We start from the raw sequence: 144179 nt of genomic DNA, 5'->3' as shown, positions 1-144179 counted from the left end.
TAGACATCTTCATGGCTCTTGTATTGCAGGCTAAATGTAACCTGTTAAGCATTTGTTCTGTTTTCCCAAATTGACAGGCACTAGCTTTCCGTTTTTAATAAATATACTTGCAGTTTTGGTAGCCATCATGTAAGGAGAAAGCAAAGATATTTGTTGATTTCTGATTGTTACCTTAGATTATGAAAGAAAGAGGTGGGTTGCAATAATCCTTTCTTCATTGAAACCATACCCAAAAGAGGTATTTCAGACAGGTCAGGTTTTCATGACCTCAGCTGCTATAACTCATAAAATGGAAAAAGGAGGGATAATCTTGTGTTCCTTGTTGTGATGTGCGTTTAATGGTCTGGTTGATATTTAAGGTTCAAGTCTACCGTAAGTAGATTTGCTATTGATTTCATTGGAAACAGAAATAGTATTTAAACCTCAAAATTATGTAAAGCCAAAATCTGACCCTCCTGAAGTCAATGACGATTATACCACAGACTTTGAAAGGGACAAAATTGGCCTCAGGCTCCTCTAGATATGCATGTAAGCTTTGGAAAATAAATTGGAGCACTACTTCAGTTCAATAACATGAGAAAGAAAACATTAAGGGTCATTTTCCTCTCTCAGTGGCTTTTTAGCATTTAATGTACTCAGCAATTTGATAGTATCAAATCTTCCGAGATCGTGTGCTAGTGTATATTACAATTTGGTGTTATTGAAAAGGATCAATTAAGCAAAATACTGATTCTTTCATTGCAAAACCATCATATTTCATTAGAATTAAAAGCGTTCCTCTTTGTGTAATTTTTAGTTATTGAAGAGCCTGAATTTCATCTCATGAAGCTGTAACTCAGTTGATGCAAATTAAAGTCCCTACAAATCCTATGTTAGTGAGAACAGAAACTGATCCAATGCATTCTTTATATTTCCTTGATGTATAATGTGTGTTTATTTCCATAATTAGCGCAAGTATAAAAAATAGCACAGATTAAGGCAGTAAACACTCCTGTTTACAGAGCTTTGACTTTGACTCATTGGGAGGGGAATGCTGAGCACTGGCTTTGTTAAATACACAAGCCAAGGAGTAAATCGTCAGAACAGAAAAGTAGGTTTTAGGAGATGTTAATGCTACTTATGTTAATAACCCTCCATGTGATACAAGAAAGTATAGAAATGGTTATTTTACCATTGCTATTTTTGCCTTTTGGTACTAACTGGCAAAGCCTCAATTAAGGAAAAGGTCACCAAAAGGTTAAATTCTTAGTGGTTTGGAGTTTTTTTTCTTTTTAAATAAAAGACAGGTTTTTAGCTTCCTTCTCTTTTTTCCCCCCATTTTTATCTCCTTCCATCATTGCTACTACCACTTACGAACACTTTGGGGTCTGCTTGATTTGTCTTTAATGGGTATAAGCAATATTGGGGCGGATTTCCAGCATGTATAAAAATCAATGTGGCTCCATTAACGTCAGTAGACATACATTGATTTTGACTGAACAAAGACCTGGTATTTTATTTTTACAGTGTCTTTTCTTCCAAAGAGATGCCTGAACCTTTTTTTTTCCAAGTCTTACAAAAATGCATTTAACATTGCTAGATATCAAATGGCAGTTTCAAAACAGTGGGAGTAAATAACAATTAACAGAAAGTATAATATGCCATAACAGAAATGTAACTCTATCTTCTACAGCTAATTAGCAGTTGAAAGTCAGATTTTTACATTTAATTTGGGTCTGAATAGAGCAAGTCTTTGTAATTGAAGGTTGTCAAAAGAGGAGCTTTTTAACAGCTAGCTTTTAATTTATAAGGTGAGTCATTTGTTAACTGGTTCATGGCTGTCACAATTTAGGGTGCACTTGAGTCTATGGGCATCCAGCGCGCTGCCCCGTGTTTTAGCTGCGTACCTCTCCCCTGGAGGCACCATCACGCTGGAGGCTGTTTTCTCAGCAACGAGACGCTGCGAGGTATGTAGAATATATGGCAGCGTATAGCAATTTGGATGCTCAACATCCATCACATGCCTTGAGGCATGTTGTGAAGCACCTTGGGGGGAAGGCTGAATGATTTTTACCTACCCAGAATGTGCACTGGTGGTGCATTAATCCGTGCACTGCATTGGTTCATTGGTACTGAAGTACAGAACTCTTTTATGAAGAGGCAAATACGTAAAATTAAAAATGAAGGGGTTTATACATGGGAGGCTAGATTGCACCTTGAAGGCATCGGGTGCTTCAGAGCAGAAACGGAGCCTTCTGGCCGGTGGTAGCAGGTGTGTTGAACTTTTCACAGGTGTGATCTGTGCTCCTCTCTGCTTTCCCCTCACTTCTGTCGGGCTGAAGTTGAGAGGGAACAATTGATCCCATACCTTTAAAAATCAAGTAGAAAGAGATCTAAATCTGCTAATTTTTCTGCCCTGTTTCGACCGTGAATTCAGTGTACTGTGAGAAAAACCTCAGATGGTGCCATTAGCTAGAACTGATGAAGTGGTACTCAGTGGTGCCCTGGCTCTGTTCTCTTGAATTTTATATATGTTTACTCAGTTCTTGTTCATACTGCTTTGATAGTATAGTGTTACAGTTTGCATCCATTTAGTTGCTGGCAAAGCAGTTGCCACTGATGTTGTCATTTTGTCCCTGCATGTGAAGTTTTGCGCAGTCAGTACTTCTGTTGGCACAGAGCTTTGGGATTTGACCTCTTAGATACGAATTAGAGCAAGCCTGGACATTCAAAATGCAACAAGCTTTGTCAGAAAATACTTTTACATTGAAAGGAAAGCATTGCTTTACTCAAATGTAGCCATTTAGTCTAACCTCTGTTTCTCAAGTCCAAGGTAGAGGTTCTGGTCATAAGAAGAATAATGTCCCTCTCCAGGATATGTAATACCCTACCCTCTTGATTTAGACACTCGTGTGAGAAGCTGGAGCTATAGACTCAAGTCCCTGGTTGAATCAGACAAAGCAACAATTTGAGCTACTTTTTTTTTCCTAGATGCTAGGTGAGGTTTTGTTTAGGGGCTTTGGTTTTTTTTTTTTCAATAAAATTTTACATGTAAATTCCTTACCCCAATATGGAACAGAAAAATATTCAAAATGTTGACAATCTGCTTAGCAGAAAAAAAATCCTGCCCTTAATACTGCATTGCAAGGAGTTCTTTCTTTGTTTACCTGTGTCCTTTGTAAGGAAGACAGGATGGGTTAGTTCAGACCTGTAGAACACTGTCTGCAATATGTGCTGGTCTGGAACCCCATCTCTCTGGTAAGCCCTGGAAAGTGAGGAGGAAAGTCTCCAAAGACTCCCTGCTGCGACAAGGGAGCTTCTGCATTAGCGTACCAATTTTTTGGAGCTGGTACGTCCACGCTGTTGCAAAGATGGAGAAATGTGGGAACACGATGTAAGCTCCTCTCTGCAATGTCTCCACTTGTGGGGAGAGGAGTTTGCAGTTTGGGGGAGATGGTGGTTCTCATGCTGTCTGGAGGACAAGGACATGGGTTGTTGCTGGCCATTGTGGAGCACTTGGGTGGGAGGGGAAGGCACTTTAGGCTTCAGTAGGACTCTAGCCATCTTCTGTTAGAGACAGAAGAAAGCCTTTTTTTTTTTTCTCCTCTGCCATCTTTCTCTCCATCCCCCACATAACAGTTGTGAAAAATCTTCCCCATAAATACTCTTTAAATATATGTATGTATATTTAGGTACACACACACGTGTGCGCACACGTGAGCGTACGTGGGTATTTCTTGGATTGTCCCAGGGACACGCAGGTGGTCAGCAGGTGGAGAGCACTAGCACGTAGCAAATGACCCGATTAGTTTTCCCCTGTTAGTCCAAACAATGCCAGCCCTGCTAGTTATTTCTGGAATGTGTTACAGCAGACCCATGTTCAGCAGACTAGCTTTGTTGCTAAGGAATAGTGGCAACGACAAAAAAAAGCTGATTTCTAAGCTTTTCAGAAACAATGTCTGGAGGGATTTCCCTCTGGACTTACAGTACATTAATCTTTCCATCTCTTATCAGAATTGCAGTGTATTCATGTTCAGGTATCACAGCTTGGCTGGGGGAACATTTGTAAACACAGACAAATGTGTCTTCTCTAAGCGTTAGGGGTCTTTTCATTTCAGGAAAGCAATTTGGCCACTTCAGATAATTCTTTACATCTTGTGAATTCAGCACTCAGGAATGGCTCTGGCTTGGCAACCACAGGTACGTGGAGCTTCTGTTTTGCCAAACAGCTTTTACTTAGGAAAGGGGAGAGATGTCTTTGCTAATGTGTTGTGAGCAGATCAGCATCTGGTCAACAAAGGAGGAAACCTAAGTAATACAGCAGAAGCATAGAGTTGTTCACATCGGTATCTCCGTCCATATGAGCAGAGAGACTATGCAGCAACCTTTTAAAACTTGGCAGAGTTAATTTCAGTGGTGGGTGTACAGGGAGGACATGAGTTTGCTGTTGTTGTTGGTGAATTGCAATATCCATTTAGTTCCAGAAACAGGCGGGCTTTGGTGCCTGAAGCCCTCTCGCTGTAGCTGCTGTAGATGGTCTGTGATGGTCATTCTACGTGAGCCTGTTCACTGTAGTTTTCTTAGCTGCTGTTCAGTAAATCGGCTGAGTTGGAGCTTGCAACAGCTTTCTTGAAAGAATAACAAATAGATAAACATACAAGTAAAGAATAAAATTGTGAGGGAGGAAAATAAATCTGTGTGTGTATCCAGTCAGTTGCAAACATCTTCTCTAAACCAATAATTGGCTTAAAGTGTCTCCAAGAGCCAGGTACAACTTACCCCCACAATAGAAGGGTGACAGGTACTGTGAACTGCAATTATCAGTATCCTTCTCTCTGTGTGCTCATGGGGAATGGTCAGAAAGCTGGATAACGGTGATATTAATACCTAGGGACATTAATATGAACTACTACTCAACATCAGCTCGCCATTTTGCCTTCAGAGTTGTGCTACAAAATTCATCTCCTTTCAATAAAGTATGAAATCATAGAAACTTTGGTCAAGAAACTGTTTCCTACTTCAAGTGACAAATTTCCTGTAGCTAAAACAACGCTTTTTTTGTACCACCCAAAATTATAAAATATACCAGAATATAGATCGTGTGATTTTTATTTTTCTTGAGTATTACTGTCAGAGTAAAGCCATAAAGAGGATTAAAAACTGGCTTCTTCTCTCGACTCTTTAATTTGTAAGGGAACAAATGTGCTGGTCTCGGCAAACAGATGTCCACATCATAACAATCATCATCACAGTTGGCTTGAAACATCGTCTGTCTCATAAATGCATCTAAGGACTGAAGAGATGTGGAGTTTTACCTCTCTTGGTCTCTTTAGGTCAGACCTGAGAGAACAGCAAAGGAGAATAAAGGTTTTTGTGTGGGTTTTGAAATCGCATGCTTTCCGTGGATGTCCTTTAGGAATATCACATTATTAAAATAGGCGTATAAACAAAAAGTTGTAGACAGCATTGCTGTGCCATGGTTACTTTTACTCACACCATGCTCAGCCTGGGAGGGGGCTGCATTAAGGATTTAGTGCAAAGGAAGCGTGAGAAGGAATTCAGTTTTATCCCCAGCCCTGGCACAAGCATTGGATCACTTTGAAGGAGTGAACTTATCAGAACAGGGGTTTGATCTGAGTGCTTTTGGGGTTTGCTTTTGCATTTTTTTTGAGATTTGTGCAAATACTTTCACTGACTCCTGTAAGCATGTAAGTCGGACTCGTTGGATATGCCTGGGATCTACCTGTATCTTTTTAAGATTCAAAGACTGCCTGAAAGTGCAATTTCCTGAATCCTGGCTTTGCATCCTTTCTCTGGATAACAACAACTCTGAGATCCAAGAGTAAATTTACAGACAAAATAAGGTGTTTAGACCAATACTTCAGTGAGGAACAACTTAAAATTTATTGTGGGTGGTATAACTTATCAGCCACCAGCATATGCAAGACATAAGAGCAGGATGCTTTGGGGGTGTTTTTATTCCTGAATGGGTTGCAGATTTACTAAAGATGGAGACGTCTGCCAGTCACCATTGGTAAGTAGTATCTCACTGTAGGATGAGTGTGGAGATTGCATTGCTCAAACACTGAAGTCCCACTTCACAGATTATGGTGCACATGCAAAGAAAAAAGAGACTGTATCTCAAAGTGCTTTTCAGGATCTCAAGTTGAATTTTTTGGGAGAGGAGTGGGTGATTTTAGACTGCTACCGTGTAGGGTAGGGTCCTGTAATCCCAAGCTGCCACAAACCACTGTCTCTAGTTTTTGTCAGAGTTGATGGTGCCGCACGTGAAGTCTACTGGGCCATTGGAATGGGGATGGATCTTTCCTCACAGTCCTAAAAATAGTCCCATAACATTAAACCAGAAAGGCAAGTCTGACCTGTATGGGGAATCTTGCGATGTGCAAGGCTGTGGTATGCTGTACACGGTACGCGGGTCTTTTGGTTCTTGTGCCATGAATGCCATGTGTGTAGGATGGTGGGGGTAGGGAGAAGTGTCAGGAAAATGTTTGTCTTTCAAGAGGACTGCATCTTGCCTACTTATACGGAAATGATAATGCTGAATTTTTTACATCATTAATTTCTATGGCAACGAAAATAATCTCATAAATATAGGATTATTGCCTCAGGATCAAAGAGGGGGAGAACCTGGGCTGTGAAAGAGCAAGTTCTTTATTTAAATATCTTAGCAGCAAAAGGAGTAGCAAAACAGCTCTTGAGATCCCAGCATATTTTCCTTTTACTTCTTGATCACCTGCAAAACCAAGCCTTAAATATTAAGCAAATAAAAGCAAAAATGTCCAGCTTTCTTACTGTATTACCTTGTCAGCATTGTTCATTACTTCTGAGTGCTCAGCAGATGACGACATAATTGCAGCTGAGGCAATAAAGTATATTTAAAAGAAAACCCCTCTGTCTTTTAGCAGTGCCCTGGCATCAAATGGCTGGAGGATTAGAGCCCAAAAGAGAAAGCCATACTGTCTGTGTTGTGAGAGAGGCTGACTCATCCCAGACTGCTCTTAATGGGGACTCCAGTGGAAATAATTATTCTCAGCAGGCTGGTTTTGGAGGGCAGCAAAACCATGTGGGCTTGCTGAAGAATTCTAGATGGAGTCCACTGCAGTTTTGCCTAAGAGAAGATTGCTTCAAGCATCTCTATGTCCTCTGCTTCTTTTCATCACATGTCATTTTGAAGCTGTTTGTCTCCTGCATACCTATTTACATATCATAAAGTTACGGAGGAAATGTAGGTTTGTAGAAGGGGCTTGCCAGCTGCCATTTTTCCTAAAAGAAAAGCTGCAATTTAACATTAACCTAGCAATTAAGCAAAAATTTACGCTAACATGCTGCTTTCTTACATAAAAATCCCTCTCAGCAACTCTGAAAATTCTCTGTGAGAAAGGTAATAGAATAATTCCCAGCATCTTTGATTTGGAAAAGCCATTTTCTGGCATGATTGATATTTCCTTTGTGTTAGCATGGGAGGCCATAGAAAGAGGAGTAATCTCTCTAATGGGTGTACTCCACGCTGGTGCCTGGGGTCCATGATACATTTGTCAGGCTTTAATTAAAGCGCTGGAGTTGAATTTCCACAGTAATTAACTTTTGTTTGCAGTTACACCATGTCTCTCATTTTTGACACTCACACTTTCCTGTTAGAGATAGGAGCAGCAATTGGCACAAAAAATAAAGAATGTGGAAATGAGGAATAATTTAAGAAATTGCATTGCATTTGCCATGAATTCTGAAAGGAGGCAAAACCACGTTTTCTTTCAAAGTGGTTTTGTTGTTAGCTACCTAATGTTTTCTCTCCTGCATGAACACAGATCCCATTACCTTGGTTACGCTTCCTTATGTAATGTCCAGTAGTAAGCAAGCAACTTTTGCTCAGTAGTCAGCACGTACCCTGCATCCAAGTTACAACAGGTCTTTCTCATTATGTCTCGTAGAAATGTTTTGTTATCTTTTGGCGAATGTTGACTTTTTAAGCATGAACAATATATGTGCTGGGGAGGCTATTCAAATGTTATCCCTGGACTGAGATTTTAAGTTCAGTTATGGGTGGGATTTTTAAAAGTAAACATCACAGGAGTCTACATCCAGTTGTCAATGGTGGGTTTGGATTGCAGAAATCTCTTCTCGTTCAACATACAAATTGCTTTTATTAACAGGAGTTACACACTTGAGTCTGCTCTTTAGAGACAGCTTTTTCAGGTACCTTTCCCTTCCACTTTTAATTCATGTAGTTTTCTACTTACATTTCACGTATACTGTGAAGTAGTATTATGTAGGAGCACAGGTAACAAAATCACAGGTCATTGTTGTTATTCTTATTTGGCTTGGCCTTAACAGAACAGCCTTTCCATGAACAGGGGAACACAGACCTGGAATCCAGTCCCCTTCTGTCTCAGCTGCTCTCTCAGTCACCCTTTCACAGCCCCACTGAGCTCCGTTTTAAAAACTAAGGGGTTTTTATGCCACTACTGCAGTCTGAAATCTGTGCTGCTTAGTGACTATCTTCTTATTTCCAATCTGAATGCGTTCACAGCCAGCTCACACCATGTCCTCACCTGTGCCAGCCAGCAAGTTCCTGTGCTCCTGGGTGAAACAGGTGAAAGCACCCTTGCAGGGTGTTATAGTTGAGTTAAAGACTGAGCAAAAATTAATTTCTTAGGTATCTGAATGTTGTCTTGTCTCACTCTCAGAATAATCTTAGTTCCTTCCAGAGAGGAGCTGGCTGCTTGCTAGCTTTTTTTTCTCAGACCTGTTGGTGTAAACTAATCTTGGAGTTTGCTTTCTGTAATTTACAGCAGTATCTTGTTCCCCAAATACTTGAAATGTATCCCTTGTTTCTAAACTACAGATCCAGACTTGCTGCTATAGCTTTGAAATGGATGATGGGATGGTCCCTCTGAATGCAATGCTACCAAGAAAGCAACAGCTAAGAATAGTATCACTTCTGAAATAAAGCACTAGAGATAATTGAGTAGAACAGTGCAGTAAATCAGTGTGTCACTTAAGGGCATGACAAAGACCATGAAAAAGAAAGGTAATAAATTGTATGGTGAGAAATGCTAATTGATCATTGTTTGCAATTTAAAGCAGTGTTGCCAGATTTCATTTTAATATTTCTTGTGGACTGAAAAGCAAGGGCAGAACTGAACTGGTTGTGATAAAATAGAAGCATGGAAGCTAGAGAGAGACATGGTCTAGTAAAGCACCAAATTCCTGTGAAATTATTCTGTCTGGCAATATATTTCTAAGTGGTTTGCCTATATATTTTATAACGTGCCGGCTCTACTCACCCCACTTGTCTTGGAAGACTGTTCCATAACAGAATGTGTCCGGGTACTTGAAATCCTTTATGATATTTTCCCTGTATTTTGTCTTTCTTAATTTGTCTTTATTCTTCCTACTTCTACCATCTCTGTACTTTATGTGTCTATACAGTATTTATCCACTGTCTATTAAAATTGTTCATTGTAGATAATTTCACCAGCTCTTTGATCAACTTTATCTCTGAACTTCAGTGCTAGCACCTGTTTAGCAATGCTGTGTCATGGACTGAATAGCATATTTTACATGCAGTTGCTCTAGACATATTGTGGGGAGGAATCTCATCTATATATTCCACTTGGAAAAGAAAAGAATTTTAAGTGAAGGCACTAGTCAGAGGCTCTGGAAGTCTTGGTTTGATTTATGACCCCGCTCAAGTCCCCAGATCTGATTTTTGGACTAACCAGTTAGGCCGAAATCTATTTCACTAAGTCTTTGTTCTCTAAAAAAGGCCTGTTCACTTGGAGCAAGGCACCTAGGCTTGCCATGTCACCAGTGAGGGGAGATGGGCACCTGCGGGTAGTGAGCCATCCTATTCTAAGATAGTTGGGCTTCATCCCAACTTTGTTAAGACAAGATCAGTCATCACCCAGGATGCCCTGTCTTTTTTGCACTGATTAAAAAGGAGCTTATGCAAATAGCTTACATGAGATTCCTAATTTTTATATGGCTAAAGAAAGAGGAGATGAGCCTTGCCTCACGACTGCTGTTAAGCTGAATAATAATTCCTCCAGACACCATGGAGTCTTGCAAAGCAAGAATTAATGTGCTTGGGTCCTGCATTGGTAGAGAGGAATAACCACTGATGAGGTCGAAACTCTGTAAACCATATTTGCAGCATTGCTTGAAAACTTCTGTGTGATGTGCTGCATTGTATACTGTTACTGTTGATCATTTGTGTTAGTTCATTTCCAGTGTTTCCTTTTTCATCTGTAGAGCATTTCATGCCATAAATGTATAATGCATTTCTTCCAGGATCTGTCTGTTTTCCACACAGATCTATTACTTCATATTTTACAGAGAAATCTCTTACTTGGAGTAGGGTTTCCTGGCTATTAATTGTCCTTTGATGGTGTTTTGCCGACCAGTCTGAGTTCACTTTGCTCCTGACTGCCCCAAAACCACAACCTTGAATGGGAAGCCCTGTGGCTGTCTTAGCTATACTTGATCCAATAAGCTCTCTCAAGAGGCTGGATTTATTCTCTGAAGCACAGCACCACACTGTGTGGCTTTTGCCTTCAGCCAACTCATATCTTCAGCAAAATATGTTTGCCCTTATCTACAAAAGACCACGTAGATGTAACACAGATGTTTACAGTCTGTCTGTCTTGCCTGGGATTGCAAGCTCTTGGCTCCTTCTGGAGATAATTCTTTATATGTAGATGGTATCTAGGAGCAACTGTTTCTCTCATTCCCAAACATTTAAGCTGTTTGAAACCCTGCCCTGCACATGGTGAAACTGGGACTCCACATGCATTCAGGATGCTTTTATGGCGAATCTGCAAGGTGAGAGCATACTGTGGCATTGACTGGAGTCATCCCATCATGCGCAGAGGCTTTGGAGGCACCTGCCAGTCATCTACAGCAGCTGTAGTCTTCCTTCACTTTTGCTGTAGCCAAACTATTGTCCACACAAAGACCTGCAGTTAGCTCAGCTACTTTGCATCCAGGGGCCTGTGCTTAGTATCTCTGACAAAATGTGCATAAATTTTTAACAGAAAATCCCTTGGTTTAATATTGTCCAGAGATCTCAAGCTGTTGATGATTATACACAGGTCTCTGAGTCAAGAAACAGAGAGAGGAAATAAGTTTTAAAGCTGTGTGACAGTTTATTCTTTTCACCTAAATTATAAGTCAACAGGCCACAAAATTAGTCTGCACCTCTCAGTTTGTCCTGCTAGAGCTGTTCCGCCGCAAATGAATACCAGTTTAATTTTCATTAGCCAGAGAGAGCCAGAAAAACTGACCCCATCACCTAGTGGACAGGGCACTCACATTACACACGGGAGACTCAGATTCAAGCCCTTGTTACACTGATGTGTTAATTATTTATACAAAATGGAAAAATAGCTCTTGCAGGGCAGTGAAGGAAGTCTTATGTTAGAGTACTCAGCAGAGTGATGGTTAGAGCACTTAGCTAGGTTGTGGATAACTATCTATCCCAGGTGTGTAACTTAACCACCAGACTACAGAGTGAAGCCTTATTTTTCTGAGAAAAAAGTTGAAAGGCTGTTTGCTCATCCAAGAAGAGTTGGAAAATATCTGAAACTTAAAAAAAAAAATTTAGGTGGGAAACATGTCAAACTGGTCTTACTGAACAACACTCTCAGTTGTACACACTATCTGAAAGTGTCAACATCATATGTCACTTTTTGGTTTTGCATTTCTACAAATGATTAATCAGAGAATAGGGCAACACTGCATCAACTCTGCTATCTCTGCAGTATTCTAGACCTGTGAGATGAGGTGGTAAAACACAAGCTAAAAAATTTTAACTCGTGTTTAGGCAACGATTCTCCAAAATACAGAAGTAGTTGAAACTGGTAAAAAAAAATTACATTAACTTCTTGAATTTGCAGTTTGTGGCTAGTGCCATTCCAAAGTCTAAATACAAAGAACTTGTACATATTGTAAGTTCACATATGCACATTGTCCTCCTGCTGACATATTAATGCTATTTGTATGGTCAGCCTTCCTTAGGAGCAGTCAGTTGTCAGTGAAAGTGTCACAAACCCTAGGTAAGATAAATCTGAATATCTGGTCTCATCTGCATTCATAGCACAATGGGAAAGACTGACGCAGTGATGAAGATGTAAGGAATGGAAGCTTGCAGAATGCAGCTACTGTGTGCTAGGTTACTTAGGCAGCCTGAAGATAAAGATATGTCCTATTTCTTCTTGGGAAGAAATCATCGTGATGAGAAGGATTGTTCAGAGCTGCAATTGATTCATGGATAATGCAGAGGTAGTATATTTTCAGTGGAATGCAGAGAGAACTGGTTCATTAGGGAGCAGGAGCACAAGATTTTCTTTCCAAGTGAATAATAAAGCATTTGCATTGCCCTCAAAATGTCTAATATTAACCTGTACCAACAGCAGAACATCAGATTCAGTGGACCACTGCTTTTTGTGACTGTGCCTGGTTTATAGATCCAGTGGCTTTTGATCACTATGACACATTCCACTGTTCTTTGGTGTGAGATGTTCTGTTTTCTCCAGAAAACTTAAATGATTTATATGAAGTCAGTCTCCCTCCCAGCCCTAACAAACTACACCAAAATTGCTCTTTGTTTGCATCGTTCCATGTTCATTTAGCATTTTGGTGAAAAGCAAATGAAAGAGTTTTGTTCTGCTGTGTTACAGCATGCTCAGTTGTAGTCCTACCTGGTGGGAACAGATGTATCTACTTCTCCTTCTTCAGAAATGCCTTGCAGGGCTTTGAGACTTGAAATGGCCTATTATCTACCAAATAACAGATGTCTTCACAGATTAGCCTCTCTGAGTAAAAACACAATCACACGACACAAAAGATGATGATTAGCTAGTTGAATAACAATAGGCCAACTCCAATGCAGATGTACAGGAAACAAGGAAAGGATCAGACACTTATATTTCTATTTTTCTGAGTTCATTATATACATTCATTTTTACAATGACATCTTAATGTTAAAGCTGCGATTATGCAGCTTTCTGTTTCAAAGCTTCTAACATGATTTTTTTCAAATTAAAATAATGTATTAATATTTCTCCCAATTACATGCTAATAAAAGACTTAATTCAGTTTGCATACAATTAATGCATTTGTTGCAAAAGTATTCTTTATGTTAAGTCCATTTTAGTTAATTTCTTTAAATATTTTTCAGTTAAAGATTTGCATTCATATCTTTCAATATGAATGAAATTGAAGAACTCTGCAGTGATAAATTCTGTAAATCATAATACATCTCTGAGTATGTGGTCCACCAAAAAACAGACAGAAGTTTTGCTTGCATAATTTGGAGGGAAGCATATGAAGAATCAGACACATTTATCTACAGGACTTCCCCTTCTTGATGATTTGATTGCTTTCTTGAAAAGATTCAAGTTCCTGATGTGATTTCATGGGTCAGAGTCTTCCTGAATGCAGAACAGTATAGACAAGGACTCTGTTGACCCTGTGTCTGCTACAGGTTGCCTGATGCCTCACTCAGTAAAACTGTTTTGTTACCATTCAAAGTGAAATTTTCCAACCCAGAAAATTTCTGTTCCAATTTCAGGCTGTAATTTTTTTTCATTTCAGTAAAAATAGTTCAGTGTCTGGGGAAAAAAAAAATAGGGGGGTGTAAGAGGGGAACTCATGTTTCATTGAAGTTACAGTACCTTCTATTATTTTGTCAGACTTCCGTATCACAGATCAAGAAATTGAAATTTTTCAGGGAAAGAGGAGGATTCAGGACAAAAACTAAGAGAAATTTCTATAGTGGTAGTCAAGTTTAGAGATTTTTGCATTTTAGTGGAAATCTCCAGATTAGACTGCGTTTTGGTCTGAAAAAGCCTTATTCATGTGCGTTTCTTTAAGTTTTGCAGCTCAGCTCTCCTAGGATTTTGTCAGTAGGGAGTGTGCTGCAGACCAGGCATATGAAGGTTGTGACCATGGTCCAGGTGGTTGACTCAGGTACTGAAATGATTAAGAAAGAAAAGGACAGGGCTGGGATATAGTCCCTGTGTAAGGGAAACTAGGAGAGGGACAAAGAGATTGAATATGTGAAAATAAAGTGGTGAGACACAGAGAGTAGGAGCAGAGGGGAACTGAGGAGGAATAGGTGGGACTTTTAAGAAGGGATGGAGACAATACGCAGGAGAGAGAGATGGACGGGAAGGACTCTAGCAAAAGAGACCAGACTAGTAATAAGGCAAGGTCAAGTGTTGGTTCAAATGTTAAAAGTCTGGGTTGAGGGCCTAAAGGCCCCAGTTCTCTGCAGGATTGTGTGGGTGTCAGGAGGGCTGTGTGATACAATTTCTGAGTTGGAGTCTTTTTTCTCATTTTCCTTTTTTTTTTTTTTTTAACTGTGTAAGTTACACTTAAAAGCCTGTTACGAGTGCAAAGCAGAGCTCTCTTAAATAATGAGAGATTTCAGTCAACACTGCTCAGATGAATCAATATTTTATTTTATCTTAGTAGTTCATTATGTCACCCCTTCCTCCCGTAACTGTACATCATTCAGATCCAGCTTTGAAGCCAGAGTTATTAATTTCCTGGGGAGCACTTCTGCGGCTCTCATTATTGCAGCATCTGAGTACTTTACAAACATTAATGAATTTATCTTCACAGTGTACCGATAAGGTGAAATGACATTATACACCAGGGAAAATGAGGCACAGAAACATAATGTCAAGAAGGGACATTTAATTTAGATGCCCAACATGAGATGGTTGTGCCCTGATTTTCCAGAAACAGCATTTGATCGCCCTTTCTTTGTTCTGGACCTGGCTTTTGCTGAGTCCATCACAGTTGGAATTGCTCCACGCTTCCACAGATCAGAGCACAGGTGTTTCACGCTCTGCTCTAAGCAAACAAGGAAGATGCAATTAATGACCGCCTGTGCAGAGTTTGGGTTTTGTGACTTCCTTGGCATTAGGCACCTAGGCAGAGAGAGAATCCAGGTTCCCAGGGCAGCTTTCGGCTGCCCTAGGCATGACCATGGTGGTTCTCCAAGCCCTTACCTCATTCTCTTTGGACTATCCAGTGCCATCAGTGGCAAGGCAGAGATGCAGCAAACAGCAGGTTCCTTCTTGATGTGACCTTGACTCACTGAATGTGTGTGGTCAGTCCCTGCTCTTACGCTCAGTGAGGCTGGATAGTAGACAAAAAAACCAAAGTATTTGAGTTTATTATTTGGACTGTCACAGTGTGTACGGACCGCAGCCAGTGCGGACTTTTGCACTGCAGGGGCAGATGCACCAAAAGGGCTCTCAGTGCTTCTTATTGATTGCCATCGTGTGTAACTCTGCCGTGGCAATCTTAGCACACAGGAGCAGGGGCTCCCGAAGCAAGAGAGAAGCTGCAGTTTTATTTGAAAAGGATCCTTCATTGCACCCCTGGGCTGCCTCTTGACTCAGTTGCATGAGCTGATATGGGGATGAGGGGAGAACCATGTCATACGATAGACCCATGGCTGGGCATCTCCCATCTTCTGTCCTTGCAGGGCTGAACTCGTGGCTCAGAAGTGAATTGCAGCCAGAAGAGACAACGTGTTTTCCCCAACTTTTTACAGCCTACACAAGCAAAGCCATGGTGCAATCAAGCAGGGTGTGGAGAAGGCAGTCTCTGCTTCCCTGAAAGACATTTCTTTAGTAGGAAAAGAGAGGGACAGAAAGATAAAGAGATGATTTTCAGATGCAAAAATAGGAGTTAGGCTCCATTAGCTTTCAGTACAAGAGGGGAATCTCACTGAAGTTTGTACCTGAGAAAGTCCTGCTGTAATAATTACCCAGTGTCCCCCAGATCCTCTCCTGTGCTGTTCTGTAATTTGCACAAGGCCATTCTTCCTCCTTTTTCCTTCATCAGTTCATTTTCATATTCAAAATCCAGTTTAATCACATCGTGCTATGACAGTGTCACTGAAATTACTCTGCGTTTGCACTGGGCAGCTCAGAACATGGTTTAGCCCATCTTAGTTGCAATGTAGGAAAAGAATATCTGACACACCTGAAGCTATCCTCATTACATTTTAGCTGAGGTGAATCATTCAGGCAGATGTTTATTAAATCCACCTATCAAACGTGCAGTCCCAGGGGTTCTTATTCTTTTCCTGCCTATGCTGTTTCTTACCTCTGTTAGAAAAACAACCAAAACAGCCTTCTTGAAGCAGAGACCTTCACTTGCACTGCTTTACAAATCCCAGGCCAGGTGCTGGGGTCTTTACTGAAGCAAAGCTCCCATCGGGGTCAGTGGATTTTGCCTGAGGACGAACTTCACATTTCTAGACAGTAAATGAGAGTTCTCACTAACCTATTGGTATAAATTGTGCATCTGAGCATAGTCTTACTTGACAGCATGACATGTTTTCAGATGCTGCTGTTTGAGATTTCCCATATTCTTTCTTATGCATTTCCTTCTGGCTTACCTACACGTGTTTGAACCTTTTGGAGGAGGGAAAATGAGCTGTTCCGCCAACAGCAGTCTTGCTGGCAGCGTAAAGTGAAAGGGAAGAAAATAAGAGACACAGTGATCTGCGTGCTAAATCTTCTCTAAAGCTACAGACCTGTCATGCAGAGCTACATCGCAGACAGTGCCAGGTTAACACTGGATGTGCCCCTATCTCTCCTTCTCTTGCCTTCAGTCCCCCTCTCCAAAGCCTGAATTGTTGACATCACGTTGACAGAGAGCAGGGCATTATCATTCAGAGTTGCATAAAAAGTGAATTTATATTGAGTAAAACCAATAAGCCGCACTGCTCTGACATTTAATTTTCTTGGAAACTCTTCCTATTGAATCAGGCAGGACCACATACATTTTCAAATGAAATGCAGTGTTTGCACTACAATAACCTTGCATGGACAAGAATGAATAATTTAGAAATTACCAAGAGCCTATTTCCTGCCACCTCCCTCCAACCCTAAATTTTTATGGGGCTACATTTCTGTTTGATGCCATGTAAAATTTTCATTTTATTCCCACCCGTTGTGTCAAAATGGTGTGCAAAATATTCTTCTATAAAAAGGGTTGCTATTTATGGCTGGGTCACTGGTTAGTGGTCCCCTATTCTTTCTGAGGCCACTTCTTCCTTTGACATCAAACCTTGGGGCTGAAAGTTGAGGATAAATAAATGGTGTCCCTTGAACTAGACAGAGTCATAATAAACTCTCAGATGAAATGTCAAGTCTAAACAAGTGTATTCTTCTACTTTCCGGTGTATGTTGATCAGCTCTCCAAAACAGAGCAGTCATATTTCAGAGCTCACTTTATCTCCCTTCTCTTCTTACCATATTGAATGTCTGATTATAGGAGAGGTAGTAAATGGCTCCGTTAAAAGCAGGTTTAACCAGGGAGACGTAGGTCAAGACATCATCTTACTTTCCATGGCATATGATTGTGTACATGCATTTATGCATCCATCCATCCAAATCTGCCAAAGATGTCTCTATTCTTAGAGCATGAGTTGTTATCATTTCATACAAGAAGCTACTTCAGAAAGACTTATTCTTTGAAGTAATAGACACTATTCCAAGACGAATGAGTATTCCAAAATAGCTGCACAAAGGACACTAGCAAACAGTTCAGTTGGAATTGCCCCAGAACTAACACCCTGTCATGGGGGCAAAAGGATCTGGCAAGGCACACGAAGAGGCCTTAAAAAAACCAACCTTTCATGTTTGTTTACTGTACTGATATTTTTACTAAAATATCATTACAGATCACCTTGGGTTTTTAGGAATTTATGCTCTGTTAAAAAAAAACCAACAGTATGGGTTGCTATTAAATATATTAATGCACCATTGAGACTGAATGGTTGAGAATTCAAAAGGCGGTTATGCTTTCCTACCATGCTTTTTTCAACTATAATAAAATATTTCTTTCAATTTTAGGTACTTGTATATGTCTATTATAATCTGTCATTGTTAAATTAGATCCTTATGCCATACTTACACATTATGATTAGAGCTGGTTCAAAACATTCCATCCAAAACTGACATGGAAATATTCTTAAACGTATATTTTGATGGGAAATGTAATATGATTTTCTTTTCACTGTAAAGAAAAAGGGGAAATGCCATATGTGTTTATTAATTTTTTTTTCCTTTTTTTTTTTTTTTTTTACTTTTGTTACTGGGGGAGGCATGCTAGTATACATAGGGAAATAAGGAAAGACAAGCAGAAAACATAGCCATCATCTGCTATGTACATACATAAATAAACATACGTGTGCAATTCAAAATTGCAATAATGAATGCATTGCTTGTTATTTAATTTTTTGGCAGCTGAGGTGTTTATGTTCTCCTTAATTATGTGATCTTTTTTGATACAATAGGATGGGCCACAACCAAAGTACACTGGTAGGGCACTGTGACCTGATTCTCAAAGCTCTTGTTCCTCACCCATCTTGAGTTTTCAAAAAGGCTGGTTTTGTGGACTGGATTCAGCATCTGCTGGAGTCAGAAGAGCACTATGTTGGTGTCCTTCGTTGGCAATTATTTTCTCTCTGCTTTATAGATGTAGATTAGCCAGGGAGCTGGGAGACAAAGCAGAATGTATGGGTTATGGACTGGGCTCATCTCTACTTATCTGACATCAAGTCAGTTGAAATTCCCCTAGAGATGGGCCAAAACTTAATTAGTCTATTTTGACCTTTTTCTTCTTGTATATCCCACGACCTTCTTAATCTTTACAGTCTCTTGAGGAAAGTTAGTAAAGGAGACCCTCTTTACAGTTAAGGTTTTCAAAGCCAAAACCCAATGTGTGAAATTTTTGTCAAAACAATTACAGGCACTTTCCTTCCTTAGCTTGCGTCTTTAGTTCACTGTAAATCAGATAATGGTGATGCACAATATTAAGCCTCCATTGTGGTAGTTTATTAAGGGTTATTTGTTTAGCTGGTTAAACGTGGTGTTTACTAAAGGGAAGATGATCTTGCAGTTAAAATGTTAGATTGAGATGTTTCCATCTCTACCGGATTTTCTTTAAAGTCATCTAGGGCCAGTGTAACCGTGTTTTCAGTGCTACAATACAGGTGTGTTTGACAGCAAGGCACTTGCTTGCATTTTTGAATACTCAAGCATCTTTATGAAACTGGTATTTTGGCCTAGATTTCAGACATGCAGAGCATGCATACTCCTATTTGTTTACAGTTGATGCTTTCCATTCTTGAAAATTTGACCCAATCAATCAACCTTGGGAATACAGTACCATATTATAAGAGATGGAAAATAGTACCTTCTCTTTTGCACCCTTTTTTCTTCTCTACTTGAAATATTTACATTTAATCAAGCTGAATAATGTCAAAAGCCTGATTTCAGCTGCTTCACAAAAGTACCTGCTTTTCCAGCTCTCCAGTGTTTATTACAGTGCAGGCAGAGCTATTTGCTTGCCTGTTCTTTACATTAAGTCTTTTTTATTGTGTATCCTACACAATAGGAACAAGGGAACAGTTTAACACAGCTTCAGAGAAGTTAACCCCGTAAACCTTGAGATCCCTGTAGCTGGGGAAAGCACTGGGTGGGATTCCTGTGTACGGACGTTGGCATCCTCATTTTCAGTGTTACGAGCTGAAATCAATGGCGGACCTTCAGCCCTCTGGAACTCAATGGAGAGAAGCAGCCCCATATAAGGGGTGGGTCTCCTCCTTCCAACAGAGGCATTTTAAACAGGTCACGGGCATCAGGCTTCAGAGGAGCCAGTCTACATGCTGTCTACAGAGGGAGTTTAGGTGAGTAAATCAAATGTCACCATCCACATTGTGGACACCTTGAGGCAGGTGAGATCCCATGGGAGATCCTCCAGGGAAAACAGGCCATCGTAAAAGTGATGTGGAAATGGAGCTTGTTTCTACGTCCATTCCCTGCTGTGATTGACAAGGAAGAACAAGCTATATTTTTTTTGTTTTCCCAGAAGTTACAGAGATATCTTAACTAGTGTAGTTTTGTGTGCCAAGAAGGTCTTTTAGCAGGAGAGCTTCCAATGGTTATAAAGTTTTCCTGTCAAAGAGCACACAATTTACACTGCTGAACGCTTCCTGGGCATAGTGCAGCATGTGAAATTTTCATCGTGAACTCAATACAATATTAAAAGATCTTCTTTGGTTTCACTCCCATAAGACCCATAAAGAAAATTTTGAAAAATTACACAACTTAGTCTTAAATCTATCATATTTCTTTTTCAAAAAAAAAAGTCCTTCAAGAGGACAGTGAAAGGTTCTTTTCACTAAGGACTATTTCTTTACAATTTTCTTGACCCAGTTGTTTCACTTTTTTTTTTATGTTGCAATGTGAAAGATGACGCTCCCCCAAACTCAGAGAAGTTGGACTCTTTTTCTTCAGACATTTAGCAAAAATAGCATGTTTCAAGCTGTGCAATAAAATTTCATCATCAAAGATGTTTCAAATGGCCATTAGTAACTCAAAAGAAAGAACTATAATGGAAATATTTGTGTAGCTAGACCATAATGTATTATTATTAGTTTTCCAGTTGAAGTAAATTTACAGAGCACGTATTTGCATATGTGAGATTTCCCGAAAGAGGTTTGAATGGCTCAGTTATGTGTCGTATGTCTCGTATTACTGTTAGATAGTAGAGATTTTCAGGTTATTCAAGTGGCGGAAGTCACTTCCTCCACCTGGAAAACGGCACCCTGGTACTGTGGCTAGAAAAAAATTGCCTTTTTAAGCAACAGAAGACAAATGGGCACCCAGAAGACCTTCTGTGGCAATAGATTTGTTGTAAGGTTAAGAGTATCTAATGGCATTCTGTCGTGCCTTAAAATGCCTAGTGTCACAATCCAGTGTTAGGTTGTTGCAGAAAATAGACACTGACCTGACGCTGCCAAGTCTTTAATCTTTGATGTATAATAACTTGATAACAGTAACCAGATGGTTAATTCATTTGGAACTAATTGACAAAAGTGGAAAAGTATTTTTATGTGTGGTATAACTGCAACAAAATAATACCTAACTAATAAGCAGTGTAGCTTAAGTAATGGTGTAGGAGAAAAGTGGAGCAAAGGAACTTATATAAATGCTACTGGATCCAGATTCAACCATATAAAAGTTTTAAAATGCGCACAAAATTTTTCCCCTCTCCACCCCTAATGTGTATTAATGACCAAATTCTAATATTCCCTATAGCTGCTAAGTCAGTTTGATCCTTATGAAGATGTTAGCTTCTCAGAGCTCCACAAAGATCAATGATAACAAGGACAGGCTGCTGCTTCTTATACTACAAGTGGATAGACAGACACAGACACAGAGTCGTGTCTGTGCACCCATGGGAATAGGAAGCAACCAGAACAACTGATGTTCAGACTTCTCTCCCACTGGACCTGCCTTCAAAAGTATTTGCTAATAGTAGATAATTAAGAACAAAATCAAGAAATAGTGCCTTGCACTATCAATGGTGTGTGAAGTACCTTCAATAGCCTAGTGCTTTATAGTTATTCCAGTCTCCATCTCTGGGACTTCTCAGTTATAATCAGCGAAGACAGTAATGCTGTCTGTCACAGCTTTTCCCAAAAGGTCATGGTGCTCAAGCTTGCTGGAGGGCAGGCACACATCAAAGCAGGGAAGTCTCACGTTAAATGACCTTTCATTTACACGCTGGTATTTTTCCTCTCAGTTTTCCCTTTCAATGCTTGCCCTTGGCTGTTTCAGTGATTGTTCATAAGATTACCACAGACATCAAGGCATTTGACAGCCAAAGGCAACAGCAGTGTTACCTGGCCTTTTCAGACTGAGTTCTTCCCCTGGCCATGGTCACCTGGACATGAGGTTCTTCATGCCCATCTGTTTTTATGACAGTGAACGCTAAGAGTGTAAGTCTTTCCTCCCTCCCCCTTTCATCAACATGCCCCAGGTTTGACATGTGAATGAAGGAAGACGATGAAGAATGAGTTAGCTGACAATGTCCTCCACTCACCATGCTAATGACAGTAGCCTTTAAGTGATCATCTAGCATAGATGATGATGTTCGTGGAGACACTGTCGCAGTTGGGAGGAGGCCTGTGGGGACACAGTCATTTGAACTATTATGTTAGCAGAGATGGGAGGATTGGGATTTCAAAAGTTCATGATGAAGCAGGGAAACTGGGGAAGAGGGAGCAATTACTGTCAGGTTTTCCTTGTGTATTGACACTGCTTTCTCATGTGTTTTTCTTGATTTGTGTTTATCTCTGTGGTAATGGGAAGGTATGGATTCAAACACCAATACAAGAATAACCACAACCAGGCTCAGGCCCAGTGAGGACTGTAGATGCTTTTCACCTGAACGCAGAGAGAAGAGAGGCTTTGTGGTTGTTGGTTTTTTTTTTTTTTCTGGACAGTATGAGATTCTCGGCTTCTAAGTCCATGTTACATAGGATGCAAGTCTTGTGTATGCAGAAAAGCATGGTAGTATCTCTAGTTCAGCTCTTACGTGAGTATTCCTTATGCAGGTGTGACAGGTCTACACAATGCCAGCAAGATGGGTTCTGATCAGCTGTGATATCCTGAGGGTAGACCCTACTCTTTGGAGACCTTAGGGTGTACACTTTTGAGGATAATTGTGGAAGTAGGTGTGAATTGCTCTTGCTTAGATCTGCAAAGAGGAATCCATTCCAAAGAGTGCTAAAAGATCTAAGTATAAAGGGGACATAAATATAAAAAATGCTGCACTCAGGATGTTATGAAGAAAGATGGTAATGATGGTTTTCATGTTGCAAGCAGTGGGAAATAAATCACAGCAGACAACGTGGCACATGTTGAACAAGAACACAGAATTCTTGCTCAGAGGAGTCTTATTGCTGCAAGTTAATCATGTTTTTATTAGCATACCCTGAAGCTTTTTGGGATATAAATTTTGCAAAATAACAGCTGGATTGTGGAAGTAGGCCATTGAATTAAGAAACAAATCACACAAGCTTGAAAACACAAAGTTGCACTTGAGCCCTGTGTAGTCCAGAAGAGTACACCTGCTTCCTTTTATGAGGCACACTTCAATACCCTCAAAGTGACTAACCTGTGGGAAGCAGCAGGTGAAGACCTTGGTGGTGGAATTTATGCTAGGTGAGCGACTCCTGGGGGAGTCACAACTCTCTGAGTTGTAAGTGAGGAGCCTCTGCTGTTGCTGTCTTGTAAGGTGTTCGTTGAACGTCACAGGACGGTACAATACTAAACAGATCAAGGCTAAGTTTCCTTGACTGGGGATTCAACAATGACTGGAGATGGAAGAACTTCTAGGTGTGTCTTCTTTTCTTCTTTCGTTTTCTGCAGAACCAGGAATAATATAGTTGAAAACTGTCAGTGATGTAGCTTTTTCTTCTTTCCAGAATCATCCATAGAGGAGAGAAGGCAGTCAGAAATAACATAAAGTTTGGATGCTTCATGGGATGGAAGCGGCATGTCTTTTCTCTATTTCCTCTTTTTTTTCCATTACTGTTTTTCCAGCTTCTTTATTTCAGTCTCCTGGTTTCTGTTTGACAGATTCACAAAGAAAAAGGGTTCTCCATTGACTGTTAGCTTTGCCTCAATGCTCATCTTCTGTTCTTCTCCATTTCTTCTTTAATTTGAGGCACCATTGGTATTCTTTTTTTCCCATCAGACATAATGAATGGATGGGAGCTGTCAGCTCTTTGGACTCTTTTGTCTTCTATTTGTCATTATGTCTTCATTGTTCTCTTTAATTTAGCTGTGACGTTGAGGGGATCACTTACTGCAAAAGACAATATTGCTGGCTGTCCATAGGGATTTCACACATCTATTCATCATCCTGTGTAAGACAAACTATATGTGAAATATTGTGCACTAAAAAGGGCAAAATACGTAAGTCCATTTCAGACGCCAAATGCTTAGCTGATATTTTCAAACACAGGTATCTGACTCAGGCTAGGCATGTGACACCTTTTCTGGGTACAAATTTCCACTAATTTAACTATTGAAGATGAGCCTTTCTAAATTGAAATTGATTTGAGTACAAACTTGCACTAGCTTTATTACTTTGTTTCAAAATATATCAGTAGGTACACCAATGTGAATTACAATACAGAAAAAACTCAAAAGTCATAACTAGGTCTTTATTTCCTGGTTTTCAGAAGAGAGACTGTGGGTGTTCAGAGTAATTGGGAATATGCCCATTTACTTGGAGACCTAAATATGGATCTAGGAAATTAAGGTTAAGATTTTTTTTTTTTATTATTAAAAACAAACAAACAAACAAACAAACAAAAACCCCCCAAAACTCAAACAACTTATAAAAGATGTGGTGTATTTGTAACAGGTAATTCCCTCAAATACTCAGAATGGCTTATCAAATATTAAAGCACAGTATGTTTTATAATTAATATTTTGGAGAAGCATACTCTCAAGAAAACTCAGGGAAGTGTTAAAAAATAGAGTGAGGATAAAATGGGTACAAAACTGAGGTACCTAGATTAGATTTTTGATTATTAAAGTTTAACACACATTTTCAAAATCTATTTTTTTTCCAGGACCATTTTTGTTTCTGTTCACTCTTCGTATTTTTTTCTTCTTGTAAGTGACCAGGTATTTAAAACAGGTGGCAATACTCTGGTTTTACATTAACCTGACCAAGGTCAGGAACTGGCTTTGTGTCTGTATTTTCCATCTGCATGTGCACAACTCTCTTAATGCCTAAAACTGCATGCTCAAACGCTTACGAAAACATGGGTTGGTGAACTGGAGTGCTCTCAGCTACCAGCCACTCAATATGTAACCTTTCTTGCTTGCGATAAGTAAATGTATTTATCACAGAAGACCTGCAAAAGATTTTCATAAGCTAAAGACTACAAAAACCTGGTACTTCCAGGAAAAGAACTTTTGGATTAGGTGGGCCTGCATGGCCATAGTATAGTACTGTGATGGCTGGACATGGGTTGATACTCAGAAAGGAGGTTTCCTCTGCAGCTTTTCAAAAGCCTGACCATGAATCTTTGCTTTCTCTTCTTAGAGATACTGAAGATTTTCCATGATTGAACTGTGATTGGAAGCTGCTGAAATTAGTATTAGTGTTGAAACTGTGGCAACTTCAGAAGCTATTATATACAATGGGCGTATATTTGTTCTATAATAATAATAATAATAATAATTCTGCCCTTCATTGCCATGTCTCATACATGTCATGGTAGTAAGTGATTGGGTGATAAAATGGCAGATGAAATTCAGTGCTGATAATTGCAAAGTCACACACACAGGTGAAAAAGAGTCCTAGCTCTACATACCTGAGGATGGACTCCAGGTGAGTTATTGCCATTCAGGGATTTGTAGCAGGCAGCTTTATAAAACAGTGGAGTAAAGCTCAGCAGCACTCAAAAAGGAAAAGAGAATCATAGGCAGAATTGGGAACGAAGTAGGGAAGAAACAGGAAACATCACTGTCCAATACGAAAATCCAATACACACCCAAGTTTTGATGGCTGCCTGCAATTTTGTTCCCTAATCCTCAGATCCAAACTGAAAGGGATATGTACAGCTTAAGGCATGATGATTATCAGACATAGGATATATCTTCTGTCTGGAAGAAACAAAAAGATGAGAATTCCTCAGCTTGAAAAAGAGATTCTAAATGATCTAACGAAAGACTAAAATTGTGTATGACACAGAGGAGATAAGGAATAATTATGGTCAAGTTAAAAAAACCATGGCAGCTCAGATACTGTATTCAGCTCAGGGCTGCTGGAAATAGAGCAAGCTATGCCAGCGAGTAGGGATTACTTTACACTCACGTTGTTTCACGTGTTATTTCCCTACGGTCCTGCTAGCAGCTAATGTTAAAGACAGGGTAATGGGCTCACTGGAGCTTTCACCTGGGTAGGAGCAGTAGTGGTTCCTCTGTTCTTATGTCAGGTCTTGATTCAGGCACTCAATGGGATGATGGTTCATCTGCCTGAGCTTTGTGCAGCATTGATAGTGGTTGCAAGCAGTCTCTGTCTTTAGAAAACCATCATTGGTGTGATTTGGCTTCCAAATGTATACAAATAAATCTCATAAAATGTCTCTTGCCTTACAATATCTGTGAAATAAATCCTTGGTTTGCATGCATTTCCTGTACACAAGAAATGAGGTATTAAAAATTACGGAAAGTTTAATTGCAGTATTTTCCACTCGTGTTTAAATTTAAGCCTAAGTCACACCGAGGACTTTGAAGAAATTGAGAGGTTGTAAACTCATGGCACCATTTGGTTTATACATCTTCACTGAGTTCTCTATGTATAATTTTATGGCTGTGTAGGCATTATCAAAAAGATAAATCTTCTAAACAAGGGCAACAGAAGAACACAGTGAAAGTTTTCCAGTGCTAATCTTTGTTTCTTTCCCCATATGCACACTAGTTCCTATTTCTTAGCATGGGGTCAATTACCCTAAGAGACCTGTCTAAATAAATACATATAGAAAAGCATACAATTTGTTTTAACCACAATACCAGAATTTATAAGCAAATACCTTTATACATTATGGGTAGCATTAACATGGATATGGAAGAGAAATATAAAAAATTGTGGTTCACAGCCAAAAACTGTATCACATCACAGTTGCCAAGCACAGTTCAAATTCTACAAAGTAAATAATGTGGATTTAGGGTTGCAATTTCAGATTCTCCCTTTTTTCCATTGTATTTTTATGACTTCAGATGGGTCAGTGCTTGTAAATCCGGTTTTGACGAAAAACTTACAAGCAGAGCCCTTGGGGATATGGAATCTACATTGTCAGCAGCTTATCTTGTTCTTGTCCTTTCCTGCATATATTTTTATTAATATCTTAATGGATGCTAAACATAGACTTTTTGTACATGTGTCTTTGAAAAGTGCTGTAATAGACTATATGTTGTCTATTTATGCATAAAGACTGAGGGTTTTTTACTATGTCTGCTTTGTTGTTTGGTAAACCTTAAGGAGAAAGGGATGAACAGGCGTCCCTCACCAAGTTTTCATGATCAAACAATGGCATGAGTCTAATTCTGATTTTGATTAAAAAGTAGTAAATTAATTCCCAGATGATTGCTTTCATTTAGGAGAAAACACCTTGCAAATACTGACATTTCTGCAAGTTACTCAGATGTTTTTAAGGTCCAGTTTTAAATGGAAAGTCAAGAGTGGGAGAATCCAAAACCACTGTGTTTGTGTACATAAATTTTTGTATCTAATAACGAAAGATGCTCAGGTTTTGTTACAGAACACAGGCAAGAAAAGTCACGATCCTTTTGAGGCTTCCATATTAAAGCCTAACATAGTTCTGTTTTCACAAGCTCTTCAGCATTTATTCAGTCCAAAGGTGTTATTCATTGGTTTGACTTGTTTATCTTATGTCTTCAAGATTGCATTTTAAATAAGCTCTGAAAGATTTATATGGGGGCATGTTAAAATGACTCAGAAATGTCCCCAGGAGTTCAGAAGATGAAATTATGTTGAACTGAAAACTAGAGGATACTACATGCTATTCAATATTGACAAGAGGCATTTTAGGAGGATGATCTCAGTGTCCTGTCTTTCAAAGTTGGTTATGAATCTTTAGCAAATGCTTTTTTACAGAATGCTTAAATGCTGCGTTGTCTTTGGGTACTCAGTGAGAAATAACTCACAGCAGTGCTTTGGGACTACATTTGCTTTTCACTTCTGATTTATGCATTTATTTTCCTCACAATGCAAAAAAATTAGTATCAGCATAATTGGAATTTATTTTTTCATAATATTTTTAAAATTGAGGTGAAAAATATGTGGCAAGTATTTGAATATACCATCTGAGGACACATAAAATGTTGTTAGTCACTCCCCAAATGGGCAAAGGTGGGGAGATGGGGTGGTCAGATATTTTTGCCACATCCCATTTTCAGACAGCAGTTAAAAGAATTATGAGATTCCCTTCTACACCAAGATAGTTCAGTTTAGGAGAAAGAGAAAGTTTCCAGGGACATAGAGAAGATTCTCCAGTTGCCGCAGCTCTAGCTGCAGCCCAGGTGGCTGGTGGGGTAGGTCAGGAGGTGATATAAGCTACAAAGCTGCATAACATGAAGCTAAAAATTGCCAGGACAAAGCTGCCCTCTGTGCCACCATTTCAGTACAGTTTGGGATCTTCCCCCTTCGGCACCATTGAAGTTTTGATTGGGAAAGGAGGGTGGATTTTCTCCTCGTTGTAATTCTTGAGGGATGTGAAAAGGTCAGACTCGGGGAGGAGACTCCTGCCTGGTGGTGTCCACATCTTGTGTTTGCTCTTCCAGTGAGGATCCTTTCTCCAAACTAAAAAGACTCTTGTGAGATTGATTTTATCGAGTAACAGGCACAATGTGAAAGTAATTCTCAGTGCCTGTATTTTGTATACTCTTGAGAATTTTTCCCCTTTTTGGCCATAGCTCTACCCTTCACTGCCAAGCTGTTGGAGAGCACGGCTAACACAAGCAAAGCAGTTAGGCAGTTTCCCATTGCTAATCAATACAATTTTCCCGTGAAGCTTCATCTTTCTTTGTAATCAACAGGTATAACAATAGAACATATATAGTAATAAGTCATTTTCTTCTCTTGATTTCTTTGACAGAATCATGAATAAACTGGCAGACCAGCAGGACCACATGATACCATGAAGAGAAGCTTACAGGTCCTCTATTGCCAACTGTTTAGTAAGTAAATATTTCTTTTTTTTTCTGTAAGAGAGGAAGTATTCAAATCCATACATAAGATAGTAATATTTATGAAGGGCACAATTCAGGGAGATACTTAACCATGTGCCTTGCTTCATGTACCTGGAGGAACCATATGGAAGTTAAATTATCTTGTTCACTGAGGTATTTGGAATGTATTAAAAAAACGAGTTGAAGTATCAGCTGATTCTGCAGAGTCTTGTGCAAGAGTAAAAGTGATTTGCTGTGCCTTGCAACTGTGAACACCCTCAGAAAAATGAGATGCAGAAGCAGAGGAGGATGGTGGTTGGAAGAAATAATGCAACGTTTTTGTAATCATGGTTTTTGTCTAGTTCTCAGTGGACAAAGGGGATACATCCCATATAGCATGTCTGGTGGTGGTCTCTCAATAAAAGATCTACGAGTGAGGGAAGGGAGCCCCAGATTCACACAGCCCTAAATTCTGTGTCACCTTCTGAGGTGACTAGTTTCTTTTTTCTAAGTTTTGGCTTGCAGAAGAGTCATCCAGTATGAAAGTCCAGCAGAATGACTCAGGTGAAATTTAGACTGTGTAGATGGGAGCTGCCTCCCCTATTCATGGCAGTAAAGCAAGGTTTGAGGTGTAAAACCACACTGACACTGTTCAGGCATATCCGTAGACTGACAATTTTCAGTGTCAACATCACAAGCAACAACTTTTCTTCAAAATCTTAGAGTTTAAAATAAGAACAGACAAAATGTAAGTGTAATCAGTCTGTGTCATATGTTTTGCAAGAATCTAAAAAAGGGGTTTTTATGTTGTTTCTTCAGCAGAATTTCTGACTTAAAGATAGGTATTATAGTACACAGTTTTGTATGGATTTCTCTTATTCTGGTCCAAGCAAGACAGAAACCTGAAAATCATGCTTAGTATGCATGGAATGAGCAATGCGAGGACTATTGCTTTTATTGGCATGTGTGAAAATAAAGTCTAACAAATATTTTATGGACTGTTACAGAAATCTGGTTAATACCATATCTTTGCTTTACTTATTACCATCAGGTTATAAAGCGAGAGATTTCTTTTTAGTTGCTAGATTGGCTGGTGTTCCTATTCTTATTTACAGCTTCTCCTATGACATAGGAGAAATTCAGCTGTGCCTTCATGGCATCTGAGGGGGAACTCCAGAGGTGCACCCAAGACCATTTTGCTCTAATGAGTATAAAGCTAGGCCAGATGTGCCTAGGCGACCTGCTGGGCCTACCTTTGGCTCCCAGAGACTGGGTGCCTGGCTGGAGTGCAAAGGGGAGGACTGTAACCAGAAACCCACTGACAGCAGTGGGGGCTGTGGTAGTGTTACAATAGCTAAGGAACCCGAATACTTTACATCACATTTTGACATGTTTCTGCATGTTGAATAGTAACTTAATCCTAAATGATCTCAGTTGCTGGAGCAACATTATGTTCATTGTAATGAAATGGTGAAACTGAACTGTATGAATACATTTCTGTCAACACGGTAGGAAAAAAAGGTATATTCTACATCCAACCTATCACAGTGTTGGATCTTTCTGTAATTTTTATTTTTTTTAATATCATGCTTCCCTGCTTGGCAGCATTCCCCATTGCTATCTCTGGTGCTTTAAACTGTATTTTTCAGGGTAATATGTTGAAGATATAGGCAGCAAATAGAGGAACACTGAAAATCAAGAGGGAAAGACTGAGCAAACCATATATATACACACACATATATAGTATGAATAGGAAACAATATTGTGAACTCCATGATGTCATTTGAGAAGATGGATTCTGAACATACTATTTCTACTGACAGATAAACAAACTGCTTTATTTCTCTGAGTGCAGCAAAGATGTGTACTAAATGTAGTTATTAACAAATGCAACAGCTATAGATATGTAAGAGATATTTTGGGCATCTGGAATGAGTTTTTTCACTGGCTGGTTGGTTGGCTGGTTTGTAAGAAGCCTATGGCAAGATCCACCAAGTTACTTAATTCCTATTAAATCAGTTTTCTTTTAGATGCCCTGTAGGTGTGTTACTTTAGCTTACTTTTTCCCCAGTTACACCATAATACTGAAAACAATTTCCAGAGGTGCATTCTGCAACCAAGGAAGAGGAAAGTACTTCAATGTGTTTCCTGTAACTGTTCTTTATGCTATAAGAGGGGCCTGCAGCATGGTCTTATTTGTTTCATTTTCACAAAAGAGGGAAAATTGCTGCTACTATTCAGAGAAGGAAAAAACCAAACCTTCAGAGAAAGCGTCAGGAGAGGATGTTCTTTGGGCTGATTCACCAGTGTCCTATGCCTGCCTGCCTTCCTCATCTGCAACTGCAACAGCTGGGTCCATGGTGCCGCCTCTCTGATGTGGCAGCGTTTTCATCTTGTCTGCTATGCTATGAGTGATTAATTGAGGCTTAGGGCTATATAGAGAAGTGCCCTATGTATGTACTCCTGTGAGTAAAAAACTGAGATGGCTTGAACGAAGTGTTGGTGGGTTTTGTAGAAACAGTGATCAGCTGGAGAGACAAAACTCTGTGCTTGTGTGAGTGTGCCTGTGGCTAAGCAATGTAGGAAGAAGCAGTTTCATCCCCAAACTGGTCCGTTGCTATGGGATTTGTCACATCTTGGTTGAGTCCCAGCTGTGCCACTGGGCCAGTACTGGCTATGCCCTTCTGTGTATTTATGTCCACTGCTGTTCATTTGTGCTGTGTTCAGCTGTGTCTGTGCGGTACCTGAGACAGTGGGACCCTCGTACTTGTGAGGACTGCTTGGCTTTGGGGCTAGAAGAAAAGACTTATATCTGATTTACAGACTAGTGGGATTTGTTAGCCATATTTTTTAAAGTCAGGCCCATATCTAAATAAGGTTTTAAATGTAGCATATGTCTTTTTTTTTTTTTTGTGAATTTTAGATGAGTTATGTAATCAGTCTATTGCCATCCATATTCTTCTGCTGTGCTTTCCAAAAACAGCATATTCCATCCATTTATGCTGATCAAGAATAGTATGTGAAAATGGCACTGGCAGCAGCTGCTCTTTTGAATATTGTTGTAGCTGGCTTGAATCTGATCCCAGTTGTCAAGAGGTAGGCTTTGTAAAAATTGCAGTGCTACATTTGGCCCAGGACAGGGGCTCTGGGTGATGCTACTTTACCTCTAGTCATTCATAATTTATGAATGAGTGATTAAACATGTGGTGTAACTGTAAAGAAACAGTGCTTTCAAACTGTATCTTCAAAGATTCTATGTAATCTGAAATCTCTTAAGACATTAAAAAAAAAAAATAAAAAAGATTAAAACAAAAAATTTGGAAGAGGTTTCTTAGTGAGAGCTCTTTGAAGTCACTAGCTAGATTGAGTTGATGAGGACCAATTAAAGCAAAACATGTGTCCACAATTTGCTGCCATTTGTTCTAGGCCCATCTTTATGGATGAAGTTTGTTGCCTCTGTAATGATGAAGATGCAAATGCCTTTCCCATGAGGCTGAGCGATCTCCATTTTTTATAAAGACCTAATGTGATGATTTAAGCCCTACAGCATGAGCCACAATATGTCTGCATTTTCTGTAATAAAACATGCACGCTATAATTTACCATGCATGCACTGTTCACTAAGGGCTTCCAAGTTGCATATAAACGAGAGAAAAATGTGGAGAAAGGTAACTGGTGAAGCCCTTGGCACACGAGCTGTATACGAGACTTTCTTCTTCAGACATTTATTTTCCTGAAAAATGGAAGGACTTTTATTTTCTGTTTACTTACAGCACCAGTGTCTGTATGAGGACCTGTCACTATAGCATCTGGAAATAAATGCCAGTCTGAGTGTTTCTTCATGCCATTATCACTTACTGCATTCCCAAGCATCACTCTTTCATCTCTGAGGCCTGGCACAGTGCCCAGTAATATCAATAGAAAGAGTCTCCTATGTACAGGCTTGCACCACTCTCTGTAGCAAACAGCAAAAACGGCAGCGAGTGGCCGTGCCTTATAATACAGGCTGCCGCAAATCTTTGTATCCCCTTGCTGTGGATGCAGCTCACCTTCCTTGGTTTTAACTGGCAGCCTGACTGCCTTTCAGTTAAGTCTCTTGCGGTGAAGTTCACCCCTGTAGAAAGGGTTAGCACAAGCCAGTGCTCCATTTGAGTCTGAAGCAAGTCCAGGAGCTCATCCCTCTTTTCATAAATATGTGATAAGCAATGTGAGTTTGTCAAATTCCTAGTTTAGAGAAGACCCAATTCTCAGTGCCTTCTGCAAGGTGCTGAGCAGCATTATCTCCTAATGCCTATTGCCTCTAATAGGAACCAACACCCACTGGCTCCTGTTTCTATTGCCAAGTACCATCTGTGAATAATTACATGGTATTAATAAGATGGTATGCTCGTTTATACAATTATACGTGGCTCGTTTATAGCAAGTGGGGAGGCATGGTAACAGTACAAAAAAGACTAGAGCCAGAAGCAGGGGAAGAACCTGTTCTCTGTCCATAGTAGTAGATAAAACATGAAGAAATGGATTTCTAGAGCAGGAAACTTGACGTTAGACATCAGGCAAAAATGTTTTAGCAGGTTACAACATTGAAACGCTAGAACAGGCTAGTCAGGAGGATTTTGGTCTGCCACTGAAGCACCGAATGGAAAAAAACATCTCTCGGGGGAGACAGAGGTCATCTAGATGATTTCAAAAGCTCCCATCAAACCCTCTGATCCTGTGACCACTAGGTACTCTGTCTTCAGTGCAAATGAGCCTCCTTGCTTCGACAGAGGGCTCTCAGTTTTCATGAGCTATGTATAATTAATCTGCGCGATAGAAATGTACAGCTGACGTATGCTTAAAGCTACTGGGGATCACTTGATACAGATCAGCAGAGTCTCTTCCTACCATTCACGAGGATTCACAGAGAGAAAAGAAAATATCATTTTTGTGCTCTGTTAGGATGGTAGGTGTCAGCTTGAGCAAAGAGAGCAGCGGGGAGTGGTTATGCAGCAACAGATTCCATCTCGTTTGCTTAAAAATTAGAAAGGTAAACAGCCTCTGGATATGCAGTGTTTCATGTACAAAGCTTTTTGGGATACTCACTGGGCTGAAGCATTTGTATTTGAGAGTCACGTGGCTTGGTAACAGACTGCCCATCGGGCAGCTCACAGCAAGCAGTCCATCAACACTTGCTTCTCCCAGAATTCAATTAAAGGTTGTAGCTTCAGTTTCCCAGCAAAAACTTTGCCTTCCTGAAATAAGCTGCAACTTTCTATTTTGTGATCCCTTCCTGGAAAACAGACCTTTTTAAAGACAGCTTTAAGAGCAAAATGATGCACCTTATAAAGAAACTAAATTGAATATGCATTTTCTTATCAGATGTAAGCTCCAGAGTCCTTGATGTGCCCTTTAGTGAGATTTCAGCAGCACACACACAAGACAGCATGTTCCCGCTCACTGCCTGGATAAGCACAGCTCTGTGAATTGGCCGGCTCTTGTGATTCTAAACCTGAGATAGTTCCCATGAATAGTTTGCAATATTTATTTTAAATTTGCTGGTTCCATGAACATTCTTGCCCTTAAAGACATTACAGTTTGGTAGCATTTCACAGATTGCACAAACTCATTAAAGAGTTTGAGGTACATCTGTTGGGGAAGGGATATTCTGCCTTGTTCTGCCAAGAGCAGATACAAACTTAGGATGTAGCAACCCTCCCAAACAACTAACATATTGGGAAAACTTCTCCACTGTTCTTGCAGATTTGCTGAAACACAGAAAGATGTGGAATAGACCTGGGGCTGTAGAATTTCAGGTCATGGTTTAAGTCCTTGACACTGAATTTGGGATAAAAAGCCAAGAGACAGTTACATTATTATATTTGCTCTTTCTGTTGGCAAGCAAGCAATTTGTGCCTTTGCACATATCATTTGATAGTGTGATTATGTTCTTGGCATTAAGTACCCTCAATTTTATGCTTATACTGGTACTATTTGCACTAGAACCCCATAGATTTTTCAAAATTAATGAGAACATGGAGAACTTCCTGGTGTTCATATTCATCAAGCATTCACACACCAGTTGTGGGACATTCTGGTAACGATGTCCATGACCATTATGCTAGAATGCCAAGAGATATTAAATACATACATATAAATATGGATGTTTACCCAAGTTGGAAAATGCTGCAAGGATTTGGTTTTAAAATTCCTTTCTGTCTTGTCAAAACAATGATTTGATAGGTCAAAAATGAATCCACAATATTATTTCCATCTTATGTTGTGAATTATTTGTGTTTTGGACCTGAAGCAATCCCCATTGTATGACAATATATCTGTCTAATCTTCTGTTTTAGATTCAGTATTGTTTGCCTCAAGCCTTCAGAGAGAGGTTTTAGAGGGAGAGTGAATAGGCAGGAGTACAAATTTGACTTTTCTCTATTTTTCCTTTCAAAAGTCTATTCATCCATCTCTAATAGAAATGAAACTTCAGGAACAAAGACCTAGCAGCTTGTGCAATTTCATGCATGTGTCTTTGAGACTCAGCGTCAGGTCAAGTGGAGGAAGAAATGTTACTGATAGGCAGACAGGAGCCTAGCAACCATGAAATATTGGTCCTGTTGAGTTCAGTGGCAGAACTCCCATTGACTTTAGGAGGATTGGGATTTTACTCCCAGCCTTCATGTTCCCAGCTTGCTTTGATATGTTGCATTATAAAACAAAAATATCCTGTCAAACATTTATTTCCTTCCCCAAAGCTTCCTTTTCTTGCTGGCTGTGCCTAAGAGACATTGGTATGTTTCTGACAATATTGCCATCAACCCTAATCCAGAAAAGGCAGTCAAATACGTAAATAGAGCCCTTAGCACCAGGCAGACTGCTCCTACAGCAGCCACTAGCCATAGGCTTGAATCTCTGTTGGACTGCGTTCCAGTAATTTGACATAAGAAAATTTTTATGTCAGCACGCATGCTGGTGTCTAATGTCCATGAATTATCCAATGCTTGTGACAGTGTTCCTAATGAGAAAGACAGAAAAATGGCTAACTGTTAGATACTTAATATACATTGTTATCTGATAGTCCTCCATGTGTGAACTGCCATGCACATGGACATGTACCATTGGTATCAGTAATACAGTGATATTTATACCGCAGTGTTAGCTGCTGGAACTTTTATATGTTAAAAATGTCTTTGACTTTTTGCAAAGCCTTTGAACTCTTCTCCTTCCACCCACCCCTTGGCACTCTACATCTCATTGTTTTTGAACAAGGAAGACCTAACTGTGGAGGTTATGCCAGCTTCGGTCAGTCATGTATGTGTCCATTGTAGCTTACTGCGGGCTGTGTAAATAATTTAGAAGAAATACTTATAAAAGCAAGCTCATTGCTGGCTGTGGAAACAGTCTGGAAGAAATACATATAAAACCAAGTGTCATCCAACTTGGCAGCATGTGATGGGTGTTCTCCTTGTCCCATCTCTAAATAGCAAGTATATAGAAGTCCTCTCCAGGTCTACAATAGATCTCCAAAGAACCCAGGTGCCAATATTTAAGTACATTCAACTCAATGAAAGACTTCTGAACTCCACCTGCAAAAAAACTTGCTGTGAAACATCATCTAAGTTAGCCTTTGGAATAAAGCCATTGCTTTGCAAAGCAGTGCATCCGTCTGGTCTTTATGCTGAAGATAGGCATCTGCAAAACTTCCTTGACAAATCAAGGCCTATACATAATTGGTATGAATGTATTGTTTTGTAGCACATTATCGGTTTAAACTATGTATATCCTCTAATGCCTGAAATCTCAAGGGCAGGATGTGCTCCCAAGGTCTGGAAAAAGCCCGCAGCCTCATTTCACATGATTTTTTTCCCCACATTATTCTTGGATAAAAGGAAGATGTTTGTTATATGTCCCACAAAAGATGTTTGAGAAGTGACCTTGGCAGGAAGAATACTCTACCCCTGCTATAGTAACTTAAAACCGCATCCCTTCAGCTGGAGAAGGCAAGGGAACCGCAACCCAAGGCGGGGTCCCCGTAGTGGCTCATGTGTCCATTGGAATGTGTGCCACAAGGGCCCAGAAGGAACCCAGCACTCCACGTTTTGAAGGAATAGTGCTGTGTAGCCCCACCAGCTTTCCCATCACTGAGCTTTTCTTCTATACTGTGATGATGACATGGTTCTTGGAGCCACTCTTCACTCAAGACCAGGCTCCTGTCATATCCAGGGACAAGGGCAGGATTTTGGGGCAAGGTCTTCCAAATCAGCAAATGTATAATAACTCAGTTGGGCACTCACGGAGTTTTCTTAAGTACCTAAGCACGTTAACCTGGTGTTCATCTGCTTTTCATCTTAATGGTAGCTAAGTATGAAACTTCTGCAGGTGCCTTTAAGAATTGCACTAGGCATGTCTCTGATATGGAGTGCCAAGATACTTTGGAAAATCTGATCCCATTTGTCCTAATGTAAGGGAGCAGACTTTGTTTCAAAACTATGTAATACTGTGCAGAACATAAATCTTTTGCTTCAGAGTTGATGAATAATAATCAGTGCTTACTAAGACCAAGTTATAAAGAAAGAAAAAGAAAAAAAAAAAAGAAGGGGCACTGAATCAAGTGCACATTTACAGTTTCTAGTAGTGGTAACAAATGCTTCTTGCTTAGTGCTTTATAAAGTCACAGCATTGTGCAGACATTAACTAATTAATTTAGGTTCCGGTGAAATTATGGAATTAATTTGAGTCTCCAATTTAAAATGTTACAGCTGATGAGCTGATCTGTCTCATGCTCTAGGCGAAGCGTTCTGTCCTTTCTATACACTCCCACATGCATTTGGTCCACAAAGGCTGCTCTTGCATGTTCACGCTGCCACGCAGCTTGCCATGGTCGGAGTAGCTTTCAGAAGATGATGCTTCCTAATTCTGCTATAACAGATTCCATCTGCTGGGAGAAAAAGAAGGAAAAGAAATCTCTCATGTATCCTGTCAATGAAGGGATCATCAGGGAAGAAAGCAATGCAGGGGGGGCAGAGGTGACTGGATATTCCTCTTAATAAAGCAGATATATTCATTTCTTATTGCAGGTATAGTTGCAATCTGTAGGTGTATTTCATATACCCACTAAAACACTTGTGCTGATCAAATTTATTGGGTGCGTATTCTGTATTCACTATACCGTTGTTCTTACTCTGTACTGCTGGTGCATATAGATAGCATTCAAGCCACTGCCATCATCAGTAGAAGCACATGTCCAGTCCTGTGACAGAATAAAGCATGCTTTGCATAGAAAGCTAAAATATTGCTAAGATGGAAATGTTCAGACCATACAACAGACTCTGTCTCATTGTGGTCTTTAACCCATGGACCTTCCTTATTGCTAGAAAGGGAACAAGCAATTCCTTCTCATCCCGGAGGAATATTGGTCTTAAATACCTTGATAACCAATGTCATCAGTAGTTATGACTCATTGCAGGAGAACCTAAAAGAGTTTGAAAATTTGTGCACTTATACAAGACCTCACATCACATCTCATTGTGGCTTTCAGAGTGAACCATGGAGTATTAGTGACAGTACTTTTGTGTAAACTGCGTGAAAAACAGCATGATTTCTGGACAGATTATAAATCCATTTTGTAAATCCCAGGGCTTTGTTGCTGCTGAAATTCCCTTGTGGCCAGCCTGTGAGGGGCTCTCAGTACTTTAACATGAAGCTTCTAATTCTTTACGTATTTGAAAAAGGCACTGCTTCTTGAAGTTGGCATCCCATGGGAAGGAGAGTGATGACTTTGCAGTATCTTCTAGAGCATTAGATATCACTGGCTCCTGTAGAGGCTACAAATTCATTATGGTATCGCAGCTTCTCATTGCTGAGGGCATTAACAATTAACATACGGAAACCACAATTAAGATATCAAAGAGAAGAAAGTGAAGATAACAAACAATGAGAGTACCTGATAAATGGACAACAGTGTGTTTGCAGGGGAAACCACTTGTATTTGTGTATAGAGAGCTAATTCAGAGCCTTAAAGCACAGGGAGAGAAAGAAAATGGTTTCAAACCCTGTGATCTTTTCGCCTTGTCTTGGAGGTAGAATGGAGCAATTATCTCCCGTTTTATGTCTTTCGCTTCAGTCGTGCTCGGGTTTGGCAGTGTTGTTTCTTTAGAGCAGCTGGCCATTTCACCGAGTTCAAAGCTGTTTTGTTCTGCCATTTCAGGAAGGAAGAGCTGTTTTTTTCTAATTGAGGCCCTATACATGCCTGAGAGACTCATGTCAAATCCCTGCCCCGGGACCTACTTCTTAACGCTGAGGTTGTGAAGCATAAAGTTAATCACATTACAGTCTGTGCTGCACAGAAGCACCCTGACAGTTATTGAGGATGAAGCCTGTGCCGGAGAGAGAGTGCAATAGGTGCTTAGGGAAGGAGGATGCTCCGAGACCAATTCCCAGGAGTAGACAAGGACGATGTGCAGGAATGGAGTAGTTGCTACAGCTTAATAGGAATGGATGCTAGCAGCTTTTTTTTTCACAGAGCAATCCCTTAGGAGAGAGATCATCTACAAGATAGAGTAACAGGAACCTGGGCCTCAGCTATGCATATTGCAGTGCATCTTTCCTGGCCCTTGGGAGATCTATGACTGGGACCATTAGTTGCAAAGTCACTGCTAAGCATGTATGTAACTGACAGGGAATCAGATATAAATCCTCTGGCCTCTGAGGTGGAGATGGCTGGACTGGAGACAGCATAAGACAGAGAATGCTTAGTGTACATCGTCCAAGAAAGAGCTGCTATGGGAAAAAGGAAGGTCCTCTCTCCTCGTAGTTTACAGAGCCACAGAAAACCTGGGGTGAGTGGTGTGCAGTGTACCTAGACTTCATTAGCTCTTGTATCAGGAAAATCTGTTTCAGAAATCAAAGGAAATTCTGAGGAAAATGTCTTGGCCTTAATTGTTATTGCAATCATCCCTTTACCTTTCTGGCTATTGAGCTTCTCCTCTGGATTAGAAGGTACCTGTCTTCATTGGTGTTTCCCAGTATAGAAAATATCTGTCTTTCTTGGGGAAGGTGACAGTGCCATTTGGTGACTTCATGTGGTTATTCGAAGCCCTGAGGAGGCCACTGCTCCGTCCTGTGCATGTTCCCTGCTCCTGGCCTCATGTAAAATAGACAGGGCAGCAAACCCTGCAGCAGGGAGAGCTGTGGGGATGCTGTAGCATCGAGCCCAAACTGGGACATCCAGTTAACTGTGCTTCACTCCTACCAGAGCAACATGCCTTTCCCACAGTGGTTTTGACTGGTGTATCAAAATTTTCGGCATTATTCCCCTTGTTCGCAGGCTCTGTTGCAACCCAGAGCTGCACAGCACAGTTCAGCACAGGAGCTTGTGCTTCTCTGGACTCTGGGCTGGCCCTGCTCCAGAGCAGCCCCAACACAGAAAGAACAGCTTGAGGGTTACTTCAATTAGCATAAATTGCCAAAGGCCCAAAATATGTTGTAGAGCCAGAGTGGATTGTTAAGCCTCAAAACATGCTCCCTTTTTCTTGCTTCTTTTCCTTTGCTGCCTTTGTGAAGGAGAAAAGGCTTAGAGCTCATTTTGTTATTCTCAGAGGAGGGATGTTCTGGATGCAGCTGCAAGAGTGAGGCCTAATCCGCCTCCTAATATCGGGAAGACCTTGGGCTGTCGTTCTTGTTGTTGCATTTCTCAGTATCTTCTCTTCCTACATGTCTTATCTTTTGAATTGTAAGCATTTTAGGCTAGGGGTTGACAGTATTTGGATGTGTTGTACAGTGCCGAGCATACATTTGGCTCTTAGTTAGTAATTATAACAATTAATAAGAAATACCATATGGCTAAAAATATTGTAACTCTCAAAAGAATTGTTGGGCCATTTATTTTTTGTGCATAGGAGTCTGTGCCTCATTTAAGCCAATTATTTTTCTATTAACAGGCATTGGTTATGCCATCCTTCTTGTCGTGGTTTAGCATGACTTATGCTTTTATTTTTAGAAGTATTCAGATTATTACAGAAAGTATGAAGAATGAATGAAAAAAGAAATCTGTCTCCTAGTACTTGTCTTTTAAAATTAGATTTCTTGGTTTAATAATCCTACATTTAATCCTCAAAGGGATGTGTCCCCTATAGGGAACGTTCTCTGTACCCTCAGGTGCCTGCTGTCAAAATGTCAGAGGATGGGAGATGAATCCAAATGAATTCATGAATCCAAATACTCATTTGGAAATCAGGTGGTGTTTGACTATGACATTACCAACACCTATCCTAACGTATTTAATCACAAATGTGAGATTTATGGAGTAGAGACGTGTTACTCTCAAATTTTAATTTGCAAGTTGTATTCTGCTTTTCAGACTATGTAGCAAAGTTACGATAGAGTCCCTCTTACTCGCTGTCTCGTGATTTATGGGAGACTGGGAAATCTCAATCTTCAGTGTTTCAAGGTGAAATTTTTAGGTCTAGCAGAGGTAATGCTTTTCAGCATGGCATGAACAAGTGTGAAGCCTCTTTTGTCCTGTGGCTTGAAGGGATTCAAGCTTTATATCCATGGAGGAAAGGAGATCACACATGGTCCTGCTGTAGCTCCAAACCGCATATTGCATGTCCAGCTTTTTGGACTGGAGGCATATTGTCACTGGCTGTGACAAGAGCTTCTGTTCCTGTTCAGTGGCTATATTGATAGGAGCGGTATGTGGCCGAGCCTGTGGTCTAGCACAAAGGATGCATCGGCGCGCGTTTGTTCTGGGCAGCAGCATTCACAAGGGAATGAAACTCAGACCAAGCATTTGGCTTACCTCAATACTTAAATCATCAAAGTAGTATTTACAGTTGATTTTTAAAGTAATGCATGAGCTTACAGAGGTGTATTTCTCCCAATTTTAGCTGTGGGTAGAATATGATGTTTATAGCTATTAAGAAAGGAGTGTCATGCAGTATGTCCATTTCACTGATAATTTTGGAAGAACTATTTCTTGTTTTTAAATATTAAGTAGAAATTATGGAAAAGCTTTGACTACTGCCTTCAGGAAAACCAAAGCACAGATAAGTATATTTTTAAAGTGTGATCTGAGATACTGAGGGGGGAACATGAGGGAGAGGTGTGCAGGAGGATGCAGGTTTGTGTTAGTATTTTTTAAAAACATTCAAGACTTTCTTTTGCGAAGTAAAGTTGTTTTGTGGTGCCAGATGTATAAAGACATTGGTTGTTTCAACCTCAGCTGTCACTGGCAGATAAATAACAAGATAGTGAGAAGAATCGCAGATGGATCAGCAAGGCTGATTTTTATCAGTCAGAGAGCTTTTGGAGATTACAGTATAGCATGAAGAATTTATCGAGGTGATTTATCCACAGTGCTTGTGAATACATTACATCCATATTCAACTAGTATAGAGCGGGTCTCAATATCTACAAAGGTATTATTAATGTTACTTTGGAAAGCAATACGTTTTTGCATAGTTTCAACATCTTTCGTGTTTATGGATTTTGAACATAACTCTAAAACTCGCAGTAAATCTTCTGCTATTGAAACAAATAAATTTGGGGAAAATATTAATAAAAAGACTTTTTAAAATGACATTTCATAACAATGCTCAGTCAGCCTTCCTGCTGCTGAGACCCCCTGGCAACCAGAAATGGAAACCTCTATAAAAGAGACTTCTGAAAAAAGAAAGGGGGAAAATCGCCTATTCTGATTTTGCCTGTGGTGCTGTCTTCTTGTTTTGGAAGCTTCCATCATGAGGTGTGCTTTGCAGAAAAGACAGGTGGAGAGAAGCAAGCTAAAAAAAGGCAATGGAGGAGGCATTATTTCATGTTCAGTGTTCTGCTTTTCCTCTGTGTCCATCAGTTCTTGTGCTAAGAGGGAAGCAAAAAAATTTACTTGGTAGAGGGGGGAACAAAGAGCTTTTTTTTACAGTCAGAGATAACAAGACAGTCGTGCTAGGAATGACTCTTCAGCTTGTCTGGTTTTTTCAGTCCTGGGATCAGTGAGGGTGAGTTCTTCTCTCTGCTTCGCAGTGTCAAGCAGTTCTTCAGCCATCCACCTGCTGCTCACAAGAGCTGCTACCTGACCATGCTGATGTTTAACTCCTGCCCAGCCTTGCGGGTCCATGTATTTCGTTGCTCAGCATCTACAGCTGGGGATGAGTTACCAAAAGAAGTAGCTCCTTTACAGCCACCAAAGGAGGACCCACACCTGGAATTTCTTATGGCAGCATTTCTGGGTGCTCCTTGTGAAGTGCAGAGGAAGGAGTCTGGGCAGAGCTGCCCCTGTTGCAGCTGGCAAGCCCTTTGGAAACTACTGCTGAAGGAGGAGAAGAGCAGAGCGGGCGAGGGTAGCTCACCCAGCAAGGGTGGGGAAGATTGCTCTCCAATCAGTCCGGTTCCCTGCATGTCAAAGCTATAGTAAGAAAGAAAATGAAGTCGTTCCATGAGGCTAGTCATCTGTGGCTGCTTTTTCATGCAAGAGAAAGCAAAACATTTCCTACAATGTGTCTGTGCAAGAGTAGGGAACAGTCATGAATTTGGCAGTGAGAAAATTTTCCCTTTATAAAGTTATTAGCTGCAATGGTTTTGCTTAGGCAGCCCTGAATTATACAAGACACTGAATTGAGAGCTTCTCAGGTTTGGAAAATTCAAAACTGGTAGTTCTGGACTGAGTTATGGCAGAATACTGTGGAAGCCTCTGGTAAATGAGCTTTAGAGATTTACATTCTTAAGTTTGCTTTTCTGAGTAAGCCAATATGTATTAGTGCGGCAGGCGGTATTTTTTATGCAGGAAAGGTAGGATGCCAATAGTATTATACTTGTCATTATATAAGATCAAAAATGCATTAATTTATAATACATATTCCAATTCTAAGACCCCGTTAATTTCAATGAATTGCAGGGCTTGGTTTGAAGGACGAGTGTTTTAATGAAGACATAAATCACCAGTCATAAGCACGTCTTTTGCCATTTTCATATATAAAATCAGTAGCTGCATTAGAGGTTCACTGATATCATTCACAGTGCTTCTGGCCGCTACTGAAGGTGTGTTGTCATGACAGGTCTGGGGCTTTGTTGCATAAGTTAAACTGTAAGAGTTACAGATTGGGAACTGTATGTATCCAGGGGGAGACAGGTACCTCATAGTCTACTGAATTTGCCACATATTTCAGTGTTTTAAAATATTAATTTATTTTTATTCCATTACTTAATCCATTTGTCCATTGTTCAGCGTAAGAGAATTTCAACCTGTCTGCCGTACATGCATTAAGCACATCTACTGCCCTATGGTGCATTCATCAGGCACTGTAGATTGTTAAGATATTGCCTATAGGGCAAGTTTGCATATGAACTGCATCAATCTTGTGGTTTCTTCCCCTTCTGCGACCCCATTTTCATTTGTAGAGGACCTTGGCGCTGCTGGTTGTCATAGGAACATGGTAGGGTTGTTCAACAGGAAAAGGTGAGATGCATAGCCTTGCCCATAACTCATTCAGGCTGCTACCTTCAGGAGATGCCCATCAGCAAGAGCACAACATGGAAACAGTCATCAGTGAATTTGTGGTTGCAATAACGTTCTGGTGAGGGCAGTGGCATTTCAGTATTCCTATTTCCAGCCCAAAAGCCTCTACAGACCCCAGCAAGGACCGGGAACCTGCTGTTTAGGTGCTCTACAAACATAAAGGTGATGGATATCTGCGAATGAACTGTATACCTTGCTGTTCTGTTCTGTGATCTTGTGGAGAAAATATACTGCAATGATACATTAGACAAAAATATTAGAGAACTTCTCAAGTAATTGGTGGGGAGACACTGAAGTTACCTAACTGTATCTCCTACAGCCTTCACAGAGAGGCAGAGGCTAAACTGTGTTAGAGATGGCTAGCCTTCGCCACAAAAGAGTGCTCCTTGGCAGAGTTTGGAGATGATGTAAAGGAAATGTATGTCTGACTGCTATGCTTCTATAGTATTCCTGTCAGCAGCCTTCTAGCTATTTATTCAGCTTTGAACTGAATTATATTTGTGATGTCTCCTCTCTACAGCCAATTTTTGTGATGGAGGGGATTAATGGGTCTCTTTTTTAAAGAAGCTTTGCTTAGTTCTAAGTCAGTATGATAAAAGCACCCTTAGGCTGTTTTTAATGTATGTTGGGATTGCAATACTCTAAAACACTGCTGGCAGTGATGGAGCACCTGCAGTTTTCATTCCTTTAATTTTATTTCCTAGCATTTGAACAAGAATTAATCAGACTGTGAGGAGAATGCTGCAAAGTTTAGGCAGAGTTGTGGCTACCCAAGCTGCTTCCCTCAAAAAACCAATGTCTGACCATTCCCTTGTGACCATGTCTATGCTGGCAGTCATAAATCAAATGCTTAGTCTGAATGGGTGAATGGAAGGTCCAGCTCAAGAGAAGATCCAGAATATTTGAGGAAGCAAAAAAATAGTCCTGAACTTCTCTTCTCTAAAAGTTATTGTTACAACTGAGATAGAAATCACTAACATGCTTTGGTAAAAAGGAGGCTCAGCAAGTACAGGTCAGCCAACGAAGCAACAGTATGTATAATAGCAATGTGGAAGCACTGGAAATGAGGATTAATTTTTAGTATTGGTTAGGAAATATTTCACACAATGAATGAGAATGCAAGAGCATGAAACATGCTGCATCTACTCTGTAACAAGAAGAAAGATGTTACCAAAGGGAAACCCTGGGATCTCTGGTGCGCTGAGTAACACTTTCAGGTTTCTTTCTGAACTTTCATCTTTCAGTGTATGAGCTGCTTGATACCAAATTGTTTCATTGCCATAAGGAACAAGTAAAAGTAGTTTATTATTAATGCTTCTGTACGGTCTAAATATCATACTTTGCCTATATTTCTAGTAGAGTAAGTCCAGAGTCACATCACTCAAATTTCTTTAATTCACTGAATCAGATTCTCAGTGCACAGAAGTAAGTGCATGATTAGCTTGGTTTAAGTCATTATCACTCCACTGAAATAAATTACGCTAATTTATACATACTTTATATATTATGTATTTATTTTATGTATTATATTAGTAAAATATGGAGATGGTACAGACAAGTATGACAGATATAAACCAATTACTTATCTGAGCTGTGACTGAGTTTCTTATGTCCTTCTGTCAGGGTTCATGTTGTTGAAAACACGGTTTGTTCTTCAAACCCTTCTTTTTTATTAGCTTTGATATATAAGTGTATACAACATATGCAGTACAGTGAGACAAAGATCACAGTGACTGTGTTCACTCAGTGTCCATGCCTGTCCTGCCAGCAGTGTGATGGGTCCTAGTAAATAGTAGTTAATTTAAACGTTTTGGGTCCTAGTAATACCAGTGAAATTTAGAGTCTGTTTAATATCCTTGCTGGGAATGCTTCTTGCCCATGATGTCTGTAAAAGCTTGTAAGTAGTTAAGCAACTGATGTGCTGTGACTGATGTGTTTTATATCAAACAGAATAATTTTCTAGTGTCCTGTTGTGGATGAATATATTCAGTAAGCCACAGTGTCTGTGAACTCGTTTTATTCTTCTGTTATACATCATTATAAACTTAGGACATACCTGCAGTGCAAAAAAAAATACCAAACCCTGGATTAGTTGGTTAGATTTGGACAAGTGAAGACAAAATGAAGACAAACAGTGAAGGCAAAGCAGGTTTTAATTCAAGTTAGGACTTGGTCAGGTAAAGTTCATCTTTTAGGCACAGCTTTACTGTAGTTAATAAAATACTAATACTGTATTGCAAACTCATTGACTTAGTAGGACATTTATTTGCAAAACTTTAAGCTAGTAGATATCCGTTAAAGCATCTTCTTAAGGATGTTCCTCCTGTTTTCTGCATTAGTGTAGTCTCACAGAAGCATATATGGAAGTTCTGTGCAAGTCTTTTTTCACATGCATCTACTCGCATGAATACTCCAAATGAAATCCCTCAAATATCTCTTGATTTATTTTCTGGTCCCTGACAACTTCTTTCTTTTGGTAGTACAGGCATTTAGGCATTTTCAGAACACAGCTGGTGCAATCAGCTCCAGATTCTCGTCTTAGTTGCTCTGATAATTTAATTTTGAGGGAAAAAAAATTTAATTCAGTAGGTCATCTTTGGATTTATACTGGTGTTAAATGTGATCTGGTTCCCTTCACACCTGTTCCAATGAGAAAACTGATCTACTGAATTATTTTAAGATTTTCACATCCCTTCCTTGCTGCATTTGCTTTAAATTTTGCCTATTTACGGTAGTCCTAGATAGTAAGCAGCTATCAAAGCTGGTTGATTGTCATGTGAGAGACCAATAGCAGACACCTGGCAGGCATAGGATGCTTCATGGGAAAATGATCCCCTGAAGTATACCAATTTTGCAGCTATACGAGTGGTGCACAGCCCAAGAAGGAAAGTTGTATGGAGTGACAGATGGATGCCTCTGGTTGACTTCTCTGTAGGTGCAGGAGGAGCAGATGGCAGGCACGATAATGTCCAGTCATATGACTTTATGTACCTTTGCCCCCTCAGCATGGCTGAGAATACTAGTAAGTAAGACTGGGGTCTTGTGAGTTACTTTTCCATGGCACAATGTGATTCTCTCAGCAGTGCAAAAAGAAAAAAAAAAAAAACAACCCCGCTGCTGTGCATCGCACAACAGACACAAACATCTCTGGTAATTCAGACACAGACACGGTTATGAACAATTACGAAAGAATAATGTTCTGTATTATTTCTTCTTCTGAGGCTCTCATGGTGTTTTGTGCAGATAAGCTGAACAGCTCGTACCTCTTTAGTGAGATCCAGAAATGAATCGCCCTTAACTTCTTTGGTGCTTGGTGGACTGTAAACACTTGTTTTAGGTAGAAATAGGTAGTGTAACCAGGTACGTAATTAGTTTCTCTGCCTGTTTCGCAAGTGGGAGGCCAAATCTATGCAGGGAAGAAACTCACGACTTAACTGGAAGACCCTCAGCAAGTTGGTGGCAGAACAGAGCTGGAGTGCCATCTCCAGCCGCCCCACCAGCAGGCCGCCCAGCTACGGCAGTGCCGTGCAGCCAGCCTATGCACAGGGTCCGGGCATCCCGCAGCTGGGGGCTCTTAGCGCACCTGAGCTGGAAGCATCAAGTTGGGGGTTTGGGTGTGGCAGGATGATTGGACTTACATTGCAGAAACATCTGAAGAACTTTTCTGTGTAATTCCTGGTTGTTTTAAGTTTTTGGTGAACATTGACACAAATTTTGAAGTTTTCCTCAAAACATTTTTTTTTTCCCTTGACTGGGCTTAGTTCAGATGATGACTTGATCAAAGCAGGAGAGTGATGATTCAATCCGAGATTGCTTTCCTTTCTCTGAGTGATGGCTGAGTAGTTCTCCTTTCTTCTTGGATGAAGGTAATGCCTGATCGTGAACAGACATTAATCTCTACTGAGAACATTTTGTATAATGGAAAATGGAAAGAAAACGAATCCAGGCCTTTTTGCAGCTCTTGGCTTTCTTCTTCCATAGCAGAAGAAACTGAGTGTCTTATAGGAAGGGTCCCAGTTCTCCCTTTTTTGGCCCCAGCCAGCAAGAAGCTAAAAGGTTCGATATAACAAAGTGACTGTACAGTCAGGGTATAGTGACCAGGCTAATCTCTGGTGTGACAAACTCTACTGACTGCTGGGGAGCCCTACAGTCTCCACATCAGCAGTCATGCCCACAGTAATGAAGTAAACTAAGGAAACCTTAACTTCAGGAAGCTTCTTCCTCTCACCTATGAACAGACCCAACAATCTCCCTTTCACCTTTCCGGAGCCACTGGAAATCAATATGTAGAGATAAATGGGGCTGTTTAAGGTGAATAGGGTGAAGTTACTACAGCCAGAAGACTTCCTCTCAGATACAACATTGTCAAGGTTGTGCTGCCCATCTTCCAGTGCCAGGGACAAGGGCACAAAAATTGATGAAATCTTTCTGTAGTTTATTGTTTCTAGTGATAATAATAGTCCTGTTGTGTTCAAGCAGGAGATGGGCTCGTTTTTCAAAGCCTGTACACAGATGTGCAATACCGTCCTGGATCCTAATGCATTCAAAATCTAACAGAGGGAGGATGCACAAAAGCATTATTTTAGCCTTGGAAAATTGAAATGGTGTAGGAATTGGCTTCCCCAAGATTTCAGGGAGATCTGGTAGATCCAAACTCCACTCTCAAGGCCCTGCCCAGTGCTTTAGTGCAAGTTCTTCACTCATTTTATCAACCAGTCTAGCTTACTGAACTAGGGGAAGAAATGATCCTGTGTTAATTTCTCTTTCTGGTCTTCAAGATTATAAAAAGAAAAACTAACTAAGCAGTAAAGACTAAATGACTTGATTTTTATTTCACTCAGAACTGTATAGTAAGTGTAAGGCCTGCAGATAGGTGCTGTGTAAGTGATTAGCACTCTGCTCACATAGGGAGCTTATCTTCTGTGGAGGCAGAAGTCCCCTGCTGTCTCCACATAATCACATTGGCTTTATGAGGGAGAAAAGCAACACATAGATTTTATTCAGAAAGGGAGGCTTTGTATTTATCACCAAAGTGAATGAACTACAGTGAAATGGTAGTGCCTGTTGAGCACATAGTAGGGTACCATTGCTTGCCACAGGACAACGAAATAGGTATATTTCTTTCCCTTTTTAGTGTACACTGAAACCTTTGCCCCTGCTCTTCACTTGTGATCTTTATTAGAAGCTGGCTGAGAATATGATATAATATGATATGATATAATATAATTCCAGAGTACTCAACATGTAGACTGAGCACACACTGAAATGTTTGTGTGCACCTCTTCCTTACTCACTTCCCCTGGGAGAGATGAGATTGCACTGATTTATACGTTTTCGTCCTATTAAGAATCACAGATTCAAATCCTCTTTGTTTATATTGGGTGTTTTCAGCTGTGTTGGGTTTTCTTACTGTCTCAGGTACTTTTTTTGACACAGTTTCCTTATCTTTCATGTATTTTTGTTCTTGTTTTGTGGATTCTCTTTGCCTCTCACATTTGCTCAGGTTGCTGACCGTGGCCAGTGGCATTACCGTGCTGAGTAATGCCCAGCTAGGAGGGATGCCTTGCCTTAAGCGTGGCAGAGGACGGCTGAGATGTCATTCTCAGTAACTGGCTCCACTGCCAACTTCCTCGGTTAAATTTCCCATTTAACCTTGAAAGACTTCATCCATCTTTTGCCTCGTTTCCCCATCCCTGCACCCTGCCTTGCCCATGTCCTGTGCAGAGACTGGGACGTGCAAACATAGCAGAACTGGTGGCCATAAGTAATGTGGTGGCTTAATGTCTTCTTGTGGGTTTTCTTTTTAAATTGAAGCCAGCTCCCCTTCAGCAGCGCTCTCAGATGAAAAGGCCTTTAAGAGTCGGTGAGCTTTAGCAGGAAGAGAACCACTTATTCTGCATGAACCTGAGTGTGCCCCGGAGGCTTCTCAGAATGAGGACATTTGATGAAAACAACAGTTGACTTTTCTGAGAAAAATAAAGATTTCAAGTTTGATCAGAGCATCCTCTGTGAAACAGACTCAGGTCTGCTCTGTTCCTCTGGTTTGTGAATAGCAGTTAAACAAGCTTCCATGCTTGTGATCCTTTGGGATCACCTTTATAAACCAAACTCTAAACTTGTTTTTTTGTGCCATATGTGCATAGAGTTACTGGCATGATTAAGACATTGCATGTATGGAGAGAGAGAGAGAGAAACAGGGGTTTGCTTATCAGCTCAGAAGAGGTGTCCTGCTCTGGCTGTGGCTCCTGGGAACATGCTCAGCGCATCGGGAACACGTGAGTGTAAGATGTTTGACTGTATCAGGGACGAGCACATACTGTAACTGTGAGAGAAGGGATGCTTCTTCTAACCTTATGCTTACAAAGTATTAGGTGCCACGTGACCGAGCACAGTCATACTCATTAATTTGATACTCTGCTATCAAAAGCTGATTTTGTAAAACTGTTTGTTAGCACAGAATCACAGACACTGGAAACAGGGAAAAAAAAAAAATATTAGGACGTATATATCTGCCAATTGTCTCCAGATGTTCTCGCATAATATTTTCCAGCCCTGATACACTCCTCTCTTTAATCACACCTCTGAGTTTAAAAGTTACCAAGGAATAACAATTTAAGGTCTATTATTATCTCTCCTAATACCTCATGACTACGGAGGACATGAAACCTAAGTTACATAACACAGAGCTAGAATTACGTGGAAAAGCCAACAATTTTTTGCCCTATCTCCTATTTCTTCTTCTCATCTGTATACCTTTGGTTTTGGTATTCAGCTCCATTTAGTTCACACTGACCCACGTGTTCCACTCCTGGTGTGTTGTCCATGTGCGGATGTAAAATGCAATGGACAGATAACCTAGTGCATTACAAAAATCATCCAGGGAAAGTTAGAGGTTTCAGTAAATAGACGACATCTTTTGGGTCTTCTGATACATCAGACAGTATCACTTGATATTGATTAAAAACCTGATTAGGAGTGAACCTCCCCTTTTGTTCCCTTCTTTACACAAAGCTGGAGGTAGCTTGGAAGGTATGCTTAAGGAATCTTTCATAATAAGAGATTAATATATTGCTTCATGTATATAATAATTACTACTACCTACTGCCAGTGAAAAAGCACATTGCACTCCTTCCTGCTGATAAGATGATGAACATCTTAAAATGATATTTAATTTGTCAGCATTAGTATTCAGAGTGAACACAGCTTTGTAATGATTCATAACATATCACTTGCAGAGCTGGAACTGCTGCTTATGCATTGCACTAGTCAAATTTAGAAGGGTTTTTTGCTTGTTTTTCATTTTTTTCTGTACTAGAAGCACTAGCAATTTTAAATCAAATCTCAGACAGGCGTGAAGCTAAATTGTAACTTTAAAAATGAGGGATTCCTATGGTTCTTTCCATCCTCTCGTAGCCATATATTCAGTGGAATTTGATTATTTTCCTTCCTTGCGCTCTCAATTCTCAGACTGTAAAATCCCACTAACAGATTCACTGCTGCCTAATGTGCGTCTGCCAAAATTACTATAGTGTCCCTTTACAGGCCAACCAAGAGCACGGTCCCTGGCACCAGGTGCTAGCTCTACAGTGAGAAATACGTAGTCTGTATCCCCATCCATGTACCTTCACCTTCCGTCTTACTAGGTGTTTCAAGAAATTAATTTCAGAATTTGGCAAGGGAGTGGGAGATCATACATGGACAGATTCTTCTGCACAGATAGCAAAGCAGTTAGTTCCAATTTAAGACGACAGTCATCCAAGCTGCTCTGCACGGAGCCAAATTGAAGTATACCCAAAGCAGATTGCAGGGTGTGAGCCTAAATTTGAAACCTCAATATTCTTGGAACTTTTATTTTTTATTTAATTATTATTTACTGGTTTTTTATTTTGTAGCAGTTCTCTCCTCCTTCATCCAGGAGAGCATTTCCATTAAAATCAGCCAGTGGACTTGTGTAAACGTGGCAGAATCAAGCTTTCGATATTAGTAATAAAGAATACGTTTATGGGACATTTTTTCCACAACATAATGCCAGCTCTTCTTTCCGCCAGGAGGGACTGGCTGTTCCCTGACAACTGGAATAGAAATATGTTTTTTCAGTTGAAACATCCTAAAGAGACTCATAACAATGAGGCCCACTGAAGACTGATGGGAGGGAATAGGTGATTTTGAATAAAGTGTTCCGACAATTTTAGACAGGGCTATTTTCTGAAACAGTAGGGCAGCAAGTCTCTGAAAACCCAAATACAATCAGGCGAAGAATTAACTTCTGCTTTATAGCTGCTAAATTGAATTATCACTGGAGGGGAAAAAAAAAAACCCAACAGTTTACCCAGACATTGATTCTCTGTTGTTGTCAAACCCCAGCTGTTCTGTGGAAAGGAATAGTGGGGTCAACACATCGCTCTTGTTCCACACCATGGAGGATCAATACCTACAATATAATTCAGGTACTTGTAATTACAAGGTCTTGGCAGATTTGCCTGCAGGTTAAATGACAGTCGATGCCAAGTTAGTAGATTTCTTTTTCCTGAAAGCCCCAAAATGTGTGATTTTTGCTTCTTTTCTAACAAGAAGGGATCTTTGATTCCTGGCATTTTTAAATTGCATGCTCTGCAGACTGGTGAGTCTACTGAGGGTGGGTGTGTGGGGTTAACTCTGGCACCATTTACACCAAGGAATTGCATTTCTTTGGTTCTCACGCAGCCTGTAATTAGTCCTATTTTACAATGTTAAGAGAAACAGATTCTGTGGATCATGACGAGAATGGGGAAAGGCCTTTCCAGTGGCCGCAACCAATTTCCCTTTCACAAGAAGGACGAGGCTGAGGTTTCCAAAGCAGCAGCATGTGCTGGTGGGTGGGATGGCAGCTCTGGAGTCAAATCACCAACGCTCCAGCAGATGTGCCAGAGAGCTTTCGGATGGATTACTGCTGCTCCTGGGTTTCAAGTGCTGTCTTTAAATTCTTACCCGCGTCAGCTGTCACTGTGGATTAAATTATTCCTGATCTTACATGGCCATACAGGGGGATGAACCGTAAGGCTCCTTCTGTACCTATGCACATGCAGGCATGCATGCCTACCTAATGCTCCTGCCAGGCTGCTGAATTACATCCCTCATCGTGAGCTAAGCACAGGCACTACGATAGACATTTTGCCCCTGAGGAAAAGCTAGTGAAAAAACTCAGGTATTGGCAGGAGACATGGTCGCCCTTGAAGTGCTGCCCTTCTGTTCGGCACTGCGCCTTCTCTGCAGGTTGATCTGCTGTTGCCATCAGTGAGATGGAGAGCAAAAGTACAGGTATGGTTCATTAATGGAGCTGTTGTGGCATGCAGAGGCCAAGCGTAGACAGTCAGCTTCCCCAGGAGTGCTTCCCTGCCCCGCAGCCAGCCTTTGGTTCCTGGGTCTTCCTGAGCTCCTGCTAGGCATGGGGGCAGCCTGGGATGGGGGCTCCTGCTTTACTCCAGCACAGCTCACCAGCGCTGCTTGGCAGGTTAGCAGTGACTCCCATTGGTGGGAGGAAGAGGATGGTACCCGAGGTAGCAGGAGCTCAGTTGGACCAATCGCCATCGTATTGCCAGGACCTGCTTGACTGGCCCTACTCGTGAAATAATGCAGGCAGCACATCATGTGAAACAGTGCAGGTACATCTCTATACATAAAAAATGGTGGTGTGGTGCTAATCTGTATAAAATGAAAGCAGCATGGTCTGCTGCCCCAGGGACCCCTGTGCTGGGGCAGCTGGAGCCCAGCTGTACATAGCCCAGCTTCGCCCACTGACTCCCAAGAGCCCAGAAGCTAATCTAGTGGGGATAGACTGTGGTATTGTGCAGGCATCAGTTTGATTTCATCAGTTCGATATTTATGGGCGCTGCTGAATGGTCCAACTTACATGGCATTAAGGAGGGTGGAAAAAACCCTGAGTTACATTAGTTTGTGAATGCTGAATGCTTTTCCTGACATTGAGTACAATCTGTGACACTGGAAGTGTCTACAGACTGATCTCCTACATACTCCCTGGGAGTATGTTCATGTTGCAAGTTTTATATTATGGTAAATATTTCACCCTGCATTACAGGGAAGAACAAGTAGATTTCTTGCCTCGACCTCCCTATCCAGAACCTCTCAAAAACCTGATATCCACCTAATATCTAATGTGCACTTCCAACAGGGTTTTCCCTGTCTTTGGAACAATGCAGCAGCTCCAAAAATTTAGTTGTCTGTCATGACAGTACCTTCATCTGGAGGGACTCAGAGCACAAGTAGAGATGGAAAGAAAAATTCCTGAACTTCAAACAAAGATATATTGTTAATTATTACCAGTGATGGAAACTGAAAGAAAATCCCTGGTTCACCCTTGCAAATAATATTTATTCTCCTGCCTTCTGTTTTATCTGAAAAAAATAGCACCCCTAGCAGCATCTAAAAATCACACTCTGTATTGACAGAGAGGTAAGTGTGCCACCCAACGAATAAAAAATACAACTGTCAGCCGTAGCCCAAACCTACAATTTTTTAGAGGTCTGTCATCTTAGAATTCACCAGACCAAACCACACTTAGCTGGTGAGACCAGATGAGATAATAGACGAGCTACAGACTGTCCCTGCTGTGGACAGCTGGTAAAGTAATTTAATTTTTAGCTTTAGATTTATCTGCAGGCTTTCACTGAAATGTCCCTGAATACAGAAGCACAGAAAAGGATTATATCTATCTATCTAAATATATATATATATGTATGTGTATATATATATATATATAAAATTCTTACATATTTGAAAGAATGAGAAGTTACTTCTGAGCCAGGGAGTTTTCAAGCTTGTGTTGTTCTAGTAAAATGTAATTGCTCAATACATCAAGTTCACAAAAAAATAGAAGGACAGCGTGAGCAATGTAGCCTCAGATTTTCCATATGGATTGGGAATGAAACTGTTTAACAAAAGGGAGACATCTTTCAGGAAAAAATTTTTTTTGTAAAGTTTGACATTTCTGTAACCTCTCTGCAATTATGGGGCAGACAAGTAATTGATTGGAATTTTGATTTTTTTACTTACATAGAAAATCCACCCTGATCCTTGTTTTCACTGAAACATTTGGTGTTGGAATTATTTTGGATCTCCTTTAGCTAGGAATGCCTAGGACAGGATTTTCAACTAAATACATGGAACAGAATGAGGAAACAATGTTTACAGGAGTCCCTTGAGTCTAAATCAAGGCATCAGCAATTGTTATTATAATAACAAAGAAAGATGCATCCCCTCTTGGCAAATTCCTGTTATTTGCTTATCTCATGTGCGGCGCTCTGGTGTTTTATTTGAAGAACACTTATTGATTGTTCCTCATTAACAATCATGTTGTATTGAATGAAAAGAGTTAAGTCATGTTTGATATACTGCCCTCAAACCCATAAGGTTAGCACATCCATCCTGGTTGCATTTTTTTCCCCCACTGCTTCTATTCATTAGGTTTAATGGATACTTTGAGAACTGCATGATTAGAAGCTGATTGTGCTTAGTTCATTTTTTTGAAATGAGGGAAGAGCTCTTATATTGTAGGAACATACCAGCTCATCCAATTTGGCATATCTGACATCTACAGCTAACATCTAAAGATACTATCTTCCTGAGAATGGCCAATATACTAGAAAATGCAGAAGAGAGTATAGGAGGTTCCCTAGGGAACAACTGCTAGGTTAACTTTGCTTAATGACTGAGTTTTGTCCTGAAATAAAAGAGTTTATTGTTCCATTCTAAGCTATTTAGATTAGCAATGTGCAGTCTATTTTTTTAGCAGGTAGAGCTAGATTAGCTGTTGTTTGAGTCTTATTAAATTCCTCTTTCTACAAGAATAACACAGACTAATTGTGGGCACCACCCTGTTCTTTCCCCTTCTGTTCAGGACCGTATACCAAATTAGTTTTATTTCTACAGCTTCTCAGTTTTCACATATCTTGCTATTCTAGATGTCTAGATATTACTGGATTCCCAGACAGAATAAATAGGAATGTTAGATTTACCTTTTCTGATTATTACTGTGCAGAACTGTCTCACAATTTCTTCCGTGCATGTCTTCTCTAAGCCTTAAATCTTCATCTCTTCAATTTGTCCTTGTAAAAACCTTAATGACTTTAATTATTTTTGACATCATTCACATTTTGCTCCTGCCAGAAAACACAAGGTATTGATAATTTTGGGGCTCAACACAATACTCTTTATCTGATCGTATCTATTCCTGATTTGTACATCTATACTTCTGCTTCAGCATATTTAGCAGAATATTGGCTACATAATTAAAAAGGAGAACAGGACAGGTTGTAATGTTACTTGATAATTGTATAAACAAATCATAAGCTGAGAAGTGACATTTTAACAATCATCAGCTAATTGAACTGAAACTTGTAAATAATTGGGGAGGTATGACCTCTGCTTGAAGAATGCAGTCCTGCTCCTTCAGTGTAACCATAATTCTGCTGCTTGAGTCATCAGTTCCCAAGCTGCCTGTTGTTCTCCCGATGATGATGCTGCACACATGCATCATGCAGCACTGACACAAGCACAGTTTATTAAGCCACTTTCATCTCTGGTGAAAGTAAATTGTAAATGCTACTGCTGATGCCTGCTGCAAAGTCATCTGTATCAGCTGAAAAAGTTCTACTGTTGTTGTCATATTATAGGCCATAATCCTTTAGAGCTCTCGAAATAGAAAACAGTGCCAGCTACTGGTTGAATGGAAAAACCAGCTATTTTGAGGGTGTCTAATATGCATTTTGGCTTTTTTTTTTAAATTTCATCTTCAGCACAAAGTCTATTCTATAGCAATACATTTTAAATATATATTTCCATCTCCTTGGCATCAGTGGGACTAAAGCACAGATTTATATCAAAATGCTGCCTGAATAGGAGTCAGGTGTGGGTAGATGCCCTCCATCCCATGCCATGTCAATTCTTCGTTCCTGTACGTTAAGCAGATACACCTTGTGGAATGATTGTTCTTTCTAAGCCAGCTGCAAACTAATTGCATCTTGCTCTCCACTGTCAGGTCATTTCTTTCTTATTTTATTTTTAGTGGGAAGTGCGAAAGGGCCAGGTGGTGCCTGACAAAGGACAGGGTTGTGAGATTTTGTCCAAACAATATCCCAGAACATCCATTTCTGAACAGGCAATTTCTGTATATATGACTTTATCAGGCATTTCAGTGAGCAACTTCAACACCTGCTGCATTCACCCTTACCCACAAAAATTGTCCTTCGGGGGCTCAGCTTAGATTTCCAAGAAACTTTCTAGCCTTAAAAATTGTGGGGAAAGCTCAAGAATGTGACCTCAGTGTAACGGGACACCCCACTGCGGACAAGCCTTTCAGGTGATTGATGCCCTGCTCTGTTTTGGGATGTTTTGAAGCACCCCCAATCTGCACGCTAACCCTACTTGTAATCTCATAGTCAGCCCGTGCAGATGGCAAATGATTTCCAACAGACACATATGTGTGTGGATTTTGCTAGCTGGATTTTAGAGGAAGGTTTCCTGGCTCACTGCTTTCACCAAACAGTCTCCTCTTCTCACCTTAGCAAGATCTCGCCTCTGGGAGACACAACAATTTCCAGCTTCTATCCCTCTTTGAATTCCCAAGTCACCAGAGGCTGTGAGACAAGCAAGATCAGCTCGGGAGTGATATCTCACACCAGATACTGTGGTGCACTGTGGCTCGGTGCTCTCGGCTTCTGCTGGTTTGGAGCTGAATGCCTCCAGCAGCCACCAAGGTGCCCAGCGCTCTCTGCCTAAATTTGCAAATAGCCTGAAACATTGGCTTTGAGCAAATATGAACTAGCCCGTTCACCTTACTGGGATGTTTAGAAACAAAAAGCACAAAATGAAGCACTGAAAAAATTAGAGTACAATATAAATAAAAGGAAATTGTCTCTCAAAATAAGCAGCAACAGTAATAGTGCCCACGTTGAATGATTCATTTTCCTATTTAGTCCAATAGCCATATATTTTAAAATAATCTGCAGCTGTCCCACAAATGTTGTAGTATTTTGGTGCTTTGCAACAAAGCTTGAGCCTTGCCACCTGTCAACTGTTATGGTCATGTCTGTGATTCATATGTCTGTGGCGTATGCCTGAATTTCTCTGAGTGTATGTGCGTATTTGAAAATCAGACCTTGACTTATGAGAAGATAACCATCTCGGAGGAGCCAAATCCCTTGACAGAACTGTTGAGCAACACAGACGTGCACAAAAATCAAACTAAACAGAAGACCAACTGTCTAAAATCCCAATCTCTGCCTGCTTCTTCAAGACCTCTCTTATATCAGCGTTTTGTGAAGGATGCTTGTTTGTCATCTCTGCAGAAGGAGGTCCTCTCCTGACCTTCACAGTGGCGAGCTCACAGGCAGCAGTAATGCACAGTTCCCTGCCCACTGTAATTCTCAACAGCAAGCTGGAAGGTCTGCCATGGGGACAGGTATACCATTCATCACTCGGTGTCACCTTGCCTTCTTTCGAAAAAAACCCAAAAGAAACCCCAATCAGTTCTTCATAGCAAAACTACAACAACTTTTTTTTGTTATTTGTGGTGACTGTTGTCAGTTTTGATTGTGTCAACAACTTGGAGCGCTTCTGAATATTGGTCTCTGCCACACCAATTGTTAACAGCTGCCAACTGTATGTTCTTCATGTAGACCATGCTATATCATCAGATGAAACGGCAACATTGGCTCCAAGTAATCATCCGTTTAGCACTGTGTCCTGGTCAGGCCCATATCAAAATATTCTGAAGCTTATTGATACATCGTGGGTTTTTTATATGGGTGAAGGTAGCTCTGCTGTAGATTTTGGGGTTAGTATCAGAGCACAGGAGCAAGCTTTGAAGCTTCTGTCCCTGAGCATTTTCTCCTCTGCCCAAGACAATTTATCCTATGCTCATGTACAAACAGTGGCACACTGATGGATAAACAGTATTCCTGCTGTGTCCTGTTTGGGAGCTGTGATTATTACTCAACAAATTACTGGATACCCTGCTGGGACAATATTTAATGTTACCTCAGGTGCACAGGAACTGATTAATTGAATGCCCCTGTAAGCAGGCATTGCGTTTCAATAGGATTTTATTGTTTTATCTCCCCTCCGCTGGGTACTTGGAGGGCTTTCTCATTGCTTAACTATCCCATGTCACGATCATTTGCATCTAAGGCAGAGGGAGGAGATCTAGCCCTTCAAAGTCTGCCTGGGACCATGACTTGGCTTCTGTGAGAGTGTGCACCACATCGATTAACGTAGATCACAATGGTTAGTTCTTAAGCTGATGTGACTGAAGGTTTTCCTCCCCATCTAACTTGTACATCAGATTAGTGAAGCCATTTAAAATGAGTCTCAGTCACAGAAGAGAACAGTAATAGGGGCACTTCAGCCTCCGAATCCAAATGAGTACATCTGAGATGGAGCTTGCCCCTCATACAGCAGTCGGGATCTTGCTAATCAAGATGGGTTAATGGAAAGATGACTTCGGACTGCTCGTGAGTTAATCCACAGCAAAAATCTAAATTAGCTGTCTGGGTATGGAGAGCATTAGGATATTTTATAAACCTTTAAACTGCTCATGCAGTTCATGTATTATTCTGCATTTTAAATCAGTCTCATGCAAATCAGTCCCATGGGAGGAAAAAGGGTTAGTTAGATCCTGATTTCTAACCTGCAGTTTTGCTTAAATTGTGTTTTTTCCGGCACTGATTTACAGTCCTGGAGTATAATTCTATAAGCAGAACCTCAGACCGACTAAAACAACATGGTTGTTATGGCTAGGGGAGTACCTAATTCAGAGCTGCCTCCATTTATGCTGCAGTAAGGGAAGAACTATTTTTGTTCTTTCATTTTGCTTTATTCAGTGGACTTCATCCTGCAGAGGAAGCAGATCTACAGATAACGAGATAGTATGGAGTTCCCTGAATATATTTCTGTTAAAGCATAAACATGTTCATACTTCCAAAGTGTTTCTTAGTGTCTGGCTCCCTAACGCTGATTTCTAGTGGTTTTCATGCAAATGGCTATGTCCCTCGTTATGAATATCTTGATGGTTTCTCAACTCTAATTTCTCTTTCAGCTAACCAGCATTGTTACCTGGATCGATTACCTTAAGGTCCATGATTAGATGTGTGTCTGCACATGTGTGTGCTGCCTTCTCAGTGTATCTCAGCCACAACTGAAAATTAGCCACACATACCTGGAAAAAATAATCTGATGAGCAAATCGTCTTTCTTCTTTTCCCTTGTGCTCCTTAAAGTCCTTAATTAATCTCAGTGGAGAAAAAATAATAATCAACACTTAAACAATGAGTTTTCGCTTAAGACCCAGGGGGGATATGTTTTAAGCAGCTCACGGTGGTTTAGTCATGTGCAACTCATTGGAACTCAGTGAGAGCTGCATGCCTAAAACTATGCAAAGCATTTTGAAATTTGTACATACGGCAATGTATAAACATTAAGTATGAATGCTGTCTGCTTTCAGGTAGTTTGTCATCCCACATCTTGTACATGAAGAGGCACCAGTTCTGCTGAGATGGGTAGATGTCAGAAATTACAGTGCTGGCGCCTTCCCAGACAGAACAAAAAGCTGATAGTTTCTGTGAAAAATTTCACATCTGTCTCAGTATCTTTTCCTTTGTCTGTTAACTTACCTATAAAGTCTTCTAACTGTAAACAAGTAGCATCATCAGTTTCTTGATTTCTTGGGTGCTTAAAGCATAAGTGGCTGCTCTTAATGTGGCGTCAAAGTACTATATTTATTTCCAGTCGTGTTACTCTGCCCAAGAGCGCTCTGGATTTTAGCAGCTGGCTCTCATTTAGATGGTCAGTCTCGGCTAGGTCAGCATTTTAGTTCAGATTAGCAAGGTACTTTTGAAGTGAATTTCCTGCCTGTCCCCACTTACTGCACTTTGGTTCACATCAGGGAGCTTTCTCAGTGTGCACCAATTTGATTCCTGTGGATGAAACTAGGCTGGAGTCTGCGCCCTGGGAGCACACTGACGTACCCCAGCTGCTGATGGGTGCTAAAGCTAATCAGAAGTAGCCCCCTGAAACACATACAGTGTAGATATTGGGTCCTCAGCACCTCCTGCTCCACTCTCGAGCTCCCCACCTCTCACACCACACTATTTGCTAATGTGGATGTTGGCACTTGCTTCTAGAGTCCTCTAGTGCTCCGAGTCGGATCGGGCTGTGCATGATCTCCACTCTTAGTCAGCATTTCTGAGTGAGGTAGGTGACTCCAAACCAGTCACAGTCTTAAGCTTCATGGCTACTCCAAACCCATTATTATTCCATAGCAAAAACACTGCTGCTGTAAGATTTACTACATGTGTATCCACAAGGCAAAATGAAGATCAGAATTTTTCCTTTGGAACTGTGTTGGCAAGAGACTTAATGAACGAATGTGCAGCTCTTACTGACACTGGATACCTAATTCAAAAGTCATCCTGCCTGTGCTAAAAATCATAATTACCAGCAAGTGAGAAAAACTTATCCATTTAGCTCATGTTACTTTTATTTGAATTTGCTTATTTCTCAGTTTTCACGTGCTATCAGATTTCAAGTCCCCTTCACGCCCCTGTGAGGTGTAATTACTTCGGAAGTCTTGGTCAGAAGAATCAAATCATGAAATTTTCAAAATCCCTGTTGATACCGTTCTTCAAATCCCTTTGCTTGTGATAGGAAATGCAGTTAGGCTAACTTAGTAAATGCTTGAAATAATTGAATAAAATCCTACTTTGAGTGTAGAATACACAGGTTCAAAGCAAATGTTTTCAAATTCAGAGATTAAAATAGAAATGCTACATAATGGGTCTTGAAGGAACAGGAAAAAAATTTCCTTTCATTGTGGTGAAATGCTGAGTTCTTTCAACTCCCCTTGCAGCGATTCTGATTTTTTCATCATTCTATGTTTTGAACCACAATTTAGTTTTAATACTATGCCAAATGACATAATTTATCTTTGTCTGACTGCATATTTCTACTTAATCTACTTAACAGATTTCTACTAGTTCTGTCAACCATGAACACGACTCTACCCTTACACAGATTTGTTTCAATGCTTGTGGCTGTGTGATTACTTCTCCCATCTTTGCTTCTGTAAGCTTTCTTTCATACATAACGGCTTACAGCTCAGTCGTGACTTCTCCAAAAAAAATTTTGTATGCATCTGATTATGCTGTTGGGAATATAGCATCCCTTCTTAATCAGCAAATGCGCTTTGAATATACAGCAAAACTGCTACCCTAAAATACTTTCCACTGATACTGTATTTAAGTGCCCTACAACACAGAGTGTCCAGTTCACTGTTATTTTTTTGTGATAAAAATAAACAAGCATAGTATTTTGCATATTCTCAAGTTGTGTAAGTATACGTGAAATGGATTGCTCAGGCAGGTCCTGTTTTCCCCAGCCTTGCTCCCACTCAGCATGTGTTTAACATTGCACCTCTGGAAGTGGTTCCAGCTGGTCTTAATCTTATTCCACATCTCTCATGAGTACTTCAAACTATTTATGCTAGTATCTACACTAGTAAATTAAGCATGCCTGAGAACAATCCTGAGAGCTGATGCCAACTGGCACAAAGCAGTGGGCTGCTGAGGTTTACTAACATCTCTAGGCTGGGAAACTCTCCCAGCCTGCAGAAGAGGGTGGCTGGGTCCCACTGTGCTCGGCAGCAGTTTGGTAGCCCCACTGGAGCAGCGCCAGTCCTACGCCTGGGAACCCTTTTGCTTTCGGATAATACGGACAACTGCAACCCAGGACCTGGGGATCTTCCTCAGTCTGTCTTAATTAACTAATATAGGCATAGCTTTATTCAATGTTTGTGTGCTGTTTTCCAAGGAACCTAATAAGTACAAATCCCTAAGTCAGATTTGCAATTTAAGATTCATGTTTCTCTGAGACGGTAAGATTTCACAGCGTTTCTGAAAGAAACATTTAAAATTTTTCATGCTGCCTAGTTGTCACCCAAGTGAAAAAGTGCTGACAGTGTAAAGGGGACAGAAGTGCGATGAGATTTTGCATGGCTGTTCTGTGGAGCACTCTAATACTGAACAAAATCAGAAACGTTAGAGATCAGCATCGGTGCTGTGTGGTAGAAAATGGTTACAGAATTACTCCTCGTAGTTTACTCACAGTGCCAAGTTTCTGTGGAAATGCACTGCGCTAGGACCCAGCGTGAAAGACTGAGAAACATTTCTGGCTTTGTACCAGAATCAAGGAATAAAAAGAAACGGACATGTAACAAACCTCACTGATTTCTGTTACGGAGTTCTGTTACGGAGTTCTGTTTTCTGTTGCAGTGTTATGATTGACTTTGATATTGAATTAGTGTATAGTAAGAGAGCTCAATATAACAATTTTTGTCTCTTGAATGGGGGGTTTGCACTGAGATAATGAAGAAAGTAAAAGTGTTATTTTCACTCAGTCTGCTTGAGGAATGGTTTTAGTTGCCAAGTTGTTCTTATTTTCAGTAGGGAAAGGAGAAAAAAAAAGTCTCTAAACATAAATCAGAGTATATGGCAAATAGTTCTCCCTTCCAAATCAATTATTTTAACACAATGCATTTTTTAGAAATAGTTTCCATTGATTAAACAGTATGTAGAGAACCAGAAAGTTCAGACTTTTTTTTTTTTTTTAATGATGTATTGTAATAAGGCTTATTCCTGTTTGAAGTTAATATATGTCAACTGAGATTATTTAATTTAGGCAAAAGAATCGCAACAACAGCAATAGATCATATTCTGTTGTGTTGCGTTTTTGGTCCACTGAAAATGATGGTAACAGGAGCTGGTGGTGTTTTTTGCCGAATAAAGAAAAAAAAAAAATGCCGATCAGCTACTGACTGGCTCATCTCCTTTGGATGCTATCACCTGTGTTCATCATCTTTCCATAATGAACAAAATCAGCTGAGAAAGATGGAGAATTTTTCTGCAATGAAATAAAAGTGAGGAGATCAGTTAATGTTCTGCTGTTAAACATCCTCTCGATAGGGAGCCTCTGGCTCAGTTCAAGATAATAGACAATGAAGCTCTAAGACAGGAGCAATTTAAATTACATTTTAATCAACTCTCAGGAGGGAAGGCAGCATTATGTGAAACCATTAATAGAAAAACAGCAATGTTTCTTACTCTATCATTTGTGTGCATTATGCCTGAACAATCTGATGAATTAACAGATTATCTCCTAATTCATTCAAACACTCTTCTGTGATGTTTTGAAAAAAATCCCATCCTGCCTTCATGACGCCTTTTCAGAGCAATAACATCAGATAACCAGAGTCTCTGATCGAGTTTCATTGCATTTAAAATCTGATAGAGGGGTGAGGGTTGAAGGCAGTGTAAATGTAGGAGGCACTGTTATTCTCACCACTGCATTGTGACTTCGAACAGAGATATTTTGACTTCTTTAGACTTTTACGCACCCTGTCAATGTTGCTGGAAAGACCTGTAATCTGTGCCTACGCTAGAGACTTGGCCCAGAGCCTGATGAGTAGGCTGCGCTTTTGTATAGCTTGTTCTTCTTCCAGAAGGCAAACTCAATCAGCAAAACATACCAAATGTAAAAATTATTTAGTGTGAGGTATCACTGACAGAGACGAAATGGCAAGTGTGCTGTGTTAATCCCACTTCCCAGGTTGTAAATGGAAACTGCTGATTAAGAGCAGCAAATCAATTTGCTAACTATGGCTCCAAAAATAAGGTGTGCTGCAAAGAGAAAATTAATGGGAAATGGATAATGTTGAATGGATTGATCAATGGAAATGTAAGAGAAGACAAATGATGTGTAACTTTACTTTTCCCTTGGCTAATCAACTTTACGCCCATATGTAACCAATAAAGGGAGAGGGAGAGATCGTATTAATAAAAATTAACCAACCACGCTGAACACCACTCCTCCACAACCCTGAGGAATTAGTGTAGGAAAGAGAAAAAATGTTTTACATCAAAAAAGCTTGTATTGCCGAGAGTCTTTGTTTAGCTGAAATAGATTTGCCATGTGCCTTACGTTATCCCCAGACCCACCAGTCTATAGTGAGGAGATACTGGGAAAGGGCAAAAATGTAGGCAGGAGCATTACCAGAGGGAGAAGGGGTGATGTCTAAGGAGCTTACACTGAGCTAGAGGAAATATAAAGGGTGACCTGTTCAATTGCTCATTGCCATTACTGGGTTTAATTTGCGATGGTGACCATGACCATGGTTTTACCTCACATGCTATCCCAGTGACTGATTTGGGCTTACTTAGGGTGAAAGAAAGTGAAGAACTTTGCCCCTTAAGGTTGGGCAATGTTAGTGAAATTTGGAGGAAACAAAGCAAAAGTAGAACTCCTCAACTCAGAGATGCAGTTGTGCTGTGACCCAGATTAGTCAATGTCTGCAGTTGTGCTGTCTTGTTTTGAGTTCCCTCCTCCTCCTTCTAGAGAAGAAACAGCCGGGTGACTCTTGACCTCTTCTGGGAGTCAAGCAGATATGTCTGCATGGGGCTCCAATGCTAATCTTGCACTCTTTGAGAGCTCGTGCCTCTACGTCGTGCTATGTCATATCTCTCGGTTCCTAATCTGAAAACCGCAGTAAGGTTTCTCATTCTCCCCAAGAACGAGATGGTGGAGAGTCCAGATAGAATCTACTCTTTTTGGAGCAAAGGTCTATGTTTCAGATAGTTTTAATTCATAACAATGGAGTTTTTGAACATATTTTTCATTGAAAATGTTGATTTAATAGGTAGTAACCTGTACTAATCTCTACAAAACTGAAAACACTAAAGACATACAAATTTTTGAAAAAAAGGGGAAACCTGGGGGACGTTTGTCTTCAAGAAAGTCAAAACTAAATTATTTTTTGTTTTGACATTTGAAGATCCCCAAAATCTAATTGCTTTTTTCCTTTTTAAATGGGGAAAAAAAAAAACAACCCACAACTATGCAAAGACAATTCAAAGCCAATCCCCCATTTCTTTCAGGAAACATTTAGCAATTTCTGACCGGGAGTTCCTCTGATCAGGAAGTTCAGGATTAAGTCCAGCACGGAGCGAGGTCCTGCCAGTGTGGATGCCAGTGCTGTCTTCTGCAGGCTGCTCTGGGCACTCCGGCCACCCTGAGCGCTCACTGTCTTTTTGCAGACCAAAGATTTCGCCAGCCCTCCCCCCACAAGCAGGCATGGCCTGGCAAAGGCTCGTTGCCTTTATGCTGCTGACCGCAATCATCACAGCGTAACTTCGTGTTAAGATCATCCCATTTTCATGAAGCAGGTCCAATCCCAATGTCATCATGGCAGGTCCCATCCCATGGGCATCGTGGCTTTGCACAGGCTTTCCAAAGCAAGGTATATTTATCAATGGCCAGAGGCCTTTGGCAGAACAATGTCTTCACTATATCCGATAATCTTGCTTGTGGCACTAATAAGATGTACAAGGCTTAAAGAGCAGTAATTGTCTTTCCAATAAACATTTAATTGTCCTACATGCAGAACCAGTTTATGATTAATCCATAATTGGTTTGGGGTGCTGAGGTATGTTCTGAGGGGAGATGTTTCTTTATTCATTTATTTACTTCCCTAAGCATGAATGAATACAATAAACACAATCACCAGTCTGCAACAGGTCAGTGTTGATATCCAGCACAGTGAGATATCTAGCTGAGATCAAACCAAACTTGCATCTAACGCCATCAGTTTTCATGGGGCTTCATTTCATTACTTGGGGAACAGAGGGAGAACTGGGAAGGGGAAGGCCTGAGATGGAGATCCAGTTATGTGCGTGAGATGAATGGGTGACCTTACAGATGATATGTGCAGTTGAACAAACCAGACAGCACTTAAACAAAAACCTGAATGATTTTGAAAGCTCTCCCTAGGAATGATGCTTTGAGAGGGTATACAAGACAGATGATCCAGACTGTGCTCTTCATCTGGCTCTAAAAGCTAAGCAACCTTGAGGTTCCTGCATCAGGAGGTGACCATACTAATCTAGCATTTGTGTTGCATGAAGTGTCCGTGTTATCGCCAGCGTCTGGATACACAGAGAGCTTTTAATCTGGCATGGCATGGCATCCCTAGGAGAACACTGCGCCTGAATCTTCAAAGATGCTCTTGTCTCACCGGCTTCCAGTTGTGTTTATTGGCAACCTGCAGCGTGTTGCCATGCAGCTGGTATGCAAGCTGAGGAGAACATAAACAGCGCAGTTGGGAGACGACATGCGCTGCTCCCAAAAAGAAAAAAAGTCTGAAATACAGCAGCAGTAGTAGAAAAACACACGTTTTGACAAGAATTCCGTATGGAAACAAAGCAAAACAGAGAACCAGTCTCCCAAATTATTATTTTTGTGGCAAACCTTTCCTCTTCCCTGATGCTTCCTCTTCAACAAACTTCAACGGTAATTCCTCACCATTGATTAAGGTGTTTGGCAACCTACAGGCATGGGTCTAGCCTGCAGCTGACCTTTTAAGTTGCCGCCATCCTGCAGGGAAGGGGTGCCGGGATCACCTTATCTTTGCTTTGCCTGTACTAATAGAGGCAGCTGCAGTAGTCCTATAGTTCTAAGGCAGCAGCATCCATCAGCTCAGGGCTGTGGCCAGGACACCCCAGCCATGCTCTGCATACACAGCAATGAATATTAGAGCGCAGGCCACTGGGTTTGAGAGCAATGGCAAAGTATGCTGCAGGCCATGTTCTTCCCAGCCCGTTATGCTGGGAAGACAGCTTAACCTCCTGGTCGTCTTGCCTTCCTGGATGCCCTGCTCTTCCACCCAGCACTGGATTGTTTGCACAACATCCAGGTCTTAAGGTGCATGTTTTCTTTTCTATATGTCGTGACAGTAGTTCATGAGAGCTGGGTTTTGCTCCAGCAGATACAACCTGCTGACACTGAAAGCACAGCCTGTTTCTTTCCACTAACTGCATGCAAGCTACTCAATCTGCCTTAGTCTCCTGCTTCCCTCGGTCTGCTAAGGACTGCAAATCAGGTGCATGCCAGGAAAACAGATAGAGGTAATATTTGAATTTCATCTTTCCAGAGAGACTGGCGTGTCAGAAAAGAACAGGAGGTCAAAGGCAACCTTTGCCCCCTCCAGTGTGCTTCAACCTCCTTGACGGCAGAGATGGCTTTTCTCTTCACTGCTTGGCCTTTCCTTTACTATGTCAGCGTCTTTTCCATCCCTGGGCCAAACGTGTCTTACAGTTGTCTTAAGCTCTGCTTTGTGAAGGCGGGATATTGTCAGTGCTCCATGTCCAGATCAAAAAAGTACTGGCAGAGGGTCTGACTGAAGCGAGTGCCACAGCCTTCCCGCTGGAACAGGCTTGGGCTCTACTGTTGTAAAACCAGATGTCAAGGATCAGACATGTGAAAAGGCAAGCAGTTGTTATAAAGTAATTTAGTAAATAAAATAAGTGGATATCAGATACCCAGCTGGAGTCATTGCAGTCCTAAGTGCTTGAAAATCATTAGTCAGGCTCCGAGAAATCCTGAGATTGGCTTAAATAATATGAGATTAGAAAATGCATTTGGGGTTCATTTAGTTGCCTTGCGATATTGAAGCATTAAAGGCTCACATGGGTTAGAAATATATTTTTATTAGAAAGTGAAGCAGAGCTTTTCAGTGGGGCTGCTTCCGTGTTTGAAAAAATTCACAAAATGTGGCAGGAATCACTGAAACAGTTCCCCAAGTTTTCGATCTGGGAAGGAGAGAGGCATCAGCTTCCGATGGGTAAGCACCTGGCTCCCCTGACTCCACAGGCACCAAGGCAGCTGCTCCAGATTTACACCTGAGTGTGCGAGATCAGAGTCAGAGTAGACTTCTGCTGACAAAAAATGGTACAATAAATTCAAAATTAATCTCTACTTTGTTTATCTTCTAATTCCCTCACATCCCTCTTCATTTTCTACATCAGGCAGCAAAGCACAGGACAAAAAATGGGGAGTATTATATAATGGACATGATGTTCATACACTCGGGGTCATGTTTTTTGCAGTAAAGATCATTATTTCTAGTCAACACCATTTATATACTGGCATGAAGATCCCATACGAAGATGAGGATTTTCTTTTGAGATATTCACATATCTTCAAGAATGATAAAATCTGTTAATTGATGTAATCCCCAAGTAGTAGCGCTGAGGTATGTTTTGATGAGCACCGTCTGAGAATTTAAAAATATCTGTATCTTTCTTATAGATACAAACTATAACTAAATGCACAGCAGTTTTAATTAAATTGTCAGTGTAGTGACAGTGATGTTGAGAAGGTGGTTGCACAGTCATTCCTTTTTAATGATGTCTCTTTCTGGTAATTGGGGTAATTCCAGATTTACGAGGATTAGAAGAGCCATATACCCTAAATTCTTTCTTGGAGGTTCTTGTAAGAGACTGAAAGTATTGTGTCATTGCAGTGAAACCAGGGGCAGGGTAATGACAGATAGATAATTCTTCCTTTCTGAAATCATGTCTTGTGTCTTCGGTAACATTTTCACATCTATTATACGTGCGGCTAGACAAAGCGCAGGCTGCCCGTGGATACAGAGACTACACTAGCATGGAGGAATGATGGAAGAGTGTTTCTGAAGCAAAAAAGGGATGCTGCTTACAATGGTGAGACAGTCTCCTACAGTAAAACTTTGCCTGCTTTTTAAGTGGGACTAATGATTTGGGGCACTTCAATCTAAAACATTGTGAAGGTTGGGGAGTAAGTTTTTAGAGGACAGGTAGTAGCAGCCTGTTCAAAATCAGAATGCTGTGACGTTTCTGACATTGATGCTCAGAAATGGAGGCATCCGTAGCCAGAAGAGGGGTCAGTGGACGTGCCTGGCGAGTTTGCTTCCTTTTATTCCCCGCATTTTGCTTCACAAACCGTACTCTCTTTTTGTACACGATTTCTATTCAGCGTGTACACTTGTGCAGGCCAGCGGAGGAGGCGAGGAGGTGGCGGTGCCATGTGCTCCTGCCTGCAGCCCTGTCACCGGTGCCTGCCCCGGCAGGGTTAGCTCAGCGCCGCCGCTATCCCCCATGTGCCAAGCTCAGCGCTGCCCGCCCGCACCAACGGGATTTTCATTAATAGCTGTACAGTGTGTGGCTCAATAGCAGTGTGTAATTAAAGCTGGTAGAAAACGCTTCGAAACAGGAGCTGAGAAATGAGGTCTCTGGATAGGATGAGAGGGAATGGCCAGTGCTGTGGCTCTGTCTCATGTGGTGGGTGGGCACCACACACTTAACCCAACACCTGACATCTCCTGACTCCATCTCTGTTTTTTTTTTTATGAAAACAGCCTTTTCATATACCAGAGTGAAGGAACGAGGTGTTACTGTATAGATGTCATTCCTGTTCCTCAAGTGCCTGTCCCTCCTGCACAGGGGGATAAATCACCATGCACTCTCCATGACATGCACTAAATTACTTTATAACTACTGCCTGCCTTTTCACATGTCCGATTCTTGACATCTGTTTTTATGAAACCAGACAAAGTCACACATTAACTATCTGGATGGTAACATGTTCACACGCTGAAATCCTCAGCTCAGGTAAAATTTCCACTGATCCCAATGAAACTCTTATTTGGGGGATTGAGGGTTTAATTCCTCAACATAATAAACACCTGCCATAGCAGGTAGAAGCCATGAGAGCTGGGCGCTGTGCCAGGAAGCCCAGGGTTGCAGGCAGTGGCAGCACAACCCTTCCTAGCCGCATCCAGCATGGCTGGAGCTGAGCAGGAGCGCAGGGGTCTTCCGCCTGTGCTGCACTGGGGCATGTTGTACCCACCGGGCTGGGTAGCTTACGGGTACGGACATCCTTTCAACGAAAATCTCATTCTCTCAAGAGTGCCTTGTGTTTCTAAAGGAAAATGCATCAATGAAAATATTAACAGTGAGCAGAAAGTGGTAATTAATGTCCGGCACACATGTGCAGCATCACTGATAATGTTGCCTGGTAACAGAGGAAGGGATGGCAGAGCCCTGCCAGGAGCCAGCGGCAGCCCGCGAGTCCTCTTCAAGGCTGAGGTTTTGCCCAGGGGAAAGAGAGAGCCCCACAGACAGCGCTCTCCTCCTTAGCGATCCCCACATATAGACATACATGCATGCATACATGCATATATTTCTTTTGGAGCGGCAAAATGCCATCCTGAATAAATAAATACATGCGCTCTCTTTTCATCTCGTACCAGACACTTGTGTTTTGCTGTGAGGCGCCTACAAAGGGCTTTGAATAGCAGTACGTTCCAGTGAGGAAAATTTTCGCATCCTGTTCCTTTGATCATGATGGCATGGTGAGAAGGAAGCAGACTGTCTTCGTTTCTGTAACTAGGTAGGGTGCCCAACTTGACAAGGAAAAACAGTTCTTACCCTACCAATTTGCTTGTTATGACCTAAAGAACGTTAGAACAATTTATGCATTTGTAAGTGCATTAGAAGGAGGCTTGAAGAGAAAAATGGCGAAGTCCTCAGGAATCTGCGTTTTTTTTCACTCCTTAGCATATTCCATTATATGAAATTATAATCTCTTTCCCTGACTTTTCTTTAGTGTGTTTTCCACAATTATAAGGCTAGTGTCATTTTGGGTTCCTCCTGCAGTACATGAAACTGTTAAATAAAATTTGTCTTCAGTCAATAAGCAAAAATATTATTGCAGCAACTACCAAAGTCACAAAAATATACACTCCTACATATACACTCCTGGCAGGCCCCAACAAAGATTTTTGGTTCAGCCACTCTCAGTCCCACCCGGTGCTGAAAACTCGAAGCCCAGGGTGGAGTCCACCCACAAACAACATGCGTTGTCTAGAGAAATGTGTGCTCAGAAACAAAATTTCCATCTCGTAAGGACAGAACTAATTGTATTAGGCGTTTTAATGCTCAGACAAGTCAGTCAGATTATATATGGTTCTCATCAGACCTCCGAGAGGTCAGAATAGTCTTTATCTGCATTTGAGTGGTACCCCAAAAGGATGTGCATTTTCTTTTCTTTCAAAACCATCTTGTGAATTCAAATAAATTCCTTCCTGCCAGAGATGGGGCTGAAAGTGCTGGTGGCCAGCACAAGCTTGTGGCAGCCATGTATGTACATATCTGTATAAACTGATGTTTGCAATTCATTCAAGAAATAGTTTGTGTCTCTCAGTAACTCCTATATGTTTTATTAAAATGTTGATGGCATTGACTGGAAAGGAAATAAAAGGATTTTTTATTTATAAAAAGCCTGTAAGTAATTACCGGTTCATGCAAAGGAAACAGTGCAACTGCAGTAAAGCCTGAAGACCTTTTTGAGCACCTACCTCTAGCTATTTTGTAGAATTTAGAAGACTGGAATTAACAAAACCTGTTAAACAATTGAATGTCAGCTTTTACAGTAACTGTAATCTAATAAAAGATTAACCCCTCACAGCAGATCTATATGTGTTGCCAGTAGAAGGTTTTTGACTGAGCTGTTAGAGGTGTCGCTTTCATCACAGGCTAATGACTAGATAAATAAAACAAGCTCATCATAAAAGAGTTTCAGAAGGCTTTTTAATGGTAATAAAAATTAATTGCCTACAATTAAAAGTGAAAATATGAGTACATAAGGGAGATCCATTATCTGAAGGGAATCATAAAAATTGTTTGGAGAATTAAAAAGTTACAACACATACAACGTGATGATACCTTTCACCAGAATCCTAGTATGCTATGAAAAGGACAAATACCAGCTTTGTTTTTAAATTATGGCAACTGTAATTGAGGACAATAAAGAATAAAAATGTAATCTTTAAAAGGCACTTTCAATGTATAGGCTGCATTATTCAGAGAGCGCATGCTGAATCCACTGAAAACCATTTCATGTTTAAAATCCTGACCCATACAACTTTGCGGGAATGATATGTAGTCCCAGTTCTAATTACTTGCGGTACATGGGATCGATGGATTTTCTGTTCGCTTGGGATTATCACAGGAGCAACAAACAGGGCACTTCTGAGCAAGAGACCTAGTGAAATATTACCTAGCACATTGAGTAGCCATGAGATTGGAGGGAAGGTTAGATACCCTGAAAGGTGCTTTTCTGCAACTCTGAAGCCATGAAATTGAACAGCAGCCAACCCCTTTAAAAGACTGCGCAGTAATGAACTGTTAAAAGGGGGGTAGTTCAGTGAGATACTGCTTTATAAACAGTAGGAGAGAGATTTTGGCTAGCAGACAAACTCCTTCCAGCATCGTGATGAAGCACGCATCGTCTTCCTGCTGGGATGCTGCCCATTAGCATCAATCCAGACCACAGCGATTTGGGTCTTCCAAAGGAGCCTTTTACACTAATGACATTAACCAATATAAATTCAGATAGCACCTTTTAACCTTATATGGCTTCTCTGTGTGTTTTATTATTACTAAACACAACTGTAATCACAATAACAGCTAATGTTATATCTGAAGGGGGCAGTAAAGTTAGGATGTAGAAATACAGTGCAACTCCACAAATTGGTGTCAGGTTCATCATCCGATCTCAGTGGGAGCTTCAAGCCGTGGCAGTTGGGTTGCTGTTAATAATGCAAAATACAGCTCCGTGACTCCCTGCACTGAGGAAGAAAACACAACCAGCAAAGCCTGTTTATTTCCCCCTTCCCTATTTGCTGTGGTCCTACTATAGCATTTTTACCAGAGAGCTGCAATTGCCACACAAAACACACGGCAATGTTGACAGCTGTAAGGAAACGATTCAGTGCAGGTTGTTGTGAATGGTGTCCTCTTTCGTTCTCAATGTAGAGCACAGCCTGGTTTGGTAGGGCTTTTCCCTGACCACCTGCTCACTTTGAACATTTTCTGATGACAACCTAGCAGACTAAATGCCGGCCATCAGAACTTGCATTTAATGCTGTAATATGAAGCGGATTGAGCCGTGGCAGCCATGGGGGAGTGACAGAGAAAAACAGGTAAGCACAGCAGGATGGACTTATGTACCATCTGGCTTCACGAGGTTTTTTTATTACCTGTTGTTTTGCATTTTCTCCAAATCACTTCAGCTGGATGGGATTACCCCCCTGGAAATCAGATCACTTTTGTAAGGTGCTAGAATACATATTAACATACTTAACTTTTCATGTTCACATTTGATGATCTCTGTCTAGGAACTCGCAGTTTGACAAGGGGTGGAGGAAAACTTACGGAAAAGTTTATTTTTCTTTCACATAAAATCTACATTTCCAATTTTGGCTATTTTGTTAGAACTGTGCTCTTTGGACCAAATTTTTCCATCACTGTACATCAAAACATTAGTTCCTGGGAGCTGAATTTGGTCCAGAAAAGGGATGAGCCAGCAAATAAAAAAGTAGGAAAATTTTCCTGTAAGGTTTTTTATCCTGGGCATTGAGAAGTGAGTAACCTTTATAATGCCAAATTTAGAAGCACATAGACCCTGTTTACCTCCACAATTGGTCCAGCATATTTTGATTAGCAAGGGGTCATCCAGATAATCCATTAAAAGTTTGGCCAGTTTGGTCAGCCTTCGTGAGCCTACTGGGCCCACCTAGTTGGTTTGGAAAGCACCAAAAATCAGATCCTCAGGAGATCTCCAGTGTGGTTTTGTTTCTCGGGAGCTAAAGATTCTCACAGATAGAAGGGTTTATCTACTGATGGTTAAGGTATATTTTCACCTCAGCGCAATATTTGAGCCAGTGTCTTGGCTATTCCAGTTCTTCCTGGAAGCTGCATCTGCAGCACCACTTAATCTGGAATATAAATGTGATGGTGACCCTCTGCACAGCTGGGAATTTCATTTACCTTACACCTGCACTCTCAAGGGCCTGTGATTTTATGGCATACTAGAGGAAAAAGGGCTCATAAGGATCTTGAGTACCCAAATCTTTGCGTTTACTTGTATGTCAAAGCTGTTGAAACTGGAAGGTTTCTTGTGTTTCATACGTATCCATGTTCTGTATACCCCCACCACCTATAGCTTAATAACAAGAACAAGATGCGGTCCTAGAAACTGACAAAAATGCAAACCTCAAAGCTGCCAAATTAAGTAAATTTGTCAGAGAAGCAGTGAAAGCATCTGCAGGCTGAATCTCATGAATTTCATAAGGAAGAGAATTCCACCAAATTGGGGCCAGGCACATTCCAGATGGCACAGATGGTTTAGCAAGTGACAGATTGGAAACAGAACCCAAATTATGAGCAAGTACGTAAACAGAAATCAAAATTTCTCCAATAGGTAGGAGTCAAAGCCTGAAGGGTCTTCAGAAACAATAATAACATGTTAATTTTAAGCCTCAAAAGGTAGCCAAGTGCAATGCCTGAATAAAGACGGAAGATGACAAGTTGTAAGAAGAGCACGCAACTTTTCAGTAGCTGCCAAGTTTGGAGTAGATTCTCAACAAAACAGAGAGGCAGAAAATGGCCCCCCAAAACACAGCTATAATCCAGCCTGGAAAACAAGTCAAGATTTCATTAACTGGCAAAACCGGTCTGAAAGCTGGATGGAAAAAATGACAATTGTTATGTCTTTTTTTAATCAAAATGTAATTTTAACTGACTTGTATGAGAGCCAATTTATAGATGGGTGAAAACATGCAAGTCATAAAAACAGTAAGTACCCATGACCATGTGAAGAAAATGTGTGAAACCAATAGGAGCAATGAAAGACAAATCAGAAGAATATTTCAATATCAATAAGGGAGGGAAGGAAATCACAGCAAAGCTAACCCTCAAAACAGCATATGGGGAAAAGCGAGAGGAATCTTAGCTCAGAGTTAAACAAAGACTGATTATTTTATACTCCAGTAATGCAAACCACCATATGTGCTCTCTTTAAATTCAAGAGAGCAGAAAATTTTAATTAATAGAATAATAATGCTAATTATATTGTAGGGGCAGTATAAGAACCTATGAGTGTGACAATACTAATTATAGGTTTGTGTGTGTGTAGGTACATAAGCATGCACATATATATTTAAACACACAGACACGTAACATGCATAAAATTGTATAGCTGAAAACATCTCCTGCTTCCTTTAAGCCATTGGTAATACGGCTCCCAAACAGCCGTCCTCTTGGTGACAACACTGTCATCCATTCCTGATGAATCCCTGGATATTAAACACGGGCTACGGTCATTATTCATGTACGTGAATTGGTTTTGTGACCCAGTGAAGGATTTATGTAGAGTCAGTGATGGGGAACATGCAGTGGAGCTGGCATGCTCTCTCTTTATACCTTCTACACTTTTCCTTTCATTTTGGACAGTGGGTGCTTTGCTGGGAAAAGGTAATAATAATAAAAGCAGTGGTGGTCCAGTCTTTCAGCATGATTAGCTCTTCCGTATGTTCCTTCTGCAGAGGGGCTGTGGACATGCTCTCTCTTCTTGCTCTGTTTTATGGACTTGAATATGTTCCTCCTCCTAGAGCCACCAATAGCCACATACCATGAAGAGGCTGGAGCACTTCAGTGTCTCTGTGTCCCACCATGCACACATGCATTCCCTTTCAGTTTCCAGGGTTGCAGAGCATCATTTCATCTAATAGGTTTTGTTTATGCTTTTATCTGGCCAAGTGTGCTAAATGTGCATCCCTGGGAGCCAAGTCAAGCTCTGGATTTGTTTTGGAGATGTGATTCAGAGGAACGGTCTTACAGCAGGGATTACTCCACAGTACTTTGGTGCAAAGCTGTATCATAGCTCTTCTGTCACCCCAAGTCAGAAAACCTTTTTTTTAAAGAGGGTATGTGTAGCCTATGAATAGACCATAAAATGTCTATTTGAGAAAATTAAGCTGGGAAAAAATAAGTGTATTTAAGTTGAGTGGTTTTGCCTGCTGGCCAGGCATGTCGCCTCTTTTTTTCATCTTTTAATCTGGTCTATCTGCGGTACCATCTCCGTACCGCCTCCCTGGTTTCTTATTTTCTTGTCAGTCTCTGCCCTACTCCTTGCCCCACTGCCTTTCTGAATTTCTTTGATATTCAGATCGACTCAAATATGCTCTCAGATCAAGCAGCAGAAAAAGCAGTAATTTAAGTCACAAAGGCCCATGCACATTATAAATCCCAGATAGGCACGGGAGGTTTCTCTTCATATCTGCCTGCCTCCCCTCCAAACATGACCAGAATGTTTTCAGGGTCTGATACCACCTGCCTCCTCTATTTTTCCTGAATAAGGGAGAAAAATCCCCTGTGGGGAGCCCAGAGACCCCAAAGCCTCTTGTCTCCTCTGATGTGCAGCATGTGCCGATCGCACGGGAAGGAGGGGAGGGAGCATTGCCATGGGGGAAATGCATGCTTCGCTCCTTGGGTGTAGGCAGCAAGCCTGTAGCTTAATGAATCGGCAGCTTTCACCTGAAGAGGGGTTCACGCAACGTCCTTAATTGGATTTCTCTCAAGAACTGTAAGTCCTAGATCTTTGCCTGGAAGGGGAAGGTGGTAACAAACATGGACATGCAGTATATGGGGTTGCTTAAAGGGAAGGCAAGGCACTGGGTTTGCGACAGGGCTCCAGCCCGTCAGCGTTGTGTGACAGCTGCGATGCGATGGTGGGCACATCGCACGGGGCCCGCCTCAGCAACTGTGTCACAGGCACAGCAGGAGACCCTGTTAAAAATATGAGAAAACTGCCAGCCTTTCTGCAAAAACACAACCTCGTGCAACAACTTGTCTGACCCCAAAGGGATGGCAGCGTCGCTGGGGGAAATCTGTATTCCCAGCTCTCTTGTCTATCTCATGACCTTGCTAAAGTCATGCCGTCCATCTTAGGGCCACGCAGCACTCACCCCGCTAGCCCCACTGCCTCCACGGGGCGTGTGATCCGGACGCTGGGGCCACTGGCAGCCGGTCCCCTGGGAGCATCCGATCCCAGGGTTGGAGCCTGGCTTTGGCCTATCCCAGGGAGTCAACAGTTGATTGCTAATTGAACATGGCTTTAGGCTGTGGTCACTGCACCTTTGAGAAGATGATTAAAGGAAAAAGGCATCAGTATGTTCTCTGTTTAGAAAAAAATTTTTAAAATCTCCATGTCCCACCGTCTGTGGAGGTGATGATGTTCTTTCACTAGAGGTTTGTGAAAATATGCAATGGGCTCTCACTAAGCAAGAAGAGGGAAATTTTCCTGATGGCTGGGAATTCCCCTGCAATTCCTGGGATGACCATATCTTGCTCCTATTGGAGTTGCTGTTGACTGGAAAGGAAGCAAAGAGACAAACTGGGGTTCTGCGTGCACGAAAGGGTGTTTTCGCTGGCACTGGCTTTGTCAGAAACCGAAAGGAGTCTTCACACCAGGAGCAGATAATCTGTCCTGGCTTTTTTTTTTCTTTTCATTATTCCCTCTGCTATGCCTGTTAATTTTTTTAAGTAATTTTGTTCTTTCCCTTTCCCAGTTCTACTTCAGATGCTTGATCCTGCCTAATACTTTCTCTCTGACCTCACAGTCTGTTGCCATGGAAATTTGGCTTTGTAACTTCACTGATGCATTAGGGAGAAGACAAAAGATAGACTGGGTAGGAAATGAACCTTCATTTGCTAAAAGGGCAAGACTGTGGTCGTGGCTGTACTGCTACCAAGCCTGAGGAAGCCACTGAAAGCAAAAGCTACCAAGCCTGAGCAAATCCACTGACTCTGGATTTGCCACACCACGCCTGGGATCGGGCTCTGGCCTGGCTCGTGTGTGACAGCACCGGGAAAGGGGTATAACTGGCAGCCCAGTGCTGGAAGAGGGGGTTCAGTCTCTGCCTTTGCCCACCATGGGTGGGTCACATCTCGGTGGCTCACAGACGGGTGCCAGAACTTCATCAGCGTACGGGCCCCTGCTGGGAGCCAGGGCTGCTCGGGCTCCGGTGGTCTATACGGCTGCAAATTCAATCCCTCATTTACCTGAGCCAAAGCACACAAGACTCCCTGAAATACTTGCATTTCAGTAGAAGGTCTTAAAGAAATCCCACAAGAAAAGGCTCTCTATTAGCAAGGTGAGGCCAGATGTCCATTTAGTATTTTGGCTTATTGCACCTAATGTTTGCTGTAGAAAATTGTGAAGGGTATCCCTTGGCCTGCTTGCCCCCAAGGGAGTACGTGATGGTTTCAGTGGCTTTCCAAGAGGGTGGGTGAGCGGCAGTGCTGCCCCCGCGCAGCGTGCTGCACATGTTGCTGAGGGAGCGTGGATCCAGCCAGGCACAGAGATGTGCAGCACTTTGCTGATCAGCCCCTGAGACCCCCGCAGCATCCAGGACGCTGCTTGACATTTCGGTAGAATCTGACAACTTGCAGCATGTGCCCAGAGCACCGTATTGATGTCACTTTGCTGGATGTGGGCCAAGCATCCAAAGGGCAGTGAGTTGGTTAACATGATAATCATGTTGCATCCTAGTCTCTCCATATGACAGAGCTTTCCATTCCTGCTCATGATGCTGCCACATTTTTCTCTGAGGGCAAATGTGACTTAAGCAAAGTGGCAGAAGGGAAAGAGACTAGTCAGCATTCATCAGGAAAAAAAAAAATCTGTGGTGAAAAATAGTAATACTAGTGATGATAAACATCAGGAGTGACGACTGCCACTGCGGGATCCAGTCTGCTGGGTCTGATAAAACTTTGAGGACTGAGAACCTCAATAAGCAAGTGTGGAAGTGATGGAAAATGAATAACCTGATGAGGATCAAGAAGCCTTGGGGTGGCAAGGACTTCCATGTCCAAGTCAGCAAAAAGAAGGGGGAACTGCCATATCACCAGGAGGTGGTGCCTCTTCTCAGAGGGAAGATGAGAGCCGCAGCAGCTGGAGAAGGCGCAGCTGGCTGCAGGCAGCATTTAACAGCTGGCTTAGCATCCAGCCCTACTGAAGGGCAGAGCAGTCCTCATACCGTGGGAGTTATTTGAGTTCCCAGCACGATTTCATCCTCTTGCCAAGGATTAGAGTAGTGTCGAGCCACTGCCATTCTGCAGGGACAGAGTAGGGGCCAGGTGCTTGTACAAAATGAGAGCTAAACTAAGGGTTTTATCTAAAGCCACTATAGATTGATGGAAATCCTTCCACTGATGGCAGTGGCCTCGGGATCAGCCCCTGAATCTTTGCATCTTGCCTTGAACAAACCTGAATGTTTTTTAACGTGGGGTCATCCATGTTATGCTAAGAATTTGCCAGTATTCCCAGCCCTGAAATGACCACTGCTTTCCTCCTGCCTGGCAGTTTCCTTCCCCAAGATAACCTTATCATGGAGGTGTCACCAAGGTCCTTTTCCTCTGTGTTTGCTGCAGGCGTGGAGGGACCACTCTGCAGGAGTCTCCAGCTGCACCTGCTTCTCCTGGGTTTGCCCAGGCTGAATCTGGTGGTGTTGCTCTGAGCTCCTTGGGGCAAGGGCTCTCGGCTGCTACGTGCCGGTACTGGGCTTAGGCTCATGGAAACTTGCTCCTGGCTGCTTTTTCTGATTTCTTGGTCACAGCTTGGCCTCATGAACAAGGCAAACAGAGCATAGGGAAGGAAGAGGGCTGTGATGCACTTACCCCGTCCAATTTCTTCTTTTTCGAACGAATGACATCATTAACCAGCAATTCTTTGCTATTGAATCAGATGTTGTATTTTAATGGAGAATATAGTAACATTGCTCATGCAATACATTGCTCATGCCATACATTTCCCATCATCAGTCTGAAATGGAAAACTGATTGATATGATCAGTATTTGATTGGCAAAGCTGTAATATTACCAGCTGAACCAGAAGCACTTTCAGCTCAGTGGCAGAGTCCTTTCTTGATGTAGCTATACAATACTTCAAAATATTTGCAATGGATTTATTTCCAGTTGGATCTAAATCCTCCAGCAAACTCTAGATTTATTACCTCTATCGTGTGTAAAATACCTTCTTTATACCTCACATCAGCTCCCTTTCAAACCAGACGGTACTTACAGTTTATGGCATACTACATTATAGTCATTTACCATCATACATATTGTGTTCTTCCATGGCTTTAAATGTTAAAGGACACCTTTCTGCCCTATTTGAAAGGAGGGGGAGAGGAGAAAACCCATGTATTAGCAAAATTGCTGTCATTTATTTCATCACATCAAGGCAAGTATGGTTGAAATAACCAATCCATTATAAGAGAGGTAATACATCATTCATTATTTGCTGCTTGCGATGGCAAGCCACTGGCTCAGCACATATAGACTTATGGATTTGGTACGTGGAAAGCTATAATGAATGTGCAGTTGTGATGAGCAAAATTAATGCTAATATTTACTGCTCTACAGTGACTGCTATGTATCAACTGTTTCCCCCTCCCTTCCTATTTGCCCCCCTCTGTACATGCAGGCAAATGTTCCATCTATTTAATTTCCATCCCAGCTATCACTCAGTAGCAAGCTAGTCAGCTGGGGCTCCTACCCTTTAGCAGAACAGAAATAGAACAGAAACCTGAGGGAGGCTGGTTTGCCATGCTGCTGTGCCCTCCTGTCTTTGGCTGCTGTTGTGCCTGTGTGTGAGGGCAGCTGCAGAAAGATGCTGGCTATGTACTTCTCTCTCCACCAAATATTTTAACCAAAGTATATTGAACCAACTGGAGGATGTCTGGCTGTACAAAGCAACAGTGATATTTGGCACCAAATGTTTTGAACTGTTGTAACAACAAAATATCTTATACTGGTGTATATATACTATACTGTTTATGTTTATTTCTATATCTAGATAGATAGATGTAAAACCGTATATGTAGTAGGTAGATAGACAGACAGACAGACAGATAGATATGTTACTATATCCTTAAAAAGCCAGCTGGTTGCAGCATCCAGTAATAAGTCCCTTTATTTAAGCCCCTGCCCCATTCACTGCAGGGTCAGAGTGGGGCATAAGCAGGCTGGATCAGCTGTGTCCTGCCCACTTTGGGCGGGAGGAGGCCAGAACGCCATGGGGACACAACAGCCCCTGTATGTCCCCTCCCAGGAGTTGCAGACAGCCTTTCTGCAGCTTCACAAGAAGGCTCCTTCGGCAACTCCTGGAAAGGCAGGGGCGGGCAGGGCAGCAGGTCTGATGTCAAGGCTTGGGTGGCTTTCCTTGTCTTTCCTGATGTTCCTTTGCACGCAGCCTCTGAGGTTCCTTTTGAAGAAATACAGAAATGTCCGTGTGATGTCCAAGCCTAGCTCTTTACAGTCGCTTATCGACGCAACAGGGCATGCTTGAGGTTTGGTGTTTATAGTTTCTGGACTCATTAACTGCATGTTCAGGAAGTGAATCCATAAAACAGATTAACCCCAAGCGATGCATCAGTACTCCCTACGCTGCAGACATCATTCCTATATTCTTATTTTTGCTGTATGGACAGCAAGAGCACATTCCAGGACTGCTGAGTCTAGGCCAGGACATGCTACTCCACATGCACATCCCAGGCAGTTGAGCCTGCACTAAATCACCTGCCCATTGGAAAGGGTCACCTGCCCACTAAATGCAACTCATTTCATACAAAGTACAACTAAATCCTGCATATTCTCTACTGGGATACATCACACAGCCCTGATGAATGCCTGTCTCTTCTGGTCCTCCCTGAAATCTACCTGATCTTCCTACCCACTTTAAAAACCTCTTTTTTTTTTAATTAAAAAAAAAAACAACACCACCTTCCTCATCCCCTGTCCTTTAAGTCCCTGGGCAAGATTGTATCTGCTTTTTTTAAAAATTGTTGCTACTGTTGCATTATATCATTATTTTTGGGGTTTGTAATGTTTTTCTAATCAAATTACCCTGTTCTTCTGAATGCTGAGTTGCAGATGCTTTATAAATACCAGTATTCTATTATTTTTAAATAGCAATGCTGCATGTTCACTGAAAGTCTGAGTTATAAACCTCCTCTTAATTTGTCTCTCCGCCTCTCAGCATTCCCACATTCGCCACAGTAGCTAAATGGGAGTTGCATTCATGCACCTTGGGGAGCAAAGCCCCATAAATATACATACCCTGTAACCCATTTCTAAAGAGGAACAGCTTCACTATTACAGTTAATTTCTCAAAGCAGCCAAAAGACAACGGGTCTGACTCTGCTCTTGGCTCTGCCTCTGTTACCCCTGTGACTTCAGTGCATTGCAGGTGCCTCGTGGAAAGGCAGATCCCACTCCCCCTTGGATCTCGTTATGTCCTGATCATCATCAGAGCATCAGGAACTGAACTGAACCTGACGGGGAATCCTGATGGCACAGGAGGACTATGTAAGCTTTTTGTCATAGAAGCATGAAACAAAAATGGCAGAGCAGACACCTGGATCCTTGAGAAACTGCTGTCTTCTGCCCACAGAGCTTGCCCTTGTTCATGAAAAAAACTCATGTTTCAGCATCTTGGCATCCCCTCTTTCTGGTGATCTAGATACGGACATTTCTGTCTCAGTATTTCTGTATTTGCCAGAAGAGCTTGATCAGGAGCGAAAGAAGTCATTCATGGCTCACTAGAGCAGTGAGTGGTTGCAGTTTTTGACAGCATGCCAACTGAATAATAACATGTTTTCACATGGTGGCCCCACGTGATGTCCTTGGTGACTGCATGCTGCACTAGAGATTCCCTGTCCCAGGGAATGACATGTGAAACGGAATAGTTATGTGGTATTTTATAACCACTGCCTTTGGCTAAGGATGTGGATACAGTTAGGCTGGCCAGAAGTTTTCAAATCCAAATAATTTTTAGCAAAAAATGGACAACTAAACTAAAACAGCTTTTCTCATCAGTCTATGTATCTTATATACAACAAAGCAAGTTGCTTTTTAAGCACCAAAATTGCGCACAATAAGCACACAAATTGCTCCTTGAACCCTCCATTATGAGCGTTTTGGAGTTGGGGCTTTTGCTTTCCATGGCTCAAAGTTTTAAAAATCTACTTTACTCTTATCAAAGCTGCAGAAGATGAGCATGGGTGTAAGTGTTCGTCAGAGAACGGATGGATGACTACAATGTCCCTGGAATGGCTGACGCAGTGAGGGCCTGTCACCCGATCAATGTGTCTCCATGTGAAAGCCATAAATAAATTGGATGATGATAAAACCGCTGGGCAGGCTTTGCGAGCAGCAGCATGGAGTCCTGCTCGCGCAGTTCTGGCTGCGGTCTGGGCTGCGAGGCTGAACTTGAAAGATGGGGCTGCCAAAACAGGCAGTGAGCAAGGATGTGGGTGAAGTCTTGCAGACGTTCCCAATAATCATCGTGGCAGGGTTCCTGTCTGCCAGACATAAGAAACAGATTAAAATTACCCTAAACAGCTTATGATTATCTGATGCTAAGAGCAAAAATGTCTCTTCTAGGAACGAAGAAAGCCACAGTCCCACTCAGGAGCGTGTAGGCTCTTACAAAGCTAATTTATGATGGAGGCGTGGGAATTGCTAATTACTCCTGTGGAAACAAACCACTGTTACAGCTTCAGATCGATTTCTGTTTCCAGGCTTACCCCCATTTTCCACTTGTTCCTAATTTTCTCAAGAAAGTTCCTCGCGGGGTGGCAGTGTACTTTTCAGGCTTGGCCTCAGCCTAAAGGTGAATATTTTGAGAACTCTCAGCAAAATCAGCCTGGCTGTTTTTATGATATGTGGGCGTGAAGAGAAACCAGCTATTCCTATTTGTTCCGGTTGCAGCTTCTCTGCCCTCATAACTCAAGAACAGCTGATGCAAGGAAATTTGAACTCAGCTTGTTTTATAGACCTCTGTGATGAAGGAGAAAACAGTTCATGTCTGAAGAAAATCAATATTTCTAGAGTTGGGAGCAATTAGAGTCGAAGGTCAAATTTTGCTTTGAAATACAGCAAAATACACTGAAATGCCAGTCTGAGGGCAGAATTCATCTTGGCACATTTCATACATATTCATGAAGAAATTTGTTTTTCCTAGAATGTTACCAGAGGTCAAAAGGGGGAATGTCAGATTTATTCTGCACGAAAGACCCAGTTCCAGCTCTGATGCCAATCCATGGGCTGAAGTATAAATAATGTACATTCAGCATGGAGTAAATATCTCAGCCATGTCAATGGGAAGTTTGTGCAATGATCAGAAATAGGTTTTAGCCATGTATAGCAATTAACCTTTGCAGATAACATTATTTATTCTGGACACATTTCTTGTATCCAGTATTGCTCAATAAGAAAATATGCATACTCTGCCATTTTCCATTCCTATTTTTCTCTGTTCCCTTTTTTCTCTGTCTTTCTCCCTACTCCATATCTTACGGCATCTCCTTTGTCCATCCTTCTTCCTCTCCTTCCTTACAGCAATGCTCTAAGCAAGCTATCTGCAGGGGTCTCTCTAATATCTTCCCCATTCCAGGGAGTAGTAGTTAAAGAGTTAATGTTGCCATTTAAGTGTCAGATTTGGGCTTTGACTTGACATGTTGGTGACAGTAGAGAGAGACAAACTTTCATTTTTTAGAAACTCGGAACACAAGTATAGATTACATCTAATCAAAATGTTGTGGGATTGGTTATGTAAATCCATTGAGTGGGTTTGAACCAGCCTTTGACTTGGTTTTTTCGTTGGGTGAATTTTGTTGTTTCTGTCAAGCTGAGCCCTTGCGTGAAATTCCACACAAATTCCACATAAAATTCCACCAACTCTGCCCCTTCATCTTCAAATAAGCTGCTTGATCCAAGAAAAATCACTGTAAGCTGTAAATGGTTAAAGGGAACAGACATGTTAAAACCCCTTAAACCCATAGCGTATTTACAGAAAGTGGATTTTTCCAGCTCCTGCCTGTTATCCGATTGTCATGTGCTGGCTGTATCAGGCAAACTGCAGATGAACAGCAGTTGTGAAATCGAGTCTTCCTACTCCTAAACCATCACAAGAAGCCTCACCAAATGGCCCAGCTATCCCCTGACATCTCTTGACACAATTCTCTCCTTGGTCCAACAGCCATGTGCCCCAGCAAGGCCCTCCAGGTCTAGCTGGGGTCAATGTGTCAACCAGGGCTCTCATCCACTCAGTTCAAGATAATTTTACCTCTTGTGAATTGGAGTCAGAGCACTCAATCCTTACCCCTGAGCTGAGCTTCAGTCATCGCGACATACATTTATAGTTAAGCAAATGCGATTGTGGCTTCACTTTGCATGAGCAGGCATCCTTTTAAATGGATTTTGTCTTCGTAAGCTCTATGCCATGCATACATGGTAGGAGATTTTGCCATATGTCAAGATGATGCCTCCATACGAGACAATTTTGCCCAGGGTCTGTAATAGAGACTAAGAAGGAGCCTCACAAGTCTGGATTACTATCTCCTGTCCCAGTGGAGAGCACGCTGTGTAGATGCTTCACACCACCTCAGCATGCTCCATCTGATCCATGGTACTGTCTTTCTTGGGCAGCTTGTATCAGTAGTTTTTTCTAACTTCTGACAAATGAAAGACCTTGATGTGTTTACTGGAAGAGGAGCCTAGACCTAAACTATAAAAGATTGCATTTTTTTTCTAATCTGTTTATCGATAAAAAGTTGAACAAAAAATAAACATGAAATATATATTTAGAAATAACACTGATATGCCCAGCCTTATTCCCCCACAACAGCTGCTGTAGCATGCCTGTGCCTGTGGGTACAGAGAAGGGATGGCTTGTCAGTCCAGAGATTTCATCTTTGGACAAGGAGACTCTTCAGCATAATCATACACACATCACGGGAAGACATGTAAATGTACACCTCCAGGCGTCTGCTAGGAATGGATTTGCATAACTGCCATCAGCAACTCTTATTCTGTGGAGGGTGAGTTTGATCATATTCATGCCTGTGAATGAATGAACGGGTGATTCATTTTTTTAAAAAGGAGATTACAATTGGTTATTTTGTTTACCATCTAAAAATATTATTCCATTTCTCCCTTCCCCTTCTGTCCTCCCTTTCCTCCTCCCCCTTGCAATTATGTTTGTTTAAGGCTAGTAGCTCAACAGCGCTGTCTCAGGAGGGAGGTGTAAGGAGAAGCACACATTGACATGATCCTGTTAATGATCACCTGTGCTCAGGTGGCCAAGAAGGCCAATGGCGTCCTGGCTTGTGTCAGAAATAGTGTGGCCAGCAGGACCAGGGAGGTGATGGTGCCCCTGTACTTGGCACTGGTGAGGCCGCACCTCGAGTACTGTGTTCAGTTTTGGGCCCCTCACTACAAGAAAGACATCGAGGTACTAGAGCATGTCCAAAGAAGGGCAACAAAGTTGGTGAAGGGTCTGGAGCACAAGTCTTATCAGGAGCGGCTGAGGGAACTGGCGTTTAGTTTGGAGAAGCGGAGGCTGAGGGGAGACCTCATTGCTCTCTACAACTACCTGAAAGGAGGTTGTAGCGAGGTGGGGGTCGGTCTCTTCTCCCAAGCAACAAGGGATAGGACAAGAGGAAATGGCCTCAAGCTGCGCCAGGGGAAGTTTAGGTTGGATATTAGGAAAAACTTCTTCACCGAAAGGGTAGTCAGGCACTGGAACAGGCTGCCCAGGGAAGTGGTTGAGTCTCCATCCCTGGAGGTATTTAAAAGACGGGTAGATGTGGTGCTTGAGGACATGGTTTAGCAGTAGACTTGTCAGTGATAGGTTAACGGTTGGACTCGATGATCTTAAGGGTCTTTTCCAACCTTAACGATTCTATGTTTCAATGAACTGTGCCACCATGACGAGGCAGGAGCTTTGGAGGGGTTGCTCTGCACTGCTGGCTTTAAGCATGTTGTAAAAACGTCATGAAACGAGTGTGCTTGGCCTTGCAGCTTTCCAGGTACAGAGCCAGCCCCAGGATGGCTCCAAGTTGGCAGTGCTTTCTGGGTTTCAGTAAGGACAGACGACTCACGTGAGCTGAGGGTCTGGTCCATTGCTCTAAAGTGCCTACAAAATGTTCAAGCATGCGTGTTGCCTGGGCCAGGAATTGAAAACAAAGGGCTAGGTGGGGCCTGCTCACCCCACAAGTCCTGCTGCAGGAAAAGCCAAATGAACCTCTTCCATCCACCCATCCATCCATCCATCCATCCATCCATCCATGTGCCTAGAGAGCTGTGATCCACTGGCTCTTTACCTCCATCTTTTGTGGAAAAATTATGCCCTCTAGAGTTAAAAATCCTCTGTGGAATCACACAGGACAAGTTTTAGCTTGTTGTAGAAAAAGATCTGAATCTTTACTAGAACTTAAAGGATTTTAAAGAATAATTTCTACAGCAACCTGCTGGTTGCAGCCCTGCGGAGATTTCCCCATGATTTTTCTCCCAGGCCCCCATATGGGCTGCATGGCAGCAAGTAGGAAAACCCTGATGCTACGTGCATCTGATGCCTGGCCCCAGAGCTTGTGATACCCTCTCTTTCTCACTAGACCGTTGTTGTTCTGGAGCCACAAGGGGTGCAAGATTTAAAACATTTCCCTTTCAAGCAGCAATGAAGCAGAGCAGCTCTCTGTGAAGTGACTCAGCCTGCCCTTGGGCACGTCTCTTTTGCTGCTGCTCCAGAAACTGAGGCAGAGCTTTCCATCTGCACCCTTTCCCCTTCATCCCTGTACCTGTCCCACACTCACATCGAGGTCTATGATAGCCAGCAAGGGAGAACTGTTAAGATAACTCAGTGCTACGCAGACAGTCCTCTTATATCAGAGGGGTCTTGTTGAGGGAGCACGTGCTCTCCCCGTGCCTCCAGAGCCACTCTATAGGTGACTGGGCAATAAAGAATCAGTGAAAATACCCTGCTGAGATTAAAGCTTGGTGTCAGTTGTTTTGCTTTCCAACGATTCTGCATAATGATTCATTTTAAAAAACAAATATTTCTTTTGTTTTCAGGGATCATTTTTAAAATAACTCAAGAATTGTTGTCATCCTATTCACTTTTTGATCACACTCCGCCAAGAGCGGCTGCTCCAGTGGTGAAAGGGAGTTTGGGTCCCGCAGCTCCCGAGACCCCAGTGAGTGAGCAGAGAGGAGCCCTTCCTCTGCTTTGGTTCAGGGCTGAGCCTTACATTGCTCCTTCTCCTCCTGTCTTCTGGAAATATCGCATCTGGACTGACTCCAAACCTGAAAAGTTTTAGCCCAGTTAAATAATTATTGTGACGGTTATGTGTCTCTTAAAACCACAGGCTTATTAGGGAACCATAATTTTCGTTGGTGCCTTTAAGTACATTCTTCCCTTTTGCCATCTTTTCAGTCCTTTCTAAGCTATTCCACATACATTTTTAACGTGTGCCAAAGATTTTACATATAAAAAGAGAGAAAGTTTGGAAACAGCACTGGATAAGTTAGGTAATATGATGTAATTTCAAGGAATAAGTCTGGATACTTTTTCCCCCCTACATGGTGTGTGCCACGTAGCTCAGAAGATCAGTTACTGCCTTGGACACATGCATGGTAGCTAGATGATTTTTCAAGAGCCATGCTGAAAAAACAAAGTAGCCAAGCCTGAGCCCAGTGCGAGGAGTTATACAGGCTTTGACTTCAGTTAGTTACTAAACCCAAAGATAAATCTGACTGTAGAAATTAAAAATGTGTCAGAAAAAAACCTGTAAAGCGCCCAAGGCACTGCTGATAAATACGAAACATTTGTGTCTTGCTAAATGTATTTTTTCATAATTACCAGTATATGAATTTGTATTGTTCAAAGCCCTAACAGTGAATCTCCTGTGATGGATGCGCAATAAAACAGGACTAATTGGAAGCATTAATTTCGACAGAGGCAGAAGTTGACACAGAGCTCTGAGTAAGAGATGCTTTATATTGCCATAGCAAGTACAAAGTGTTTGCCTGTAATTTGAAAGCTCAAATCGCACCACCTTCACAAACAAATTGTTACAAACTGTTGCTGTGTCATTTTTTCCTCTTTTTGTTTTATTTCTCCCCTGATAAATATCTTGGACCCAAGGTCATCTTAAGGAAATAGTTGTAATGCAATAGAAACGTTGCTGTAGGTGCTGCTGTGTTTCTGGCAATGTAATTGACAGTGAATGAGCATGCAGGAGCAGCTCCCAGCAGGGACACTTTCGAATAAATATACGCTAAATAAGCACGGCGGAATGGAAGAGGAATGTATCTGCATAAAGAGCTGCATGCTGTACGTCTCCTCAAAAATCTTCTGTGGTTTAGGCCTGTAACAGCAGAAGTACATGTTGATTTTGCTTCTCCCTCTGCTTTATCTGCCTGTGCCCACCCTGGTCCTGGTTCAGTAAAGTGTTGATCATGTGTGACACTTTTGGCACATGGGTGATGCCACGGACATCAGATGGAAGCAGCTCTCGCTCCAGTGCCTTGCTGAGGCAGCACCTAAAACAAGAAGTTGGATTCTGACTCCATCAAGACACAACCTTAGGCAGGTTTCTTGTTATCTTAGGCATTTCAGCCACTGGCCTTCGTTCATGCCAGATAACTTGTTTTTAGCCACTATATGTGAGTTACTGTTTGTGAATAATCTTGGGCCACGCAGCTGTTTTCCACAGCTTTGGTGTGCAAGTACTTGAGTTTTATTTAAATCTCCTATTTGACTGAAACACTAATTTCCAACAAACCAGGTAAAGGGAGGAATTAAGCACCCAAGCAGTGGTTGAGCTGTCATGATGGTTTCAGGTGGCCCACCCAGCACCCAGATTTGAAGAGAACAAAAGATGAGCCTCTCTGCTCCTTTGACTGCTGCTTCCAGTTCTTAATTGCCATTAACCTTCAGATTATTTCTTACTTCTTATTTGGTCATTGGTCTTCACCTCCCAACCGTGTTTTACTTCTGCTGGTTCCTTTAGCGTTTCCGATGTTCTCCTTTCAGAGTCATCTGTATGCTGAATAATCTTACTAATTGCAGAGGAGTTGTCCTGGATTTGCACCGGTGCAGCAGAAGCCACCATATGTCCCAGTGGGCTTTTCCTGACGCTGCTATCAATGGTCCTGGAATTGGTCCCTCAAGCAAGCCTTCCGTTATTTATTTCCATCCAGTCCTTTCAATTCATATTGAATGGGGCTGAAACTCAGCACTTTATCTTAAAATTATGTCCTTCGTATAATGCTTCTTGATATTCCTTCCTCTCGGTGTCCTGACCTTTACTAAGGCTGTTGCTAATATATTCTCTTAGCCACGGTAGTTAATGTTAATGCAAAGACTAATGTTCTCCTACAGCTTTAGCGCTGATATGCCACACTTAGTGCTCTGTCTCCAAACAGAATTGCTTTCCGATATTGCACTTTACTGTGGGAATAATTTTACTGCTCGGGTACAATGACAGCTGAGAATGCTTAAAAAGAGAGAGAGAGAGAGAGGAAAGGGAAAATGTAATAAGGCAAAAGTGTGACAACAAGACACTTATGTCATTGCATTTCATGGGAATGTAACATCTGACTGCCACCCAGCTCTTCCAGCATCTGCCTATTGAGGACCCAGAGTGATGTTTAATTGTAGTTCATTCAAAGTTCTTGAACAGAAACTTCTTCATTTGTCATTAGCTCTGCTGTGCCCTAGTTTGAAGGTTATGTTTTGTGTATTAATAAATGAATTCCAGACTAAGGAAAGCCTGGATCAGAGCAGTGTAAGCAGTAAAAACATGTTATTAGCTATCTCAGAGATGAATTTGTCTTTCCAAATGCACCACTGGGATATGTTTGCACTTGCATCGTTTCTGAGGAAACAGCCCACAGCTGTGTTTGAAGTTTGTTGCGGATGCGTCAGGAAATCTCAAGCCCTCCCTGGGACCCAGGCAGTCACACGTATTAAGGGCAGTGCAGTGAAGCCAGGTGCTACCACTGAGGTAGGCACTGAAACTACCAAAAATCAAATGTTCCCATTACATGGCTGGCATTTCTGCGCTTCCACCAGAAAAAAATCAATAGCCTTCAAGAGCAGAGCAGTCGGATCCCAGGGCTAGAGACACATGACACAAGCAAAGCATTAGGACAAGCACCTCAGGACTTTGCTCCCGCGATGCTTTCTCAGCACAGGACACCCAGCCTGCACATTTACTGTAAAGGCAGAGGTGTCTGAGCACTTGATGTTCCCGGTAGCCATCCAGGGTTGCTGTGCAGCGTTGCACAGCTGCTGAGCTCCTGGAGGGGAGACGGTGCAGGGGAGAGGGAGGCAAACAGCCGCTCGCTGGTTTGCCTGCTGACTCCAGCCCCCATCAGCAATAGCTGAAGAGTAAGTACCGCGCTTTGGGAACTATGACTGAAATAAAATGAGGCTCCCAGTGTGGTTGCTGGAGGGGGAAGGAGAGAGATAAGATGTCCACGTATATCACCAACAACATAACTGGTATTAACGAAGCAGAAGTCAAGGATGAATGAACATTGAGGCTGAGCTAACTTTCACATCAAGAGAAGATCCCTGAAGGGCTGTGTGCTGACAGGGCAACATGGAAAAGCTGGTACGTTTAATCTCTTCACAAGGACTGTTCTGTGAATAATCAGAAGTTGTTAGGGTTGTCAGTCCAATTTCCTTCCAAAATAAAACTAAGTGTGGAGGTGATGACATTTCAGGAATGGATGAAGTAGATTCTCTCCTGAATATAAATAGAGGCAGGTTTAACCAGAAAGGAGAGACAAATAAAATATCTTACTTGTAAAGTACTGTGTGAGTAATGCTGCAATAGGGGTTATGCTTATTATTATTATTATTATTCCAAACAGTGATTCTATGTTGATGGTGCAAAGAAGCGCATATGACAGTGCCAGCCTGTCACATTTAAGGCAGGATGAAACTCTAATGACCTGAGTCCACTATGAACACTTAAACCATTGAATGTAAATGATGTTTCGGGTATGCAATGTGTTCCTATGAAAAGACAAGACCAACACATGTGCAAAATAACATTCCGAAGTAGCACACACATATTGGTAGTGGATTTTTTTTTTTAAAAATGCAAACATGGATGTGAAAAGAGACCACCCACACGGAAAGGTGAAACATTTTACTTTGTTGTGTAACTGCATTCATGCTGAATAGGAAATACGAATTGCAGAAGTGAATGAACTGCAGAGCTGATAGAGCGTATTTTTATAAAGTGAGATCCTCTTCCTAACTTCATATGTATTTCCACTTGAATTACCAATCCCCTGACTAATCAAGTATGCTGTATCACCATGTCATCTCACCCTTATGTTCTTTGTGTATGATATTGCATATCTCCACCTCTTGAATCTAATTCAGGAGCAGTAACGCTGAGTGAAATATAAGCAGCAGAGTCCTGCTCTCATTAGCAGAAATTATATCCAGCTACTGCTGTGACCTTCCTTATAAGAACATATGATTTACTACACCAAGTTGGACCATCATTCCTTCCAGACCAATACCCAGCTTCAAAGGATGGCAAAAAATCCATATCTCAATACCTGTGCAATCTTGCAATTCACCTAATGGAGCAAAAACCCCTTTCTTCATCTCTGCAGTGAGCAGCTGATATTTTCAAGAAGGGAATTTGATCTTTCCCTTTTATCTTTGTACGTCCTAATGCAACACACACCCCTGACACTCTTTAGTTTCAGGCATGCACCTCCATTTTTTGCAGGCTGTGCAGGGGCTTCCCTGCCCCCCTCGGGCCATCAGCAGACCTCCTTGAAGAGCACCCATGTGGCTCAGTGCAGCTGGGCCATGATGAACATCCAGGTTATTCTGAAATCAGCCTCAACCGAAGCCAGGTTCAACTCAAGACAGCTAAGAGGCAATACAAACTTTTGTTCCAGAAGCCAAAAGAAAGCTGTCACTAGTCTGTAGGAAGGATGAACAGAAATGAAAAGTAATAGCTCACTTCTTTCCCTAGCAACCTTACATCTACTCCAGAGGCTTTGCTAGCCCTGTATAATCCAGCAGATAGTAAGAGCAGCACGTTACAGCCTTTGTGGCTGATGTGTGTGTAACCTTACATCTTCGGGCTGTGCTCACAGGAGAAAATCTGGACATGGAAACTCTCACTACCTTTTATAGCCCAAGTCTACTTTGGGAATTGTTCCCATTCAAATCTGACCCTTTGTAGCCCCAAACCAGTAGCCAGTCCCCCATACTGGAAATGCTGGCTCCCTTGATCCTGACCTGGTTTGGTTCTCACTTGCTCACATGATAAACTGAGACAGTGAATAACTGCACAAGCCCCTGGCCATTTACTGACTCTGAGGCACAGTGTCCCTTTTCCTTCGACTGGGCAATGGTCAAAAACGAGAGTGAAACTTTCCTGCAGGTAAATATAATAGTTGCTTTCTAATTGTGTGTTACCTGCTCACATAACAAATCAGTGCAAGCTCCTCATTACAAGCTCTCGTTGGAGATCAAGCACAAGGATAACCAGGCACTTGGAAGTAATAATGTGTTTAAGGGGGCATAAGTAATAAATCATCCAAATTACTTTCAGTGAACAGATGAAATGACTGAAATACCTTCAGGGTTTGTAGAAGTTAGTCAGCCTATGCATAACTATAACATCCCTTTCGGCTGCAGTGTCAACATTTCTGTACCTGCAGCTGGAGAATTTAAGCACAGCTTTTGCAAGTAGAGAAAAAAAGGTCTGCCTCACCGAAGCAGAGCGATTCACGAGTAGGGCACTCTGCTCTGCCTCCTCGCCAGTTGTCATGCAGTGTGTTACAATATTTGAAATCAGCCATGGATCAGAGGTTACTCAGAAAGACAGACAGAGGGATAGACAAGCTGTTCCTATAAATGGTTCCTTAGAAAAGACAAGCTAAAAATGACTGTGCTGTAATGAAGGAGTATCCTGAGTCTAGAATAAGCATCCTTGATTGATAGGTAAGTCGGTGTAAATTACTTAGAGCTGGAGGCTTAGTCATGAAGAAATTAGGTTTGGAAAAGACATATCATCTGGTGCTGGAATCAAAAGCCTCTGACTTGGTTACCTCCAACTGCAAGTGGGAGGATTTTGAAAGAAGTGCAGCAGGTCTAGGAGCTGTGATTTTTTTGGAAAAAGGCTTATGCGTGAAGGAGTGGCTCCTACTTCCCCGTGCTACCTGCTGCTTTCCAGTTCAGCAGGTGCCAGACGTCTTGCCTTGCAGGGGTCAGGTGCAGCTGATCAGTAATGTGCTGTTTCCTTGAGAGGCAGCAGCTCCTAGCTTCAGCCGAATTAGTGCTTGCCCACTTACCCTCTAATATGGGAAAGAAAAATGCTTCCTAATGCATTACCGTGGAAAGGCTGCCAGGCCCTACTCTAGTCCACTCTTCATGCCAATGAAGGCTTGATCTCTAAGGCTTGTTGTTTGGTGTTCAGTAGAAACTTGTTCTGAATGTCCAAAGCAGTGGGATTTCCTCTCCTGGAAAGTATCACAATACAGAGGCTACATTTCACCTTTTCAAATCACTTCTATTTATCCCTTTATTATATGAAACAAATCCTTGGTTTGCTTCATGATGATGCCATCTAAATAGATAGAGGGATATGAGGTGGGATTCATCTCACCTAATTTTCATCACCTGAAAGCTGGACATCTAGTTAAAGCTCATCATCCTCTATGTGACCTCTTCTGCTAATGGCAAGAGACGAGCCTCTCTGGGGTACTAGTCAGCCTGTGGAGGGGGTGAATTGCCTGCCAGAGCCACGGCTACCTTAGAGTAAGCATGTGACTTTTACATATCTGAAGTTACTCACTGTTTTGGGGAGCTGTCAGAAACCTTTTAAGATGGCTTTGAATCCTCCTTTCCCCCTTCTTCTTGCTGCCCGTGAAATGGATACCCTTGCTTGAGTCAGCATCTGTGACACCAGCTACATCTTCTCTTTGGCAAGATCCTATTTTAAGCTTTCCATCAGAGGCCACAGCTATTTGTGTCATTGTCAAAACTCTTCAAAAGGTCCGGTGACATTGATGGTAGGTCTCTTAGAAGCCAAAGGTTCTGCAGTAACATAAATAGGATCAGCAGCACTAAGTGCAGGTGAAAGAAAAGCCAGCTGCACATCCTTTCTGTCTCCCTTGGCAACAGCATCCTGCCAACAAAAACTGCTGCCAAGTGAAGGCTGGAAAGGAAGGGATGTGCATTTGCAAAGCTGGGGCTGGACAAGCTTTGTGTGAGGGGGGAGCGGTCAGACCAAGGAACACTTGTGTGCTTTTAAAATTATTTTTGGTTTGTTCCATGTGTTTTTGGACAAGGGAGTGCACAGAGCCTCTGTCTTTGTGAAGAGTTTTCATCTGAAATTCCAAACAGCAGTCTCTGCAGTTTTGAGCCATATGTTTCCATCCATGACAGCACACAGGGAAGAAATCTGTGGTGAGTTACTGCTTACAGATGTGGCGAATCCTCCAGCAAAGGTTAAAATATGTGGCATGGTTCTCTTGTTACGCCAGCTGCAGCTTCGTGCTAAATCATTGTTTCAGCAGCAAGCTCTTAATCAGCCCTGAGTTCTAGAAACTGCTAAACAAGCTGATATTTGTAAGGACCAATTTTTTTTATAATGCACTAAATATCTTCATTTAGAAAAACCTTCAGACTGGAAACAGCAAGGGTGAAAAGCGAACAGCAAATGGCAGAGAGAAAAGGAGCATCATCATGAGAGCACAAAAATGCAAAGCAGATCTAAGATTATTATTTGTGCTCTGTCTTTCCGTGTCCCCCATGAAATGATCATGGCTGTGAAAACAGGGTTTGTGTAACTATGGGTAAAATATACTTGTGGTATAATATATGCAGCTGCCTTGCCTTCCCGATAGGGACTTCAGTCCCTGAAAATCAGCCCTGGGGTGACTGTCGGAGGCCCTGTAGCTGCTAGTGCTGCTGAATCTCAAACCTATCGTCACAGCATCATTCCTTTCTGATTTGGCCACAGCATCACAAAAGAAGTCTGGCTGCAACATGCTTGTATCCAAGGCCTGAAAAAAGGAGGATCTTCTCACCTGGTATGATAAAGAGAGAAGAAGGAACTGGCTTTTCTCTCTGGCAAAATTAGGAATTAATTTTGTGAGGAGCCCATATAGCACACTGCTTGGGCTGCTGCAGCACCCCTGGATACAACAGGGACTCTGAATCAAAGAGTGAGTAGTGGGGATGGCCCTCTGACTCCTGGGGGATTCCTACACTGCTCTCGAGAAGCCCACAACTTGTTGCTCTCTTACCATTTCCCCGTGCCTTTTGAGGGACTGGTAGTTGGCTGCACAGGGCGCGTTTTTGTGCTCTTCGGGCAGTGTGTTCTTCCAGCCACCCAGCTGTGCCAGAGAGAAAGAGAGAAACAGGAAAAAAGAAGAAATGGAAGAAGGAAGACAGGATTATGGCTTAGGTATCACAGGACCTGTGGAATTCTTCATGGTTACAGAGTAGAAATTGCCCATTCACCACTGAGGAGCGAAGAAATCAAATACTAACCGTGCATTTCAATGCCAGAAAAGGAGAAGGAGAGAAGAAGATCGCTATTTCATTCCCCATATTTTCCTCTGACAGGAATATTAATGTCATTAGAGATAATTGAATGAAGTGGAAGGTCTGGTGGAGGTACAGAAGCAGGAGGTAGATCTGTAAAATCCATCCACACACAAAAAGCTAAACGCTGCGCTGGAGGGAGGGCACGCTGCCTTGAAATAGGGACTGAACAGCCTCACAAGGACGTGCAGCTGGGGTGCTTGTTGCTGTTTTGTTCCCAGAAAACGAGAACTGCCAGCAATCCTCTGGCATCTGAATAGACCTGTGTCAGACAAACTGTATCTGGACTTGATGGGAAACCAAGCTGGAATACTAAGCAGCCCTTCGATCTGCTGGCAGAGAGGGGGACTGGCTCAGTAAGTAATCTTACCTTGCAGTTGCAAAGGTACTCCATAAAGGAGCGAGCCCTCTCGCTGCACAGCCCTGCAAGACACGCCTGCCTGGGCTGGCTCTGTCCTCATTCCTCCAAACCAGTTCCAACAATAACAGCAACTCCTGTGTGCAGCTGCCTCGTTAGGGAGAAGATGTATTTTTCCTTTTTCTACTGAGGGATGAAGCTTCCAAATCTGTGTGATGTGAGCAGGTGAGAATGTCTGCTGACAAGTCCAAATGATATTTTCAGGTAAGTGATTACCTTGAACAAGCAGCTAGAGTCAGGCTCTTTCTTTTTATTACCCTCCTCTCAGTAATTACTGTTGTCCTAGATGATTGTCAGTAAGCCTTTTCACAAGGTTCAGCAGCTCGGATGTCTGTATGTATTTAGCTGAATAGGGGATCTGAAGCATTTCTAAAGCACCTACTCCCGTAGTATCTGTGAGTCTCTAGTGCAGTGTGAGAATGAATTGGGAGCTGCCTGCTCTGTGACTACACGACACTGTCCTATTTGTATCCCCCATTGTTTAACTCCCCGGAGGACCAGAAAGGAGTTTTGATTTACAGGCTCACTCTCTCTAAGTCTGCGATGAGACTTAGTGCATCTTAGAGGCAATAATAGTGTTCTGCAATGTTTTTATATTGTTAAAGGACCGGGACATCTTGCCACATGAAAACTGTAGCTACCATTACTGTTGTTGCACAGGCGGTGTCGGCGAGTACTGCTTTATTTGTGTTTGTACATGTGATTTCCAGAGCTTCTGCTGATGCTGTTTTATGTTACTGCAAATAGAGGTGTTGCTCTGGGTGTCTCATTCCCTGCATTTTACCAAATACCTTGTGTACTGAAGTTTGGGTTGATCACCCTGTCTAATACTTACAAGGGAAAACAGACAATAACTTGTAAGTTAATATCGGAGAGTTCTGGCATGACAGCCACTGATAGACAGGCAGGGAAGAGAAATCTTCTGTGCAGAGTAACCTACTTTTTCTTCCCTCAGTTCTGCCACCAATCATGGAGATGAAATTTGCTTAACTCTTTGTTTGTACAAAGGCTGCTTTATTGTGAGTGAAAATCATATTGCTTTGACAGATTACAAAGAAATGACCATAACAAAAATGACCGTAACAAAAGTAATAATAGATACTTTCTGCACAGTTTCCATCTCTTAAAGATTCATTTTGGTCCCTGTAACGTTTTAGGTTTGCTGAGAGGCACGCAAGAAGTTAATAGTGTTGTGAAGAAAGCTTTCGTTACAACAATAACATTGCCATTGCTTTGAACAGGCTTTGCACAACCTTCTCTTGCTATTAGTGAGTCAAGACTGTTAGAAGCACGGAGAGGCTTCAGCATCCCGTACGCTGCCCATGTGCACCCAGGCCCTGGGTCTGTAGATAATGGGTCCTTTGTGGGACGGCTCCTTTTGCTTCCTTTGCCCACGGCAGTCTGAAATAATGAGTCCAGCAGTAGGTCTCTGCACAAAAAGCTCTTCCCGGCTTCCTAGAGCAAAAATGTTTGCCAAGTACTGCTCAGAGTGGCTCTGTTTGTCTTGCTGCAAGGTCCGAGGTAGCAGAGGCCAGAAGGGGTCAAACGCCAGACTGAGCTCGTTGTGCATATTCGTTTGCTGTAGAAAATGTGAATGTGCAGCTCAAAAGTTTCCACTGTATCTCTGGCAATTAGGACTCGGTCCGAAGCCCGCTAAAGTCATTGGGAACCTTTCCACAGGCTTTAGATCAGAAGTTACGTAAGTTTGTGTTGTTCAAAGGGGGTGCCGCGGGGAGGCTGAACGCGTGAGCTGACTCGACAGCCGCACGCCTGCTCTGCTGTGTCATGCAAAAAGGCTGTTCTCGAAGTGCCCACGAAGTGTCCCGTGCAGCACCAGGCGGTGTTAACTCCTAAATGGAGCCTTCTAATGTTGTCCTATGCCAGGACACTGGGTCCTAGCGGGGGCTCCCGAGATAAAACAGTCAAAGAACTGGGGCCCGAAACAACTTGTTTTTCTGGTTTGGAGGGAGGCAGTTCTGCCTCCTGCGTGCAAATAAAAGGATCATGAGGAAGGTCCCAAACGGTAGGACCCTGCGGATTTCATAGTCTGGGAAAGCAAAATATTCCTAACCCTTGACTTTTCTGAGACTGAGGACATCAACCTCCGTCTTTTAAAACATTCCTGTAAAGGAACTCTTTCATTTTCTTCACGTACACAACTGTACACACCATTTCTGGGCTCCTCATGTGAGTGTATGATGGGAAGAAGCACTGCAGGGAGATCCTGTTGAGATTTGAATCATTGCACCATGTTGTCAGGAAGGAGTTTTTATGGCTAAATGCACGTCGGCACCCTCTGTGTACACTCTGCTGTCACTCTGCTGTGCTTCATCCTTGACTTAATTCATTTTGTACTTAATATTCCCTTCTTGGTGCACTATGCAAGACCACAGGATGACACAGTTCACACCACAGAGACGTCAGGTCAATCAGCCTTCTCATTAGGGTTGAATGGTTTTAATGTAGTCATAAAATTAGACTCCAAAAGTGCAAATTTGACACACAGCATTTAAAAGCCAAACGAGTTTGACCCCTTCTGAGCATGAGCTCCTATACCTTAGAAATGGCCCCTTACGAAAAAAACTTAATGGTGTGAACTGACCTTTGAAAATATAATTTATTATTTGCTATAATGTGCTTACATCAGTCTGTATTACCATTATGCCAGCAGATAGTAAGGACTGCCAGTCCCTACCCCAAAGGGCTCATGGTCTAAGATCAGTCCTAAGAGTCTTAGACTGCCAAAATTGAAAGATTTTGGCAAAGAGCTGCAGGACTGTGCTTTGAACTGACCAAGAGCATCTGCTATGTACCATCTCACCTGGGAGATCAAAACTTTGGCCATGACAACTTGATAGCAACCAGAAGGTTTCCTTTCAGTGGCAGTCTGATTGAGGGTAAGTTGAGGCACTGGGGGACGATTGGCGTCGTACCCACCATGGCCCTTTTCTCAGTACGGGTGCATTTGTGAAGCAGAGACAGAGGTTGGGAAGGGAAGAAATTTGAAGGGGTTGGTTAAGTCCATTTCTGTGACAAATGCCTCCTGCGCCTTAGTAGAGAAATTCAGAATATCATTTTCCTAGGCTTAAGCCGAAGTTGCCAAACAGGGCAGTCTAATATCAGGGACTTCACTCAGAGTCCCACTTTGTAAGACATTGCATATTCTCAAGTGATAGAAAAGTAAGCGGGAGCTCTGGGCAATCAGGTCACCGCAAATCCAGCCAGAGCGTGCTTAGGTGATGATGCAGAGCGTCTGAAAATACTGATTCCAGCTTTACTTTTGCTGTCCAGTTGGCTGTTGATCAATTATAAAGCCAATTAATTCTGCTTAAAAGGGCCAGTAAAGCCTACTGTGAAGTCCTTATTATCAGCTCCTTCTCCCTAAATATACAGCACTGGCTATTTTTACAATGATCTACTAAGCTGAATATTTTTCAGTAGTTAGGGGCACAGATGAGCTCTGGTTGTCACTGAAGGAGTTACTGTGGTCCATTCAACCAGAAGAAAAAAAGTCCTAAGAAGCTGTAGCTTATGGGGCCACGGTGGCCCTGCAGAGGCTGTTAAAGGGAGTCTAGCAGATGAGCAAAACCTGACTGACACAGCCTGAGACAGCCAAATGTCATGGGGTTTATTGTCAGATAAATTACTTTGATGTAGCATTTCCTTTGAATAATTATTCATACTTTACAAGCCACCTAAAGGTACTAGCTGAATGCTTCTGGCTTCCCGTGCCTGATGTGTGGTGACCTGCTACCACAACAGACTGCCCCAGAGAGATTATAAATCTTCATAGCAGCAAGCTTCTGATTTATCAGTATTTCAAGAAGTGGAGATGGATATTAGGTAGGTTTTTAGCCAAAGATCAGGGTTTCTAACCCCAGGGCACAATATGCAGAAAAGCTGACCACTTCCTTATTCCTTAAGGAATATCCTGGAGAAAAACATTAACCCAATAGAGATGCTTTTCTGCGCGTGAGGTGTGAGAGAATGTACAAAGAACATCCAAAAATTTTAGCAGGCATTACCATCATTGTAATCTAGTATCTCATAGGATCTGCCAGTGCACTTTATCTTGTGTGCTCAGAACAGCAGGCCTAAAGTTTCCTGAAACATTATCTCCACACACCAAATCCAAAATAAATCGTCATCCTTTCCTCTTTGAATTTGTTCTGTGGCAGCAACTAGTCTTGGCATGAAATATTAGCCATATGGACACTAGAATATCTGCTTTGACCTTGACCTCAGAATAAGTGCTGCCAAAAATGTGAAGATAACTCCTGCCTTTCATTTCCAAGAGTGATGCTCCACGAGTGTAGCACGATCTGCTCTCCTGGTTGCATCTCAGCGTACAGAATGTTTTTTTTCTTTGACTAGGTGTTCTGCTAAGAGCATATTGTCTGCAGCTGGCTAGGACCTGGCAAGCAGTATCCCAGATGATGGTTTATTTGGCAGAGATATTTATTTCAGAAATAAAAAAATATATGAGCTAATTTTAGCATCAGGCAGTGGAAAGTGCATTGCTTGTAATTGACTCTCACTACATTATCCAGTCAGTGTTTTCATCTTCTGGATACTCTGCGAAGTAACAGGAGACTGCTGGGGGCAAGATGAGGTGAATTTTGTTGGTTGCAGAGCTCTGCCCTGTTCTGGTTCAGAAATGATGGTTAGCGATCGAAGTAGAGCATTTAGCTGGGTGAGAGGAATAGGTACTGCTCCTTCGGTGAGTTTTTGCTACATTATTGCACTGCTTGAGAATGGGTGTGAATGATGCACAGGATTCAGGATAAACACATTTCATTACATTTGCATCTGCCCAACGTGAAACAGAGCCCTAGGGCCCAGTGGACACCTAATCAGAGGTGTCCACATTTTCCCAAGTCCCTGTCTTCCTTTTCTGCTGGTGCCCACAACAGGTATTCCCAAGTACAGTAGAACTAAATGGCATAACAACATTCACGGAGAAAACTGGCAAGCCTGGGAAGGGTGGAGAAGAGGGCAGGAAGGTGCTCCACACTCTTGGCTGGAAGGTGATCATTACCCAGTTTGGAGTCCTGCAGCTTTGACGAACTCATCTCCCTGATTTGTTAAGACTGCGACAACGTTTTTCACCTTGACACCGCTGGTTGAAATTCACGCTAGCACCGTGCTAATGGTGCCATCTGATGATGCTCAGTGGACTGTGCAAAATGGATTTATTCTGTGTGCTTGCTAGTGGGCAGAGATCCACATTACGCTCGACAGCTTCAACATATGGAAATGGTGACGTGTGATTGATGTGGTCCCCGTAGGTCAGGCTAACTCACGGTGTATTAGCCCTGCATCCCGGGGAGGCTTATGCTACTGCAGCTGCCCACGTCCATTATCTGGACTAGGAATAAATGGAAGAATTGATGTTCCCAGCAGTGTGAATCTGGCACCTCACGAAACGATGTGCGCTACAGAGGGTGGCGGGAGGCAGATTTCACACAATCCAATCCCACAGCACATGTGAGCACGGAACAGGTTACAACCAAACATTTGTCTATGGGTGCAAAGGGCAGTTGTGTTAGATTGAGTCAGACCCCTAATAATCATGGGGGGTTTAAAAATGGCTGTGATAGCTATGTTTTCTTTTTCATTTTTAACATTTGGAGATTTTCCACATCTCATACTCTAAAATAAGTGACTAGATTTTCCAAAGTTGCTAAGTAAAGGACAGCATATATAACCTAGGAAGCCCTCTCATCAGACATCCCTTCTTGACCTAATTTTCAGCAAGGGCTAAGCAGCTGCTCTCTCAAAAAACAGATTGCTTAATGGCATCCAAGACTGGAGGCAGCCAAATTTAGGATTTTGCAGCCAAAAGAATGAGCGGAATAAGGTTCCCCCTAATGATGCGGACATTCATCTGGAGGCCTCCTGGCCAAAAGAAAAATGAAAACGTCTTTTGTTTCTACCCCTAAAGAGTAGGATGCTTTGTAGCTTCTACGGGGAAATCACCTGCCTATGGCACTTTAAAGCACTGTCCTGAGTCCATGCTGCAAGCTCCTCTCTCCCTTTGCCACAGAGATTCCCTGCAACATTCCCATTCCCACCTCGCTGCTCCCACGGCCACAGGGCCACCGCAGCCCTTGCGGATTTCCCTTTCTCTTCCTACTTTCCCAGAGAAGCCGACAAAGTTGGACGCTAGCTCTTCTGTCCTTCTGCAGAACATGGAAGGTATTCCTTCCTGCCAGACACGCAAGCTGTGTCGTTCCCTGTCCGCTGGTCCCTCCCTGGTGTCTCACCCTCTCCCTGTGTTTTTTCCTCCAGGTGTTCTACTGATCTTGGCACTGACAGAAGAGCTGGTGTTTTCTGTTCAGGTACTGTCTCCCACTGTCTCCTCCTCTCAGGGCTTCCCAATGGACACTACCACTATCACAGCCATGGGAACAACACCTCGCCACAAAGACCGCCACGCGGCAAAGCCCCTTCCCACGTCCGCTCGTGCCATTCCCCATCCCGGCAGCCTGGCGGAGAAAGCCCCCTCCACCGGGCAAAAGCAAGCGAGCGGCCCTCACGTCGGCGAAAAGGAAACGTATCGTTTATACAACCAGAGTGCTTTGTACTCGGGACAGACTCGCCCCAAGGGGAAAATATTCCAGGTTTTCAAAGGCAACTTCACAGAGTCCTCAGAGCCTTACCTAAAGACGACCCTGCACTCTCCCTTCCCTACCCTGAGGAGCCCTTTCACAGACCACCCATTTCAGTCCCAGACTGCAGCGTCCAGCGATCCGAATGGCACGGAGCTGGCAAGAACTACACACTCAGACCCTTCTCCCCACCGCAACGCCTCGGGAAGCCTGAGGGAAGCAGAGCGAGGGGACGGGGCCGAGCTAGTGGTGCAGGAGGCAGATTTTGCCACCACAACTGCTGGACCATCAACTGATCCTGAAGCAGTGTCGGTGCCTTTTAAACCCACCCGCTATGGCGTATGGGATATGCTGAGCAAAAACAACTCTTGGGTAACCTTGAATCTCAGTACAAATGTCCCTCTGTTTGCTGGCCCTGGATCTGCAACAGCAGCAACGGGTCACTCGGTTCAGACCAGTTTTGACATCAGCGTCTCCTCCCCAGCAGCGGGAGACCCCAAGGGACCCGCTCCAACGCAGCACGGCGTGGTGACTAACGCGACCTTGCTGGGCAGTGCTCTCTCCGCAGCGCCTGCCACGAGGTTTTCCAGCTCCATTTCCACGGCTGGCTCCACTGCCACCGGGAACTTCCTAAACAGACTGGTTCCTGCCGGGACCTGGAAACCTGGGGTGCAAGGAAACATCTCCCATGTCACCGAGGGGGACAAACCCCAGCACAGAGCAACCATCTGTCTCAGCAAGATGGACATTGCCTGGATCATTCTGGCTATCAGCGTACCTATATCCTCATGTTGTAAGTTAATTGCTGCTTTATTTTGCTTTCTCTTTCCTTAAAATTCAGCCCATGATTCAAGGACCAGGTGGAGAGCTAACAGAGGCAGGGCGGCTTGAGATGGATGAGAAGCAATAACTAGACAGAGATCACATTCACTGACTGAAGTGCTTAGCTTCAAAATGCAGGGCTAAAATGTTTACACTCAAAGCATACTTGCTCTGTTGCTATTAGAAATCAGTCTTTTGGGGCCCTCCATCTGAGGGTGTAACACAAGGCTGAACAACTCTAGAAGGTGAAGCAGCTTTACTTCAAGCCGTTTAAGCTGGTAACCAAAAATTGTACAAGTCTTTAATCTAGGAAGCGCTATATGCTGCCCTGGCATTGGATTTAAAAAGTCCACTGCTAACCCAAAGGATTAATGACAGTTGTAATGATGAATACCTTAGGAAACACCAGTTTTCCAGTGCAATAACATATTTCATTGCAGGCAGTTTGTGAACTATCAGATTTTAAAGTCTGATAATCAAAGTGCTGGTTTCCTCCATTTTAATTCCAACTTTGCAGCTGCTGCGGGAGCAGGAAGAGTTTGAAATCCTGGCCTTCAGACACCAGGAGTCAGCCACCTGCGGGACCAGGGCAGGGTGGGTTCCCAGAGCTGGCTTAAGGTCTCGTCATTTGACTCAGTTACAAAAAACACATGAGAAATTATGAGAAAGCTTGTGAGTGGATGCCGGGGTGTCCCCTGCTTAGCTGGGTTATGTCAGCAAAGTGGGACAACATATTCTCTGGGGTTTCACTGTCGCGGGGTGTGATTACGCTGATCTGTCTGGAGTGAAACAAAACAAAAAATTTCCCAGCCTCTGCTGCCTGAGGAAACATAAAAGGGTAGCAGCCAACAACATTGAGTATTAATTCTGTTATTTACACCTACGAGCTGTACTGAGGACAAGGCTAGATGAGCTGACCAAGCCAGTCTCGCACACAGCTTACTCCTGCCAAAAAGGACAGTGCTGCTCCCTCCTGCCCTCTCCGAGGCACGGCCACCTCATCCTGCCCCTCTCCTTCTGCCTGCGCCTGACCTGACACCTCCTTGAGACACTTTCAGATTGCTGAAGTGGTCAAAAAATATTCACTTTGCTCTTTGTTACTTTCTGTCCACCCCGTGAGCTGAATCAGCTCCCCGCGGGGTGGGATGAGCGGGAGACGTGGAGCGGATGAGGCTGCAGGAATACGCACACCTGGAGAGGGAGTCGCGCTAATCCTTCCAGCGGCTGCAAATTATTGGGTTGGCTCAGCATATCTGTTAGACTTGTACCTCTGGGACCAGGGGTTCTGCTATTGCCAACGTGGTTAAAACCACAAGTGAGAACAAAGCTTAAACCTAAAAAATGGGCAATCAAAATAGAGAGAAACCAAAGCAGAAGTGTGTGTACATAGTGCTGTGAAAGATGGAGAGGAGAAACTGGGATATAGCAAGCACATGATGAGAAGCAGCAGTATTTGATGATTTGATGAACAGTGCCTTGTCTATCAATCAGTAGAAACAGAAGATCAAATAAATTCTTCCAAGCATTATGGTTTGGGCCAATATTCAGAAAGAAAGCTGATAACGAATAGAAAGCGTCCAAATACAAAACACAAAATATAATACCATACAACACAAGCATAAGAAAGAAACATAACCAGTGTGTAAACTGGTGCATGTCTCTGCCTGCAGTGTGCCATATATGAGCCAATAACTAATGATAGTTATTATTATGAAGAATAATAATAATATGAAGAGTCTGTTGGCAGGACTTCTAACCCACTATTCATTAAATAGTGGTGTTTAAACTTTTCTTCTTATCACGTGTGCCATAACAGTACGTGTTCATATGACTGTGCCTATTCTGTTTCTTGTATTTGTAAGCTGCACCTTTTAAAAAGGCAAATACTATTTTGAAAATTATCTATACCATCTCTAATACAACTGAGTGTTTAAATGATTCAAATATTTAAGTCCTGCTTTCAGGACCAGATTTCTGAGGATGGTCTTCAGTGGGTCTCCTTTTAAAATCTTGGGATCCTCCGACGTATTTCAGAGTTGAAATGAATGGCAGGCAGGGATTTAAATGGGATTTTTTTGGATCTGGCTGAAAGTGCCTAGGGAACTGCTTTCATCCAAAAGTTATGCTGCTTAAACTATGCTATGATAAACGCTGCTGTACAGGCATAGGTTATTCCTATAGGAGAAGAAAAATAAGCTACAACAACCTAAAGCACTTTTACCCAGATGCACGTGTATCAGTCGTGGCTCCCCTCTGCGCTGCACACCGGAGGGGCACTTTATTTCCTGACCCTCAGGCATCTCTGTATCTTCAGGCACGGGTGTGCGGTGCGCGGTGTGCGGTGCGCGGTGTGCGGTGTACAGTGTGCGCTCTGGGGCGTGCGGTGTGCGAAGGGGACTGTCGCCACCTCCCGGGCACAGGCGCCTGCAGCTGAGGCCAGAAGGCCCCACGCTGGCATTTGCTCATCACTTCTGGTCTAGAGGGGGCTGATGCTAAGAGGCGAATGAAGAGTACAGCCATCTGGATTTCATTTCATCTTCAAGGGGTGAAAATGTTGTCGGTGAGAGGCCCTCACAGCTGTTGTGGGCATGGACTGAGAAAACACTGTCCTGCTCCTGCCTTGGGATGCTGAAAGGTGGAGGTATCTCCTATGCTGAGACTCAGCCCCATGGTCTTAAATATCTGAGCTGCCTTAGGAGGGAACAAGCCACGGATGAAGTCACTGAGGACTCCTATCATGGGAGGTTCTTGCTGCCCCAGAGCTGCAGGCTGGTGGCTCTGTGCTCAGGCTGGCACCTTCAAGGCTGCTGGCCAGACCCACCGAGGGGGAGAGCAAGCCCTGAGCTGCGGCTGAGACACCTGTGAGAAAGGGTAAGGCCCTGCACCAGGGGCAGAGGCAGCCCCAAGGCAGGGAAGTTAGCAACACACACTGGGAAGACGTGGAAGGAGGTGAGGAGAGGCAACCGGAGCCTGTGCACGGCTGCAGAGCTGCAGGAATCTAATTAACTCAGCTCCCTCCTCCTGCTAATGAGGAGTGCCCCGGAGCCAGCTCGCCGACCTCCCGGCTGTTTCCAGAGCCCTTGTGGAGCTGCACAGTTGCCAGCGCATCTCTCCTCTGCCAGGAGCCCTTGTGCCTTTCCCCATAATCCCTCCCCTGCATGAGGGGTGGCGAGGAGGCTGGAAAAGCCTTCCTTCTCCAGGAGCTCCTGTGCACAGCTTGTGCTGCCCGAAATTCTTGGAAGGGAAAACGCACCACGATGCTGCAGAGACACATCTGTCCCTCTCCGATGCATGGTGCAGTAGGGCCCCACACGCTGCTCGCTGTCACACCTTTTATTGACAGGCACCTGTTAAATGAAAACCTGTGGGCATTTTAACTTCCATAGCAGGGAAGTGACCTGCTAGAGAGTGACCACAGGAGCCCTTGGCTCCTCATTCTCTCACTGGAAGAAGTGCCGGGGATGCTGCACTTCTCCTTGCACTGGAAAGACCCTGCCGGGTCCCCTCACCAGCCCATTCCCGCTGTGGGGATTTGCACCTAAGAGTAGGAAGCAGCAGAGGGTTTGTTCAGCATCGCTGTGCCCTGGCATCTGAGCCCCACTGAGGACTGGCAGGTCCCGCCAGCCGTGCTGGTAGCGTGGCTCAGTGGCTATAGCACTAGCCTGAAGACCTGGGCCTCAGGAGCTTGCCTGCTGAAATAAGAGAGGGGATTTAGCCTCCCCATCCTTACAGTACATATTTCTTTAAGGATGCATAAGTTTCTGAGTCCCACTGAAATCCTTTAAAATGCTAGCTGGAAAAGTAATGCTTTGAATAGAAATGTGCGAGCCACGTATGCTGTGTGAACCTGGGGAAATCATTTCACCATTTGGTACCTCAGTTTCGTGGTATAAATAATGGGGGTAATGTTGGTAACGCCATTTGAGAGCTGCAAAAATGAAGGATTCTGTATCACTGCGTTCCCAGAAAAGCAAAGTCACGTATAACACTGATATCAGTATTTCCTGCATGTCACAGTTGGAGTTGTTTTTGTGGTGTCCTTCAGGCAGCCTTGAACATTTTTGTGCACGTGCATTGGTACGTGTGTGGGTGCCTGTCTCTGCAATGCAGAACAAGACACAAGATGAACTCATTTTAAAACCCACTGTCCCGGTCCTTGGGCTTCCAGTACTTACGTCTCTGTAATTACAGAATGACACGATAAAACATGGAAGAACAGAAACTTGCAAATCAGATGCGCAGAAGTCAATTCATTCAGTCAGTTCTGCTGACACGGGAAAACACGAGAGGAAGGCTGAGCCTCCGAACGCAGGCATCAGCAGAACTCAAAGAATATATGAAGGATTGCCTCGGACCTAACCCCACTTAGCTCAAATTTCATGCACTGGGACACATTCCAAAATTATCTCACCCATTTTCTCCATCGCAAAACCTCCGAAAGTTTGCTTCCTGGTCTGAAGCGAGAGAGATCCCAAGCCCTGAGTCTGATCCCCAGGTGTGAGCTCAGACTGACCTGGAGAAGAGCCTCCTGTCTCCAGATGTAAGCAGCCGTGGTCAATAACCAAACCCATTGTGATACCTGTATTACAGCTAAAGCTGTACCACTATAGACGGCCACAGTAAATGAGGGAAATTGAAAGAAATATGGAAAAAACACCATTTTAGTCATTGACGCAAGGGTTCTGTAGAAACTTAGTTTATATTATGATCTGCAGTCACAGGGAAAAGTAAACTAATATCCTTCGGTCTGAATATCTCCTGATTTACAAGTGCTTGCAACGTTCAGGCCTGTGAACATCGTGTTTTATGTGGGAGCTGGTGAGTAGGGGAAGGAGGTATGCAGCTTTATAAGATTGGTAAAATATTTAAGTGAGTTGAAAGAAAAGACAGAAGACTACCAGGAAACTGTAGGGAACTGGTATGATCTCATTACACTGCATTTATGAGGCCAGTATTGAATATGGTATATAATCCTGGTGGTTTATGTTTTTCAAAAAAGGTTAGAAGATTAGAAAAGAGCTACGCGAATGATTTAAGAGCTGAGAAATGCAACATAACTCCACTTGTGTCATCATGTAGTCCAAGCAGAGGCTGAAGCCCACATATATGGGGGACATTTCTCATAGCACAGTGGAAGGTTTTAATAAAAAAGGCCAGAGGAGATTGAGGAAGTGGTAGATAAAGCTGGAGCTATTTAGACAACAAGGGGAATGTAAACATGTCCCCACAATGGAAATTAAGTATTGAAACAAACTTTGTGGGAATGGGATGGATATCCGATCACTCCATGTCCTTAAATGAAGCTGGGTATTTTCCTATGCGATGTGCTGTACCTTAAGTACAGCTTACGGTTAAGTTAACAGGTGAAAGTCTCCTGGTGTGCAGGCGTTGTGCAGGGGAGGGTAGATGATGGACATGTTCCCACCAGCCTAGCAACCTGTAAATCTGTGAGAATCTCGTTTCTCCCATGTGTGGGATGTCGTATGCCCTGTTTCATGGCTGAGGGGACAGATAACGCAGACATAATTTGCCTTAAGGCCAGAAAGAGGCCAGGGTCAGAGCTGGAACTCATCGGCAGCTCTTAGCCCCTGGACACGTGGGTTGACTTTTCTCCCTCCGGACTAGCAGCAGGGGAAGGGATACAGGTTAGAAAGGCTTCTGAGCTCCCTGAACCTCTGGTGTCCACAAAATTGCAGAGACCCCGGGTATTTCCTAACATGTATCGTGATCCCTATACGGGGAGCTTCAGGCTGACACAGGGACACCGCTGAAGTGTCCCTCTTGTGGCACTCGCTATTGACTTCAACATGGAGGAGGCAAAGGGAAAAGTTGGTTTAACTTTTCTGGCTCCCAGAAAGCATCCAGGTGAGTGTTTGAAAACCAGAGAAGAGTTAGCCCTTTTTCTACCCAAAGGGCTGGCCATCTCTGAAACAGAGGTGATACATGGCAGCGCTGAACAACAGCACTTTCTTGTCCTTATGAGGACATCATGTAATACACCAGGAAAGATAAGCAGGGTATTGCAGCAGCCGTTTCTCTCTTCAGCTCTGTTGTTGTTATTATTGCCATTTCTCCCTTCCAAACCATCTCTGCCTTCTATGTATTTCATCCACTTAATATGTCCTCGCTGGCCATCGCAACTGTCTGTTTGGAAAGGGTTTTTCCTGTAATACACATAACTTCAATCATGGGAGCAAATAGATATCTAAGAATATCGGTAAAGCTGTACCCTGTTCCTAGTATTGTTCTGGAAGTGAGTGGTCCTATGTTAGCTACATTAATTTCACTAAAATATGCCCCCAAAGGGTAGTTAGTTAATATGAGATGAAGAGGGAAGAGCCCCATTGCAGCCCTGCTGTCCTTTCTCTCCCTCTTAAATCAGGTCTCTTCTGCTTTGAATTGGGGCAGCTTAGGTAGACAGCCTTCTGCTAAAATGTGTTATATTCAAGGAAGCTCAGGAACCCATTTTCCATGGTCTTCCATCCATTTTCTTGTGTGGGCACTAAAGTTGGAGGCCAAGAGTGTAATTAAGGGAGAGAGCATTATTGCTATATAGCAACTATATCTGCACACGGCAAGGCCGTTTCCTGCTGGAAGAAGCAGAGATCTCTCTCGACTCAGTGTCACCAGCTTTCCAGCCCCTAAAACCAGAATCCGATACTTCTCTGTCAGCAGCCACAGCATTTTATAAGCTGTAAAACCTCAGGCTTTCAAAATATTTGCACAGCAATAGAGTTGGCTTTACTGGGGCTCTCTTATCCTTAGGCACCTTCAAAAATGCTCTGTGCCTTAGGGAGCGCTTGTTGCTGGACTACCAACAAGGTCCAAGGTCTGTTGGCTCTCGCCAGCAGTAGGGAGGACTAAATGTATGTCCTGCTTCAATTTCTAATCTTATCGAGCCTGCCAGCTGGGCTGGGACACGGAGAAGGTAGCAGGAAAGTAGGGAGCAAAGATGGAGAGCAGTGCTGGTGGCCCCCACGGGGTGCCTGCCTGTGAGCACACCAGCAGGAGTTGTGCTGTCGGGCTGTCAGCAAACGAAGTTAGTGGTGATAGAAAGAGTGGAGCAACATGAGTCAAAGATAAGTAAGTTTGATGACGACCTGCTTTTCTGAAACATGCAGGAACAGTGCAGGAGGTTTTTCAATTAGTTTCGGAAGAAGATTTGTAGCATAAGCTCACCTTTCCCTGTGAGTGACACATAAACTGCCTGAACTCAAACCCATTAATTTTTTTGTCTTAGTAGCTTATTCTTTTGTTTTAAATAGAGCTCTAGCCTTGCACTTTTGTAATGCCATTTTATGGGAGTAGATGGGATAAGAAATTAGACCCATGGCATATGGGTAGCTGCAATGTTTGTCAAAACTTACAAAGCAGCTTTGACCTCTCTGCAGTCTTTTCTTTCCTCTGGGCTATAATTCTAATAAATAATTTTGCCTGTGGCTTAGAATATAATGTGTTTTTCTGCTTCATGAATATTTTCTCTCTCCTTTTCTACCATGAGGGGTTTAGAAATAATGGAGTGAATTTACGGCAGGGCATTCCCTATTTCACAGGTACAAATCAAAGTAAGTACACATCCAGCTACCTGTCTGTCTGTATAAATCAGGTAGATTACAAGCACAACTGGTCAATTAATTCCACAGGTATAAGATAAGTGCACAGAGCTTATGCATTACTCCTCTGAATAAACCCTCGTAGGCGCCTCAGCTTCTGCCTGAGCAAGGGCCGGCGGGAGCAGTAAGTTCGTTACAGTGGGTTTGCCTGGCTTTCGTAAAATTGCCAAGATTACCCATCTAAATTGCAACAGTGATGTCTAAACCGAAAGCAATTCCAGAAAATAATACTCGACCAGCTTTGTGTTCAGCCCACCGGCTGCAGGAGCGTTACCGTGGCATCTCTGCGGTCCCGTACCAGTGGCCTTGAGACCAGACAATTTTATCAACAAGTTTCACTGGCTGGTCACTTCGTCTTGCCTAACTGCTCTACTTTAAGCTCAAATATTTCAGATTGCAGAAGCTTAAGTGTGCTCCACAGATAAGAAAGAAAGCCAGGCTCAGGCACCACCAACGCCCAGGCAAGTGTGGGGAACGGATTACGCTTATCAGTAGATCCCACATCCTGATACAGCTGATGGAGACAGGCAGGAAAACCCCAGCTCTGGGGTTGATGCTACCCTGGAAGCATAAGCTACGTACGAGAGGTGCCGGAGGGGATCTCCACGCCACCTCATCACCGTCTCATCCCGCTCAGGAGCCCATCTCTTCCCCTGGCCGGTCGCTGATGTTTTGGAGCATGGTCACAAAGTACCCAAAATCCAAGTTATGAATGGCAGGTGACAGAGGCAGGGATCAGCGGCAGTTCAGGGCAGAAGTGTTTGGTAGTGAAGATGTGCAACTACAAGCTTGTGAATTTGGTATTTGGGTCTGGGACAGGTGTCTCATTTGCTAATGTGCTCATCGCTGCAGCGTCTGAACACGCTAGAAGCAGAAAAGATCTGGGCAGAGGCATCCTTCTCAGTCCCTGGGGACTGCCCTCTGTCCTTGAGGGCCTATAAATCCCTGCTTAGGTATTAAAATGCCATCAGTTACAACACCAAAGCTTTTCATTAGGCAGGCAGCCCCATCTTGAAGATTATAAACTCACATCAAAAAGAAAGTAAAAACTGCATATCCTACCAAGCCCAAAGCCTCATCTGCTTGGCCCAGATTCTGACTTAATTGTGTGGGGTTTGCTAGGAGAGAGCTGGATCTGACTGAGAGTGAATGGTGTGAATGAAGGTCGCCAGCCCTCTCCTTAAGTACCATAAAAAACAAATCCATGGTACTGATGAGTCCTTATTGAAAGGAAATAACCATTTTTTTGACATGTTTCTATTGACAGCAGTTCTGCTGACAGTCTGCTGCATGAGGAGGAAGAAAAAAACATCTAACCCAGAAAACAATCTGAGCTATTGGAATAATGCTATTACCATGGACTACTTCAACAGGCATGCTGTAGAGTTACCGAGAGAGATCCAGTCCCTGGAGACTTCAGAGGTACTTCACTTGCAGAACTGGTGTCTGAAAACTGTAACTGAAGCCATGCTGGGAGAAGGGAAGAGGAAGCCATATTAATAAAGCCTTGAAATCCCTAGGCATATTCAGGGAAACAGCTTTTTGAGAAGGACTCACCCCTACACGTGTATAAGATGGGATAAATATGTCACCAAAACCAGATTGCCATCCTATTCCCAGCCATTGCAGATATGTTCCATATTGCTGTGTGGTTGTCGGAGTTAACCACCTCTGGGTGAATTTGTTCCCAGGTTTCTCTTCCTTTTGAGCCTAGGGCCAATGTCTAGCCATCCCATCTCCTGAGCTCTGCTTAGGAGAGCTCTTTGGGCTGGCTTGTTACTGACAGTCGGTCCTTCTAATCTGCCTATTGCGTGTGTCCCGCACAGCATCAGATAAGGGGGGTACTGGGAACTAATAATGCAAAGAATTTTTGCGCATTTATGTCTCAGGAGCTGCCTATAGCTTCTCAAATACCAGTTCAGGGGGTGAGTGTTCCCAGTATATAAGCAATCAAAACATCAATTTATGACGGTGTGTAGTGGTGGTGTATACTCATCAGCCTTTACTTAAGGGATCTGACTGGTTCAGTGGGATTATTCATATATGGGCAGGTGATACTACTGATAGAAATGTATTCTCTGGCCTCAGAGATAGAGAAGAATAATTTAGCTTAGTTCAAAGGTATTTAAAACCTAGAAACAGTGAAGAGTTTAGGTTTATGCTAAAGTGATTTTCAGATCAGCTAGCTGACTAACTCATCTCATTAAATTAAAAAAAAAAAAAAAAGGTGTTTAGAAAGGAACCTCTGAGATGTGACTAGACAAGCACTCACAGTTGCTTCAGTAACCCCACTTTGCTGGCAATCACGTTGCTCAAGCTAAGGCAGGACCAGGTCTAGTCTTACCAAGAATCGAATGGTAGGCCTATGCGCATACAGCATGATCTCCAGAAGCTGTCATCTGAGTCATTTAAACCTGATCAGAACATGACTGAACTGAGGCATGCTCGGGTAGCTTGGAACTATATATGTGGATTTCTGACCTTAAAAAAAAAAAAGCTGAAAATGCATCTTTGAGGAGTCAAGCCCAGCTGACAGACAGGAAACTGTTGCAATGTGTCATGAAAGTGGGGAAAAAAAAAAAGAATATGGAAGTTCATATTCTGCTAAGGGACCTGAAGTTTGGTGCATCCGACTTGTGGCTCCCCAGACTGAGAAAGAATCAGCCTGACTATCAGAGGAGCTCTTTACTCACGGCTCCTACTGCCTGAAGAAGGGCAAAACCAGCTCACCAAACTTAGCTCTCTGGGAGCCGGGTCCCCCAAAATTCAGGCACTTTTGGAGGATTGGGAGAAGTGATAAAAATAACAGTCCCTTTCTCACCTGCATTCGCACAGGGCAGCGGAGTGCTCTGCCTGCTCACGGAGATCGGGGGCTGTGACGTGCTCACCCTGCTTTTCTGTCTCTCTCCTAGGACCACCTCTCCGAGCCGCGCTCCCCCGCCAACGGCGACTACCGCGACAGCGGGATGGTCCTTGTGAACCCCTTCTGTCAAGAAACGCTATTTGTAGGACATGAGCAAGTCTCTGAAATATGACCCCCACGGCTGCCCGCGTATTGCAGTTTCATCTCTACTGTCTCCAAATTATAAATAAATATATATATTATAAATATAACCTTTGTGTAACCCTGAATTACAAGAAATGTTTTCAGCTTTTCTTTTCTCCCTCAGAATTGTCAACCCCTTTTTTATAAGTGTGGTAAAACTTTACAGAACAAACTGTGGCTTTATAAAATAAAGGTATTTCTAAGCAAAACACCTGTCAGATGGACTGTTTTCTTCACTGTCATTTCCAATCTGCTGCTAAATATACTCGGTCTGGCAGAATACTGGCCGGTTTTGGTGCAGGCAGCGTGTGTTGGGTACAGCACCCTGCATCCTACGTGACATCGCTCAGCCTGGCCGTGAGCGTTGCTGCTCTGTGACCGTCCCTTCTCTTATTGTAAAATGACTTCGGTCACTCCTTTCCTTTAGCCTGCCAAGCTAGAATACAAACCAGACAGGACCAGCTCGGTTGCCAGCAGCAGTCCGTACGGCTCGCGTGCCAGTCCTGTGTTCTTTGCATGACTCTAGCACTGCCTGAGCACCGACTGGGACTGAGCCCTTCAGAGTCTCCCTTCCAGTTAAAACCCAACCGGGGTCTGCCAGCTCAGCAGGGGGAGAGCAGGGGAGCTGGGCTGCAGGGGGGTGCTAAACAAACCTGATGCACCCACGGGATCCAGGGCCACACACGACATGGGCAAACCTGTTGGGGCAGTAACGGTGCCCCATGATTTTTTTATGTTAACTTCTTCAGATTTAAACAGGAGAGCCAAGTTCCAGCTTGAGCTCCAAAACTGTTTTACAGGAGCGAGGAGCAGAACGACCCTTTTTGCTGCGTAAATGTCCTAACCACACTACACGTTGGACTCACAGCTGCTCCACGCCGGCCCAATGAGTCCTGGCCTAGTTCCTGCAGAGCAAACAGCCTCAAAAGAAAGCGTGTAAAGTGTCCTCTTCAAAGGACCAGAAACCTCCTTTGAATTTATCAGAAATCTTGAAATCTAGTGACTAGGGACTCACACCAGTTGAGTGCTGTGGCTTTGACCACATTTCTACTTCCCCGCTGTTTTATCTATCTTGTGTGCTTAGGCTGCTAGTGCCATTGAATCGAGTTTCCTCATACCCCCCTCTGCTCTCTGAGACTTTCCTTCCCCCTTAGGAATGCAAACGCAGTTTTTCAGAGCAAAATGGCATTTCAGTCCTACCCAGTTAAGCTACAGATTGCAGGCTGTAATAGTGTTAGGGGAATAGTAGGGGTGAACGAAGCTCAAATGATGGATTAAAAATAGGTTGTTACAAGGAGAGGCTCACATGGAACACGGAATGACTTTGCCTAAATCGATGCTCTCCGAGTAACCCAGAACTGTTACCGTGGGACGAATTTTCAGTTTTGCTTCTTAAATTGCCTTTTTTATATCATTCATCAAGTGAAATGGCCTCCGTCCTTTGAGATCTCGGCCATCCTCTCCCCACCTCTGGCCATCAGTCCTTGTAGGTTATTTTCTACCTTCCCCCTGCTCCAGCCAGCTGCTCTGTGCCACTGGCTGCTCAGGTTTATCACTTGGTTGCTTAAAAGAGAAGCTCGGGCCGGACGGGGTCAGCGTAGCATCATTAAGCATATGCCTTATTCAAGGTGAGCCACGGCTGGTACCAGAAAAGGGAATTATAGCAGCGGCACATCTGGTCCAGCTGTTCCCTCCTGCCAGCGGTGTCCCAGTGGCTGTGGTTGGTCAGAGCAACCTGACAACTTTACTAAATGATGGCTGGCATCAGACTAAGACGTGGCTCCCTCCGGGACCGGGGGGCCACTGAGGCACTGTCGTCCCTCCTTTCTCCCTGTCCCACACATGCACTTCTACTGTGCTGAGGCACAAATCTGAATGCCGGCCACAGGCTTCCTAAAATTAGAAAACTGTAATGTTATAGAGGCTCTCCTCGGTATTTGATTTTCTGCTCAGAATCAGAGAGTAATGCACCGCTTCCCTACGAGGTGACTGCGGCAGGCAGGAAGACGTGGCTGTGTATCGACATGGATGGGCACTTTGGGAATATACCTTTTCACCGTGGGATAAACACTACGCAATATGATATCTGCGATCCTCATGAGCAAATACTAAACGACCTCCTGGGTGATTAGAGAGTAAAAACTTCCTGAGGGTCTTGCGAAGAGCGAAAGCAATCCCACGAGGACCTTCATCTTCTATTTCAACAGGGAGGTGGAAAGAGAGAACGAGGCGTCAGAAATCTAAACTCAGTTCTTTTTGCAAAAAAGTCCGTATTTTCACATTTGTTTTCTGTACACGGTATTGCTTTTGCAAGGCAGATTTTTTTTTTTTTTTTTTTTAATTTGACACAGAGCAAATACACTGAAAATGTTGTGTAAGAAACACTGGAAGATTCCTCTCGTTTAGCCAGCACAATTTGCTTGGTAATCTAAATGCAGAATGCCCAGAAACTAGCCAAAAATATTTGCAAAGCTGTGAGATGCTGCGCTGTTCCCAGGCTTCCCGCAGCTGGGAAATGGTGACCTGATTGTAGGCAGTCTCGCAGTTCTCTGACTTAAAAAACAAGCGAAACAAACTCCAGCCGCAAACCCAGCGAACCAGGATTAGGCACCCGCGGAAGACAGGGATTTCTGATTGTATTCCATCTCGCCAAAGACTCACCGCTGCCCCTGTACAAACCTCCACCGCATTAGGGCAATGCCCGACATCAGCACATTACAGGCATGCCTACTAAGATGTGCACACACTAATCCTACGCTGGAACAAGTCTGGTATCCTGGTTGTGAAGCTATCCCTAACATTGGAGAGTGAAGGAGCCCACTGTACCACGCACATGTCCTACTTATCTACCTATAACCTACCCACCTGATCACTAGAGCGGTGACATGAAAAGAAGAGCAGGGGAAAACGCCTCCATCCCCTGCAATAAGTCTCAGGGATTGTTTTGCCCTTTTCTTTCGGGTCACAGCTCCCTCACTTTGTCGCCATGTTATGCAGCCAGAGTGAAATGGGCCCTTGTTGAACGGAGCGAGTGCAGCCGATAATGCGACAAACCCACTGAGCAGGGCTAGACGTGAGGGTGCTCGTCCCTAGTTAAAATTTGCTGGGTCTGGGGCAACGTGCCTTGGTCGGGTGGTGAAGCCAGAGCGCAGAGAAATCCAGAAGCTGCAACAGGGCCGAGGCAGCGTTCAAGGCTCTGCGGCAGAGAAAGGCTGGTTCGGCTCGGCCATGGCCCTGCGGCTCCTCAAAACTTTGAGTTTGGGTAACTTTAGGTAACATCTTGCTGCAGGAGCCGCTGTCTGGAGCAAGCATGGGTGTGAGTGGCCAACGCGTTTGTAATATACGTCTAGATACCTGTGGGTATAAGGGTAGGAAATCATCTGGGTGTCAGCGTAGAAAACACCGCTGGTATTTTAACACACGTACGTTGCACTGAATCCCCGTCCCACTGTCCCTGTAAACACCATTGTGCTTTTCATCTGCCACATTTGCAGCAGCAGCAGCAGGGAGATTTCCCCTGAAATGGGATTGCTGACCCAGCGGCCGCCCGGACAATGTGACGGGCGCTCCCAGGCAGCACAAAGCCCCCCTTCCAGAAAGCCGTCGCACAAAGCCGAAACCCTGCGCGAGCCCCAGCCTGCTGGGCTCGGCACATCCCTCCCGCCAGTGCGGGACGAGGCGGCCGGGCTGAGCGGTGGCGCTCGGCGGGCTGGAGAGGCAGCATGCCCTTGCCGAGGCGCCGGTCGTCCTTCTTGGGGCAGCAGCCCTCTTCCTCCGCGGCCGAGAGCTCGGGGCCACCCGGCCGCCGGGTGAGCGTCGGGGGTGGAGGGAGCCTGTCAAGACCCCCCGGCGTCTACGTGGGCACCGTCCCCACTGGCGGCGTGAGCAGTTTGGGCACCCGAGTGTCCCGCAGAGCCCTGGGCATCAGCAGCGTCTTCCTCCAGGGTCTGCGCAGCTCCTCCGCCGCCGTGCCCCTGGCCCCGGGGCTGGAGAAGGGCAGGGCTATCTCCTACGAGAGCCTGAACGGCTGCTTGGTGGAGTACATCGAGAAGGTGCGAGCTCTTGAGCAGGTCAACCAGGAGCTGGAGGAGCACATCAGAGTCTACCTGGACAAGAAAGCGGCCAGCGTGGGCAGCTGGGGAGCGCTGCGGGAGAACTGGGAGGCGATTTACCATCAGGTGAGCGCCGGAGCGCCATCGGCAGCGGTGGGGACGGGGGGAGCTTCACGAGTCATTAGCAACCCCGAGCAGCGAGGGTTGATGCTGCTGATGAATGCCGCCTGATTTCAAGGCGCCGTGCCATAGATGGAGGGTTTTAAATCTATCTTCAGAATAATTAGCATTATCATTTCACAGTGTGCGGTGGAAAATGCCTATTAAGCAAGAGAATTGCCTCAGGCATCCTGCGCATGGGGGCGACTGAAATGCCCCCCGAGGTGCGATAGTCTGGGCTGATTAAAATGGGTGGGGGTTTTCTTAATTTTTTTTTTCAGCTGTGGTTATTACAGTGAGCATCAAAATTATTAAAAGGAAACTGCTAGGACTGAATTAGTTTATCCCTCAACATATCATTACAAGCACATTGGTTTGTTTTTTTTTTCAGCAATTCAGATTTTTGCTTTATTCCCTTGTTTGCTTAATCACATTTTCAAAGGCTCTATTTATTTAAAAATAATAATTACATGGTTACAAATGAGTGACTCCTTTCCTTCCCTTTGTTGCCACCCCACCATCCCTGACTCCCACCTTCTCCGTACGGCACAGGCCGCGGGTTCTCTGGGAAAGTGTTTATTGTGGGAGTGCGAAATGATGTTCGCTATGACCTCACGGACAAGAAACAGTTCCTTTTGCCGACCAGTAAGACCAGTAAGACTTTGCAGGCTGATGTCCTGCTTGCAGTGAACACGGGGCTCTGTCCTCCAAGGTCGCGGTGCACCTCCCGAGTCCCAGCTTCTCGACTCCCAGCCAGCGGGAGCGGACGGGTCCCCGAAGAGCTGGAGCCCGGCATCTTGCACATGTCTTCCCGGCAGCGCTTGTGCAGGCACAGAAAATGCCATCAGCAGGTCTTCAGAAAGCCTGAAGACAACCTTAAGTTCCCCGGGACAATTGCGTGTTTGACCTTGGGCTGGCCAGAGTTTTACTCTGGCGTAGGGAAGTGGGTGCATTTTTACAGTGCGCTGCATTTTTAGGGCAGGTCTTCACCCAGAACGCCACAAATGTCGTCTGCACCCTGAATGCAGCAGCATAAGCTGTTGTACAGAGATCCTGTCAGCAGAAATGCCCAGTTAAGCACTGACTTTTGAAGTTGTTATCTTTTTGTATTGGTAAATGACATTGCTGCCGCTAATCCTGTAAAGCTGCCTGAAGGGACTGGCTGCTGAAGGCAATGGGTGCTCTGAATCCGGGGTGCTTACGAAAAGCCATACCCTTGAACCTATCACCTTGCTGAGGTAGATGGGGACTTTGACGTGAGCCAGGGAGTCAATGCTTGCAGCCTCCATCCCGTGTTTTCCAGACGAGTGTCCCATTTTGCAGTTGTAGACCTCCCCTGTAGAACCTCCCGGGGCTTATGGTTAAGACCAAAAAAGTAGGACCATAGGTACTTTAGGAAGGACTGTTTGTTTTTTTCTTTATATGAAACCCCAACACTGTAGTGCAGATGAACCTACTTGTGTAATAATTTTTCATCCAAACTGCTTTCCTTTTAAGCTTTTTTCATATTGTCATCCTGCCACCTTGCCTCTACCTCCCTTTCTTATGAGAAATAAGAGCAGCTCATAATGAAATCTAGCTTGAATATTGGGCTCTTACCATATAAAATCAGAAAAATAAAGCTATGTAGTAATACCATTTGCAAGTATCATAGAAAATAAGAGAAAAAGATTAGCATCATCCGTATCTATTTAACCATTAAAACACATTAGAGAATACATAAGGTTTTCCAAATTACTTCAATTAAATCAATAAAAGAGGCATCGCTTAGTGGGTTTTGACTTTCTCAGATATAATCTGAGCTGTTATGTACAATTCTGACTAACAGGTTTCTTCACCTTTGTTATATTAAGCATCTAACCAAAAATGAAAATAGGACTTCATCCAGCCCAAGCACCGATTAACTCGTTCATCCTGGAGCTAATTGGCGAAAGTATGCCAGCATCAACACCGAAAGTGTCACCCTTATGAAAATAACATCAAAAGCAGTTGCCGCAGAAACGGCTGCAGCCACACGCAGTCAGTACCCTCCTGCCACGACATGTCCCAGTAGGAAAAGTAAAAGTTGTTCAGGAGTCAGCTGTAACAGAAATGAGAGATATCTGGCAGATACACTTCTAGATGTAATTTTTTTAAATATATTTAGATTATCTGTAGATGTCCACATCTACCTTAATGTGACATATCGTTTTTTCAGCCTCCTGCAAAATCTGAGGATTCATTTTGATCCCCGGCTAGCCCTGTGTATTCAGCTGGGAGGGAGGCTCACCAGCCGTAAACCCCTCGGTGCTCTTCATATGAAGCAGCTGTGAAAGTTTTGGGGCGGAAAGCCGCCTGAGCAGCCTGGTTTAACCCAAACTCGCACAGTAGGAACAGATTTTGAACAAGTAGCAGCAAAGAAAAACACACAATTGGGGCGGGGGGATGTCTAGACAGGAGCCCCTTCCTCCTGCCCCGCTAGTGAGAAGACAAGCGTACGGCCAAACGTCCTGGTCCCAAAATCAGAAATGTGATGGGCCCATCTCCGCAGTGGGGCAGGAGAGACCCCGGCGGAGCAGAGGTCCCATTTCCTTCCTGCCCTTCCTGGGATGTGCTCTGGCATCCCACATTTTGGGTACTTGTCCTCCCAGCAGTAACAACTGGGTGCCAGCATTTCTCCCAAACACAGAGCTAGGGGAAAAAATGTGGGAACAAGTGGCTCGGAGGGTAGGAGTGGAGGGTCCCTCAGGGGGCAAAACACTCGTGTTTCATTGCCATTGTCAGAGCTGTTACTGCAGCAGGGGAGCACTGACAGGAGCTGAATGATGGGAAGCCACTATCCAGCTCACAGCATTAATTATCCACCTGGGCAGCCAGTTTTTAGCAGAGCAGGTGGGCAGACGCTAATTGGGACAGGCACAAAATGTGAGGATTTTTGCAGGAAACCAGGGAAATGAGAAATCCTTCCGGAGAGGAATTCACGTGACAGAAATACAAATTCATCTCATTTTACCCTGGGCATACTCCTTTTCTCCATGCTTCTTCCTGGTCTTTTTGTGGAAAATCCTATCTGTAATCAAATGTGTCTTTTCTGCAGAATAGGAGGTTGTTTGTAATGGCAATTCCTTCCCACGGAGCAGGGCAGCACCTGGGAAAAGGGGATGCTTAAAATAATCTCAGTGAGTTTACGCAGAGGAGAGGGTAGCGCAGCCTCCGTGACCGCTCAATTACGGCTGCGTGGGAGACACGGAGACGTATTTTGTCTATGAGATGGCACGTAGCGCAGTTCAGCTCACAGAAGTAAACACAAAAGCAGAAGAAGGAATCAACGTCCTGGACCAATTTTATCACTGCTGTGACTCCTGCGCATGGTTGGGAGCATCTGAAAGCTCACCAGAGTTTTTCGATAGAAATACTTTTATTTGCACCTGGCCTTACTGTCAGCGCTTACTCAGTGTTAATATTAAGCCTGGAGAACACACAGGACACACAGCCCGAGGAATCGCCGCATTTGGACTTGCACACAGCAATTTATTTGCTGCAGGGCCGGGAGAGCCGCTGAGTATTATCTGTAACACACTGTAACGCGACACAGCGCAGGATTAGTGTCTGTAAATGGGTGAAATAGCATTCAGCCACTGATCTCAGGGCACAACAAACTCCCACAAAAGGCACAGAGCCTGGTCAACTGCCATACAGAGGCTGGCAATAAATGTGTTTTAAGCATGCCCTCTCAGCCACCTCCAGCAGCGTAACCTTGGACTACCTTCACACAGAGCTGTGAGGTGGGGGGGTGAGGTTTTCTCCTTGTGCTTAGGCAACATTACAGTTTTTACAGATCATTTCTTTAGGAGGTATCTCCTGCTTTGAGAACGAGCCTTTTTTTTTTACGCAGTCCTGTTTACTTATAAAATATTCGATGTATAAATGAAGTCATGTTTTCTTGGATGCAGCAGGAATCAGCAAAGAACCCATCAGTCTTCCCAGCCTCTCTCCAGGTAGTCCATCACCTTTCCCAAGGCGCTGCAACAAATGCCACTCTTGCTGCCTTTGGGTTTTCCTCCTTCAGGCTCTGAGAAGGGGTTCAGCACAGAAAGCATGACCGAAAGCGTTACGAGTCTACTGCTTGGCATCTGAGCAGCAGGCAGTGGGTTATATGATTTTAGCCTGATTTAGCTGTGAATTACAATGTGTTGGAGGCAATGGGCTGACATCAACCATTTCTTTCTGTGTGCAGAAGGAAAGACGAGACCAGCATCTTCTGATCTTTCTCCACAGAGGCATCATTTGCTTTAACTGAAGTGAGCTTAAAAGCCAGATAATTTTCTGTTACATGAATAATTAAACTATGAGATTCACTATCACAGGCCACACCTGAGGCCATGAATCCAGCAACATTCAGAAAGGGATTAGGCATTTGTAAGAACAGCAAAAGTATACAAAGCTATTGATAAAGCATAGCTAAATTTGAAAGGCATAGTAAATCTTGCAACTCCAAACTTGGTCAGACCTCCGTTAAAAATCAAAAGTTGCCAGCCGCCAGGGATAAGCTCTCCCCATAAGTGTCTGTACCACATCACCCTTTATCAAGGCTGGAGTCTGCAAACTGCCTTGAAGCAACTGGTTTTCCATGTTGCCAGTCGTAACCCAGTAAATGGGCCAGTACATTCATGCAGATTTTGACAAGATTTTTTTTGCTAAAACTTAAAATTGTGTCTTCATGCCCATAAAATCACAGTGAAATCGAAGAAAGTTTTTGCTGCTTTCAACTTAAGATGTTTTATATCACAAATATTCAGTGTTAATTCAAGAGCTGAAAAAAAATCATGTTCAAAAGGTGTATGTGCCTCACGGACACGAGTGTTGAAAGACAATACGTGACTTAAAGGAGCTATTATTAGTAATAATATTTGCATTTTTATAACACTTCCCATCTTGGCACTTTAAGTGCCACATGAGCATCAGTGAATTAAGCCTCCCAGCAGCCCTGCGAGGCAGGACAGCATTGCCTTCTGCTTCACAAGCGGAGAAGGCAATGCCCAAGTGCTTGCAGCAGCGCGAGCCCTCTCATTTCCAATGGACACAAAGAAAGGTGTTTCCTAAACTGCTGCATCATGCGTTTTACTATGTGTGTCGGCAAATTGGCTACGAATCCATCTCACTAATGCTGCATGTTTGCATCCAGCTGTTGATTATTAGAATTAAATCAAACAAAAGAGCCACTAGATGGAAGTCTTACATCTCTTCTTCTGAAGCCTAGGAAAGAGCTTTCACAGCTCATGCAAATCAGGGAGAATTTTTGAGGAAACCTGGTTTCTACATAGAAACTATGTGTCATTATTTATCCTTCAGGTTCAGCGTCGGATTTAGAGCGTACACAGCTGATTTCCAGGAGGGCTGAAAGGCTAAGGCCTGCTGGCTCCCACTACAACGCTCATCCCTGAAGCCTTCCAAACATCAGACTTTTTTATACCATTTTTACTTACATGGCACAGTTCAGGTTTGTGTGCAGTTTTGGAAAGCCCTGCACTTTCTCACTGAACATTTGGCATTAGCCTCTGGTCTACGAAGAGGGGAGTCAGGTATTGACCGAGTCCTCAAGAGTATGGTACCAGGGTTCTGGTAAAGGAATCCACTGTGGGGCAGGTAAGAAGTCACCTCAAATGCCTCAATAAAACCACAAGATTACTACTGAAAAGCCCTTTTAAAAAATGGTTTGTCTCCATATAGAGGCAGAAATCCAGGCAGCAGCAAATCACCAGGTTTTCCCTCCTTCTGCTTTCGTTGCAGCCCAAAAGCCATTTTACATTGGATTCAGCCTCTAAACTTAGCCATTAACGTATCTCTGAATGGCACTGTGCAGCTCACAGGATTTAATGTTACTTTTGCTCATCGGATGTTCCCAATTCCCTCAAAGACATTCATTTTCATCAGAGTTTAGGTCAGATATTGTAACCACCGAGGCTCACTGCCAGAGGCAAATGGGCTTGTTTTGACAGGGCAGGGCAAATCACAGAGCAGCGCTTCTGCTCCCTGATTTGAGTCAGGAAAAAAAATAAAAGCTTCTCTGACGATCCATACATGTAAGAGTTGGCAGGAAGACAAAATGCAATAATTTCTGTAGGAAAAAAGAAAGAAAAAAAAGAAGGGGGGGGGGGGGGGGGAGAGAGAAAAAAGAAAAAGAAAAAAAGGAAAAGCAAAGAAAAAAAAGAAAGAACAAAAAGAAAAAGATTCCAATGAGGCCAAGAGTATATTTTCTAAATATTAGGAGGAAAAAAAAATTCAGAGCTTGGGTCAAAGAACTGCCTCTACTTCCATGCTGCTGCCATGTAAAAACTAAATGTCTTTTCTCCATCTTTCAGGAGAAACTCAGGTCCTGCAAGGGGACCCGAGGACAGCACAGCGGCATGGCCCCAAAGTCCCGGCTCTGCCCAGCCGCTCTGAAATACTGCAGAAGGGACGACCAGTTAGGCCAGTGCTGGTAAAGCAGGGTTGCAAAGAAGCAGGGAGAAGGAAACAAGGGGTAGCATGATGAAGAAGAGCCAGTTCTGTGTACAAGAGAGCACGTAAAGGTCTTCTGTACTTGTGTGCTGCACGGCGGGCCCGGCTGCTGTGCCGTGGGACACCATCCCTTTGCCCACACCTGTGGCTTTTGTAACATCTCTGACACTTGCACGTCCGCTGCACTCTCTAATTCTCTCATGCCGAAGCTTGGGCTTTTTTGCCCAGTGGTGGTATTCATGGGACTCCTCTCCTCTGTCTAGATGCTATTTTCATGAAACGTGTTGGAACTGCGTGTCCCTGATTTGGCCTATCCCTCTATCATATCGGTTGGAGTCGGCCAAGAAATCCCACAATTATTAAAGAAAAATTGGCCACCTGTGCAATGGCGTGAGCTTTGTTTCTGTTGGAAGCCAAGCCGAGCTGGAGCTGGCAGGAATAGACCTCCAGCCCCAGGCTTCCAGCCACAGCCACCTTCTCTTTTTGTTCCTAACAGTAGGTGAGAAGTAAGCAAACCACTCGTTTTAACTCGTGCCCCCTCAGATTTAAAAAATGTAGAGTGCTTTTAACTTCATGATCCATTATGGACCTCAATGAGGGGAATAGGTTATTCCTCCAGATCTCTCCTTATCAGATGCCTTCACACATTTCACATTTGTTTGTCCAAGCATTTGTAAGACATTTAGAGCAGTAAGCCACTTTTCATGAGGATGAATGTTAATTACCACGTAGAAATGCTTCAGCCTTGCATGTCCACCTCCACCCCATCACCAAGCAGCAAGCCAATACAGCAGGTAGGACCATACTAAGGCAACGATCCCACTTGTGATACTTCAGATAACTTGTCTGGACGCAGTCTTGATGTCTCCACATTGCATAGCCTGTTTCACCTCAGGGGAGCAGAATTCTTCGGGGGATTTGCAATCATCTCATTTAGTTGCAGACTTAACTATCTAAAGAAAGATTTCTGCTTCAAGAACTTTCCTGGCCTGCTTAAAAAGCTGCTTATTTATGTGGTGGTTTAGTTTCAACTGCAAATCTCCCTGCATATCTCCTGAAAAAGACCAAAGAGATGTTCAGTTTAGCTCCGCCAGAGTGATGGCATGGAGCATGGGATGGCTGGAGCCCCCAGACAGTTTTTTGCAGAGATGATTGCTCTAATCCTCGTACCAAATTCAGCATGCCTTCAGTCACCTCCATAGCTCAGTGCGCATGCGACTCCAGGGCAGGCAGTGGTCTTTTTTACCTTTTTATCATTTTCTATAACCCTCTTGAATCACAACAGGCTGCTATGTCACAACCCTTTCAGGTTTGCTTACCCCTCAAGTACCTCCTGGGTATTAAAGATACCCCCCAGAGCCATAGCAATGATACAACAGTCTTATCTGCACAATCTTTCCAAAGCATGTCACATTCGGTGTAACAATCTTTGAAGACTGCCTGCTCCTCAGGTCTCATATCTATCACAAGAGCTTACACGATTCCATCAGAGACAGAAAACAAAGCTCTGGGAGCTGAGGATGGCTCACAGGTGGCATGAGGAACAAGTATGCCTTGGCTCACCAAAGAGGACAACCCCGAAGAGGACTGCTGATATGGGAAGTAGAATAGGAACTGCATAAGTGCTACTTAAACTGTATCTAGAAAATATAAGTGGGACTTAAATGATGAACATATCTTGCACACAGTAGTGAATTTTACCCCTTGCGACCAGCTGCCAATCAGAATAAATGTGTTTCCACAAGAAGATGAATGCTCAGGAGCAATGAACAGTTTGATGACAACTGCAGCCTATTGGCAGAGAATTTGTGAATTTATATGTACAAAATTAATTAAATTATCTGGAATGAGTCACTTGAACAGCCCTAGGCTAAAGGATTATTTTCAGAATCAAAGCTATACATCTGCTTAAGGTACCTGCACAGTGCATGTAGCTAATGCGCTGAAGATCTTCATTGCTTGAGCTCTGTTGTCTCTTTCTTCTAGGTGGGCGAAGCGGTCCTTGAAAATGCTCGTCTTATGCTGCACACTGAGAATATTCAAGCCTGTGCTGAAGATTTTAAAGACAGGTAGCCTTGTGGCGGCACCTAGCTGGCCACTTTCTTTGAAATTTTGCCTCGGCAAGCGCTTTCTCTATAGGGGAGTAATGCTTACTGAATAGAACAGGCTCATTCTTTGAAGTTGAATATTCAACCACCTGAGATGGGAGGGGTTTTGTAGCAGTGAAAGAATTAGGATGCTAACATTGTTTTGGAAGATTTTGCAGATTTATAGTAACAAAAATGTGCACTAGCAAAATTACTCAAGCTATTCTTTGATATACAGACATTGATCTCTTACTGACAGGTCAGTATTCATTCAAATTTGGGTCGACATTTTATAAAGGCAAACACTCATGTGATTATTAGTTGTAATTTTCAGTTCCACACAAGTGATTTTGGAAGTAAAAAATCATTCTACTGCAGCAGCTGAAAAGCAAAAACTGTACCACTACAAACGTCAGTGTGGAAACATTAGATAAGAAACCAGAAATGGGCTGCACTGATTTTCCTTGTCTTTACTGAGAGAAAGGAATAGTAAAAGAAGATCTTAAATACTGACAAACTACTTTTTTAACATCTTTCTGTTTGCAAAGCCTAATGTTCATGTACATGAGGGCATGAAGCTCTGTAAATTTTACTCAGAAGGCCTGATGATCCTTCTAGCTTGTATTTGTAGTGGATTGTTCATTTACAAATAGCTTTTGTGCAAGATCCAACACACAAACTGTACTTCAAACTAACTAATTTTTATTTCCTATGATTTTTATCATCCCTTAAACTTCTGTCTCTCCCTGGTATTATTTTATTTAATCATATCAAAACATGTCTTAATCATGTTCTTAGATTTGCCTTTTATTTCAGAAAGGTAAAACTCTGAGCTACTCATTTTGTGGCTTTGCATCCAGCAAGCTACACTCATATTTTAAGTAGTTTTAAAAATGTCAGCTGACTTGGACAAGCAGTCTACATAACAAAACCAATGTCAAATCAATCCATGGCAGAGTAAAAGCTCCTCATTCTCACTGGGATCAGCTGCCTCTCTCCCAGGCTGTTGAACTCCCAGCAATGAAGGTAGCTCTCAAGGGGCAGAGTACAGCTCTTGTTTATGAAGCTGGCTCCCGTCTAACCTGCCAGCCCCCCTGTCTAACCTCCCTGGCCACCAGGTCCCCAGGCTGGATGGGTGTGACACAAAAGCCTCCCACCCAAGGAGATTCGCCACGCAATGCAGCCACATTTTCAATGGAAAGCCTAAAATGAAAAGGCACAAATGAGAGCGACACAGCAAGCAGAACAGCAGAATAGCAACTGCCTGCCTCAATTTTCCCTACCATTGCAGCCACGGTTTAGAAATGAGCTGTTTGCTTTAACAGCAATTCTAGTTTACAAACCAACCACTCAAATATCCTATTTATTTTGATACTACTAGGATTTGGTCTTACGGATGGGCTGGGACCCTGGAACATAGATCAGACATCCATCAGCATGTTCATTAGTAAAAGTCATGCTTGATGCACACAGGTTTTCTTTAACCATAGCTCTGAAAAGTTTTTATATAGATGAATGAGCAGCTATTCTCATTTTACAGCCAAGCAAACAGAGAAAAAGCCACCCATAGTCATACTGCATATAAATACCAGATCTAGCAAGAGACCCCGTGCCTCTCTGTGCTTATTCAGGAATCCTATCAGGCTGATAACCACCGTAGCGCAGACTGCTAACTTGGCCTGTTTTATTACACTCTGAGTTAATGACAGGGTACTTGAGGCAGTTAAATTCAAGTATAGCGAGACAAGGTGAGAGCAAAGTATATCTTCTGTGTTTCTGTGCCTCTGTCTGGGACACATGAGCTAATTAGCACAAAGGGCGTCATTTGAAAAAAAAAAAAAAGCAGGTTTTTTCTTGCTGAGCTGTGCTGTATTAAGGTTTGGGTTTCTTTTTTTCTCTGCAGGTATGAAAATGAGCAGCCATTCAGAAAGGCAGTGGAAGATGAAATTAATTCCCTATATAAAGTGATTGATGATGCTAATTTAACTAAAATGGATCTGGAGAGTCAGATAGAGAGCATGAAAGAAGAACTAACTTTGCTGTCAAAGACTCATGAAGAAGTAAGTCCAGGCTCGGGACACTGAAAAGCCGATGTGGGCCTGTTTCATCCAGTTGGCATCATACATCTAGTGCAAAGCAAGCACTAAAAAACTCCGCCTGCCATGTCTGGGTGGGGGGATTGTCCTGAAAACTGCTCCTATTTCTCTCTTCTCTGTTAACTTAAAGCAGTAGCCGCTGAGGCATGATCAAATTACTTACATTTAAGTTTTAACTCTCTCTCATCTGCTAAATATGACATGGAAGAGATGTCATGACTTCTTTTCTTGCTAGACACCACATGATGGTCACAGGGTTGCACAGTCACACATGTGGACATCTCAACAGTAAGGTCTGATTCTCAGCCAGAATGTAAAGAGAAAATGCTTGTGCAGGGAACAAGCTCTGGTCCTGCTGCATTAACGCTGAGTGTTAACCAGCCTCTTCTGAAAAACTCCTGCTTGGCTTAGCAAGCTGCTTGGTTCCTGAAACCGAGTCTCTCCTGAGCAACGCACCGCTGAAGCAAGTCCCAGGGACAGGCAGCTGGAGGGGAAGCCCGTAATTACCCAATTTTGCAATAGCTTCCCACTTACTCATTACCTTCACCAGCACTGTTTGCATGAAGGTGGTTTATTCCCTTCAGCAGGGGTTTCAGGATCGGATCCAAATCAGCATCTTTACTGATGGGGGCTTGAATATGGACCTACTACTAATCCCACATAAGGGACAGCAAGCAATTGTGCTGATGCCTCAAAAGTAGAAGAGAGCGTGAATTGAGATTGCTCATGGAAGCGAGGCACTATCTCACCTTACATTTCTTACAGGTTATTTCTCCAACCACAAGAGACTTGGGTTGCCAAGATGAGGTTGCTTCATCCCCTCCCTACTTTCATGAGTCTAATGCCAAGGCTGACATTTTGCCGAAAATAATCAGTGGCTTCAGCACCACTGCACGGCACGAGAAAGATGGAAGTTATTTTAGATAAGAGGGAAAACAGAAAACTGACAGAAATACACAAGATCCCCTTTAAACCTCCATGTATTGCAACTGATTGCTGACAAACCAGAAAATTTGGACTGATGCTGTCCTCTGCCCATACATATGGCATAACAAGAATAGCAGCTTTCCAACAGCTCCTCTTGCTCTGCATTTAGCCAGCGAGGAGCCCTTGCAGCATGGAAGGATGCTCCTTTCTTTACCCATTGGGAGTATCCGAGCATTCGCAGAACCATCCCAGCACAGACCTGGTTTTCCTATGGCAGCGGCACCAGGGGAAGCTGCTCAAGGGAAGTCACAGAATAAAGGCTGGAAGAAATTATTGCAATTACTCCAGCTGAGCTCTGGCACAATAAAGTCCCAAGGACTTTCCTGAACTGAGTTAAACCTTTACTCCAGTGACCCCCACCAGGAAATCCATGTCAAGTCCTTTTGAAGCTTTTGTGCACTTGGAGTGGGCACATTTTGAGGCTTCCATTCTTGCAGGTTCATAATTCACATATACTTGCCCATCCTTTTTTTCCAGTACTGTCACTGTCAGGGGCCACTGCCTACAAATACAGTTCCCAGATGCTTTTACACCACTTTTTTTTTTGCTTATGTCAATAGCACATATAAACAGACTGACGTAAAAGGATTGTGGTGCCAGCCAGTTCAGATACATGTGCAAATCCCACTTATTCTTGTATTCCTGAACACAGTGCACAACTGAGGGCTTCAGTCTCCTTCCACCAAGGGGAACTCCAGCAAGACTTCCCATGCAGAAGCAAGGCAAATCCACATCTGAAAAATAAGCCCTCCAGTGCACTAAATCATTCATTTAGAGACACCTTTTGGGACCAAATTTAATTGCTCTCTCTGTAGAACCAAAAGAGCTCTTCCTTGAGCCTCTCCAAAGCTACCATTCAATTGTCCAGTTCACCTTCTTTTATGTCTGTTATTTTTGTTCAAGGATGTGAAGGTGTTATACAAGCAGCTTGCTGGATCTCAGCTGGAAGAACTTGATGTTCCCCTGGGCAGTGGCCTGGACGACATACTGGAAAAAATCAGAATCCACTGGGAGAGAGACATTGAAAAGAATCGTGCTGAGACAGGTGCCCTGCTCCGTACTAAGGTAAGCACTCCAACATTAAGACATTCGAGGCAAACATAAAGTCTAATACTCTGCAGTAACTTTGAGGGTTGAGTGTTTGGTTTTTTTCTTGAAACAAAAAAGATGGTAAAAATCTAAAGGATTTTGGTCCAACTCCATTGGAATATACACTCATAAGTCTCAGTGACTTTCTTGGGATGCACAGAGTTAAGTAGCGGTGAAAGTGACCTTGCTGATATCACAGGTATCTGTGGGAGACTTCTAAGGGCTCTGAAATGTTGGCTGAGAAAAACAAACTTAACCAGTTGATACCTTCTGTGTTGGATGAGCCAGAGTCGTTACCCTTCTTACTAGGGCCATTCCTCCACTGAACAATTTACAGGGGTCTATAAATCAAAAGGGCAAAATACATTGCTCTACACTAATTATACAGCTACAGACTCCTTGTGGGTTTCTCCTTGAAATTGTTTTCTTTGGCAGTGGTGGGAAAATTGGACCTTAACTTAGAAATGAAAAGTGATGATAATAGCCATTCCCTTTAAAAGCTCTCTCCTCTCTTGATGCTGAGTCTGAAGCAGCCTTTTAATGCAGCTTTTTCTCTGTCATGAAGGATCACTCATTTTCCAAAGTGGCTGGCTGAAATAAGTATTTTTGCAGAGCTGAAGCATTAAGTTCAGTGCATGATCCTATATTTTAGAAGCCATCTCATTCTGAGTGGGCTATTACAGCAGATCATGGCACACCAAATCGTAACTACAGCCGTGCTATAGAAATACTTAGCAAAAACATAGCCCCCCAGTTCCATGGTACAGAGTTCCTATGAGAGGAGTAGAGGGTAGTGAAGCCAAACTGCAAGAAGAAAAGCAAGAAATATATTTGCAAAGATATATGCAAGCTCTGAGTAGGTGCTTATTTTCAAAATAAAGAAGAAAAATCCTGTGGCAGTAGTGATACCAAAGGCGCTAGGGAATATGCAAGAAGCCAACCAGAGGGGTTTATCCCAGAGACCACATCAAGTTTGTGAGCAGGCCAGACTTATTAAGTGAAGTTTTCATGAGGTTAGTCTGCGGGGGCCTGATTTTCAGCTTGTACAGCCCAAAGGAAGTCAGTGACGCAGTAAAAAACTACATGAGCCCGGAGAGTGCCTCCATATAAAGCATATGCAGCCCTGAAAAGCCAAAGCATCCTCAGTAGCCTCCTAAGCTTTTCCCAGAAAATCTGTTCCTGGCCCACTGCCGGGTTTCAGCAAAATGAGCATTACTCTGCCAGCACCAAATTCTTCAGTGCCCCCACTTTCCTGTCCTGCTTCTTCCTGTTCCTCCTCCTCCTGTGCCAACACACCCTCACGACTTCTTTCATATCTTCAATATCTGGTCTTTCAACTGCAGAGAGAGATCATTTGGGAAGAAAACTGCCAGCTCATACTAGACTGATCATTGGATCCCACTATCATGTCTGTGGTTGTGGCCAACACCAGATACTGCAGAGAAACGCCAATAAGCAGACATAACCTAACCCCTCCCTACTTAGCCATCTTAGTCTAAGCTCTTACCAGTTTAAGTTGTTCCTGTTTTGTTTTGATTTTTTAATGGAAGGAAGAATCAGACTATCACAGATTTCTGGAAACATCAGTTTCAGTTCAGAGGAGGTTCTGGTATGCCATTCTAGGGTTTTTTGTCCCCAAATATACCTCTCATTAAACCCAGATGATGCAGTTTTTTATCTTCCACCATTTTGCTTCTCATACAGGTCTATTCAGATTATTACTATTTATACAGACAACAAGAGTTCTGATAATTATGTCCAAGCCTTTTTTTCAACTAAGCTTGTGTACTTATGTCATCTTATGTGGCTAAGTTGCACCATTTGGTTATCCAGACTGTGAAAAATTTGTCCTTGCTTTTTTGCGACAGCAGAGGAGAGTGAGCAGTTCCCTCCTCTCCTTTGCTCTTCATTACTGCTTTCTTGAATCTCTCTTCATGAGTTTTCCTTCATCTCTAATGCTTTCATTTTCTTTCTCTGCACCCACTCTCAGGTGTAGCTGTGGCCAGTTGAGACCAAGGTATTTCAAATGGTGTCCTAGCACTGACTTAGATGTCAGGGCAGTACTTCCATTATTTTCTGATAAATTCCCTTGCCTCATTTGCTTTGTCTTCTGACTAGACTTGCAATCTTGGCTAGATTTTTCATGGGTATTCAGGCACCAAAACATACCAATTTATATTCATACCTAACAGGGTTTCACATGTGAATTTTTAGATGAGTAACTTTAACGCTCCAGTACCTTGGTTTGAGCTCTGCGCTTTTTTGTCCATAATGCTCAAAACCTTTCCCTGAATTGACACAAGTGATTTAAACCTTGTAAGGCACACAAGCTGCTTAATATTTTCACCAGAAAGATGCTTTGCTTAATGATGTGGCACTGTTAATTCATGTAGTTTGATTCTACACATCCACCCCTGCACATTGCTAATCTATATTGTTTTCTGCCATCCATAAATCCTTCTAGTTCATAATTCATCCCCAAGGCAGTAAACCTTGAGGCTTCAAGCTGTTAAACTTCTGCCATAATGGAATTAGACCTTAACCCTCCTCTTCATGTCCTGTCTCTTGACCAGCTGTTGATCCATGGCGATGCTCTGCCCTGAGCACACGATTACGCAGCTTCCTCTGTCATCCCCTACACTAGATCTCGTAAAAGGTTTTGAAAAATCTTGTGAATTATGTCAAATGTTTCTCCCTTCTTTGCTACTTTGCTAACGCGTTTCCAGAACTCTTAAGAGCTTATCAAAGTCACTTTCCTTCTGCAGATATCATGCTGATCAGACCCTGGATGTTGGTGTTCTATCCCTAATCATCCTTTAATTATCTTGGTTCCATGAAAAACAGACTAATGAGAGATTCTGCACTCTTGCACAATGCCTGGCTCAGAACTGTACAGACGTGCTTGAAATCCACACATTCCTAGGAAACTCAAGCACCAAAATGACAAAGATTTAGGAGGATGATTTCCTCCTCTCCCTCCATTAATCCGGTTGTTTGTGGGCACCACAATTCGGTATAGCCTTTCCCTTGTGGAGCATCTCAGAGATAGGAAGAGCAGAGCCCCCAGAAAACACGAACTGCCTAGTGAAGAGGGCACAAAGACTACGCCTGCACTCCTCTACAGAAGCAACCCCAAAGCTGAGGCCAAGCGTCACGCCCAGCATCACCCTCCACATGGACTCTTGGGGCGACTCAGCTGCTAAACCTGTAAGGAGGATGGGGAAACCTGTGTGTACCAAAAGCTTCAGAGCTCATTCAGCGTGTGCTTACTTGCTGTGTCATCCTCAGTATTTAGGGCCTGATGTGGCCACCTCCATCTGCTCCATCTGCCTGTTCTATCACTCACATCACTCATGTCAGGTAGCTGTGACAGATTAGGGTAACTCGTGGAGGCATTTCAACATCACCTCTGGTGAGGACAAGTTGGATTTATAGGTAGCATTTGGCCCACCAGCAGGGTAAATGTGAATGAGAGATGCCAAGCTTCAGGTAATGGTTGCAGGCCATAAATATAGATGCAAAGACACCCTCCCTGCCCTATGTATCTCTTTAAAAAGAGGCATTTATAGTCCTCCTACCATAATAACATGCAGACTACACTCTCAACACAACTTAGGAGACACAAATTACTCCAGAATGGCAGGTTCACAATCACTAGGCTGGGTTCACCAGGACTAGTGGGGCAGGATTATGTCTCTCCGAAGCACAAGCCCCTATAAAGTATTTCTGGAAAATACAAGCTCTGTGCAATTTGCTGGAAAGGACAGTTTTGGTGTTTGGATTGAAATTCAACCCTCTGCAACACAGGTTCATAAATCCTAAATTCTGTTTGAGACTTAACTGGTACTTAAATGACCTTTTGCACCTGAGATTATTTCATTCACAATGACCAAGGTGTGGGGTTCACATGATGGTACCAAAAAAGATTATAAAAATGATTTCTGGTGCATGGTCCCGGATTTTTGTTTAATTTGATCCTACTTTTAAAATAAAATAATCCATAATCAGAAAAGCAGGACAGGGTCCAGATAATTTTCAGAGTGGAATAGAAGTACTTTGCATAGTTTAACTTTAGCATCAAACAGAAGAAATGTAGGTTTTGACTGAAGAATTGTATTTGCTAGAGAGCCCAGAGCTCTGGATTGAAAACCTTGATCTCAGCCCTCATTAAAAAGTATAGAAATTTTATTTTTACTAAGGTACCTTTTCCTCCACCTATTTTCAAGGAGCCTGAACTAAACACATATAAAAACCCACAAGCAACAAGAGCATAAAATTGCATAAGAATATCTTAATTCAATTATCAGAAATTATTTTTCTGACCTCTGTGATATGACTTGCTCTCTGACTCATAGAATCCTATGTGAAAAATCAAGGTGTGAATAATTTTGAAATCCAATAGGCTAAGTGAAAACACTTAACTTCTAAAAAAATATTACAGTATAGCTACTAAATGAAGAATTATAGCAGCATTTTCTTTTTATAGGTCATTTTAAATGCACTAGTATGAATGCTGAACAGCTTTTGTTGGCATAGATAAAATATATACACTTTTATGTATAAGCTATTTTACAGTAAATGCATAGAAAATATGACAATTTTGACACTAAGAAGTATCCAGAATTGTTCAACCAAGGTATTTAATATACAAGAATCAAACTTAAAGTCAGAATTACCACAAACTGTGAAAATATCAACTGTCAGTTTGGTATGTAAGGAAACTAAAACATAATTTGAGTAGGCTGTGACGACAGTCACAATCTTTTACCAGCAACCGGCTGAAACGACGGCTGCCGTGCGAACCCAGGAGGAAGAGCTGGTGGAGCTCCTCAGAACCGAGTTCCATGAAACTGCCTGCAAAATACAGAGCTTGCAAGCAGAAACCGAATCTTTGAGAACCTTGGTAAGTAATGCTGGGTTTTCAATGACTGTATGCTGTGCGAATTCAACATGCCCTTTGAGGAAAACATTCCCGTCCTGGGATGCAGACTTAAGAACAAATCCCATTTTCCAGCAGATACTGTTTCCAGAGATGCCAGACATTTCTGGGCTCTTCCTGATTGACGTGGTGCACTAAGCATACCACATTTGAAAACTAGGCCCCAAATTTCAACCATCTTCAGTGTCTTCATACTCAGTAATAATTTCACTGAGACTGCTAGGTGGGTAGTACTTGACAATGTGAAGAATATCTGCACGTCGTAACCAAAGTAGTTCAACCTTTGTAATGATAATACACATTTTTCAAAAGTATCTAAAGAAAGGAATTCTCAAAATATTACATCTCCACTTAAGCATATTCAATAGAGATTTTGGCCAAACCTGAATAAAAAGCACTATGAAGCATATGAAAACTGACTGTTTCAATGTCTGCTGTCCTGCCCTTACAGAAGAGGGGTCTGGAGAACTCTTTATACGACGCCAAGCACTGGCACGACATCGAACTGCAGAACCTAGGCTCTGTCATTTCCAAGCTGGAGGCAGAGATGGGAGAAATCAAAGCAGAAACCGAGCAGCAGCAGCGGGATCGTGAAAATCTGCTGACCAGCAAACAACAGCTGGAGAAAGACATTGCTGCATATCACTGCCTCCTGGAAGGAGAACAAAGCAGGTACTTGCCCTGGGGTACATTATGCCTTCCCTCCTCCTCCCACTATGCAGTCCCAATACCAAAGCTGTGATTCTGGGGAAGCTCCCTTTCTAAGCACAAAAGTTCCCCCTGAAGGCGGAGGACAGAATCTGGCCCGCTGGCTGTACCCCTTGTGAAGAAACATGGTTCAGACTCTTAACATTTGTCCTCTGGGGATAACCTGTAAATGCCTTTACCGTGGTCGGGTTGCTTGGTTGGGCTTTTTTAAGATCCTTAAACGCCGTTAGTCATGGAACCTCTGAGACTCTGATCCACAGATTTTGACTTGTTCTTCTGCTCAGGGAGAATTTTTTTTTATAATCAGATCCTGCTGAAGTTGATGAGATTTCACCAGCTGAACTGAGGCTAGTACTTGGTTCAGCAATTTTCCTACTTGTAGTAGTGACCAATTTTTTTATTTTTTTTTTTTTACTTTCAGCTGATTATGAAACTCCCAGCCCACAGAAGACCATTGCCATTAAAGCAAAAGAAGATGTCACTGCCAATTATATTCATGGAAGCTAAAAACCCATCAAAGCAGCCTGCTTTATTCAGTTTGATTCAACAATCGAAGTAGGTTGTAGCTTGAACAACTTTATTAGACCCTCCTCACGTAATTGCTTTGCTTACAGATTTCAATTTACTCATGTTGTTAAAATTATAATAAAAATAAAGAATATCAGGTTTTTCGTTTGACTTTTTTTTCCTTCCAGTATTTTTCACGATAGCTGAAGGGGGCTGGATTAAGAACATAAGCCCTTCACTTTCCAGCAAGTAAACTCTTTCTTTTCATAGTACAAATATATCAAGGCTGAACTACCCCTCCACTGTGCACACAGCATCCACATGGAAACGGCGAGCGCTCTGCTGTGTCACAAGACCATCAGCTCACTAGTGTGAAATCTAATTCAAATCATGCTGAAGCAGTTAAAGTGTGCTATTAACTCGATGTGATTAATTTTGCAATACATAAGCCAGCACAAGCACTAATGCAAGCATCCCAGCAGTACTTAATAAACACGTTTTAACTCTAGACTAAACTTCTGGAAAATCTGAAGGTGCAGGAGAGCAACAGCAGTTCTGTCTGCAGTCCGGGTCACAGCCTTTTACAAGTATATACTGAGAGTCCTAGTCAGGGTGCCAGTCTGTGCAAATGTGATACTTTTTGATATACTGATATATTTTGATATTTGTTTTTTATATGCTTGGCTCTTTCTTGATATCAACATCCCTTAAGGCAGGTTGGCCAAACTTCTTTTGAACAGGCACCCACGTAGCATCAACACGCGGGTGCCCTAGGTAGTTTCTCTTATTTTGATGGTATCAGGATGAAAAAGATTTTCCACCTTTCACTTCTGACTTTCTTTTATATTTTAAATATTGATACCCTCATTGTATTGCATTTGCAGTATGGTCATATAAAGTGCCAAGATGGATCCTGCATTTTTGGAGAAACATCATGAACCTTGGCCCCTATCACACAAAATCTTAGGCAGATGGCTGGCGTTCCTTTACAAGTCCCTGCACAGGAATGAAGCTAACCGTACATGTGCGTGTCGGATTAGGACTTTACGGTATCGACAGTTACACAGGGTGACAACATAGTTCATTAAGTGGGCTCAAAGACTACTGAGAAATGGCATATATTAGAGAACATAATGGCATACAGCATCTATGAGAGGTAGTCCGTGTAGTCTGTAGATATTTTGATCTTTAATGGAAACATGAGCTAGCAAAGCTACTTAGTTTTTAATGACTGATATAATCAAATGCACTCCAAATCCACTATACTTGATCCACCAGTCAATAACAGGAATCAGCACACAAGTGTTGTCCTGCCTTTCCTTGCACATTCCCCCACACATGGAAAACCCTTCCTGATACAGTTACTTGACAAACAATTCCTCATTTAATCTCCGCAAAAAGGCCATTTCGTGTGTACCACCTGCAAGATTTTGATAAAAAAAAAATTACTGGATTAAGAGATTACCCAACAACAACCAAAAAAGAAAGGTAGATGATGGCAGATTCCCTTTTTTTCTCAGAGAATGTAAGCTCCTCAGAGCACCAATAATACCTTCTCACATGTCGGTGCAGAACTTAACCAAGCTGGGGCTCCATCAAGAATAGTGATGATGAGAGAAAATATACACAAACGGTGGTACCAGAGATGAGATGACACAGACCCTCAGGTTGTTGTTAACTGGATGCTGTCTAGGAATGGTCACCTTTTGATATGAGTGAAACATAACCTCCCCCTCATTCTTGACACATGAGAGCGTAGTTTCCCTGCGATTTGAGAAAGAAGAGGGAATTTACAAATGATTTGTGTATGTCTTCATAGCAGCCCCCTGATAGGTTTTCAGGTTTTCTTTCTGTCTCATTTGTGCTGTAATTACAGACAGCAGCTTCTACAAATAATCAAATGAATCCTATAGCATAAAAATACACAATCTGGCTTCAGATCTCTTTGCTGTTTTCTAGTGATGCTTCAGGTATGAAAAGGCACTGCTAGCTATCCCACTGTGAAACTGTTCTTTATAAATGCCACTGACAGAGATAAACCTGGTGAAATTATGAGTCTACAATGATACCGTGATGTGAAAAGAAGGATTTTTTTAAAGTTTCTTACATGCCATTCCAAGTTTTTGTTCCAGCAAAACCTGGATCGTAGGTTCAAATGATCCAGCACATTTCATAAAAATTAAATTAGATGCCTACTGAGATGTTTATTCATTGGAATGCAAATACTTTCTTGCAAAATCATCAAGCTATTCCAGTATGGAGAAGTGGCTGGAAAAGGAGGAAGCATCTAAGCATAAATAATGCATTTCCAGCAGCTTTTCCCTCTATCCCTAGCAAAGACCGAAAGCCTCTGAAAAGATAATTTTTGTGAATAGTTCATTAGAAGTCAAATGTAGCACATATAGCCCTTCTAAAACAAAATGCTTTCATATTAAGTGCTAAAGCTCTTGTGAAGAAATCTCCCTCTACTTTTACACAGATTGTGAAGAAATCTCCCTCTACTTTTACACAGATTGCTGCTAGCTACCTAGCCAGCTACACAGCCCCTCCAGCATGCCTTGCCAGCCGGAACGCTATCTAAGCATTAACAGTCTTTCACCATGTGAGATGGGAAATTGAGAACATGAGAGATGAAAGGCTTTCACAACTATTTGTCAGCGCTAAGGTTCATAAACTGCTTTATCTTTCTATTTATCCTCTAGTCTAGCAGTTGCTATATTAAATACACATGAACATGTTTCCTACTGGTTTTCCTAAGAAATCCAAAACCAGAAAGCAGGTTTTATTATCTCCTACTGCAGTATCTATCACACCTATATCCCCATGAAGGGATTTGTGGCTTTTGCTGTTATGAAGACTTAGGCTGCAGTCAGAGAGTACAGGTAATACAATCTAACAGCCAGCTGCTGCATAAAAGGACATTTCTACTCCCCCTCACTTGCTACGCGTTCCCATTACAGTGCCTTGTGTTAGCACCAACACCTGTCTGATGTCTCAGGAGACAGTTCAGGAAGCAAAACCAGCAGAAAATTAGCCCTGCAAAACGCAGGGAAACTTTCCTGCCACTCAGCTCCCTGAATCAGGCCGCTGCAGGGTCAGACATGTATTAGTAGCAGCACAGAGGTGGGAGGGGGAGACAGACTAGTCAGGGCTGTAAAGCACAGCCACCCCCCTTGGCGATAGCTAGTCACTAAGTCGGATTAGCTGTACCGTCAGACCATATGCGTACTTTTTCCTCCTCCTCAGCCAGGCACAGCTTCTTCCGTGCCACGGCTTGAACACACACTGCTGCATCCTCGGGGGAAGCAGGGGGTGCCAGCCCTATGCTAGCCCATGCTTCATTTCAGATTTCACACTGAGTAGCAGTATACCACGCCAGCTAGGAACTGGGACTCTAGCCTATCATCCTACTGTTTACATTTTAGCATAAGCATTATTATACTGATTCTATGGTTAAAAGATTATTTTTAAGGTGACTTCAAGCTGGCATTGCGTAAAATCAAATACTTCAACAAAACACCATGCACTGCTGCCACCACTGCCTGCTTTCAGGTGGCAATTACTGGTGGAGAAATGGGTGTGATAACACTTCTCCTTTCTGGCTGTAGAGGTCTAAAATTACAGCAAACTCTTAGCACCCCAAAGCCAATAGGAAGAGAACCAGGGCCCATGCTGTGGCAAGGACTCCACCAGAACCCTCCTGCAAGCTGCTCTGCACCTAAGGGCTCCTCCTCCAATTTCCTTAAGCAGGCGTCTGCCTAAGAGTTATCGAATGAAGTGTTCTTCTGCTTGAGCTCTGCAAATGTCAAAGCAGTTTGCAGTGCTATCCCCTTCATGTCGCAGCATGGAGACAATTAGGTATGAAGACGTAAGGGTAAGGGTAAGACAAAACACTGGGTGACTGGAAATGGAAGTCTGCTCCTAACTCTTGCATCACCCACGACTCACTTCGGCTTTCCTTTCTTTGGTTTCTCCCTGTGAATAGTGGCTGCTGCATCACTTCCCCTACACGCAGTAGTGCTTCATTCCTCGATCCTTATAAAACGCACCAAGATGCACAGGGAACAGCATCACAGCAAGACTCATCATAGCTACAAGAGAGAGACAACACGTGGACACCATATGCCATGACAGGGACGCTGCTAACGTAGGGGAGAAAAGAGACAAAGTCCCCAGAGTCCTCTGGGTAAATCTGTACCTGAGCAGAGGCATTCAAAACACTGTGTCTTGCCAAAGGTTGGTCACACAGGTCAGTGATATACAGTGCAGCAGAAAGCTGTCTGCTGAGCTCACACTCCCATCACGACAACATGCCATTCTGGATATATTCCTTGCATTACAAACATTACTTCTGCCAGTCCCTGCCTGCGAGCCATTCTTCAGCCAAATGTCCTCTGCGTAAGTATTGAGGATCACTGAATTTGAGAGAGGAAAAGAAAAAACAGAAATACTGACCATTTTCTTCTGCACCTAACATTTTACACAGCAACAATCTTAACCATAAAAGCTAATGCATTTGCAGAGAGCTACAAATATTGTGCATTAGCACGTTTTCACAATTTTACATAAAAATAAAACCAGAGGTGGGAGGCAAATCCAAGCATAACTGCCTAACGCGTGCTTCCTTTAAAGTGCCAACTGAGACATGTCTTTAAATCCGGATCTAAGCCTTCCAAGGCCTAAAATGTTGCTGCTCTTTTCCATGGTTTCCACTGAGTCTGTTCCAGATTCAACAGCTGAAAAGTTTCCTGGTACTCTGCTCCTGACAGGTATTAAGTTCCTAATCCAGAGTTGGTCATTCTGCAAGGGACAAGTGACACAAATGCTAAGAGCAGCAAAAAGGCATCAGGTTCGCATTCTTCAGCCTGGTACTAGAAGTTATCCATAATAATGCAATGAAAATATTTTACCAGCTGCTGAAACTCAAAAAAAGTGTAGCTTAGAATCAGACACAGCACTGTACTTAGTGGCCAGTATTAGCTTATCTACCACAAAAGCTGAGGGATACAAATTGTCTGCTTAGTTGCACATTATTATCAGTGCTGAGCCTGCAAGTTACGGCGTGGTGCAGTGCAGAGGTACGTCAGCTTCCTGGGCAGTAACGGCGTATAAACGCAAGGGAAGGCAGCACTTCGGCAAAAGGAACATCAAACACTCTTCCACAGCGAGCTGTCCTGCGTCACATCTTCCACGCGACCTTCTATCAACCAAAGGGGACGGGAGGAGTAGGAGGCGAGCCCAGGTGCTCCAAGGAGGCACAGAAAAGGAGACCCAG

At 42.7% G+C, this 144179-nt stretch overlaps 2 protein-coding genes across 2 annotated transcripts; both read left to right on the top strand.

Annotated features, from left to right (window-relative positions):
- Positions 1 to 28564: 28564 nt before the first annotated feature.
- TMEM108 (transmembrane protein 108) lies at positions 28565 to 115789 on the top strand (the record flags this gene model as incomplete). The annotated part of the gene is made up of 3 exons (XM_082307276.1): positions 28565 to 28604; positions 114022 to 114176; positions 115667 to 115789. 3 exons carry the CDS (start codon positions 28565 to 28567, stop codon positions 115787 to 115789), a joined length of 318 nt encoding a protein of 105 aa, XP_082163402.1.
- A 3733-nt stretch (positions 115790 to 119522) lies between these two features.
- On the top strand, positions 119523 to 138904 carry BFSP2 (beaded filament structural protein 2; the record flags this gene model as incomplete). Its single annotated transcript, XM_082329362.1, has 7 exons — positions 119523 to 119978; positions 128478 to 128560; positions 130482 to 130638; positions 132565 to 132726; positions 137522 to 137653; positions 138141 to 138375; positions 138819 to 138904. The coding sequence occupies 7 exons, from the start codon at positions 119523 to 119525 to the stop codon at positions 138902 to 138904; spliced, it is 1311 nt and encodes a 436-aa protein (XP_082185488.1).
- Between the last annotated feature and the right edge of the window lie 5275 nt (positions 138905 to 144179).

The sequence above is a fragment of the Platalea leucorodia genome (genome assembly GCF_965183815.1).
Source record: "Platalea leucorodia genome assembly, chromosome: 1".
NCBI classification, from domain to species: domain Eukaryota; kingdom Metazoa; phylum Chordata; class Aves; order Pelecaniformes; family Threskiornithidae; genus Platalea; species Platalea leucorodia.
This window is presented reverse-complemented; position numbering and strand designations above follow the sequence as displayed.